We start from the raw sequence: 144,179 nt of genomic DNA on the forward strand, positions 1-144,179 counted from the left end.
CTCATCTCTGAAGGGACAAAAGATAAGTCTCCTTCTGTTGATCTCAACTCCTGAAACTTAGCTTTTTTAAAAAACGGTTACTTCACAACTCGACACACTCCACAAAGAAAAGATTAAAATAAAAATTGGTTATTTCTGTCAAATTAGAAAGATGATAATGGGGTTCTCCTAAGAATTCCTTGAAATATTTTTCAATGTCTATTTTGCTATGAGAAATAACAAAATGTAAACGATATGTATTTAATAACATTAAATCCGTACTAAAGAATGGCGGGAGAATACAGAAAAGTTTCAACACAAGGAAGCAAAATGAATTTCTTTATAAGTTAGGGGTGAGACTGAGGAAATTTCCTTCTCTCTTTCCTTCTACCTGTTCATTCTTCTATCCATCCAAGGATCTACCTGTGTCCTACCTGGTTGCAGAATGGCTTCCTGAAGCCTCAGGAGCCCATTCTTTCCTCGTGGCCTCTCACCTTCCCTAGCAAGAGTTAGGGAGTAAGGGAGCTTGTGCTGAGCGTCTAAAATACATACAATTATCACTGGTGTCTCCCTCATTCACCGAGTCATTCATTCCCTTGAACACAAATGGACGCTGCTTTGACTGCCCAGCAGACACTAAAGCAAGTATGTGCTGGGGATGCGAAGGGGTACGGCCCCGCTCAGCTGGTGAGATGTACAGTCGTCTCCACAGGCCTGCGATGACCCCACCTGCTGGCCTCCGTGCCCGTTGCCTTCCTCCATGCCTTGCCAAGGTGGTCAGTGTGAGCAACAGAATATAAGAGTGATGGTATGAGCCGGGCATGGTGGCGCATGCTTGTAATCCCTGTGCTTGGGAGGCTGAGACAGGAGGATCGTGCAGGTTCGAAGCCAGCCTCAGCTGGCTTAAGAGACCCTGTCTCCAAATAAAATATAAAATAGGTCTGGGAGTGTAGCCCAGTAGTAGAGGGCCCCTGGGTTCCATCCCCAGGACCACCAAAAAAAAAAAAAAAAAAAAAGATTGATGGTATGCTACTTTGCAGGCTAGGCTATAAAGACATTGTGGATCCCCCCCCTCCGCCCCCCCCGGCCCTTGGGCTTTACACTCTGGTTGAAGATGGCTGTCATGTATTCCTCCAAACAGGTCCATATTGAGACAGGATTTTTTTTTTTTTTTTTTTTTTTTTGGTACTGGGGGTAGAACCCAGAGGCTTTCTACCTCCAGGCTATACTCCAAGACCTATTTTATACTTTATTTGGAAACAGGGTCTCACTAAGTTGCCGAGAGCCTCACTAAGTAGCTGAGGCTGGCTTCGAACCTGTGTGATTCTCCTGTCTCAGCCTCCCAACCGCGGGAATTACAAGCATGCACCCCCCCCCCGCCCCCGGCAGTGTCCAGGGTCTTGATAAGTTGCCAAGGGCCTTGATAAATTGCAGAGGCTATCCTTGAACCTGTGGTTCTTCTGTCTCAGCCTCTGAAGCACTGGAATTGTAGATGTTTACCATTACGTTCAGCTGTATATTTTATTTCCTAGAAAATAAATTTGACTCTTTTTAAACCCACCTTGTCTTTTTAATATTTATATAAAGCTTAAACATTCTGAAAGGTACTGGATATTTATTGTTATGTTTGTTCATATAAATGTATAGAGTTAAGTGAAGCTAAATGGGTAAAAACACGAAGTGTATGAGGCCAATGATATCTGGACAGTGACCTCCTCTTGGTTAGAGGACGAGGCAGATTGGGGGCAGAGGCTTTAACAGTACTATTATATTTAAATTTTTATATAATATGTTGGGTATTTGCACTAATATAAATTTAAAGGTACCTTTAAACCGGACATGGTGGCACATGCTTGTAATCCCAGCATTCGAGAGGCTGAGCCTCAGCTACTTAGTGAGGCCCTTTGCAACTCAGTGAGACCTTGTTTCAAAATTAAGAACAAAAACTAGGGCTGGAGGTATAGCTCGGAGGTAGAATGCCCCTGGGTTCCATCCCCAGTACCACAAAAAAGGTACTTTTAAAGTGTAATCTTCTGTAGCTGGGCGTGGTGGGGCACGCTTGTAATCCCCGCCCTTGGGAGGCAGAGACAGGAGGATGGCGTAGGTTCGAAGCCAGCTGCGCTGACTTAAGAGACCCTGTTTCAAAATAAAAATATAAAAATAGGTCTGGGAGTGTAGCCCAGAGGTAGAAGGGCTTCCAGGAACCTCAGTACCACCAAAAAAAAGTGTAATCTTCTGTATACTTCTCTCAAACGTAGTATTTCTGCCCTTCATAATAGAGATGTGCATTGCTTCACAACTTTGACTCCCTCAGCTTCCTGACTTTGCGAGCTCATCTCACTTAGCAGATATTCTAGCTTCTTATATGGGGGCGAGGGGGTTGCTTTATGTTGCCTAGGCCAGCTTTGAACTCCTGGGCTCAAGCAATTCTCCTGCCTCAATCTTCCTACTGCAATAATATCTTATTTTTTTATTGTCACAAAGAAAAGTATGCTCTAAGATGTGCTTTCATATCCAATTATTTAACATTGCTCTTCTGTAAGATTTTTTTTTTTTGAACTAGGAATTGAACTTAGGAGGATTCTATCCCAGAGCTACACCCCTAGCTCTTTTTTTTTTTTTTTGGTGGTACTGGGGTTCCTGGAAACCCTTCTGCCACCGGGTTACACTCCCAGACCTATTTTTATAATTTTATTTGGAAACAGGGTCTCTTAAGCCAGCGCGGCTGGCTTTGAACCTGCGCCATCCTCCTGTCTCCGCCTCTCAAGCCTTGGATTACAAGCGTGCGCCACCATGCACGGCGACCCCTAGCTCTTTTATTTATTTATTTCCATTTTGAAACAGGACTTGCTAAGTTGTTGAGGGTCTTACTAAGTTGCTGAAGCTGGCCTCAAACCTACGATCCTCTTGTCTGAGCTTCCCAAATGCTGGGATTGCAGTGTGCAGTACTGTGCCAGGCAATCAGTGTACCTTTTACACATTTCTTTTAGAAGAGCTGCTGCCAAGACCAGTGTGAAGAAGCAGATCTGTGTGGTACCAGGGGTGGACCATGGTGGCCATAAAAATATACTGTTCTTCTGTCATAAATTTCACAGATATACACACTAGAATAAAATATGGGAGAATTAAAAACAAAGTAACTCAGTATAGGAGAGATCTAAGTATCATATATAACTACAAAGCCACCAAAGAAAAGACGGATGAATTATATAGATTGATTGATATATAAAAGATTCTGCACCAATAAAAGTTTTATGCAAAGTTAAATGCTAAAAGACAGACAATACTGAAATTCATATTACAAAGGTTTGAATTTTTAAAATATATAAAACACTCCTAAATCAATAGGGAATAATATCAGTATTGATAGTCACAAAAATCTGAATGATTTAAACAACAAAAGTTTATTTCGGCAGTGGTGTTTTGTGTCTTTGTATTCTTTGTGGGTCAGCTGGCCTTTTTTTGGTACTGGGGATTGAATGCAGAAGCATTCTACCTCCAAGCCTCACTTTCACCCCTGTTTTATTTTTATTTTGAAGCAGTGTCTCACTACGTTGCTGAGGGTGACCTGTGACCCTCCTGTTTCAACCTGTGGATTGCAGGCCTGTGCTGAGGTTCAGTCCCGCTCTTTCCCAGTGGCTTTCACTGCAGGCTTACGCTCTCCAGCCGCTCCCTCCTGACACGCTTTGGTAACTATGGCAGAGGGAGAGAGTCTGCAGGACCTCGTGCTGGCAATTATACCCAGGCCTGACCTGGAAGTGGTCCTCAGCCATCCTTCCACAGATCATTGGTCAGAAGCAGCCGCATGTCCCGCCTGAGCTGTGCTGCCTGTGGTCTGGAAGGCGAGGAGAGCCAGTGCTGTGAGCACGAGGTCTGTCACCTGTCAGTCCACATTCTCGGCCTCGTTGGCCTTCCCTATTGAAGGTCTAGTCAAAGAAAGGCGATGGCATATTTCATTACATTGCACATGCTGGTCATTAAAGAAGTAAAATATTCCTCTTTTTCCAAAATTAGTGGTGACATCTTTCCGATCAACAGAGTGAATTTGGGGATCCGTGAGGTAGATGAGCCCCTTCCCGTTCCCAGTTACCCAACCTAAAAGAGAAATGAATGCATCGGAGCATTAAATCCCCTATCAACGCCAGTCAATTATTTTAGGGAAACACACACGGACACACACACGCACGCACACACACCCCCCTAAAGAAATACTGTGAAATCTTGGTAATTTTGTGGTTTCTTTCTCTAAATTTCTGCTAAGGAATCTGGTCACATATCTCAGTGACTGGTTTAAGAAGAATTGGATATTGCATGATTCTATTTGTCAATTGTGATGTATGCGGATCACCAATAAAGAACCAGAGAGCAATAAAGTGCAGCTGGAATAATTATGCAAATCTCAATATTGACTATTTCTTTTATGATTTGGAAGCTTCTCTGGTGCCTGACTCATTAGGTCACATGTTCATCTGTTTAATTAACAGATACTCACTGATGCAGACACCATGTATATGCAGTGAGGACATAGGGCTAAACAAGCTAATAAAATATCTTGGTATTTATCAGGATAACATTCTTGAAAAGGAAACAGATCGATAAACTACATGCAAGTAAAATATCTACTACGACAGAGTAAGGAGCCCCGTGGAAAGAAAATAGGGAAGGTCTTGGGGTAGTCATGGAGTCATTACTAAAAACAATTACAATAAACCTGATTTTTCATTTATATGAAGTATAGAATATTGGTTAATAAGAATTCTGATGAACCAAATATCAGACAAACTAAAACAAAATTCAAATATTAATGTATATTTAAAAAGAAATGAGGTTTAAGTAAACACATCTTTCTGTTCCATTATGATCCCAATTGTGAAACTCAGTATTACACTTTTAATAAGAATGAAGGGCTGGAGAAAAGAAAAATAAAAAGATAAAAAATGAAAAAATGCAGTAATAAGAAATGTGCATCACACAAATCTACTTGAGTGAAGTAACAAAACAGCTGTTAGGGTTTGCTCTGGAATCAAGCCCAGCTGAACACAAGCCAGATCTTTTCACTGACTATATGACAACTTCAACACTTGTTAAAGGTCGGGAGGCTGAGACAGGAGGATCGCACAGGTTCGAAGCCAGCGTCAGCTACTTATTGAGGCTCTCAGCAGCTTAGTGAGACCCTGGTTCCAAATAAAATATAAAATAGGTCTGGGACTGTAGCCTGGAGGTAGAAAAGCCCCTGGGTTCCATCCCCAGTACCACACACACACACACGTACACACACACACACAAAAAAAAAAAAATCAGAGAAAAAAAGTTAGACATTGTTTTCAGGAATCATTTGTTACATATAGTAAAAAATCAATTCCAAATAATAGCCTATACACTGAGTAATCTATTAAGTAGATTAAAGTCAGTTTCAGTTTCAAAAACTTTATGTCGTATTCAAAATAGAAATTAATTTCTAGTTTCACATACCTTGTAAATCGACCACCACATCCTTATGATTAGAAAACTCATAAGAAAAATGGCCATAAGCCAAGCCATATTCCGTGGCTTTGTATTCTGTCTTAACCACTTTTGTGTTATTTGATAATTTTACAAATTCTCCCAGTATGTATGGTTCCACACTGATACATCCCTTTATTGTCTTGTCTTCTAAAATCTGAAAAATAGAAATGGAGACAGTACGGCAGCATGTTTAAGGCCATGGCCTATGGAGTTGGCTACATCTTGGTTTGGACTTTGCTACTCAACTTTCTAGACTTCAGATTTTTTACTTCTCCTTCTCCTTCTTCTTCTTCTTCTTCTTCTTCTTCTTCTTCTTCTTCTTCTTCTTCTTCTTCTTCTTCTTCTTCTTCTTCTTCTTTTTTTTTTTTTGTGCTACTGGCGATGGAACCCAGGGGCACTCTACCTTCTAGCTACACCCCAAGTCCTAATTTTAGTTTTTTTTTTTTTTTTTTTTTTTGCGGGTCTGGGGCTGGAACCCAGAGGCATTTGACCTCTGAGCTACAACCCCTGCCCAATTTTTTTATTCTTTATATTGAAACCGGGTCTCACTGAGTTGCAGAGGGCCTCACTCACTAAGTAGCTGAGGCTGTCTGCAAACCGCAACCCTCCAGTCTCAGCCTCCCGAACGCTGGGATTATAAGCGTGCCACTACGCCCGGCCCCCAGCAATCTTTTTGAAAAAAAAAAAAAAAAAAAAACTTGAGCCAAACTTGGTGGCACATGCCTGTAATCTCAGACTTGGGAGGCTGAGACAGGAGAATTGCAGGTTCCATGTGAGCCTCAGCAACTTAGTAAAGCCCTCAGTAACTTAGTGAAACCCTATTTCAAAGCAGAAAGTAAAATAGGGCTGGCTATGTAGCTCAGAGGTAGAATGGCCCTGGGGTCAATCTCCAGTACCACAAAGAGAGTGAGAGAAAGGGAGAGAGACTGAGCGAGAGATTAAATGTGACTTGGAAAATCCAAATAATGCATGGAGGGGCAGGATGTCATATTTCTTTCTTATATATCTGGCTAAGAAGATGAAGCTGATGAGGGGTCCTGCGACCTGAGTTTATTTATTGAATATCACCAGGTCAGGGGTGGAGATAGGTTGGTACATACATACAGCACTGGGGATTGAACCAGGGCTCATGCATGCTGGGCAAGTGGTCTACCGCCGAGTCCATCCCCTGTTCCTGACCATGGCCCCTCTGCAGGGTTTTGCTAAGTTGCCCAGGCTGGTCTCAAACGTATGATTCTCTTGCCTCAGCCTTCCAAGTAGCTGGGATTAGAGGTGTGTGCCACCGTGCCCAGCTAACCTACCATATATTTATAGAATAAGTCTCACCAGCAATGCTGTGGATGGGATGTAGAATATCTGTGTTGGGATCTTTTGCTCGTAGAGCCTCTTGTTGAATTCGGTCACATAGTGCTGGGCAGTCACCTGCCGCTCCACATCAGTGAAGTGCAGCCAGAGCGGCTTCTGCTCTTTGTATTCTTTCCCAACATATCTACAGGTGGAGAAAACAGAACATGAGCGTGACCTTCTCTGCCATAGAGTAAAAGACAGACGATTAAAAAGATATGCAAAAATGCTTGAAAGATAACAATTTTTCTGTCTAGTATGGTCAGTACTAATTGTCTTGATTTATTTTGATTCACATAATTTTGTTAAGAGACACCTGAACAACACTGGCTGACCCAAATAATACTGATTCTAAAGGGAAAGTGTTCATTTACATTTTTTTTTTTTTTGTGTGTGTGTGTGTGTGTGTGGGTCTGGGGATGGAACCCAGGGGCATTAGACCTCTGAGCTACACCCCCTGCCCTATTTTGTTGTCTTTATTTTGAAACAGGGTCTCACTAAGGTGCAGAGGGCCTCACTGAGTAGCTGAGGCTGTCTGTGAACCGCGATCCTCTGGTCTCAGCCTCCTGATGCTGGAATTACTAGTGTGCGCCACCATGCCTGGCTGCAAGTGTTCACTTAAAGTAGCAATTCTCCTGACCTCTTTGGTAACCCAAAAGGGTCAGCACAGTGTATGGAAAGCTCATGGACTCTGCAGCCACATCTCTCCCGACCTGCAGTGTGCCTTTATACATGTCAATTAATCAATACCAAGCCCTTCTTGCCTGAGCACTTCATCCCTATGAACACCTCTTTTCTTTTGTTTTCATGTACTATTGGGGATTGCACACAGGGGCATTCTACCTCTAAGCTACATCCTCAGCCCTATTTTATTTTATTTAATTAATTAATTAATTAATTTTTTTTGCGGGTCTGGAGATGGAACCCAGGGACATTTGACCTCTGAGCTACACCCCCTGCCTATCTTTTTATATTCTTTACTTTGAAACAGAGTCTCACCAAGTTGCAGAGGGCCTCACCAAGTAGCTGAGGCTGTCTGAGAACCATGATCCTCCGGTCTCAGCCTCCTGAATGCTGGTATTACAAGCGTGCGCCACCACGCCCGGCTTTTATTATTATTATTATTATTATTATTATTATTATTAATTATTATTTGCGGGTCTGGGGATGGAACCCAGGGGCATTCGACCTCTGAGCTATATATAAATATATATAAATATAGCCCCTGCCCTATTTTTTATTCTTTATTTTGAAACCGGGTCTCACTAAGTAGCTGAGGCTATCCAGGACCCGTGATCCTGTGGTCTCAGCCTCCCAGATGCTGGGATTACAAGCGTGCGCCACCACGCCCGGCTTTTATTATTATTATTATTATTATTATTATTATTATTAATTATTATTTGCGGGTCTGGGGATGGAACCCAGGGGCATTCGACCTCTGAGCTATATATAAATATATATAAATATAGCCCCTGCCCTATTTTTTATTCTTTATTTTGAAACCGGGTCTCACTAAGTAGCTGAGGCTATCCAGGACCCGTGATCCTGTGGTCTCAGCCTCCCAGATGCTGGGATTACAAGCGTGCGCCACCACGCCCGGCTTTTATTATTATTATTATTATTATTATTATTATTATTAATTATTATTTGCGGGTCTGGGGATGGAACCCAGGGGCATTCGACCTCTGAGCTATATATAAATATATATAAATATAGCCCCTGCCCTATTTTTTATTCTTTATTTTGAAACCGGGTCTCACTAAGTAGCTGAGGCTATCCAGGACCCGTGATCCTGTGGTCTCAGCCTCCCAGATGCTGGGATTACAAGCGTGCGCCACCACGCCCGGCTTTTATTATTATTATTATTATTATTATTATTATTATTATTATTTGCGGGTCTGGGGATGGAACCCAGGGGCATTCGACCTCTGAGCTATATATAAATATATATAAATATAGCCCCTGCCCTATTTTTTATTCTTTATTTTGAAACCGGGTCTCACTAAGTAGCTGAGGCTATCCAGGACCCGTGATCCTGTGGTCTCAGCCTCCCAGATGCTGGGATGACAAGCGCGCGCCACCACGCCCGGCTTTTATTTTGAAACAGGACTTTGCTAAATTGCTGAGAATCTCCTTAAGTTGCTGAAGCTGACCTCGAACCTGTGATCCTCTTGGCTCAGCTTCCCAAGTACTGGGATTACAGGTGTGCGCCACCACACCCAGTTTGTTTTTTATTAACGCCTTTATGTACACTACACTATGGTAGTCCTAATGCTTTAGAAAATGTGTGACGATGGGCATGGTGGCGCACGCTTGTAATCCCAGTACTTGGGAGGCTGAGACAGGAGGATCACAGTTCACAGCCAGCCTCAGCTACTTAGTGAGGCACTCTACAACTTAGAGACGCTGTTTCAAAATAAAGAATACAAAATAGGGCTGGGGCTATAGCTCAGAAGTAAAATGCCCCTGGGTTCAATCCCTAGTACCACACACACATAAAAAAGAACATGTGAGACATGATTTGTAAATGTCAAGGGCTTACGAGGTTGTTCAATGAGGAGCTACATACGAATATGTGTAATAAACCAGGCGTGGTGGCGCACGCTTGTAATCCCCGTGCTTGGGAGGCTGAGACAGGAGGATCGCACAGGTTCGAAGTCAGCCTCCGCTACTTAGTGAAGCTTTCAGCAACTTAGTGAGACCCTGTTTCCAAAAAAAATCTAAAATAGGGCTGGGAGTATAGCCCGGAGGTAGAAAGCCTCTGGGTTCCACCCCCAGTACCACCAAAAAAAAAAAAAAAATATGTGTAATAGTATAAATATAACGTGGTTAACCTGGACAGTCTTTATTGGGAGGTGGGAAGGGAAATGGAGGGAAGGACATGAAGCACAATCTAAATGTACACCATTTTCAATATGTTCCACTTATAAATAAAAAAATAAATTAATTTAAAAAATAAATGAAAAAAATGTCCAGGGCTTATGGTACAGTTAGAGGAGATACATGTCAATAAACCATTATGTAAGACAGCAACTACTATATTTTGCTGTAGCTTACACTTGCTATTAGCTGGTGTAATTTCACATGAGTCCAGAATGGCCTCCAAGAATAAAAGGGAATCGTCAGAGTCATAGACCTCATATTACTCTTTCCAGTAATTTCTGAATCCACTATGCAATGGAAACTACGGAGGCTACAGTTTGGGCCATTCAGACTTCAGAGAATCAGAAGAGAAACCTGACTGCAAAAAATCGGGCTGCAAAAGAGGAGCCTACATATGACCTCAGAAAATAGCCCACAGAGGAGTCGTCATAAAGCAACACTCCAGTACTTTCGGCAGTTCTGCTGTGGAAAGACTCCAAGACCTGCAGAGGGTCTGGGCCAACTCAGAGCTGGGTTTTCCTTGACTGAGGCCAGAGGCGTAACAAAAGGACAAACCCCGAGGGTGCTGGTAGAGAAGCTTTTCCCGAACATTCTGCCAGGGGATCTGCAGCCTAGGTCTAGGATCATCAATCTGGGAATAGAAAACAATGATTTCACTTTGTGCCATTTTGTCTGAGATTAATTTTCCTCGGTAAGAATTTGGTAGTGGTAAACACATTTTTCTTTTCATCTGGAAATGTCTTTGTTTTCCATGAAAGATAGTTACAAGTAGGTTATTTCCATTGTTACTGATTTCTATTGTTGTTGCTGAGGAATCAGCTGTATGTTTGATATTTCCTTGTATATAATATTTTTTCTTGCTGCTTTTAAGATTGCTTCTTTTTCTTTGGTATTCTTTTTTTTTTGTGGCATTGGGGTTCCTGGAAGCCCCTCTACTTCCAGGATACACTCCCAGACCTATTTCATATTTTTATTTGGAGACAGGGTCTCTTAAGCCAGAGAGGCTGGCTTTGATCCTCCTGTCTCTGCCTCCCAAGTGCGGGGATTACAAGCGTGCGCCACCACGCCTGGCTTCTTTGGTATTCTGAAGTTTGACTACTATATACTTAGAAGATTTCTAATTGCCCTCCTTTTGTGAGGATTGATTAAATTAGTGTATACCACTTCAAACAGGGCCTGGCACCTATTAAGTGCATTTATATGTTAGCTATTACTATAATAATCAACTTTTTAAAATGTATATTTTTTTACTGTTTAAAGAGCATCCAATTTATCTCTCCCTTTTTATTTCTTGCAATATTTATATCTGTATAAACAAATGACAGGATTAACTTTAAAATCTTTGGTTTATAGGTCTTTTAAAAGATACAAATGGCTGGACATGGTGTAACATGTCTGTAATCCCAGTACTTGAAAGGCAGAGACAGGAGGATTTCAGGTTCAAAACCAGCCTTAGCAACTTAGCCAGATTTTCAATAACTTAGTGATATCCAGTTTCAAAATAAAAAATAAAAGGGTTGGGTGGGAGGCAGTGAAGCTCAGTGCTGGAATGCCTCTGTGTTCAGTCCCTAGTATCCCAAAAATAAATTAAAAAATTAAATATATAAACGTTATAAAATTATACCTCAAACTTAATGAGGACATCAATAATTTTCCAGGCTAGGTTTTGTTTATAAAGTTTTCACTAAGAACTAAGGTCAAATAGAAAATTTTCTGGGCACTTTCCTCAGCAGAGTGATTTTTTTTTTTTAACTAGAGATTGAGCGCAGAGGAATTCTACCTTCGAGCTATAACCTCCATTCTTTTTATTTTTATTTTGAAACAAGGTCTAAGCTAGGCTTAGTGAGCTTAGTTGAGGCTAAGGCTGGCCTCAAACCTGCCATTCTCCTATTTCAGCCTCCCAAGCACTAGGATTGCAGGTATGCACCACCGTGCCAAGAAAACAGGGAGGGATTGTTTATTTATTATTTATTTATTTATTTATTTATTTATTTATTTTTGCAGGTCTGGGGGTGGAACCCAGGGGCATTCAACCTATGAGCTACACCCCTGCCCTATTTTTTATTCTTTATTTTGAAACCGGGTCTAACTGAGTTGCAGAGGGCCTCACTAAGTAGCTGAGGCTGTCTGTGAACCACAATCCTCCGGTCTCAGCCTCCCGAATGCTGGGATTACAAGCGTGCGCCACCACGCCCGGCTAGGGAGGGGATTTTAAAGATCCTTTGTGTGGAGGATGTGGTCATTCCCAGCCTCTGCTTCTCTTGGATGGCATCTGAACTCACTTCTTTGTGTGCAGCCTTTTGTCTCCAGCTGATCCCTTCAGTAACCACTGACGCCCCGACATGCCTCCTTCCTGGCCTTGGAGGATTTCCCTGCTTTATATGTAGGTTCATCCATCTTTTTAGAAGCGTGGCCTTCATCGCTTAGCACTTTGCCAGCATTTTTAGTAAGGCTCTTTGGCCAAACATATGGCCGGACACTTCATTTTCCTTATCTGTACAGTGGGGTTGAAAATGTTCTCCCGATGAACATGGAGCACCCAGCAAAACAGCTGATGCAGCACGGGTCTTCAGTATATGGCGACTGTCGTTAAACACACACATTTTGGACACCTCCCTCAGCCCTTTCAAAATCTCTCAAATGACACACAAGAGAGGGGAAGATGAGCTTAGATCACATCGAATCATCCCATGGGATGAATGATTCACACCCATGGATTTCAGCAGTACCTTCCCAGAGTTTCTTCCTGATGAAGATAATGAACCCAAAAAGCATTTCTTTGCCGGCCTTTCTTCTTCACATTTAGGTAGTCCCCCAAGTATACAGCGGTTTCCTGGGCTGTCCACAGTTCAGACTTTCTCGAATATTTTAACAAAAGAGCATCTGGAAAAAAAAAAAAGATGAAAGTGGATTTTATTTTGAAGAGGATGTTACGAATCACGAATGAAGTTGACATGATATGGGTCCTAAGGCAGCTTGTCGGAAAGCTTCCACTTTCTAAATAATTTTCAGGGGTACTGGAGGTTGAACCCAGAGGCATTCTACCTCTGAGCTATATCCTCAGCCCCATTTTATTTTTTTATTTGGAAACAGAGTCTTGCTGAATTGCCGAGGCTGTGCTTGAACCTGCGATCCTCTAGCCTTAGACACTGGGATTATAGGTGTGTGCCCCCAAGCCTGGTCCTTTTTTAATGCCCCCTCCCTGCTCAACACACACAATTTGGCCGCTTCTATGGCTGCTGTTAAAAAGTTAGTGAAGTACAATGCAAAGGTAACACGACATTCTGCTCTGAAGAGTGTGCAGGGATCCAGAATGCTGCCGTGAGTGGCAGCCGCTACCGTTGCCCAGGTGCCCTGGCTGATTTTTCCTGCATAGTTGCCCAGCAAACTATAAATAGACAAAACCATTACTGGAGTGGCATGTGGAGCTTTATGACTGGACCCTGGTCCTGTCAGTGCCGGGAATGAGCCTGACATTTAAAAAAAAATTTTTTTTTCCTTTTTTTTGTGGCACTGGGGAAGGGACCCAGGGGCCTTCTACCTCTGGGCTACACTTCAAGATCTATTTTTATATATATTTTATTTGGAAATGAGGTCTCACCAAGTTGCTGAGAGCCTCACTAAATTGCCGAGGCTGGCTTCGAAGCTGTGTGATCCTTCTGTCTCGGCCTCCAAGTACTGGGATTACAAGCGTGCGCCATTACGCCCGGCTGTATTTTGGCTTGGAAGGCACAGGTTTATTCTGGCTTAAATAAGTCACTTTTGTCTTGACCACTCACAAGCATGCTTTCTTCTGACCCAAATTGTGGGGATCCCCTGGTCTTACTGATGCTTAGACGCACACTTTGTCAGCAAGTCCCCAATAAATGACACTCAGTGCACTTCAGGGTCTGCCTGCCTCATACATTGGGATCAAGTTGTTCCCAAACACATAGCCATTGATTCATAAAATCTCTTGTTTGGGAATGCAAGGGATTAAGATGAGAGGAGAGTTTCCATAGGAAAGAGATAGAAAATGGGCTTTTCAACCAGCAAGACCCCAGAGATCATCTTGGGACAAGGGTCATGTGCTCGCAACTTCTACCACCTGAGAATCTCAGATCATAGAGCAGACTCTCTTTGGCAGATCACATAGATGATAAACTAAATAATTTTATAGGCTCCTAGGAACTCCAGAGACCCCAAATTACATATAAAGTATGCCGTGATTTTTCTTAATTGTTTTAAATTAGAAAAGTCCAGGAGGTGTTTGAGAAAATGTAGTTTCTGTAAAAAGATGCAAACTCAACTAAAAAAGAGAAATCAGATGGCTGGTAAAAAGTAAATAGATAGATGCTGAGCAGATGATCTGATATCTAGAGCTGTTTGAAAACCTGAACATTAGCTATGCCTGAGTCCTCTGGGATGCCTGTCTCCCTTTCTGCCTCATGTGTTTTTATAGCAGACCTCCTTATGGGAGGCATCCTAAACAAATCTATTCTTTGCAACCATTAAGGTCCATCACACAAATAATGTAATCCTAGTACTTGGGAGGCTGAGACAGGAGGATTGCAGTTTTAAGGCTAGTCTCACCAACTTAGCGAGATCCTCCTGTTTTAAATAATAAAGCAGGGCTGGGACCACAGGTCAGAGGTAGAATGCCCCTGGGTTCAATCTCCAGTACCAGGGGGGGGGGGGGAAAGGTCCATCATAGAAGGCCATTCACATTCATGTTTCTCTGTGAAGTCACAAAGCAAGCACATCTTTCATGAGCTTTAAGTGGTCTACACGTAAGCTGTTTCCCTAGCTGTGCCGCGGATGGGAGAGGCTGTACTTGCCGTATGCTCGCTGGAGCTGACTGGGCTTAAAAACGCCCGTGTGCTCCAGCCTGCGCAGCAGCCAGTCATGCTTCACCCCTGCCAAGAGTTTTTCAAAGTCATCAGACCGCAGGGTGCGAGCCTCGAGGACCTCCGGGCTCATCTTTCCTGGCGGTGAAGCAGAAGCACTCCTGCGGGAATTCAGAAAGGACCAGGATCGTTTGTCCTCAGAAGAACCGCTGGAGAATGCAGGTGACTCCGGCCACCGCGCGGGGGCCGGGGGCGCGGGCGCGCTGGAGCTCTGGGCGCAGCCTGCCGGGTTTCCAGGTGCATCTCCCTCCTCTGTGGTGATGCAGTCCTCACCGAGGACAGGGAAGGGCATGCTGCTGCTTATGGAGGAGCTGAGGCTGCCCGCCCCGAGACCAGGCGGCGGCCTCGGTGCGCGTGGTCTGGAGCCAGGTCTGCTTGTGGAGTAGACATCTGTGCTCCCCAGCGGCTGGCCCTCCTCATCCACCGTAGGGGCATCAGGGTCGACGCCCTGCTCTTCCACTGAGCCACTGGTTCTTCCTGAGCTGGGAGTTTGAACAGGCCAATGAGGAGTGAAGGAGCCACGTGCCATCCGGGAACTCTTGCCACGAGAACAGCCCGCGACTAGCCGAGGGTCTAAGAGCGCATGTTCTGTGCTTTCTGCGGTCTCTGCCTCTGGGTCCACCCACAAGGGGCTAGCTTTAAAATCAGGGCCCGTGCATCTGTTGTTGAGTTTCCTTCCAGACTCTTCCCCATGCCTGTCACTGACATCACAGTTGGTTTCTGGAAAATCATCAATTATTTCAAAGCCTTCTTCTTGGACTGAAGGATACGTGCACATGTCTTCGAACCTACCAGATTCCGGAGACCAAGAAGCAGAGCAACATGAGGTTCTGGAGTGAGCAGAAGCTTTTCTAGGTCCTGCATTGCTAAATTCCCGGATACCTTCTGGAACTCCTCCCAACAGCCCAGCACCAGAGGCTGGGCAAGTGCTGGTTGTGTTATGAGGAAGGAAGGCTGTCAAGGATGTGTGTGTGTGTAGTTGACTCTGAGAAGACACTAAATCGTCTTCTTTGGATGCTTGGAGAGAGAAACCATGGAGTTTTGAAGACAAGGAGGGCATAGCTCCAGCAACCCTGCTGTTCTCCAGCTCCTTGGTGGAGGCAGTAGAACACGGGGTGTCCGTGAGAGGTTCTTCTTTGCTAGGTTTTTTCCTGGCCGGTCTCTCATCGATGGGGTAAACCACTTTCTCCCAGCTTGTAGAAGAACTGAGCCCTGATACCTTGCTCCAAGTACTGGAGCCCCTGCGGCCACTCTGAGACGGGTCCCAACCAGTCCAGCCGCTGCCGTGGTCATGCAGCTCAGTCTTGGTGGCGACATCTTGATCCAGGGAGACTCGGAATGCACCAGAATGGGTCCAGTTTCCCCCTTCTGCCCTTCTGAGTTTTCCCTGACCGTTCTCAGCCACGTGGGAGGAAGATACGCCTTTTAGAGAACATGGTTTGTCTTGAGAAGTGCTCGCAGCATCCATGGTTTTTGTTTCTGTTTCTAGGGCAGTGATACAGACTCCCCCTCTTGTGCCTTTCTGATTCTTTTTGTTTCCACAAGTGCTTTCGAAAACCTCGCACACTGAAGTATGATGCTGTGAATAGGATTCAAGGAGATTTTGGAAGTCTACCTGCCCATGCAAGAGGGGTTTGTCCAATCCCCACTCGAAATTCTCTGGGACATAAGATCTGTCATCTGAATTTGAGAAGCTTTGAACCTGTAAATGATTCTTCACCCGGGTGATAAGAGACATGATTTCCCGAGACTGATACTCTCTGACCTGGTTGCTGGCGGAGGCACTGAGAGCGTACAGTTTCTCCATGGCCTCGCTGCAGAGCTGGCGGGCCGCGCCGCCCTCGGCGGTGTCCCCGTGGAGCCTGCGGTGCACCGTCGTGAGACCGAAAGCGGCTTTGATGAAGCTGTGAAGTTCCTGTTTCCCACTGACGGGCTTATTGTCTTTCTTGGTGAGGAGGCCAATCTCGAAGGCTTCTTTGGCTTCACACAGATACAGATTTTTCATTCCAGAAGGACAGTCGTTAGAACCACAGTATGACAACAGGCATGTGCCACGGATATTCTGAAGAAAATACCAAACGCAAGATCAGATATTGAATTAGAGACTGGGAGAGAAGGAGGATAAACTTGCCATTCCGCAAGGGTAACCATTTGAAATACTCTAAGGAAATAAACACATGACAGTGAGCTTCCAAGGCCAATGCACAGACACCGAGGTAAGGACCCGAGGTCTTTTTGGAGAACCAGAAGAAAAAGACTGAAAAGAAAAAAAAAAAGGACTGTGATCTAAGAAGTTAGCTGGTATGAAGGGGTAAGAGATTAGCTGTAACTACCATCCTACTGTAGCCTTGAGATCTTTTAATTGAAGATGGTAGATTTGTGGCCATTGCTATTGTTAGTTTTAGCAGTCTATACATGAGATGCAGATGCAATGAATTTTTCTATCCAGTGAGGTTGCTGTAACACACTATTTATTTATTTATTTATTTATTTATTTATTTATTTATTTAGCGGGTCTGGGATGGAACCCAGAGGCATTCGACCTCCGAGCAACACCCCCTGCCCAATTTTTTATTCTTTATTTTGAAACAGGGTCTCACTGAGTTGCGAAGGGCCTCACTAAGTAGCTGAGGCTGTCTGTGAACCATGATCCTCCAGTCTCAGCCTCCCAAATGCTGGGATTACAAGCGTGTGCCACCATGCCCGGCTGACACACCATTAATTTAATAGTAGCCAAAGCAATAGGGTAGTGGTTTTCAAATCCACCTGGGTATCACGGTCACCTGTGCGACAGTCACCCCTTGGCATCTACATGAGACTGGTTTCAGGACTTCACACAGATACCGAAATCTGTGCACGCTCAAGACCCTTTATTTAAAATGGCATAGTATTAGCCGTGCGTGGTGGCGCACGCTTGTAATCTCCATGCTTGGGAGGCGGAGACAGGAGGATTGCACAGGTTCGAAGCCAGCTGCACTGGCTTAAGAGACCGTTTCCAAAAATAAATAAATAAATAAATAAATAAATAAATAAATAACAAATAAATAAATGGCATAGTATTTACATATAACTATGGAATCTTCTATATACTTTTTTTTTTTTTTTTTTTTTTGGTGGTACTGGGGATGGAACCCAGAGGCCTTCTACCTCTGGACTACACTCCCAGACCCATTTTATATTTTATTTGGAAATAGGGTCTCACTAAGTTGCTGAAAGCCTCACTAAGTAGCTGAGGCTGGCTTCGAACCTGCGCGATCCTCCTGTCTCAGCCTCCCAAGCGCGGGGATTACAAGCGTGCGCCACCACGCCCGGCTTCCATATACTTTAAATCATCTCTAGATCACTTATAATGCCTAATGCAATATAATTAATTTAAGTAGTTGTTACACTTCATTGTTTAGAAACTATGAGAAGACAGTCTGTGCTGGCTATGATCCTGTGATCCTCCTGTCTTAGCTTTCAAAAGTACTGGGATTACAGGTATGTGCCACCATGCCGGGCTCAGATGCAACTTTTCCCCCCTAAATATTTGTGATTCAAAGTTTGTTGAATATGCAGATGAATTATATATGCATACAGAAGGCTGAGTGTATTTCAGAGTGAAAGATTTCTTAGTACCAATCCTAGCGATTTGCATTTAATAGGCTTAGAGCCTAGGTGTGTGTGTGTGTGTGTGTGTGTGTGTGTGTGTGTGTGTGTGTATGGAACCCAGGGGCATTTGACCTCCAAGTTACACCCCCTGCCCTATTTTTTATTCTTTATTTTGAAACCGGGTCTCGCTGAGTTGCAGAGGGCCTCACTAAGTAGCTGAGGCTGTCCGTGAACCGCGATCCTCTGGTCTCAGCCTCCCAAATGCTGGGATTACAAGCGTGCGCCACCACGCCTGGCTGGTATATGTGTTTTGAAAGGGCTCCTTGAGCAAGCCTGATGCGTAGCCAGGTGTGGGATCCAGTGTTAGAACAGGCAGTATTTCAAGGCGTTATGCCTTGGGTACCCACGTGGGAGTCTTATCTCAATGGCCAGCGGTGGCATGTTGCCTACAATAAGGTTGACCCTCTTCCTGCTGGCTCCAGGGAAGCACCTGAGGGAAGAAACAGAAGGAGCCGCCCTCACGTTACCATGGCTGTGAGCACGAACAGGGGGGTGTAGGCACTGAAGGCAGCTGCCAGCTTGCAGGCTTCTGCGGCTGAGAGCAAATGATGGTCAAACTCCTTGAGCAAGCCCTGCAGGAACACATGAGACAACTCAATATGGTTACTTAATCATTTGGGATATTACTAGAATTGTGAGTGTTTCCCCTTAGCAACAAATTTGCTATGAAATTCTTCTGTTTTTCTTTCAAGATTTTGAGAGAGCCCTTGCTGTTCATCACAAACCTTTCAGAGCAGTGTCAAGAAAAAAAAAAGTGTGTCTAAAGACCCCAGGGCTTTGATAATAGCATCGCACACCCTCCATCCTTAACCCACACCCCAGAGATTGTGTGGCATGTGAAAAACTGTGTAATGCCTGCCAGTGCAAAGTCAAGAGGTTGACCTTTGGAAAATGGTGGCACTTCTTTGCTTGCCATTTTGCACATTTTGCATCCAGATTATTTGACGACTTCTGCATTGTTCTTGGCAAAGAGCCCTTTACGATTCCATGGCAATGATTCATTCTAAAAATGTGTACTGAGTACTCCTCAGGCCAGGCAGTGTTGGACAGATGCTCAAGGAGGCAGTGAACCTCGCAGGCAGTGAACCTGTGATGAGTCTACTCACAGGTGTGTTGGGGAGGGATTGGCCAACACACGAAACAAATCAAACACACAGCACATGAGAGGATGATAAGTGTTCTGAAGAAAAACTAAGTGGAGAAGGTTTAGGAAGGTCCAGAGTGGGAAGGAAGTGTGCAATTTTAAAGAGCCATCAGAGACAATTTCATTAAAGATGATGTATAACTCCTTTTCTCTTCTGGTCTGATGGAAGAAGCAACATCTTACTAAGTTTTGTATTACTAGCGAAAAACTGCATGTATTTTTTTTGTTACATTAATGAGTGTTAAATATGGTTGCTGTTGTCATTTTGGTTGTTTATTAGAAATGGTACTATAGGTGGTAAAAATCTATATCAATAATATTAGTAGGACTCTAATGAGTTAAATATGGTTGCTGTTGTCATTTTGGTTGTTTATTAGAAATGGCAATATAGGTGGTAAAAATCTATATCAATAATATTAGTAGGACTCTCAATTTTAGTTCTGTCTAGAGAGAGGTTCAATGTCAGCGCCATTCTCCAGGAAAGCAGAGACCTGGGGTCTCTCCCGCTGTGTCCCGTCTTCTCTCCTAGTGGTGTGTAAGCTGTTGAGGGCACCTCGCTCTTTGGGCCTCAGTCTATTTTTCTCTAAAATAGGAATGCTACATTCTTTTCTACCTACCTCCACAGGTTTATGCGTGTATACAGAGTTTCTGAGCTGTAACATGACATGTAATATTAGTAATCATTGTTATTAAGATAAGAGCCTGGAACAACGACCAATAGTCTGATTTGAACAGATAGTGATGGGTTCTTAAATTATTAACCCTTGATCTTTAAAGTGATTAGAAACTGAACTGTGTGATCATTTGAAAGGAAATGAGTGGGGATCAAAATCACTTTGATGATTTTCATTCATTCGTCCACCAGAACTTTTTGGGTCCTTTCTGCAAGTCTCACTCTGTGCAGGCGGTTAGATAATAAAGCTACTGAAGACAACACGGTCCCCAGGACTGCTCCCTACCAGCAGGGGAGATCAAGCTCCCTGATCCCCAGTCTCCTGAGGAAAAGGTTGACAAAGCAACACCAAGAATAACGTTGACAGTGCCGACATGGTGCAGTCAGACTGTGTTTTTGGCAAATGATAATTACCAAGTTAATCTGTGGATTATTCTTAAACTTTTCATAATCTTTTTTGCTCATGGAAACAAAGATGTCTGCCAATATGCCAAGTGATGTGGAAATGCCCTATAAGGAAAACACAAACAAATCAGACAGGAAATTCAGGGTTGATAATTCCTCTCATCTCATGGCCTAAAGCAATGATAATCTCTCCAAGTAAACGATTTGCCTATTATTTTAATAATAGGAAACATTATTGTTATACTCCTGGAAACACTTTTCTTTTTTTTGTTGTTTTTGTCGTACTGGGAGTGGAACCCAGGGGCTTTCCTACCTCCAGGCTCTACTCTCAGACCTATTTTATACTTTATTTGGAAACAGGGTCTCACTAAGTTGCTGAGAGCCTCACTAAGTAGCTGAGGCTGGCTTTGAATCTGTGTGATCCTCCTGTCTCAGCCTCCCAAGCACGGGCATTACAAGCGTGCGTCACCACGCCTGGCCTGGAAGCATTTTTGAACTGGATATCATTGGGCTTAAGTGATCATCATATCTTGAAGCACATGGACTGATTGTAAACACAGCTATTTCTTAGTGGGTTTTCACTGGGTTATCAGTAATAACTTGTCTGAACTGGTGGCCTGAACAACTGGCCCAAAAAAGAGATCTCACATCACTTTCTTTCTGTGTCATAGAGGATGACAGGCAGCAATGCTGGTGATCCAGCTCTGGGGAACAGAATGACTAACTTGAGGCTTCAGATAATGAGAATATTTCCACAAAGCTACAGAAAATGAAATGTCAAGTAGAAGAGCAAAGTATGCTTCTCAACATTTCGAAGATGCTACATATACAATGAGGAGGTCTTCGCTCACTTGACTCAGGGAAAACAATTCTCTATATAAGCAACTTGACCATTTGAATCTGGTAAAGCTAAATGCATAATAAAACAGACAGCTGAATGGGCCAGGATGAATAGACAGTTACGAATGATTATAGAGCCTCCATGTGAGCAAAGATGGAGCGAGATGCAGAAGGAAGTTTACCTACTAAAGTTTCTTGGTCCTGGGCTCATGTATAGTAAATAAAAGTAGCACGGAAGAAATTGGAAATGGTAAACTGAATTGTGCCAAAAGGAAATAATTATCTAAGGACAAATATGGGAAAGGAGAAAAAGAAGCACTGGAAAACCACCTTTTTATCTGGCCGAGGCAGTGTCAAATACCCTACGATTGAGGCCCATATCAACGCTGCTGCTTCATACCACATGCCTGAAAAAGAAAAGGAAAGAAAAGGGAGGGCGGGGGAGACGCTGCAGTGTCTGTGCTCTTGTGTTAGAAAATACTTAGGCAAGCTGATACACAACATTCATTGGATTCTACTGAGAAAACTCAGGACTGGATTAGGTTGATAAAGCAATTTGGTTTTCCAGTTGTTTTACTGCATACAGATAATTTTTTATTTCACTGGGAAATAGAGTTATTATATATATTTTGAATACAATATGTTAATATATTATGTGTAGTTTTTTTCATTACTTACAAGAATATTAATTACAATCTTCTGTTAAAGTTTTTCAAACACTTTTTTATTTTGTGGGTCTGGGGCTGGAACCCAGGGGCATTTGACCTCCAAGCTACACCCCCTGCCCTATTTTTTATTCTTTACTTTGAAACCGGGTCTCACTGAGTTGCAAAGGGCCTCACTAAGTAGCTGAGGCTGTCTGCGAACCGCGATCCTCCGGTCTCAGCCTCCCAAATGCTGGGATTACAAGTGTGTGCCACCATGCCCGGGTCTTTCAAACATTTTAGTTTGTCATTTAGAGTATAATTAGGGTCTGTCATTTGCTTTAAAAATTCATGAATACCTTAGAGACAAGTAAGGTGGTGCTATAGGGGGTTTAGGACAAGGTGTCGCTACAGCAAAGCCTTGCTGAACTCACCTAGAGGCTAGGAGTACTACCGAGAGCCTGAAGATTAGCAGGCACAATATACTCTGTAAATTTCTCTAATAAAACTCAGTAGAAAAAGTATTGTGTTTTATAGGCATTCATAACACTTCCAGAATGTTGTTGTTGCTGTTTGTTTGTTTTCTTAGACAGAGTCTTGCTATGTTACCCAGGTTGTTCTTCAATTTGGGTTCAAGTGATCTTCCTGCCTCAGCCATCCAAGTGGCTGGGTGTGCTACCCAGCACTGTAGGCGTGTGCTACCCAGGTCAGCTCCTAGGATCTTGAATGCCATTCTGTTTTCAATGAGGAAAGTAAGGGAAGTGGAGGAATCAGTGATTTTATCCAGAGGGTATAAGAAAACTCCATGGTACACAGTACAATCTTCTAGCCAGACTTTGTAAATTAGCCTTGGGAGGAGAGGCTGTTGAGGTCAGTACCTAGCTTTTGCAGAATTTGCCCTCTGATCTGTATACACACGGACTGCACCAGGACCCGGTCACTTTCACTCTGGTATAGCCAGGTACCTAAAATGAAAGAAGGAAAGAAGTTGCCTGGAATTATGATGGAAATGGCCTGGTCATATAAAACTTTTAATAGAGGCCTTCATAAATGTGTGTGGTACAAATTTGAGAAAAAAGTCCAGATTGCAAGGCCCTGCAAGAACTGGCTCTGCCAGCTCCAAAGTACTGCCTAGCCACCCCCACCCCCGATTAATTTACTCACTATATGACCCCACAGACTTACAGCTGCCTCACAGAGGGCACTGTCAACCCCAGCTACCCCAAATTGGATACTGAAACTGATGACTCCACACAACAACCAAGAGGGTATGAGAAGACTTATTAGCCATATAATGAGATTTTCTAGGGAGAGCAGGGACAGATGACACAAGCTGGTCCACTTAACATGCGCAGAGGAAGTGACAAGTGGCCTTGGATTGTGATCGTGATGTGGGGACAAGGTAAGGTCCCTGAATAGTTGGTCTAGAATTTGTGGTAGAGGGTTTTTAAAAGATTTTAATCATTTTTTCACTGTGGAGCAAAAGGGGAAGGAGATGAATGGAGTCTGAAAGTTGTCAGTGATCAAAAAGAGCCAGGCTCAGCTGGGCATGGTGGCACACACCTGTAATCCCACTGCGTGGGAGGCTCAAGCTGGAGGATTGCAGGTTTGAGGCCAGCCACAGAAACTTAGCTGAGACCCTGTTACAAAATGAAAAATGAACTAAAGGGCTGGGGGCATAGCTTGGAGGTTGAATCTTTAGTAACAAAACAAAACAGAACAACAAAAAAATAAAAATTAAAAGAAAGAACTCTGAGTATAGCTCAGAGGTAAAAATTCCCCTGGGTTCGATCCCCGGTACCACCCCCCAAAAGTCAGACACTGTATCACATTCCTTTATTATTCTCTGTGGCTCTGAGTTCTATACTCTTTCTAGCAGTTATTTCCAGAGTGTGTGTGTGTGTGTGTGTGTGTGTGTGTGTGTGTGTGTGTGTGTGTTAGAAGATAGTAAGTATGCATATTGTACCCTAGTGATGCTGGCCATAAATAGGAGGTATGGTTGATATTACATTCCAAGCTATCTCCCTCCTGAAATGCCTGTTAATTTCAAGGAGCATGATACCCTATGTCTAAGCACATTGAACTAACTCAAAAGCTCATTGGAAACAGTGCTCAGCCTTTTGGAAAACTTGTTAAGTGCCCAGGAATTCCAACAAGATTTCTGAAGGCTTAAATGATTTGTTACACAACTCTTAGGACTTTCTTCCTTTCTTACATGATTGAATATTGAAAAGAACTTCATTTTAAGATAGCTTTTAATTAAAATTCTTATATAGCAAGACAAAATTGGTTTTCCATAGCATTTAAATACATAAAGCCAAAAGCAGGCTCTTCTGAACTTAGAGACTTTTAGTCCCAGTCACAATCCTTTGAAAGCTGCTTCTAAGCTCTTCTGAGGCCCATAAAGCTCCCTGTCTTAAGAGTACTGCCCACTAGATAACATACGCTGTAATGGAGGGAAGTACCTGTTTTGTTTTGAAATTAGAGAACACAGAGACCAAAGTTACTTCATTCATCAGTTCAGAGTCAGTCCCAGGCAGTTCTGAGGACATCGAATAAACAGTGAGTGCTAAGTCACTGTTACAGTTTAAGTGCAGAATGTCTTCCAGAGTGCATGTATTAGGAGCATGGTTCCCAATGGAGGAAGGTTCAGGGGTGGGCACAGTTGGAAGAGGTGGATGTCTGGGGGAAATGGCCTTAGAAAGTATATATACCTCTGGCATTTCTCTCTCTCTCTCTCTCTCTCTCTCTCTCTCTCTCTCTCTCTCTCTCTCTCTCTTCTCTCTTCTCTTCTCTCTCTTCTCTCTCCTTTCTTTCCTCTTCTCTCTCTCCTCTCTCCTCTCTCTCTCTCCCTCTCTCTCCTTCCAGTCACCATGATGTAAGAACAGCCTCTCACCACCATGCCTTGCTGTTGCTGTTTCTGCCTTGGAGCCAGCCAACTATGGACTGACCCTTTGAAACTGTGAGTCCACGTAAACTTTTCCTCCTCTATGTTGTTCTTGTTAGGTATTTTGGTCACAGCCCTGAGAAAATCTGGCTAAAGCAGCCACTAAATTGTTATTAAAGTAGAACTCTGGTAGGGTCTGGGCTAAGAGTCATCATGGAAATGTGCATTTACCTGTTGTCCCGTTGTTGCTTATCAGACTGCTCAGGATATACTCTGCTTTTAAAAGTTTCCCTGCGAAGAAACCAGATGCCACACAATTAGTTTTGAACATGTACTTTAGATACTACAAATAGATTATACTCTAAGATGGATGCCCTGGGAGAGGGACCACAACCCTTACGGGAAATGCTATTTTTTTGAAAAATTAAAACAATAGCTATGTCATCTATAAAACTGAAAAGGAAAGATGAAAATTTCAGAAGTTGGTAAGGTGGGAAGTTATGGAGCATCCAAAATGACAATTAGACTCATATAAATGTATGATTATATATCTGTGTGTTTAATTCATAATTCATTTTTATAGGGGAGAGTTTATTCGGTAGAGCCAAATCTTTGCATTTCTTCTGTGTGGAAAGTGTATCTCAGGTGGAACAGAGTTGCCCAGGAAGAGACTACTTATAGAATTATTATGAAGGGATTTGGGGGCAGAGTGGGGAGGTTTGGGGATTTTAGTTATTTTGGTTGCTGCCACGTAGGAGGGGCTGTGTGTATGGACAGATAGTTTCCATAGGTAGAAAACGCAATCATTTTTCCTTTTAAACATCCTTTCTTCCAGATGCCTCTAAGCCCTACATGGCCCAGCTCTGTGGGTTCCTTGACCTCATCTCTACTATCTTCTCACTCCCTCTTCTCAGTGGCACTGTCCTTGGAAATTTACGGACTCATTTTCACATCGAGTTAGTTTGGCTTGAATGCCATTACCCAAATATCTCTAAGGATTTCCCTTCTGCAGGTCTTTCCTCAAATGTCACTGTCTCCTGAGGCTTTGTCTCACCAAAGCGTTTCAAATTGCACACGTAGACACACATCCTGGCCATGGCAGGGTGCGTTTCCAAAGTAGCTCACAATGGCATCTTCCCCCGTAAGCTCCTTGCAACGTGACCTCGCCATTCCTCCACTAAGAAGTGGAGCTGAGCGTTTGATTCCCGTCTTTGAATAGGAGCATGGCCTGACACGCTTTCCCCAGTGCTAGGTGCTAGGTGGAAGAAGTGACACCGTGTACCTTGTCTAGCCTGGCACTACCTGGTTCATCTTCTGAGGTATAATTTCCTCCTGAGGAAAATATACGTGTGTGTGTGTGTGTGTGTGTGTGTGTGTGTGTGTGTGTATGAATGAGCGCAAGAAGGAAATGTCTCTGACTGTAATGAACACTTCAAGTTATTGTCTGAAAATGTCTAATTTGTTCTTATTTTTCTCTGATCCTTTTTTTTTTTTGGCCTTCAGTTTTGGTAGGTATAAAACTTTAGGTTGAAAGCTATTTTCTCTCTCTCTCATTTTTTTTTGGTACTGACGATCAATGTACCATTCTACCTCCAAGCTACACACCCAGCCCATTTTATTTATTTTGAAACAAGGTCTTACTAAATTGCCTGGCATTGAATCTTCTGAGTACTGAGATTATAGGTATGTACCACCACATTTGGCTAAAATCTATTTTCTCTTAATTTTATGTAGATTATAATGCTTTCTGAGCTGTTACTACTGATAAAATGCTTATCAGTCTAAATGAACTTTCTATATTAATACTCTGCCTTTCCTCTGTCTTCTTTTTTTTTCTTTATTTCTTTCTTTTTTTTTTGTGATACTGGGGATGGAACCCTTCTACCTCTGGGCTACACTCCCAGACTTATTTTATATTTTATTTGGAAACAGGGTCCCTTAAGCCAGTGAGGCTGACTTCAAACCTGCATGATCCTCCTGTCTCCGCCTTCCAAGCGTGGGGATTACAAGCATGCGCCACCACGCCTGGCTAAGGTTTTCTTTTTATTTTCTAGAGTTTTACCACGCTCTTGATGTGAATTTGAAAATTTTTTTCTTTTTGGCTTAAGGTTAGATATATGTCTTCAAAGTAAAGACTTATATTCCCCAATTCTGAATTTAATCAGTCATTCTGGAAGCCTTGTTAAGCTTATGCAGTTTCTTTCATTCTCTCTGTGCTTTTGAACTTCTCTTTCACGTGCTCATCTTCTTAACTCTCTGTGTTTCATTCTCAGTATTTCCTTTAAACACAATTTCCAATGGCATATTTCTCTCTCCTGCTCTTAAACCTGCTGCAGGAATACTTTTGAGGTAAGTCAGTTAAGCGGTTGGAAGACTTGAGAATCAGTCACTTGTGCCAGACGGGCCAGCGAGACGCTTGAGCCGGCCTCTTGCTACTCCAGTGAGTCCACAGAAGAGCAGCATCCCTGTCATCTCCGAGCTGGTGCGCAGTGCTGACTGTCAGGCCCTCGCCGGCCTAAGAGTGAGAACCCGCATTTCAATCAGCTCTCGAGGGAGGTCTGGCAAGCTCTGCTCTGCAACATTGCCAGCTACACCTTTATGTCACTGCCCTGAGAGAAGACTAGATAAAAACTTGAGAATTTGTATTTAGAAATTTTATGATCACTCCTCAAAATAATTTTATAGTGGTTGAAGTTGCTAATACATACACGTTGGGCTTGCCTTCCCCCACCCCCTGCAGTCCTGGGGACTGAACCCTGGGTCACTCTAACACTGAGCTATATCCTCAGCCTTTTTTATTTTTTATCTTGAAACAGGGTTTCACTAAGTTTTCCAGGCTGTCCTTAAATTTACAATCCTCCTGCCTCCGCCTCCAGTCTCTGGATTACAGGTATGAGCCACTGTACCAAGCTACATATTTTTGTATCTTTATTTTATTTACTTGCTTATTATTTTATTTATTGCATTCACCCAATGAAGCTTTTCTTTTTTACTGTGGAAGGCCCTTCTCAGCACTCAAAATGCTGAAAGTTTATCCTACCCAGTGAAAGAACTGCTCTCCAGCCATAGTTTTGTGGTTAAAATCTTGTATCCTATACCTATGGGAAAAAAAAGAACCTGTATGCTATGTCCATTGTGTGGGCAATCTTCCATCAATTGCTACAACTTTCTGACAACCATATTGATCTATAATGTTGATTGCTATATTTTTAATTTCTGTAGTTTTATTTCAAATGAATAAATCTATTTTCTTTCCCCGTAGTGTTCTGTGTGTGTGTGTTTTTTTTTATATATTTTGTCCTGGAGATTGAACCCAGGGGCGTTCTACCTGAGCTACTCCCCCAGATATTTTTTAGATTTTATTTTGAAACAGGATCTCACTAAGTTGCTGAGGGCCTTGCTAAATTGCTGAGGCTGGTTTTGAACCTGCCTCACCTCCTGTGATCCTCCTGTCTCAGCCTTCCAAAGACAGGGATTATAGCCAGGCACCACAGCATCTGGCTCTAGTCTTTTAAATATATTATTTGTTAGAGCCATGTGAGTTTGTCAGGTTGTTCTGTTTGTGTGGTTGTTTGTTTGTTTGTTTGTTTGTTTGTTTTGGAGCTCTGCTGTCCCTCTTGTTGTATAAGATGCTGCTTTCTTGTTTTCCTTTGTTGCTTATAAATTTTAATATAAGGTCATCTTCAGCCAACAATATTTTCTTGTGGGATTCCCAAGCCTTGGAGCAAAGATGAGTGGTTTCATACCTGATTTTCTTCTGGGCTCCAGACATTTCAGTCAGGAACTTTCTTCTTAGTCACTTGGTAGGGGATTTCCTGCCTCATGCTTCAGGTACGTTCAGACTGCACGCTGACATTTGGCGTAAACTTGGCATATTTGTTTGTTTGTTTGTTTGTTTATTTTCTGTTCAGTCTCCTTTCTTGGTTTGTGCAATAGTATAAGAATTGCAGCTTTATGCAACTGTTTCACTCCTCTTTTGGGCCCAAAGCCCTGGCGCCTCTTGTCTGCGCAGGGATTAAAATGAAATCTCTTCCCGCAGTCCTGTCTCCTAGTGCAAAAGCTGCGACTGTAAGCATATCAAGCAACAATCTACTGCTCTGACTTTGAACAGCTATGTTTCAGGCACTTTAAAATGAGCTCCAGTTTTCGTGTTTGTAGAAGAGAAGACTCCACAGGCGCTCGGTCCTCTGGGTTGATGACATCGGAGGCCTGAGCCTTGCCCTTCGCTGCCGTCTGAAAGGCTTGCCTTGAATTTCAGGCAAGAGTGAGCTAGACAGGCCCAGGGAATCTCCTCTTGACTTGCCTCTGACTTCCCACTGTGTTGTTATCTTGACCTTCTGACTGAGTTTTGGGTGAATATCAGAAAAGGCTGGATCAAAGAGGGTCATAGTAAGACCCTTCTTCTACCTTTAATTGCTCTTCTTACCTCTTATGACGCAATATAATCAATCAATCCCTCTACTTCTACACCACGGGGTTCCCAAAGGCTGGGATTGAGCACCCCCTCTTTTTCACTATACTGTCCCTCTACACTCCCGAACCCCATCCACAGCCCTGGCCTATCCCAGCCCTCTCGCTCTCTTCTGTTTCCTTTCCCCAACCCCTATGTGTCTCTCCCTTAGACATCCAGCAGAGGTGGAGGCTCCAGGGATGTTTTGGGCAGAAGTCTACATATAGAAGATTTAACTTGGAGGATGTGTCTGTCTTCTTGCAGCACAGTTAGTATTGTCTTTGAAGAAAAGACAACTCTAAATTGGAGAATAAGATCCAGGCCCTTTATCCTAGGTACAAAATGATGTCCGCAGAGGAGCACACTGTTCAAGACAACGTCAAGGTTGATTCGTCATCAGGAGACCACTCTGCCACGTTGGTTAGAGACAGAAGTACCAAAACTAACAGAACAAAACAAACGAACAAAAACACTCCCTAAGTAAAAAGCAGAGTGTAAAAAAAGCAGAGGTATCGGCCGATCTGTTTGCTGCTTGATCTTGACTTCTGAGCCACACCACCGCAGGATAGGTGACATCACTGTTTCTAGTTCTTTTTTTTTTTTTTTTGGTAGTACTGGGGTCCCTGGAAACCCTTCTACCTCTGGGCTACACTCCCAGGCACCACATTTTTATATTTTTATTTGGAAACGGTCTCTGAAGCCAGAGAGGCTGGCTTCGCCTCCCACGCTCGGGGATTACAAGCGTGCGCCACCATGCCCGGCTCCTGCTTCTAGTTCTTGATGGGAACCATCCTTAGCACCCTGCGGGCACAGGCCAGCAGCCCTCATCCTTGTCCCCCCCCAGAATGCTCTGCCCTGTCCTCTGATATCACCACCAGCACACCAGTTCTTAGGGTTCCTTCCTGCTTCACGTTACAAATGCTATCAGGGACACTAGGAAAAAGACATTTTTCCTAAGTTTGACAGCTTACCGCAGTAACTCTAGAAACGTCAGTAATAGATGTGGGCACAATGAAGGCAGGTGCAAAGACTTGGGCTTCTGAGCAGGTAGCCACCGTTCTCCCTGTCCCTTTGTCCTCCGCCCCTCCGCATTCGCCATTGTCCCAGTTACTGTGGTCAGTACAGTTCCCATTCAGAGGAACTGAAGTAAAGAGATTGTAACCTCATACAGCCCAGAGTTATTAATATCATGGCAGTGGCAGAGCGGCCAACACGGAAGCCAGTCCTGCTTCTGGGCGAGGCAGCCTGCACGCTTTCCATGCTTCAGCTTTTCACGCCGGAAAGAATAGCAGGCTCCATGTTTCGAAACCCAATGGTTATCAGTCATTTAAGAACTTCAAGAGTAATGTGGAATGGGTCTTCGCAGTGAGGGAGCAGCCCCCCCCCCCACTCCACTTCTTAAGTTGGACTGTCAGCCTCACTTTTCATTTCATTCAAAGTGACGGGGGGAAGAAAGATACTTTGAGACCTAATCAGGTACTGTACCGGTGTTCTGAGCATAAAAACCCCTCCGGTTGCCCAGAGGGTCTGTCAGCCCCATTGTGGCGTAGTCAAGTGGCCTTACATAAAGGAGACAGCAGCGCTAAGAGAAAATAGTCGAATTCTAATCTGCTCTTTAAAGGCTCTTGGTCTGAAGTATAGCAATTCAGATACCCCTGTTTGAAAGCAGCGGGACGGATTTGTTAGAAGACAAAAGCTCCAATTAGTATTTTCCACACCCTTTCACAATTTCCCTGCTGCCTTTGGCTCTGAAACCCTTTATGCGGGGCCTTTGTGCTCGGGCGGCGGCTCGCGGCCGGCCAGGGTCGGCCAGGGGCAGCTACCTGCGTTCATGGAGACTCGGGCCTGGCGGACCACGACCTGCGGCGCGATGGGCGTCGCGGGCCGCAGCCGGTGCAGTCCCCGGGCCACCTGCAGCAGCTCGCCCGACGCGTCCAGCCCGTACAGCAGCCTGTCCACCACGAAGACGATGGCTGCGGCCGCCGCGCAGTCCCGGGCCCCGATGCAGGCTCGCAGCGTGGCCTGGGGACAGAGAAGAGACTGAGGGACACGGGAAACAGCCACAGAGCACAGGCTCAGCGCCGAGCTTGGGCCCCGAGGTGTTTCATTAAAACAATAACCGCCAAACCTACAGCCAGCAGAGGCATCCTTTACACAGCCACAGGAAGAAAAGGAATAAGGCAAACCAAGTCAGCGGAGGGACAATAGTAACAGTTCCTTCAGTCTGTGTCCGTTGTATAGTCACAGTCACGAGTGATAATGCGGATTTCCTGTTCAAGTTCCAAATGCAGAAGTATCTAGGGCAAGGATTAAAAGTGCCCCCACACCCCCACTCCTCAGCCTTTCTTCCCACCCTCCCCCAGTCCTGTTCGCTCCCCCTGATAATGGTTTAGGAGAGATTCCTCCAGAACGTCGTCCCCTTTGAAGTAGACCTACACATTAATTGATTCCTTGTCTTGCCTGGCTTTCTCCCTCGCTCTTCTCTCTCCCCCATAAATGAGATCACACTAGACATATTGTTCTGCCGCTCTCTTCTCTCAAGCCATCGCCACATCTGGGAGGACTTTCCACATCAGCTCTCAACACCCTGCTTCATTCAGTGCATACATGTTAATTAAGAAGAAGTAGAGAATTGGGGGTAATGTTCTTAATTTACGTTATCATGTTGAGTCAATAAGTAAGACAGAAAAAAGAAGAAAACAGGCATGAATGAATGAGAAGTACAAACAAATGAGGCAAACTTCTGTAGAAAACACCCTCCGTCGGGGTGTTATACTCAGAACCTTTGGTTTAGCATAAATGCGTTTATCATCCGGTACTATTTTCCTCCTATGTCAAACTAAATCATGTGAAAATTTTTTTCTTTTCTTTTCAATTTAGTTTTTGTGATACTGGGGATTGAACCCAGGGGCATTCTACCTCTGAGCTACACCCTATTTTTTTATTGTTTTATTTTTGAAACAGGCCCTGACTAAGTCACGGAGGCCGGCCATAAACCTGTGATCCTCCTGTCTTAGCCTCCCGAGTACTGGGGTTACAAGTGTGCGCCACCATGCCTGACTCAAGGGGAGTATTTTCTAGACATGTTTATTCACAGAGCACTGTATTTTTCTACTGTGGTGTCACTACATGAGCACAGCTTTCCTTGCTGTAATGCTGCCACTAGGCAAATCAGGGCGCCACAGTGTTAAGTGCTTTCTGCTCATTATTTTATCCAATTCTCACAGCAAAACGGAGACAGGCTCTATTATTAATCCCACATACAGAAGGGAGACCTGAGACCCAGAGGCTAAGTAACACGTCCAAGGCCACTGACCCAGGACAAGGCTCTGGGGTGTGAGCCCGGAAGGGCCAGGGCTGGATTCCTCCGTAGCCAAAGGCCCGGATCAGTTTTCTGATGCTCATGTGTGTAGTGAACACTGTAAACGCACTCTGTGTTGTAGTTGCTGGTCTAAACATGGTCTAATTGAACAGACTGAAAATCTTATATGCAAACTCTTAAGAACCAGAGATCTCTGAAATAAAAGTTTTATCAAGCTGTTCCAGATGCCATCCAGGAAAAGGACCTGATCCTGGAATAAGTTTCTGCCACTTTCTGTAGCAAAGCTAGGCAGCAGCTGGAAAGTGTTTGCTGGACTATGTTTTGATATAAATAATTGAGGAAGGAAGGCACAACCCTTTTACATTTGCCTACACTGGCTATAGATAAGAGGGACAGGGAAAGGTAAGTGTGGAAAGCTTTGGGATAGAAGGCAGTCCACAGAAGTCATAGCTGCCCAGCATGGTGGCTCACATCTGTAATCCCAGTACTTGGAGGCTGATACAGGAGATTACAGGTTTGAGGCCAACCTCAGCAATTTAGTGAGACTCTGTTTAAAAAAATAAATAAAATAAAACAGGGCTGGGGGTTTAGCACAGAGGTAGAGTGATCGTGGGTTCAATTCCTAGTACAACACAAATTTAAAAAATACATAATTGTTGCTTCTAGGTTGGTTGGGGTTATAAGTAAAACTTGGTGGCACCTAGAGGGTGGTGAAGGGAGTTAAGGTTTTACCATGCATTCAGGAATACAAAATGGCCTTTTGTTGTTTGTGCCTGTAGTGTGTTGACTGCCACCATCTCTCTTTCTACCCATCCTCCAGCTCTTTTAGTGAAAGGACATCTTATTTTTCTCATATCAAAAGTAAGGGAAGCCGGGTATGGTGGCGCATGCTTGTAATCCCAGCATTTGGGAGGCCGAGACAGGAGGATCGTGGTTTATGGACAGCCTCCGCTACTTAGTGAGGCCCTTTGCAACTCAGTGAGACCCTGTTTCAAAATAAAGAATAAAAAATAGGGCTGGAGGTGTAGCTCGGAGGTAGAATGCCCCTGGGTACCATCCCAGTACCGCCAAAAAAAAAGTAAGGGATGTGCTTCCTTACTGGGAGAGTTGTCACAGCTTTTCAAAATATATTGGGGGCCGGGCGTGGTGGCACACGCTTGTAATCCCCGCGCTTGGGAGGCAGAGACAGGAGGATCGCGCTGGTTCGGAGCCAGCCTCACTGGCTTAGGAGACCCTGTTTCCAAATAAAAAATATAAAATAGGTCTGGGAGTGTAGCCCGGCGGTAGAAGGGCTTCCAGGAACCCCAGTACCACCAAAAAAAAAAAAAAAAAAAAAAAATATATATATATATATACATATATACATACATATATACATACATATATATACACATACATATATACATACATATATATATACACATACATATATACATACATATATATATATGTATATATGGAACAGTTCATTCAGAGTTTGATTTAACACTTGCTATAACTATAGTTTATTGTTGAATGTCCCCCAAAGGCATATGTATTAAAGGCTTAGTCCTCAGAGCAATGCTAGTGAGGGCAGGGCACACTTCAGGAGGTGGGCCTGCGGAGGTCCTCAGGCCCTTGGGGCTGGCCTCGAAGGGCCCTGTGGAGCAGCCTCTTCTCCTTTTGTTCCCTCCCTCTCACTGCCATCCAGCAGGGCCACCAGTGGCAGAGCCATGGGACCATCAGATCTTGGGCTGGAACCTCCAAAACTGAGCCAAAAGAAGTGTTTTCTCTTTAAAAGCCAATTATCTTAGGTATTTTGTTATAGAGTGGGAAATCTGGCTAAAACAGCTTTCATATCCCTAAGTAAAATTGGCTGAAACATTTACATCTGGCCCATTCTAGGATTCTTTCTGTGGTGTTTATTCACATGATTTGATTTCTGCTCTATAATTTTCTTTTGCTTATTTATACATAACATTTATATTTATGGGTGTTTGCCTGACAAAACAGAACAGTAGCTCTTTTCAGAGTGATGATTTCTTAACCTGTTAAGAATTTTAAGCCATCAATATATTTAAATTATAGAAAATGATAATTAAATTTTAAATAAGATAATAATTTTTTAAATTAAGAGATTTAAGTGTAGAAAATGATATCTTTCGGTCTGTCTTGTCATAAGCCAGTTATTATTCTTATTGTTGGGGGATTGCCTTTCTCTCCTCCTGACACCCTTTCCCATTTACAGGGTCTTGAGTACTTTAGCGCCTTTGGCCTCTCTCGGTTCCCGCACACGTCTACTATCGGGGTGATAGAGCAACCCATGTGATTGGTGAATTTGAGAAGAAAGCACTGGGCATGCGTGGCTTCACGCCTCTACTTTTTCTCTTGGGAACACACCATGTAAAGGAAATGAGGGTTCTTTTCTGTACTTCTGTATCATAAATCTATCTACTAAGCTACCTTGTGAGGGGTGTTCTGCTTGGCCCAGTAATTATTCTCACCAAATATTGAAGTTGGCGTGCTTCCAAGGTGGGTTAGAAGATCTGTGTTCTAATATAAGCTCTATCATACAACTTTTAGTCAGGGCTAAAGATAATATTTAATCTCTTGTATGCCTACCCTTTTATTTCTTAGTCTTCTCAGAATACAAAAAAGGAAAAGAAATACTTTTTATTGGATCCTTCCAAAGACCCTGGCATTAATCATTGTCTCTCTAAGGTGTAACCCCCAGCCCAATTTTTATATTCTTTATTTTGAAACAAAGTCTCACTGAGTTGCAAAGGGCCTCACTAAATAGCTGAGGCTGTCCCCAAATCGGGATCCTACTGTCTGAGCCTCCCAAATGCTGGGGTTACAAGCGTGCGCCATACCCAGCTAACCACAGCCCATCTTTGAAGCAGCTTTGTATGTATGTGTTTTTGATACTGGGGATTGAACCCAGGACCATTCTGCCTCTGAGCTATACTTCTAGCCCTTTTTATTTTTCGTTTTGGAGCAGGGTTTCACTAAGTTGCTGCGGCTGGCTTGGAACCTTCGATTGTCTTGTCTCAGCCTCCTGAGTCGTGCCATCAAGCCCAGCTGCCACATATTTTCCTACTTAGCCTTGACACCACCCCATCACCAGACCAAAGCACCTAAGAGTAGCCACCTGATACCTGGCTCCATGACTCTGTGGTCCAGCCTGAGCAAATGGACCTATCAGTTTGAACTAAGACATATAGAAAGAGTTTCCTCGATACTGAAGGATAGAAAGTCATAGAAAGTGGAGGTATGGAAGCCACACTTAAGGGCGCTGTGAAAGTAGATCAAGAAGGAGGGCCCTATCCAGTGCTATTCGTCCTGAGGGCTCTTGGAGTTAAGTGTCTCCTATTTTGTCCCATGCTTATCCTCATGATAATGTACCTCCTTTCATGAATTTACTCAACCAGCCTTCTGTTCCTTCTAACCAGAACAGGCCTAACTAAAATTGAAATGCTCGCTGGGTATGGTGGTGCACGGCTGTAAGCCCTGTACTTGGGAGACTGAAGTAGGAGGATTGCAGGTTGGAGGGGAGCCTCGGCAAATAGTGAGATGCTCATCAACCTAACGAGACTCTGATTCAAAGTAAAAATAAAATAGGGCTGGGGGTGTAGATTGGGGATAGAATGTCCCTGGATTCAATCCCCAGTAACACACAGAAGAAAGAAAGGAAGAAAGAAAGAAAGAAAGAAAGAGAGAGAAAGAAAAAGAAAAGAGAGAGAAGCAAAACATTTATCAGTGGAAATAATGTTTTTGTTATGGATCTAAAAATAAGAGAAAGGAAAGGAACCTTCCTAGGAGGTGGTCTTAATTTCAGTGCTTTGGAAGACTCTCTAGCAAAGGCTGGTGTCAGAAGAGCAAATGACGATGTGGGAGGAGCTGGGGCTTCCTCCAGCTGGACGCTCCTCCTAGTGAGCTTCCAGGGAGCTTCGTGCGCCAGTGGGCCCTCTGTGAGGTGGTCTCTTTGAACTGAGAGTTGGAAATTCACGGGGACAGGTCAAAGTGGAGTTCACGGAGCTGGGAACCGTAAGGATAGGGCTATACAAAGCCAGAAGTGTTGCCGGGCGTGGTGGCGCACGCTTGTAATCCCCGCGCTTGGGAGGCGGAGACAGGAGGAAGGCTCTGCAGAGGCCCCTGGGATCGTTAGCAGAACACTGATGAGTTCCTGCTGGAGAGAAATTATCCAAAGCTGGGCAAAGAACCACCCAAAAGGAACAGAAAAAATAGCTGCGTCTCACCAGTCACAGAACAGAAGAGAAGCTCACCTCTCAGAGGCGGTAGGTTGGAGCATTTCAAAAGGCCTTGCTTAGAAATGAGGCAAAGTTTAGAAACAAGTTTTCTAAAGGGTCAGCCTAGCTGGATATGGTGGCACACACCTGAATCCCAGCACTTGGGAGGCTGAGAATGGAGGATCACAGGCTCAAGGCCAATCTCAGCTAAGCTTGCTAGGCCCTCAGCAATTTAGTGAGACTATTTCAAAATAAAAAATAAAAAGGGCTATGGATGTGGCTCAGCCTGTAGGTTTAATCCTCTGGACAAAAACAATAAATAAATAAATAAATAAATAAATAAATAACTCCTAACTTGACTTGAGTCCCAGAATGCAGCTCAGAAATATCCTTAGGCACAAAAACCATCTACCATCCAGAAGATGAAATTCACACTGTCTGGCTTGGAGTCAAAAGTTACCAGTAACAAAATTAAGAAGCCCATATTGTACAAACAAGTAAAGCTATGGAAAATGATCCCCAAATGGCAGTCCTTATAATTTTATTTTCCATGTTTTAGAAAAAGTAGAGATTAGGTATATGAAGCATAGACATGGAGGATACACAACGTGAACTAAGTCAAAAGCTCCAGAGAAACAAACAGAAGGTCTAAAGCCAGGGGTGATGGCGCATGCCTGTAATCCCAGTCCTTGGGAGGCTGAAACAGGAGGATCACGGATTCAAGACCAGCCTCAGCAACTTGGTGAGACCCTGTTTCAAAGTAAAAAATAAAAAGTGCTGGAAGTTTAGCATGGAGGTAGAATGGCCCTGGGTTCACTCCCTAGTATCTTCCCCCAAAAAAATCTGAGATGAAATTATAAGCATCTGCATTTGGTTCCCAGCTGTACTTTCTACTTGCCCTACCAACTTACTCAACCTCTCTAGTCACGACAACCTCATTCGTGAAGAATGGGTGATAGTTATTTGCAGTGCTGTTTCAAGAGTAGAGGAAATTTGGAAATTCCAGTGCTCATCACAGAGCTTAGTAGGTTGTAGGTCCTTAATAAATGACATGGAACACTAGGAGAAAAAAAAATAGAAAAAAACTTAGCCACTCATTCCTAGTTTCTGACAAAATATCCCCAGGCAAAGACAGGCTTCCCCCAAATAAGCTTTTTTTAAAAAATTTAATTTAATTTTTAATTCACTTTTTATTTTTATGTGGAACATGTTACAAATGGCATACGTGCAGACTGTGCCTGGTGCCCTCTCCCCACCCCGCGCTGTCCCTCCCCCTTACAACGAGTGTCCAGGTTGACCATGCTACATTCATACTTTTACACATATTCGGATGTAGCTCCTCCATTAAACAACCTCAGCCTTCTTCCTCTCCTATTCTTCCATCCTAGCTTTGCTGAGGTCTCCCCTCCGTTATCTGGAGTCCCTCTGGTATTCCCAATAGTCCCTGGTTTGGGTATATTAGAGAGAACGTTGACAGTAAGGCAAAACAGACATAATGGGGCATGCATCTTACATCTAAGGCTTATATCAGAAAATGGTGAGACCCCCCTACTTTCTTTTAATATCTTTCTTCTCTCTACTAACTCTGAGGATTGATTTCCCTGGAAACTGAGCAAGAAAAAGGGAAAAGGAGCAGGACTCACGGCCCTCGTCAGCACACACGTGTGCGCTGCTTTTGGCTGTCGCCACCCGACTCTCTCCTAGCACCTGTAATGAAGGCTGCGGACAGCCATTCTGCATCCACACGGACGCGCCAGATATCTGAGCGCAGAACACTGCCTAATCTATTTCCCCCCTTCTCTTCTTAATAGATTGGAGCGCAGAAGCCTGAGAGAGGGTGACCCGTGAGACAAAAGGGCCTTTGAGTCCCCTGGAAGAGTAGACTTGGAGGATGGAAGGAATCCAAGTGGCTCTATTATTTCCACTTGCACTAATTAGACATTTTTCTGTCAGCTATTGAGCACTGCTGAGAGGCCAAACTCACTGAATTCATTTCTAAAGTGTTTACAGAAGTTTGCATCTGTTTGTGTCTCTTCAGGAGGAAAATAAGCACTTCAATAGCATTGTGGAAAATCTAAACGAAGCATCCTATGCTGGAGGACCTGGCATCCCTGCAGCTGCATAATTTAACTCCGCTCAGGGCCCAAACCTCTCGCATCTCCCTCCAAAACCCAAAATGCAAAATGCAGAGAAGTCAACTCAGGAGACTCTTTTCTCTTTTCCTTTGCTCTCCCTCTTTTGAAACGGCCGCATGCTGGGCGCTGCATGCAGATTTAGGTGAGCATCATTCCGGCGGCCCCTCTCTTGCATTTCTACCAGCGCCCAGAGAAATTAATACCCACTTTCATTTGCTGCCAAGTGAAGGGATAGTAAATTCCTTAGCAGCAAAGCAGAATACATCACCATTCTGGGAATCCCCCCGAAATGTAGGCCGGGGGAGCACTCTGACATCAGAAGGGGGAAATGAAAGAGGCTGGAGTGTGTGGTAGGGAAGGGGCGCTATAGAGAGTCTCCTCCACTGTGAAATGTGCCTGGGTTATGCACAATTAGATTAACATGAAAGAGAGCCCCTCGCCCTCCCCCACTCCCAAAAAAGAAAGAAAAAGAAAACAACACAAAAACCTTAACCCACTGACGAAGGGACAGTGCCTTTGAAATGTATATTGGTCTACACAGAATTTGATTCAGGGTTCTTTTTGTTTGGGTTTTTAGGCCCATGACTGACCTGCCATCTCAGAGGACTCAAAATTGTCGTTGTGTCATAGTAATGGAATTTTCATGTTGGGATACACACAATATATCTCCAGATTAAAAATAAACAAGAATCTTCTTCCTTTCTCTTTACTCAGAGGATGGCTTAAGAGAAAGATTGTTCCCAAAGCCACCAAATGATTTTTCTTGGTGAGTGACTGTGTTTAAATAAAACTATTTGGATATGGGTAAGAGAATGTGCTGGATTTCTAAAGAGATGGGCTCACAGATGCACACATAAACACACGTGCAGCTCTCTCTCTCTCTCTCTCTCACACACACACACACACACACACACACACACACACACGTCCCACAGTTGTGTTTTCTCACAGTAGGAACTATGAGACTGTAATTGTGTTTAAGGCTCAAAGGGAGCCTTAAACTTCATGGCTACGAAGCGGAGTCAAGTGCTAAAGGAACAAACTTCACAATGAGGCTTGATACACATATAATTGAAAAAATTCTAAAGAGCCCTTTCTGAGGCTTTCGTTGAACAGAGCAGGGGACAGTATACTGCTTTCCTGTTCCTTGCATTAGCACGAGCCCTGCCTGGTGCCGAGCACCAAGTTTGGGTCCCAGCTATGGGTTCAAAGCCACGATGTGTTCACAGCCATGACAATGGCAGCTGTTCTCAGGGGGCCCGGGAGGGGCTCAGAACCAAGGCCATCTGGCTCAGAGACACAGGAGCCTGTGAAGGGAAATGTTTGCTGTGTTGCAAACTGGAAGATCGGAAAAAAGAAGGGAAACTCTGTGTGTGTGTGTGTGTGTGTGTGTGTGTGTGTGTGTGTGTGTGTTTCCCCAGGTGAAGAATTAGCAAAATAAATAGAGGAAAAATGATGGTGTAGTTACCAATCAACAGTAAGAACAGAGCAGAACCCATCCGATCAGACCACTCAGGGCCAAAGGAAGACCAAGCGAGACGCACACCATGTTCATTCTCTGCTAAATGTGAGAAGGAGAAGAAAAGAAGAAGCCTGAGGCCCATCGACATTCTGTTGGCTAGTTCTTCTTGTTTTGCTGGTGGAAAATGAAGATTCAGCACATTTGGAAAACAGTTGTGAGCTTTGTTTTTATTTTGGTATCTAAAGATAACCTTGTGGGCCATTTCTTGCTATTTCTTCCCTCCCTCCCTCCCTCGCTCACATATACCCTGATGGAGGGTATAGAGTACGGTATCAAAACAGATACTCAGAACCAGGTAGGCTTCTGGGACCCTTCCGGCCCCTGGGAGCCATAAATCCATTTTCCTTGCCTTTTTCCGGACCCCAGGTGCTATGGCCGTCTTGATTCCACTCATGATTCTCGGTGATTTCAACAATCACGTCGATGATCAACTAACACACGGTCTCTCTCACCCAAGGCCTCTCCACCTTCAGTGACCTTGCTCCACACCTGCTGTGGTTGGAATGTCTCCCACCAAACCTCATGTTGAAATTTAGTTTCACTGTCAGCTATTAGGAAGGTAGAAACTTAATTCGACTATATTTGGGGGTGTGAACTTTGGAGGCAGTTAAGGTTAAAGGAGGTGGTAATGGTGGACATTATCACAGTGGGATAGTGGACTTGTAATGAGAGGATGAAAGATCTGCTCTGGACATTCTGTTTTGTCACGTGACACCCTGAGCTGACTAAGGACTCCGAAGAGTCCCCACCAGCAGGAAGGCTCTCACCAGCAGGGCGTGGTGGCACATGCCCATAATCCCAGTTCTTTGGGAGACTGAGACAGGAGGGCCATAGATTTGAGGCCAGCCTCAGCAATGTAGCAAGACCTTCAGCAACTTAGTGAGATTCTGTTTCAAAAAATAAAGAATAAAAAAGGAGAAAAGAGAGACAGAAAGGAAGAGAAAAAGAAAGGGCTGGGGTATAGTTTGGAGGTAGAATGTCCCTGGTTCAATCCCTGGCACTCCCTATCCCCCCAAAAAAGGCTCTCACCAGATGTGGCTTCCTGATCTTGCATCTGCAGAACCATGTGAGCACAGTAACCTGGTCTTTGGCATTCAGTTATAGCAATAGGAAATGAACAGACATCACCCAAGCTCAGTCACTCACTCCTAGGATTGGTCACAGCTTAGAACTGGTCATGTTGATAGCATCTCAGAATCTCGATTCAAGTATTTGATTCTCCGATATTTATCTTCTGTCTTTCAAGCTCCCTTTCTCTATAGACCCTCTCCAACAATTCTGTAACCGTTTGAGAACACCCACACATCTGCTGACCCTACTGCCTTCTGTATTCCCTCCATCCTCCCAAGTTCCCACCTGCCTCTTTAAATTTCATGGTTCAAACTGGGTGCGATGGCGCATGCTTGTAATCCCAGTGCTTGGGAGGCTGAGACAGGAGGATCTCAGGTTTAAAGCTAGCCTCAGCTACCTACTGAGGCCCTCTCCAATTAGTGAGTCCCTGTTTCAAAATAAAGAACTAAAAAAATATAGGGCTGGAGGTGTAGCTCAGAGGTAGAATGTTGGTGGGCTCAATCTCCAGTACTGAAAAACAAAAATTCCATTGTGCATCAGTGTAACGACTCTGTGTTACTGTTACTGTGTGTGTGTGTGTGTGTGTGTGTGTGTGTGTGTTATTTGGGATTAAGACAAGGGAATTTATCTCCTAAGGTGCACCCCCAGCCCAATTTTATTTTTTATTTTGAAGCAAGTTCTCATTAAGTTGCCAAGGCTACCCTTATACCTGCAATCCTCCTGCCTCAGCCTCCCAAGTACTGGGATTACAGGGATGCCACTGTGCCCAGCATCTATTCTTATCATTTCTTACTGTTCTTCAACCTCCAGCTAAACAAACATGTGTCTTTGAACTTTTGTACTTGCTGTCTCTCCACTGGCTATCAGCATGGACCCTCCATTGAGATCTAGGCTCCAACCACCCTTTCAAAACAGCCTTCAGGAACCATTCCTCCAAAATAACACCTACGATCACTCACTAACCTACGACTTTGCCCTTTTTGGTCTTCAGAGCCCCTACTGCTCTCCAATATTTAATTATATTTGATTATATATTAATTATGTATAACTAACATTATATGATATATTAAAATAAGTTTTATAATATATTTTATTATATATTATTTTATATTTTATTATTTTATAATCTGTAAAATAAATATACATAGCTCATTCATTTCCTGTCATTCTATAGAAACTTTTTCATTTACATTGACTATCAATAATCAAGGCATTTTGTCATGTTCACTGCTATATCGTCAGTGCCTTGAAGACAAGGTAGTAAGGTTGTGAAAATTAGATTAGACCATGGCTCTACTAGTTCTTTTGTTCGTTTATTTGTTTTTACATATGTATGTGTAGCTGTTCCAATGATATTTCAGTCATTAGGCCCCAATTTCTTTGTTATATGAGGCATAAGTTAAAATATTGATAGATCAAAACTGTCCCTCCACCCAGAGTAAAACATCAATTAATTAAAGAAAATCAAAGAAGACAATAAAGAATTGGTAGCATGCATTAAAAATATAGACTTTTTGATTGGGTAGAAAATCCCTAAATACTTCTTAGTTACATTAATTTCATGATTATATGAACTGTAAGAGACATTTTAGAGAAGCCTGAGAGTTTAGGGTTCTTATTTCTTCTTCTCAAACTATGAGAATACCTGTAAATCTATAAAAATTATATTTTAGAGGGCCTCTCCACTGGAATGGCTATAAAATTAAAAGCAAAAGCAAAGGTTCATATTAATTAATGTAATACTTTGCTGAGGGTAGAATCAATTCATTTGGAGTCAGGAGCTGTAATCTCAAACATGAGAGGAGCCATAGTGGCAATATATGCTACTAAAGGGGAAACTTTGCACCTGAAGGTTTATCAGGTAGCTGGTGATGCTTGTCTTAACCATTTAGTGAGAATTAAGTTATTCATCCAACAAAATACTGTTTAGTCATATCCTGGATGCATCCAAAGACAGAGCTGGTGCTATTTATTTATTTATTTATTTATTTTTGTATTGGGGATTTAACCCATTCTACCTTCCAGCTCCACTCCCAATCATTATTTTATTTTATTTTTTATTTTTGAAACATGGTCTCAGTAAGTATCTAATGCTGACCTCAAACCTGCAATCCTCTTGTTCCAACTTCCAAAGTACTGGGATTATAGGTGTGTGCCACAATGCTTTGCCTAACTTTTAGAAGATGAAAATTCCTGCTTAAATGGATTGGGTAGTGTTTAGCAAATACAAATTAGACTAAAATCAGAGTTGGAAATAAAAATTTAATATTGGGACTTCAAGTTTCACATTCTAACCTGCATCAACCTATTGTCTCTAAAACCAAAACGATAGCTGCACAGAGGAAAAGTTTTCTAATGAAGATATTGTGTTCTTTTCCCATTGTCAAACACATGGTGTCCTGGGAAGATGCCCTCCTCTCGAAGAGTACAAAGTCCAAGCAAAAGGCAAAAACCCTTCTCACTCAATGTGGACTCAGAAGGCCTTTGTAACCAAGGTTGGGATGATGGTCTTTTGGTTTCTTGGGAACTAAGTCCACCCTATATGACTAGAATTCCTCATAACCAGTGGGTTTCATCAGGGTCAGAGTAAAGGAATCTCAGCCTGTGATCCACAGACACTCCAGGAAATTGTTAGAGCCCTGGACTTCCAGAATCTGAAGAGTCTTCTGTCTCTGTAGCATCGTCACCACAGAGCACGTGGCCAGTCTGACGATCAGAATCTTGTCCTCTGGGGTTCTTCCACAGATGCGTTAGTGATGGGCTCTTTGTCCTTGTTTTGTTTAATAGTGGTGGTAGTGGGGAAGGAACTCAAAAGTTCAAATTGTCAGATGCACAAACATACTATTTGGAATACTCAGTTTGCATTCTTTGAGAGGTTGTATGTATATCTGCCAATCAATAATTTGAGACTACATCAGTCAATTGTTAATGTCCTGATAGCAACATTCTGTTAGAAGCTTAATTTCTCTATCTTATCATTTGTCTGTCTTACTCAAGACAATAACAATCCTATCTGGCCATATGCTATATCATTTTTTTTTGTACTGGGGATAGATCCTGGGGGCATTCTGCTTCTAAACTATACCCCCAACACTTTTTTAAATTTTATATTTTGAAACATGATCTTGATAAGTTGCTAAGGCTGGGCTCGAACCTGTGATCCTCCTGTCTCAGCCTCTCGAGTACTGGGATTATAGGCCTGGGCACTGTGCCCACCCATACAGCATTGTACCTGGAACTTCTTACCATTTTCACAGTAAGACATACTTAAAGAAATACATAAAATTGACTTATCACTTTAGAATCTTATAATCCAGTCGGGTGTGGTGGCGTACGCTTGTAATCCCAGCGCTTGGGAGGCTGAGACAGGAGGATCGCACAGGTTGGAAGCCAGCCTCAGCTACTTAGTGAGGCTCTCAGCAACTTAGTGAGACCCTGTTTCCAAATAAAATATAAAATAGATCTGGGAGTATAGCCCAGAGGTAGAAAGCCTCTGGGTTCCACCCCTAGTACCACACACACACAAAAAAGAATCTTATAATCCAAGAGTCACATTCACATAAGCAGAGCAGAAATAAACATTTAAACAATGGCCCTGCTCTAATAAAACCCCAAATTAAGAATCATCCTAGACTGTTGAACTAGGAAGTGTCAACTTAAAGAATGATTATTTATGTCACAAATTAGCCATCATTTGATAGAAAGACTAAATATAAAATTCATAAATAAAAGAGTTCAATGCCACAGTTACAACATTTTTGATGCTTAAGTGCCTGTTAAAAGTTTTGATGATCTAGTAAATTGTTTTAGAACCCCATTTTAGCTTGTGTACCATTTAGTAAACAAAATCACACTTTTCCTAATGTCGCTTTAAATTTCAAAATAAATATATTAAACAAAAAAGAAAGAAAGAAAATGACAGTACTAAAGCCAGGCATGGTGGCACATACTTATAATCCCAGTACTTAGGAGGCTGAAACAGGAGGACCCTGTTGGAGGACAGGTTAGAGGACAGCCTCAGCAAGTAGTGATACCCTGTTTCAAAATAAAAATAAATAGGGCTGGGGATGTAGCTCAAAGGTAGAATGCATTAAAAAAAAAAACCCACAGTACTAATTCCAAGAAATCTATGAATTTGTCGGGCTTAAAAATTTTTGATTTTAGGTATCCATCAACAGATGAATAGAAGAACTTGGAGAACATTATGTTAAGTGAGATTAGCAGTCACAGAGAGTGAAGGGTCATATGTTTTTTCTAATATGTGCAAGCTAGGGGGTGATGAGGATACCAGAGGGACTCCAGATAATGAAGGAGAAACCTCGGTGGAGCCAGGGAGGTGGCCTAAGGGAAGGGGAGGGGGAGAGTGAGGGTCATTAATGGAAATGCTACCCCTGACTATGTGTATAGATGTGAATAGACCAATGTCAGTCTCAGCACTTTGTACTGGGAAGTGGGGAGATGGGGAGGGGGACCAAGTGCTGTGTGCACGCATGTCACTGTCCCCATGATTTACATTATGACCATGATGTGAGACTACAGTGCACCAATATAAAAACATTAAAAAAAAAAAGTTTGGTCTCCGCTTGTTTCTGGAGGCAGGCAGGTGATGGCAGTGGGGGGGGGGGGGGGCGGCGGCTCCGTTGCACCTCATCCTGTGGCTCCGGAGTCTCCCTCAAGCTCTTGGAGCCAGCCACCTCACCTGCGAAATGGGCAGAATCCATCCCCCCGTGCAGACCGACATCAAGCTCCCCTGCTGTGATTAACAGTGAACGGCACTACTATGAAACATCATAATGCACCAATAAAAATACCCATGAGCAGCCGGGCGTGGTGGCGCACGCTTGTAATCCCCGCGCTTGGGACGCAGAGACAAGAGGATCCGCGCAGGTTCGAAGCCAGCCGCGCAGACTGGCTTAGGAGACCCTGTTTCCAAATAAAAATGTAAAAATGTAAAAATAGGTCTGGGAGTGTAGCCTGGAGGTGGAAGGGCTTCCAGGAACCCCAGTACCACACACACACACACACACACACACACACACACACACACAAATACACATGAACATGTTGTAAAGAAGGTATCAAATCAAGTCATATGAAATTGTCAGCATTTAATGCTTGTTGACATACAAAGGTAACGTTTTCATAGGGCTGGCTAAAAACCACAATCCTACTGTCTCAGCCTCCTGAATGCTGGGATGACAAGCGTGTAACTTCCATGCCCAGCTTGATTCAGTCCAATACACACAAGTGTCAGAACCCGATAGTGATATGCACTCCTATGATTTATATTGTACTTGGGAGGCTGAGACAGGAGGACTGCAAGTTCAAGGCCAGCGTCAGCAACTTAGCGAGACTCTGTTTCAAAGTAAAAAGTAAGAAGGGCTGGGTTCCATTCCTAATACCACCTCCCCTAACGAAATGACAAGAAAAAACCCTCCAAACAACAAAACCCAGCGCCGGGTTCAGGGAGATGATGTAATTGCTTAAGCTCCTTACTTAGTCAGCACGTACACTCTGGGGGAGCCTTACTTGTACTTGCTGACAAGAGAGAGTGAACACAGCCTCCGGTGACTCCTGAAGGCCATCGATTTCTTGCCTGTCCCACACTTCTGTGTCCGGCTCCTGCCCGTCGCTCTACCCACTGGCTTAGCGAGTCAACTCTAGGACTTGGCTCCGACTTCAAGTCTCATTATGGGGAGATATGAAATTTGAGCCCTAGGTTAGCCCTCATCAAAGGGATAGCTCGCGTGCCTGGTCCTGTGGCAACCAGAGCTTCTGTGATAGAATTTAAAGAACAAACTACCGTCTTAATTGATCTTCCATTGAAACTTGAAAGTACAGTATTAAAAGGACAGTTTTTGGCAGAGTTATAGAGAAGTTAAAATCTTTGGCGATTTTAATCATATTCTGTCTTAAGGTCTGAAAATACATGGGTCTCAGGTCTAATATCCCTCCAAGCCTTCATTCTCTTGGCACCCATTTTTCCCTTATTAAATGAAATTTATTTTGGAAATATCTGAACCTTTTATCTGACATCTGGTCTCTTTTCAAAACAAGAACTAAAACATTTAATAGAAGAAATGCAAGTTTTTAATGCTGATGATTAGAAGTTATAAAACTTTGCTGGGTATGGTAGCACATGCATAAAATCCCATTACTTGGGAAGCTAAGGTCCTCAGCAATTTAGCAGGTCTTTGTTCCAAAAGAAAAAATTAAAAAATTACAGAATTTATATTCCAATGAATTCTGTTCTGAATATAGAGTCAAATTACATTAACAGAGGCAGAAGGGTGGCTTAGGAGCAGCAGAGAGAAAAATGAAACAAAGGAAGCCGGGCGTGGTGGCGCACGCTTGTAATCCCAGCATTCGGGAGGCTGAGACTGGAGGATCGTGGTTCGCAGACAGCCTCAGTTACTTAGTGAGGCCCTCTGCAACTCAGTGAGACCCAGTTTCAAAATAAAGAATAAAAAAATAGGGCAGAGGGTGTAGCTCAGAGGTAGAATGCCCCTGGGTTCCATCTCCAGACCCACAAAAAAAAAAAAAAAAAAAAAAAAAGAAAGAAAGAAAGGAAAGCCTGCCTCAGTCCTACAATAGCCTTAGGGAGAAACTTGCTTAATCGTGGAGTTGTCTAGATTCAGGGAGGAAATGTCAAGTAAGTGAGATTAGTCAGTCACAAAATATAAGAAATCAGATGCTCTCCCTAATATGTGAAAGCTAGGGAGAAATGGGTCATAGGAAGAACTCTAGACAAAGAAGGAGATACTATAGATGAGCAAATAAGGCGGCCTAACTGAGGGGATGGGAACGGTAAGAGGGCAATGCTCTAATGCACATGATGTACTTTAACATACATATCAAAGTCAATCACCAAGCCAAACATGAGAGGGGGGGGGGAGTGGGAGGAATGGAGCTGGAATTGGGAAAGGGCTGGTTGGGTGATGTGTGCATGTATGTCTCCACCATCTTGTACCCCATTAAGATGTACGACTGAGCCGGGCGTGGTGGCTCACGCTTGTAATCCCAGCATTCAGGAGGCTGAGACCAGAGGATCGCGGTTCATGGACAGCCTCAGCTATTCAGTGAGGACCTCCGCAACTTAGTGAGAACCTGTTTCAAAAATAAATAATAATAAATAGGGCAGGGGGTGTGGCTTGGAGGTAGAATGCCCCTGGGTTCCATCCCCAGACTCGCACACACACACAAAAATGTATGACTACCATGCATCAATAAAAAATTTTTTAAAAAAGATTAAAAAAATAGAGCTGACTGGGCATGACATGCTTGTAATTCCAGTGCTTGGGAGGCTGAGACAGGAGGATCGCACAGGTTCAAAGCCAGACTTAGCTACTTAGTGAGGCTCTCAGCAACTTAGTGAGACCCTGTTTCCAAATAAAGTATAAAATAGATCTGGGAGTGTAACCCCAAGATAGAAAATCCCCTGTGTTCCACCCCCAGTACCACAAAAGAAAAAAAAATAGAGCTGTGGGTGTATCTTGAAAGTAGAATGTCCCTGGGTTCAATCCCCACTACTGCAAAAAAAAAAAAAAAAAAAAAAATTAAGCATATGTTGTTTGTGTTTTAAACACAAAGATAAAAGTTTAGTGATGATAAATTTAGTTATTTTTATCTAATTTTTCTTATGATATGCTAGTTAAAAAGGCAAAGCAATAACTTCTGTTTTCAAGAAAACATACATGTATATACGTATACGTGTGATGTGTATGTGTGAAAAATTTATCAAATAATAATTTTGTTTTATACTAATTTTTTTGTAAAAAAAAAAAAGAAACCTAAGTATAATGGTTCTACCATTTCCACCAACTGGCCTCCCAATGAGCTAATCCACTCCTCCCTCTCTGGGTTTCAGTTTTTCCATCTCCCGACGATGGGTTTGGAATAGAGGATCTCTAAATTCCGCTCCACCTTTCATGTTCTGTCATTTGATAGAGAAATGTGCATCAAATAGCAATCGTGTGTTTATTCTACACATGTGTATGTGTGCATACATACATACTAGGATGATTTCTGAAGAGGTGACAGGAGAATAACGATACTTAGAGGGCAGCAGGCAACCAAGTGGGAAGAGGAACAAGAACATGGCATTTAAAATCCTTAGTTTCTTTGGTGAAAAGATTCATGGCCTGAGTCAATGAATGACTCCCACTTTTCCATTGTTAAGAAAATTCACACTGCAGTATTTTTACTCACTCTTAGAGAAGGGGTGAGAAGTTTAATGTTTTCAAATATTTGACCCTGTCTATGTTTAGGAACAATTGCTTAGCAGATATTCTCCTTCCTTTCTGTTTCTTCCCTTCCTTTCTTTGTTATAGTGCTAAGAAATGTTTATTGTGATGAATCAAAGAAGTACAAGTAACTATTAATCTCATCATCTTACTGGAATGTTCACTTAAATCTATTTAGATTTTCTTATTCAGGATTACTATGAGGTGCTTTTGTAAATTTTACATAGTTTTTTCATTTGTTTTAAAAAAGTAGCTCATTTCCCCCACTCCCTGAATTTATGTAAGAAAAATGGTTGCATTGTGGTGGAAGCTGGCATGCCGGGATGCTCATGGGCACTGTCTGCCAACTGATTTCTGGGTCTTCTGGGCACCTGGCAGGACTGTAGTTCTCTGCGCTCAAGTGCCTTCTCCTGACTAAAGGTCACGTCCGTATGGAAGCATTTTCAGACCCAGTGTGCAAGTCTCCCTTTCTGCTTTCTCTCTTCGATGGCAAACAGTAATGTTCTAGATGGTAAGTACCCTATCAGTCTGGGTCCCAGAGGGAGAGCATCGCCACTGACCTCAGAAGGACAAGTGGTAAGAAAAAGCAATAAACTTTCATTGCTAAGTCCCTACGCTTTTGGAGTTCTTACTTTTTTTTTTTTTGCATTATAACCTTAGTACTCTTCCTGATATGGGGACAGTGAGCAGGAGGGAGTGGAGTTGGATATAATATCTAAGAAAGAGATGATGTGGGATGAACCAGTGGCATTCCTGTGTGCATTCGAACCAAAGAAAGGAAAATATATTTGAGAGACGGCTAAGGGGAAAGTTGTAGGCCTTGTAACCAATGAGATACGAGGTGCCTGGAGAAGATGGAATCGAAGATGATTTTGAGGTCCCGATTTGGGTAGTTATCCATAATACTCAGTAAGACTGTGATGATTCAAAATTTTATTGATTTAGTGACAAAAATTGGGGACAAATGTCCATAGATCACACTGGTCACACAGTTTAGGTACAAACCCAAGTCTGCTCCATGGGTCTTGCTGTTTCTGGGCTCCAGGTGGTGGGAGTAGCCCTATTTTGTTCATTAAGTGGTAGACAACTTTCAGTTGCTGATCTACACAATGGCTTATGAATCTTCTGCTAGAACGAGGATGTCACAGCAATAACATTTCATTGTCTGAGACAGGTCACATGGCTAACCCTGGTACCACCAAAAGAAAGTATAGCCCTCCAGAGGAAGGCCTGCAAGTTGCCTGGCAACAGTGACTAAGAGCAGTGATACAACCTACCCCATCTCTTTATTAGTTGGCACATTCTTTGAGCTTTTTTGGCAACATCTTCTACACATGCTTCTTCTCTTCACTTCTCTGAATCCTTTTACATTGACCCTTGCATGATTTTTTTTAATTCTTGTTTTTTAATTTTAATTTTATAAATATAAAAAATTTTAAGTTTTTATTTATTTCATTTTACTGGGGTCTGAACTTACAACATTCTACCTTCAAGTTACACCCCATCCTTATTTATTTATCTATCTATTTACCTATTACATTGAAACAGCATCTTGCTAAGTTGCATAGAATCTCACTAAGTAGTTGTGGCTGGCCTTGAACCTATGATCCTGTCTCAGCCTCTCAAGTATTGGGATTAGTTTTGAACCATTGCACCCAGATGATATTTTTGTTAGCAGTTCAGTGTACCACCCAAAATGGAATCTCCCCACTCCATTAATAATATGCACACTCAAAATTATCTTTTTCTGTTGTTATTTCTTTTTTGGGGGGCAGAACTGGGGATTGAACCCAGAGGCATTCTATCTCCAAGCCACACCTCCATTTATATATAAAAATTTTATATTATATATAATATATATAATTTTTATATTATATATAAAATATATAATTATATAATATAAAAATATATTGTTATATAATATATAAAACATATTATTTTATATTATATTATATATACAATATATATTTATATATATAAAATATTATATATAATATTTTTACAATATTGGAGATGGAACCTAGAGGCATTCTACCTCCAACCTATATCCTAGCCCTATTTTTTATTCTTTATTTTGAAACAAGGTCTCACTGAGTTGCAAAGGTCCTCACTAAGTAGCTGAGGCTGTCTGCGAACTGTGAACCTCCTGTCTCAGCCTCCCAAATGCTGGGATTACAAGCCTGGGCCACCACGCCTGACTCTTTTAAAGGTGTATTTTTTTTTATTGTTGTTGTTTTTCTGTTTTGTTTTGTTTTGTTTTTTGGAATCAGGGATTGAACCCAGGGTGCCACACCTGAAAAGCAGGCGCTTTGCCACTGAGCTACATCCTGGCCTCCCTATTTTTTATTCTTTATTTTGAAACAGAGTCTCACTAAGTTGAGGAGGGCCTCACTAAGTAGCTGATGCTGGCCTTGAACCTGTGATCCTCCTGTCTCAGCCTCCCAAGTACTGGGATTACAAGCATGGGACCATTCTCGGCTTGTTATTTAATTTCTTTATCAGAAAGTATTTAAGGCATTTACTCAAATGCCTTTCATTTTGAGAGATATTGGCCATTAACTCCATGACTGCTGCCCAGACAATTGTCAGTGTGGGCCACACCCAGATGACCTCATTTCTATGCCACTCCACATTCATCTCAAACACCACGTTTCCCCAGTAACACATGTATGCTTTGACTATTTTGTTCAGTAGTGTTTATTGAGCTCAGCGTGGTAGCACACAACTGCGATTGCAGTATGTGGGAGGATGAGACAGGAAGATCACAGCTTCCAAGCTAGCCTCAGCAATGTAGTGAGAACCTGCTTCAAAATAAAAAATAGAAGCCGGGCATGGTGGTGCACACTTGTAATCCCAGCATTCGAGAGGCTGAAACTGGAGGATCATGGCTTGAGGACAGCCTCAGCTATTTAGTGAGGCCCTCTGTAACTTAATGAGACTTAGTGAGACCCTGTTTCAAAAAATAGGGCAGGGGCTGTAGATTGAAGGTAGAATGCTCCTAGGTTTCATCCCCAGACCCACAAAATAAATAAATAAATTAAATAAAAATAAAAAATAGAAAGAGCTGGATGTGTAGTCTGAAGGTAGATTGCTCCGGGGTTCAATTCCCAGTACCAGAAAAAAAAAAAAAAAAAAAAAAGAGTTGTAAAAGTTGGGAGAACATTTACTGAATATCTTTTACATATTAGGTGGTCAATAAATGGAAGGGAAGACTTCACTGAGCAGGCTTCTGATGAAGGCTGCCCTCCCTCTTCATTCCCATGGAATCCCTTCCAGGACATGTTCGGCATCTCCTGTTTCTTTTGCATCTGTCAGTGCTCTACATCCAGGCTCTGGCACATGCTGACCATCCTTGCAGGTTTTTCCGAATGGATGAGTGAGTATGCAGTTACATTCACTTTGTTTTTTGTATGCTGATGACAAAAAATTCTCAGCTATTAAAGCCCCAAATCACATAGTTGAAAATGAAAACTGCCCTTTAAGCGGTACCTGCTACTGCTTTTGAATTCTCTACTACTAAGATGAAAACGAACACGAGCAGTGCATTAGTATTAAGAACATCTTTAAGAGTTTATTTACAGGGGTTTCATTGTTCCCACTGATAGTGTTCCACTCACCACCTAGGCCTCACACCATGACCTGTCTTTTTTCTTTCTCTCTTTCTTTCTTTCTTTTTTTTTTTTTTTTCGGGTCTGGGGATGGAACCCAGGAGCATTCAACCACTGAGCTATACCTCCTGCCCAATTTTTTATTCTTTGTTTTGAAACCGGGTCTCACTGAGTCGCAGAGGGCCTCCCTAAGTAGCTGAGGCTGTCCGCGAACCGGGATCCTCCGGTCTCAGCCTCCCCAATGCTGGGATTACAAGCGTGCGCCACCACGCCTGGCGACCTGTCTTTTTTCAATGTGCATCTCATGTTTAATAAGTTCATATTTTGATCTCTCTCTCTCTCTCTCTCTCTCTCTCTCTCTCTCTCCTTCCCTCCCTCCCTCTCTCCATCTATCTCTCCCTCTTTCCCTCTCTCCTTCTCTGGTGGTACTGGAAATTGAACCCCACGGAGTTCTACTTCTGAGTTAACTCCCAGCCCTTTTAAATTATTTAAGTTTTTAGTACTAAGGATTGAACCCAGGAGCATTTTACACCTGAGCTATACCCACAACCCTTTTTATTTTGAAACAAGATCTTACTAAATTGCTGAGGCTGGCCTCCAATCTGCAACCCTCCTCTCTCAGCTTCCTAAATACTGGGATTACAGGTGTGTGCCATGGTGCTCGCCTCAGCCTTTTCTTTCGCTGAAAACCTTCCTCTGTCCTCACAGCTCTAAATTTACTGCAATAGACATTTTGAAAACATTTTACTGCAACCTTGCAATGACCAGCACTTATTTATACTGAGTTATGTTTTAATTGCTGCCCCTTTAATATCGTAAGTAGTTGAAAAATAAAATATCAAGCCGGGCGTGGTGGCACACACTTGTAATCCCAGCATTTGGGAGGCTGAGACAGGAGAATTGCAGTTCACAGCCAGCCTCAGCTACTTAGTGAGGCCCTCTGCAACTCAGTGAGACCTTGTTTCAAAATAAAGAATAAAAAATAAAGCTGGGAGTGTCACTCAGAGGTAGAATTCCCCTGGGTTACATCCCCAGTACTGCAAAAATAAATAAATAAATAAATAAATAAATAAATAAATAAATAAATATCAAGATTTCCTGAAGGTATACCTTAGAAAAATATTTTGAATGCTAAGCCTATTAAACTTTATTCACTCACAAAATTTCCCCCCTCCCAAGATATTTTAAAAAATAATTAAACATTTAATTCCAGGATGTCTCCCTCCAAATCACTCATAGGTAGCACAGATCTTTGCAAAGCTTTTTGTGACATACAGACTGTCAGTTTACCCATTTTCAAGAGTAGAAAAGGGAATGGAAAAAATATCATTTTGAGCTTACTTCATCTGAGACCGGGCCTGTGTCAAATCATAAAGATTACCCTGTACCTCCTGGAGGAAATGCCACAGTTAACCCAGGGCTGCCTCCGTGCAGGTTTCGCCCCCCAAGAAACAGACCAGGCAGGAAGTGAACAGTCCCCCACCAAGCCTGTGCAAGTAATTAACCTATCTTTACTTTTCTTTTTTCTAGTAAATTCTTTGTTTTTAGTACTTTTTGTGCTTTTATTGGTGCATTATAGTCTCACATCATAATATCAATCATGTTGGCAGTGACATACGTGCACACGCTCTTGGTGCCCCCTCCCCGTTTCCCTCTCTCCCAATGCCAGGCACCCAGGCTGACACTGGTATATCCACATGTATACACATAGTCTATGGTAGTATTTCCATGAATGAACCTCAGTCTTCCTCCACCCCTACCCTTATATCTACTCCCAGGATCCACTGAGGTTTCCCCTCATCATCTAGAGTCCCTCTCGTATCCCAATTATTCCCTATCCTGCACATATTAGAGAAAACATAAGACCCTCACTCTCTGTAATTGGATAATCTCCTGGTCCTTCCAATTCCTTACAAATGATGTAATTTTGTTCTTCTTTATTGCTGAGTAGAATTGCATTGTATTTTCCATTCATCTATTATTTTAGTACTTTTTTGGGGGGGTCTGGGGATGGAACCCAGGGGCATTCGACCTCCGAGCTACACCCCCTGCCCTATTTTTTTATTCTTTATTTTGAAACCGGGTCTCACTGAGTCGCAGAGGGCCTCACTAAGTAGCTGAGGCTGTCCGCGAACCGCGATCCTCCGGTCTCAGCTTCCCGAATGCTGGGATTACAAGCATGCGCCACCACGCCGGCTTTATTTTAGTACTTTTATTGGTACATTATAATTATACATCAAAGACAGATTCAAAATGATACATTCAGCTATGCACACGGCACTTGGTGTGTTCCCCCGTATCTCATCTTGTCCCCCACTCTGCACACGTTGGTGAGATTAGTAGCAATACCTTCAAATATAGACAGAGCATTACTTGAACTGTCCTCTTCCTTTAGCCTCCTTTTTTGCCTCCTACCTTTCTCCCCCCACCCACTGTTGTACTGGTCTCTCTTCATTTAACTGAAGTTCCTTTTGTTTCTTGTTTTCGCTGTAGCTTCCACATATGAGAAAAAACTTACAACTCTTGACGTTCTGTGACTGCTTTATATCACTCAGCACACTGTTCTCTAGTTCCATCCATTTTCCTGCAAATAACATAATTTTGTTTTTTTTTTTTTACAGCTAAGTAAAATTCCGTCATATGTATGTACCACATTTTCCTTGCCCATTCATCTGTTGACAGACATCTAGGTTCGTTCCATAATTTGGCTGTTGTAAATTATATTATTGTAAACATGGATATACATGTAACACCAGAGTACTCTAATTCTTTTGGAAAGATATTGAGGAGTGTTAAAGTTGAGTCATAAGATGGCTGCATTCCTAGTGAGAAACTGCCATACTGACCTCCATAGGGATTGTCCTAATTTACAATTTCACCAACAGTGTACAAGAGTTCCTATTCCCCCATATCCTTGTTAACATTTATTACTGTTTGTATTCTTGAGGATTGCCATTCCAACTGGAGTTAGATGGAATCTCAGTGTAGTTTTGATTTGCATTTCTCTGGTTACTAATGATGTAATATTTTTCATGTATCTATTAACCGTGTGTGTGTGTGTGTGTGTGTGTGTGTGTGTGTGTGTGTTACTGGGGACTGAACCCAGAGGCATTCTACCTTTGAGGTACACTCCCAGCTCTTTTCTTAACTTTTGTTTTGAAACAGGGCGTCGGTAGGTTCCCCAGGGCCTGCCCAAGCTGGGGAGGCTGGCCTGCTATCTTTCTGTCTTAGCCGTCCAAGTACCAGGATTACAGGCTTTTCCCACCATGCCTGGCTTGTATTTCTTCTTTTGAGAAGTGTCTATTCAGTTCAGTCGCCCATTTAAAAATTTTTTGTCTTCAGTATTTTTTGTTGTTGTTGTTCTTTATATATTCTAGATACTAGTCCTCTATCAGAGGAGTTGCTGGCAAAGATTTTTTCCTGTTCTTAGGCTCTCTCTTCAGACTCTTGATTGTTTCCTTCTCTGCTGAGCAGAGAATTTAAAAACCAGGGTCTATCAAACAATTCTGCTCCCAACTGTTATCGACACACAAATACAGCCATGCTTTTTTTCCTTTTAAAAATCTTTATATTCTGAATTACTTCATATTGTGTAGAAATTTTTCTCTTAGAAGAAGGAAAGTTACTGAAAAGAATCCCCAAAGGTGACATATTCACGTGGAGACGGGAGTCTCATTGCCTGGAACCTGGAAGCCAGGGGCTTTACTGCTGGGCCTGCTGCTGCCGCCTGGAGCCGAGCAACACAGAAGCCGACGCCAAATGCCTTCAGTGCTTTTTGAAAAATCCATCAAAGGTTTTGCTGAATGATATTTATAAGGGCCTTACTGTTCTCTTTGAACAACTGCAATGCCCTTCTCCAGCACTTGAAAAAAGTTGCCCATGCTTTTCATCTCTCCCTCTCAGAGTGTAAACATTGTTTTGAGAGAAAAGAGCTGAAGGAGTGCTCACTTTCCCTTGAAATTTTATTTTTAAATAAGAGAGGGAGAAAATCCTTTTTCTGACCAATACTAATAATACAGGTCAAAGTGTCAGGCGATATACAATTAAATGGAAAACAAAAACGTTCCCCCTCTTTTTCCCACAGTACAATGACACTGGAATATAAATTACCGATGAAGATGAAATAATACTTCAAAGCCCAGAGGGCAGGGCCGTGCAGTGTTTACAAAGTCTTTCCATGGCACGATGAGACGTTAGGGATGATGGTAACCCACGGGCTGGAGGGTGTTGCTGAATAGACCGAAACTAGCATGAGGCAGGATTTTAGGTCCCTATAGCCTGTGACCCTGTGATATGCTTTGTTTTACAAGGGCAGCTGCAGTTATCAACAGATGTTTCAGCAATAAATAATTGGTATCATCTCGGAAAAGACCCATCTACCTGGGGAGAGAGCATAATACCCCAAACACTGCTGGCTATTACAGCCACATTAATCTCCCATCTCGCCAGGTTTCTCGGGGAGTCTGCTGCAGGTGTTCTTTCTGGAAGAGCGTGGACAGACTCTCTCAAGTCAGCAAGCTTTGTGTGGTGTGTAAAGGAGGTTAGCCCCTGCCATAAATTTCTGTCTGTGGCCACACACCAAAGGAAAAAAGATCGCAGAGTGGGGGGAGAGGAGGAGCGCAGAGGGAGGGCATGGGGGAAGGAAGACGAAGAGAAAGCAAAACACAAAACACACAAGAGTTTTCTTGGCTAAGTTTAGTCTGAAAGAGTAACATTATAAATGACCCTTAATTTCACTAACTCAAGAACTGTAGAAAAGAATGATGTTTTACCTTTTTTCTTAAGCATTGTATGTTTAACTTTGATCTGTGATTTGTGGAATCAGCTGAAAGACATGGTGTTTATGCTGTGAGCATAACTCTAATTTTAAAAACAGAGAGAAATACACCAACTACTGGGTGCATGCACCTTTTGTAGCACTTTGAATTTCACTGTGAGTTATGTACGTGGCACCAATATAAGTATAAAAAGTGGAGGGGGCTTTTTATGAGAAATATTTGTTTCAAAGGTTAAAAAAGGTCATGGAATTTTACAAATCATCAGTTATTAAAACAGGATCATCTAGTTTCACTCAGTAAAGTCTCGTATTGGAACTGACAGCACACTGGGACAAGAACAAACCATGGAATTTATTTGAGCTACTTTGAACAAGCTAAGGTATTAAAGGCAGCAAGAATTTGGGAGAGCCTGGCTCACAGGGTGCTATAGTTCTCTGTATTTACAAACCAAGTGGTTTAGCAATTGTGCACTTGGGGGTCAGGCACAATGGAAAAGGGCCCTAAAAGTCTTAGGAGGTGTGGTTGCTTAATTTATAGCTTGCTGGGTAAGCTAAAGAAAATGATGCACAGAGTTCAAAAAGCTCCCAGATTAAATACCTCAGGGACTAGAGGAGGCCTAATGGATTGATGCGTAAGCTGCCACCGACTGACCTCGTGACACAGACTCCTTGAGTCCATAGTTGTGAAATCCGTGCCATACATAGAGACATAGTGAAGGAAGGATGAACACACTTTGTTTTTTTCAGTACTGGGGATGGAACCCAGGGGCATTCTACCTCCAAGCTACACCCCCAGCCCTACTTTTAAAATTCCTTCTTTTGAAACAGGGTCTCACTGAATTGCAGAGGGCCTCACTAAGTAGCGGAGGCTGTCTGTGAACCCGATCCTCCAGTCTCAGCCTCCGGAATGCTGGGCTTACAAGCACGCGCCACCATGCCTGGCCTAATGGGTGCACTCTTAAAGCAACCTAGGAACAAGGTACAGCTTCTCTCCGACTCATGTAGACCCTCAAATGCAGAAAGACTTAAAAACATCAGCTTTGGTCTTTCAACTGATGTGACTGCCAGCTCTGCATGCAGGCAGGGGATCTGGTGCCCATGCATAGCAGAGGCCTCTGAGCAAGGAAGCAACAGTGGGCCGAACAGCTGCCATCTAAGCAACAGGTTCCAGAACCGATGGAGATTTCTTTCCTGGTTGTTCTCAGCCTTCCCTCTGGACTTCCCTTTTCTCCTTATCTTGTCCTGTGGGGCTCACACCTCCATTTACTGGCTCTCAAGCTTTTCCCTGCATCAGAAGCAGCTGTGGGCTCGTCTAATGCTGAGTGCTGGATCCCTAAGCCCTAGGATTCTGGACTCAGTAAGGGTTTTTGATTAGGGACCGAGACTTGGAATTTTCAAGTTTCCATGTGATGCTAGTGCTGTTGCTGAAAGGCCTCCCTTCTAAAAACCACTGCTAGCCGGGCGTGGTGGCGCACGCTTGCAATCCCAGCATTTGGGAGGCTGAGACCAGAGGATTGTGGTTCACGAACAGCCTCAGGTACTTAGTGAGATCCTCCGCAACTTAGACCCTGTTTCAAAATAAAGAATAAAAAACAGGGCAGGGGGTGTAGTTTGGAGGTCAAATGCCTCTGGGTTCCTTCTCCAGACCAGCAATAAATAAATAAATACCACTGCTTCAGAGATGTACTATGCAGGAGAACAGTAGCCCTCGCCACATGCAGCTATATATAGAGAAATTAATAGAAAAATTGATAAAACTAAAAATGTATTTATTCTTCAGTCACCCTCTCCACCACATTTCAACACTTACTGCAGGGGATGTACACAGAAAGTGTCCCACACTGCAGAGTTCTCATGGATAGTGGCCTTGGACTGAACATGTCATGAAACTTCTACAGCGCCTAGGCTGATCACCTGGGGGCTGATGGAGAACTGGAGCCAGAACGAGGAGGCTGAAAGCCGCAGCTCTATCATTTACTCCGTGGATCTGCTGGGCAGATTTATCTTTCTGCATTTCAATTTCCTCATATATAAAATGCCCATGATAATGAGAATATTACCATGGGGATATTTTGATAGCTACATGAAATGATGCACGTGTCAGCGCTTTGTGAACTTAATAGTGGCATACAAACCATAGTTCTCACTTGATTCTACTTCTCTACTCATCCTATTTATTTATTTGTTTATTTATTTATTTTTGGCAGTACTGGGGATTGAACCCAGGGGCATTCTACCTCTGAGCTACATCCCCAGCCGTATTTTTTAATCCTTTTTATTTTGAAACAGTGTCTCACTAAGTTGCAGAGGGCCTCACTAACTTGCTGAGGCTGGCCGCGAACCGTGATCCTCCTGTCTCAGCCACTCAAGTACTGGGATTACAAACGTGCGACATCATTCTCAGTTTATCCTAACATTTATTTAAGACCTCTGGCTCATCATGGCATTTTCCCCAAGAATTCACTTTACCTATTTTTTTACTTTCTTTTTAAAAAATTCTTACCATCTTTTACTTTGTAAGTCTGCTTAATCTGTCTTGTTTGTTTTTTGGGGGAGAGACAGATGAGAGAGGTGGAGGTCTTCCTGTTTCTACCAAGTCTTTAAAGATCTGCCCTATGTTCATAGACACGGAATCTTTCCTAGCTTTTTGCTTCAACAGGCAAAGACAGTATTTATGCATTTAGTTTAGGATGACCCCCAAGACACAATCCCATGTAAACTAATGGGGTAAACATTTTAGGGTGCTGCCGTTGACCTAATGCTTGATCTCTAGGCTTCCTTGACAGCCATCCGATAGAATGTGGGTCTAAAGCAATGCTACTCAAAAAGAAAGTCGTACTGCTTGTAACATCCCCAGAACCGAAGCCCCAATTCTGAGCCGGGTTCCTATCCTGTTCCCAAGGCTCTCTCCTGTCTGGGGTGGAGGAATTGATTCAGTTAGCTTCTAATAAATGAGTTTAGGAATAAGCCTGTCAATGACTTTGACTTGATACTTCCTGAAGCGCTAAGGAAGGGTGAGGAGCTAAGGAAACAAAGAAGCCTCAGGCAGGGCCGGGGAGGAGGGGGGCACAAATACACATTCACGTGGGCTTGGCTTTTCAGTTCATAGTTGCAGAGTCAAAATGTGATGGAGGTAAAAAGAATAGCTAATATAATATTAATAAGTGGAATTAATATTAGATTTATCCTCCTCTCTTGGATTTTACTGTAACTGACTGAAGTCAATTGTAAGCTGGGTGTGGTGGTGCACACTTGTAATCCCAGTACTTGGGAGGCTGAGACAGGAGAATCAAGGTTCTCAGATAGCTTCAGTTACTTAGGGAGGCCCTCTGCAGTTTAGTGAGACCTTGTTTCAAAATAAAGAATTAAAAAATAGGTCTTGGGTGTAGCTCGAAGGTAAAATGCCCGTGGGTTCCATCCCCAGTATCACACACACACACACAAAAAAAAAAAAAAAAGAAAGAAAGAAAGAAAGAAAAGAAAAAGAAAGAGAAAAGAAAAGAACAAAAGAAGTCAATTGCATTATTTAATACTAAGGGAATGATAGTCACCAATGGAGACATAAAGAAATAATCATATTACATCAACAAAATGGCAATACCACACAGTGGCTTCGAAACCAAAATGATAATGAAATGTGAAACAAAAGTTCAGTTGGCTTAGGACACATACTGCTGAGAAAGTGAAGCCAATAATTCCACCTAAGTTGTGTGTGAATCCTGTTGCTGTAGAGAATGTGAGTCATCATCGGCAGATACGCCATCAAAGCTAGTGAGTACTGTTTCCAAATATTCTGAGGCTTGAAGAAGTGTAAAATACAGTCCTAACAGGATTTTACTTAGGAAGACTTGAATTATATATATCTGCGTATTTTTTTGAAGAAGATACTCAAGATTGAACCCAGGGGCATTCTACCTCCTAGCTACATCCTCAGACCTATTCTATTTTTTTTATTTTGAAACAGGGCCTCACTAAGTTGTTGAGGGTCTTGTTAAGTTGCTGAGGCTGGCCTTGAGCCTAAGATCCTCCTATCTCAGCCTCCAAGTACTAGGATTACAGAATGTGCCAGTAAGTCCAGCTCAATTATATGGTTTTGATTATCCTCTATGAATCTTCATTAAACTTCAATGTTTAAATATTCTATTTATTTAATTATGATTAATTAAGAGTGCTTAAATTACATGGGTTTGATTAGCATCTATAGCTAGTCTTAGCTATAGCATCTTAGCAAGTCACATTGATGAGGCAGTGGTAAATCTATTTTTTTAGACTTATCCAGCTTTTATAAAGTAGCATTTGAAAATAAAAAAGTTTTGAGCCACAGGGGACTGGAAACTCCTTTGGAACTGTCTACCCCCAGTCCATGCCTTGGGAATAATCCCAGTACTTGGGAGGGTTAGATAGGAGAATCGAAGGTTTGGGTCAATCTCAGCAATTCAGTGAGACCCTGTTTCAAAATAAAAAATAGAAAGAGGGCTGGAGGTATATCTTGGAGACAAAATCCTCATGGTTCAACACTCAATTCCAATAAGAAAATAAAATTGGGCTGGAAGCATAGCTCAGAAGTAGAATTCCCCTGGGTTCAAACCTCAGTACTACCACCACCAAACAAAAAATTTTTAAAAACTACCTCGACCCACACCAATGATATACAAATATTTCAGGGCTCATGTTAGAGCCCCTACCACTCTTCATTCTTACTAGGTTTGGCTTTCCAACTCAAGATCTTAGCGGCAAGAAATGCTTTTCAAACAGCCATCCCCCCCTCCCTCTAGTCATCTGGCAGAGGTGAACATAAGGAGGGGGCTGCCCCAGCTTCAAAGAAATGAAATCTTAGACCACTAGAGACTCAGCGCCTCACTTGGGATGGCAGAGGGATGGGTGGTGTGGCTCTTACCAGTAACTGCTGCAAGCTGGCGCCGATCACATCCTGCAGGTTTGTTTTGTCCTCTGGGCTCGTGACTCGTTTGTACTGCCACTTTTCAGGCACGAAGGGCCACTTCATTTCCTCTGCCTCCTGGATCAGGGTCCTTAACTCGCTAGGGAGTGCCGCTGAAAAGGTCAAAGTTCAGGTAAGAAAATTGCAGTTGAAGAAAGGGCTGTTGTGCCAGCCGTGTTATGATGGAGCAGCTCGGTAGCGAGAAGCCTCCCCCTCCCCGCCCCTGTGGCTAGCCTGAGTTGTTGGTTCGACTCTGAGAATAATAGGAAGGAGCGATCTGTCAGGGGTGGCCCTGGTCTACTTTGCCCTACAGGTAAATTGGGGTAGTCAGGCATTAAGAAAAGTTTTTAGCAGGAAGGAAAGCACTTCGGTAACTATCTCTGCATGAAGAATCAGAGAAAGGAATGAAGGAAATATTATTTTCCCTGTAAAATGAGAAAGGAACTGGAATGGAATGGCGTTTGGGCTTTGTGGCGGCTGGGTAACGCAGAGGCAATTTGTTCAGCCTCTTTCTGCTTCTCTAAGACCTCCCCCCATCCTGTCCTTTCACTCCGGACTGCAACTGAGCAGAGGCAATATGAAGGAAAAAAAAAAAAAACGTGAATGAGGTTTGAAATGATCCCAGCGAATTGTGCAGTGGCCCTGTTTCAAATGAGTAATTATGTTCAGTCTCTCAGTGGGCACCAAACTACTTCTCCTGGTTCTCAGTCTCCTAACCAAACTTCAGAAACCCATAATGCTCTGGAACTAGTATTTCTTTTCTTTTTCTTTTTCTTTGGCACTCAGTGTGGACTTGAATTGACTAAGGCTATTTATCGTCCTATTTATTATTCTCCTCAATGAGATTACTCAGGAGTTTTGCTGCAAAAATGTTAATGTTTTACCTACTGCACCCATATTCTGCTTATAAGGAATATAATATATGATACATATTCCAGGAGACCCTCCTAGCACTGGGAAGACTGAATTGTGAAGTGCATGTGGCCCTCGAGGGTTCTGAATAAGGGATGTGGAGCTGTGTACATTATTGCCAGCTACATATCTCGTGTTACCTGTCTTGCAGGCATCTTGCACTGACCATATTCTCAAATGAATTCATCTGTTATTTTAAAAATTCATTCCCAGCCGGGCGTGGTGGCACACGCTTGTAATCCCAGCATTCCCAGCATTCGGGAGGCTGAGACTGGAGGATCGCGGTTCGTGGACAGCCTCAGCTACTTAGTGAGGACCTTCGCAACTCAGTGAGACCGATTTAAAAATAAAGAATAAAAAAATAGCGCAGGGGGTGTTGCTTGGAGGTCGAATGCCCCTGGGTTCCAGACCTGCAAAAAATAATTAATTCCCCATATTCTCTACTTTGATGAACAGGACCATCACTCACTGCACACCCAAATCTGACACCCAGAGGTCAGTCTGGATACTCTTTTCTCTTTCCCTAAATCTAATTGGTTATGAGATCCTATGGTTCCTAAAACCCATTTCCATCTCTTTAAATATTTTTTTTTGCCTGAATTACTGCTTCTAATCTTACTACATCCTACTCCAACTTCTTTATCATTGATACATTTTTTCCTCTAAAAATAGAATGGACTGGGACATTGCCTTGCATAAAATAATTCTCCTCCTCCTCCTCCTCCTCCTCCTCCTCCTCCTCCTCCTCCTCCTCCTCCTCCCCCTTCTTCTCCTTCTCCTCTTTCTCCTCCTTCTTCTCCTTCTCCTTCTCCTTCTTCTTCTGTCCTAGAGATTGAACCCAGGGACATTCTACATTCCCATTCATTACATGATGAACAACAGCACCAAAAGACAGAAGCATGCCTTTTATATGGAAATCTTTCTGAGCTACACCTCCATCCCTATTTTATTTTGAAACAGGTCTCAAAATAAAGTTGCTGAGGTTTGCCTCAAACTTGTGATCCTCCTGCCTCAGCCTCTGAAGTACTGTGCCACTATGTTTAGCTTAGAGCAAATTTCCTTTAAAGGACTTTCTAAATAGTCACATGTAGGATGCCTGTGCAGTCCTGTTTGCTGTGTGGTCTGAGGGTACTTGTCAAAGGTGCTCTTTTTCTCTCCAAAGGGCCCCAGTTTGACTGGTTACTTACTTGGACACTCTCTGTGAGTTAAGATGAGTAATCACATGTTAGCAGAAGTGTGATTTCTGTGCTCATAGAATTTTATCATACTTAGAACTGAACAGTTTAAGCTTTTCAAGTTTCTTCATAATGGAGAAATCTTATTCATTATGACTCATTTTTCTCTCCTCCTCACTACGGTTTTCCTAAAGGTCATGCTAAGCCACAGTCTATGCCTGGAAATAAATGGTGCCTCTAAGATACACTCCCAGGGCATCTTTCCTTTCTATGAGCTCTACCGGTCTGGTCAGGGTCTGGCCTCTAAAATATGGTTGAGCAACAATGAGATTACATCTAACTCTAGTTTAGTTGTAAAAAATACAAACAATAATAAACTCTGGCAAGGATGTGGGGAAACAGAAACCCTTATACCCTCTTGGTGGGATTGCTCAACCACTGAGGTCAGTATGGAGATTCTTCAGAAGACCAGGAGGAAAACCACCATATGACACCGCTGTACCACTCACGAGCGTTTTTTCAAAGAATTAAAGTCAGAATGCTGTAGTGATACATGTATATCCTTGTCTATGGCAGCACACTTCACAGTAGCCACATTACGGAACCAACAGATGAATGTGGTATATACACACATGGAGTTTTACTCGGCCATAAGGAACAAAATTATGTCATTTGTTTGAAAAGGGATGAAACTCAAGAACATTATGCTAAGTGAGATCAGCCAGTCTCAGAAAGTCAAGGGTCAGATGTGGAAGCTGGAGAGAAATAGGGGAAAAGGCTTTAGTTACACGAGGAGAGAGGAGTAGAATAGTGGAAGGGGGCTGGGGGAGGGAGAAAGGAGGGAGACAAAAGGAGCTCGAGGAAGAAACAGATCAAATAGCATTAAGCTCATATATGAGGGTATCACTGCCGACCTCACCAACGTGTGTGGGGGAGGGGAGAACGCGGCAGGACCCAGGGGAACAGGCCTTGTATGTGGCGTGCATGTGTGCATATATAAATGTATTTGAATCTCACCGTGTTGTACAATTGAATGCACCAATAAAATTACAAAAATAAGATAAATACGTTTTTAAAATATATCTCTGGACTTCAGATCTCCTCCATCTCTGGAGAAGTTTCAAGGGGTAGTCACCCATGCTGACCAGGGCAATTTCTGAAGGAGAAGGATGGAGTTGACAGGAGAGAAAAGAATAAAAACCAGTGTTTGTGTTCCGGAGTCCCCCAGCTTGCCCTGCCGCCATAAGTGACCCTGTACTAATGCCTTTCTCTCGGAGCACTGGCGCTGAGGACCCGCCCGCCGGAGCGCCCCGCAGCCACCTGCCGAGGGAGGCGCTCCGCTCGTCCAATCAGCGGCGCGGGCGGCGGGGATGCGGGGAGGCGCGGGCCGGGCTCTGGGGAGCAGAATGCTCCGGCTCTTCGCTCCTCGGTTGGTTTCTTGGGCGGGCGCGGCCCCAGACCCAGCAGCAGTCGCCCTTGTCTCTGTGATCACTCACTTCTCCAAGCTGCTTACCTGCAGGGCCGTGTCTAATTTAGTGATTTTACAGCATGATTTGCCTTATCTGGAACTAAACTGATTATTTCTCCTATTCTGAGACAGTGGGGAAGAAAAAGAAGAAAATGCTCCTCCATCGGGGTCTCAGAGCTTTACTAAGGAGGACACAAAGCTTAAAGGAATTTGGGCTGAGGAGACAAAGCGCACAACGTAAAAAGATGACAAGAGAAAACCTGGTAGAGACACTCCAACCCGACACGCGGCCCCTGGGGAGTTAAGCCCAGCAACAGAGGCTGCTCAGTAGGTGCCGTCGCCATCCCTGGAGAGGGGCCGCCATCCACCCCGTCACTCAGGCTGACCAGCACAGGCGACCAGCAGCAAAGACACACACTGGTATATCTGGCTAGTCCAGAAAGGGGCTACATAAGCTGAGGTTGTGAATTGACTGCGTGTATGGGACTTCTACTTTGAAAGGAGGACAAACTACAGCTTCCAAATAGTTGACACTTCCACCTAAAAGTGCCCCTGTAAAGACGTGTGTGCCTACGCACATGAATGTGGAAAAAGGTCTCTTGGAACGTTTTCCCATTCGTTACACGATGAACAACAGCACCCAAAGAGGGAAGCACGCCTCTTATTTGGAAATCTTTCTGTATGAAGTAACAAAACAATGAAATACAAAGGAAAATACCAAAGGCTCAGAAAAAGGGACATCACTTATAGAAGGAAATTCATTTGAAAGGTATATCTAAATAAAAAGAATTGCCCCTCCAAAACTGAATAGATAGGATTGTTTTAGCTTGGCCTTAAGAGTGAAACTTCCTGGACAGTGACTCATCTCCAACTATGAAGAGCACGAAGTATGAAATGAGCCCAGAGCTGTACTTCAGTGCTGATCACGGTGCAATCTGTATTTGTTGAGTCGACTGGATTTATTCTAAGAACAGCATGAAGAATGTACTGGTGATCAAGAGAAGCGAGTCTGGTCGGGCAAGATGACACATTTATGGAAACTGTAGAAGTCTATGGAAACTGATGGGGCACAAAATCCTCGCCTGAAAAAAAGTTCGTACCACCATTCAGAAGTGGCTTCAATTTTTTAATAATTGAAATTTACGTGTGCCAGCCAACTTGGACCTTTTGTTCTTGCTGAACTAAACTGTTTCTTGTAGCCTCATGTCTACTGAAGCCTAAAATTAGAACTGACAGCAATTCACTGCAACAAAGTGGGCTTCCCCCCGCCTGTCTGCCTGCAGCCTACGTCCCATCCGTGCCCTAGAAAGCCACTCATCTCTTGGTGGTCATCTGCCAAGAGAAGAAAAATAGGGCAGAGATGAGAACGTGCCATGCAGGCAGGGGAGAGGGGCGAACCTCCCACCAGAACCTCACCTCTGCACCGCTGGGCCTCCCTCTTGTCCTCCTCTGACACATCTGGCGCCTCCAACAGGAGCCGGTCCAGCGCTTCCTTGCACTCTTGCAGAAGTGCAGCTATAGCTGTTTGATTATTCATGATGATTACCCGCCCTGGACGATGAATCAAGAGTCCCTGGGTCTATGGTGATCAATTACCTAGAAGAAGACATCGATTCTCAATAAAGGAGCCCCTTGAAGCCCGAGGTACCTGGTGAACAAAAGAGGGAGAAAGATGATTAACTGAAGCATCATCAATTATCTCGAAGACTCAAGCAGGGAAGGATAATAGGGCAAACACATGAAAATACATGACAGCCCGAGGACATCATCAGGAGCGTGTGTGAAATGACTGTGGGCTCTGGTCAGCTGGGCGGCACCTCGAAGGATGGAGTACAGAAGGGAGAGGGTCCCAGTGTGGGCTCGGCTGCCCTCCACGATGTTGGCAGAACGGCACGGGGCCAAATGAAATGAATGTACCCTGTGATTTATGCATCTTGTGCACACTTTACATCAGAGCCTCTGGATCCCAGTGGCACCCTCTTGGCTTTTCTAGAAGGCTACAGGCAGCACCTGGCTAACAGTTCCAACATTCACACACAAGCACGTGGTCATAAAAATATGACCCTCATAAACCACTGCTCATTCCTCTTGTATGCCATTTTTCATGGTACTTAGCGTGACATAATTTGGACCAAGGTAGGCAATGACAGATGCCAAATTCAAAGCTCATCACTGACAGGCATATGGCCAAAGAAAAACAGAAATGATGTCCCAGAAAACCCAGTTTCCTAGATCTATCATGTGGATGTATCTACTGATGTTGCCACTTAACATGTAAAAAGTTAAGAGATTTCTCATGTAAATATGAGTGTGATAGAATAAGATATTGTAGTCAAAGTAACTTCAGGAACAAAATAATTTACTGACAGTTTGAAAATGTCTGGAAAATAATAGGAAAAGTTACTAACAAATCTTATTTTCTGTCTTTTCTCATAGTACCTCAGAGTCAGACATAATGGCAAACATCTATAGTCCGAGTACATAGGAGGCTGAGATAGGAGGATCACAAGTTCCAGGCCAGCCTCAGCATTTTAACAACACTCAATTTCAAATTTATAAAATAGGGCATGGCAGGGCATATAGCTCAGAGGTAGAATGCTGTGGGTTTGATTGTACCAAAAAAAGAAAAAAGAAAAAAAAAAGAAAGAAAAAAATTATTATTTCCCCGTTTTGCCCAAATAGTACAGCTTTTGTCTGATTTAGACACTTGTATGGGGTGAGGAAAATTGTATTACCAGAGGAAGAGAATGTGAAAAGGAAGACAGAAACAGATACATGGATGTCTCTAGTCCCTTTAAGTTTATCTATACAATGAAGTAATCATTCCAAGTATTCAAGCAGTGAATATATAAACAACTCAAAATATTAACACCAAAAAACAAATAACCCAATTTTTAAAATGGAATATTGAACTGAATAAACATGTCTTAAAAGAAATACAAATGGCTAACAAATATATAAAAAAAAGTTCAACATCATTATCAGTCAGAGAAATGCAAATCAAAACCACTCTGAGTTTCCATCTAAATCCAATTAGAATGGCAATCATCAAAAATACGAATAATTAGAAATACTGTTGCTTATGTGGGGGAAATGAGAACTCCTATACACTGAGGTGTCTAAGTTGTGTATGGACTGTAAATTGGTATAACCCCTGTGGAGATCGGAATAGAGGTTCCTCAGAACCTAGGAATAGGAGCATCCTATGACCCAGCCATATCACTCCTCAGTATCTTACTAAAGGAACTGAAGTCAGAATACTACAGTGATACATGCATAGCCGTGATTATAACAGCGCAATTCACAATAGCCAAATTGTGGAATCAACCTATGTCTCTGATAACAGATGAATGGATCAATAAAATGTCTATACACACAATGGAATTTTCCTCTAAAGAAGAATAAAATTGTGCCATTTTCAGGAAAATGGGTGGGGTTTATATGGAGGAAGAACACCAAAGGTTGTGTGCCTGTATGTGAATCTCAGTATGATATATAATTAATTACATTGTACCAATAAAAATAAAAATAGGTTCTCCTACCCACTGGCCTTTGTTGTAAAACATGCATAGATACTTTACACAGCTAGGACTGCCAGAGGAAAGCTTTAGAATAACAGACTTATTTCATTAAAAATTATTACGTACCTATTGATGAACACAAGCCACATTCTTGAATATATGTTTACCTAAGAGCATTCATGCAAGTGAGATAGTGAGGAACTAGTTATCGGAAACAATTTAGCCTAAGTATACATTTAATGTCTCTTCTGCTTAGGGTGTTTCAGAAAGCATTCCTGCACAATATAGTTGTTGGACTACTTAGTTTCCAGTGACCGTTTCACTTGGGCGTCTAAGTTACCACCCGTTCTGTGGCACAAGCTGGCCACTAGCCTGCCTAGTTCTGAGAGGACCCAAGTGGTAAGGGCTGGCCAGAATTTTATCCTTATACTGCCATTGCAAGGACAACAGAGGTGCGTGCCTGTCCCTTCTGAGCACTGCAGCAATGGAGGGGGAACTCGTGGTCTAGAGTGGGCAAGAGGCCAGGTAGTGATAATATCCCACTTTCACTACTTCTTGAAAGAGTCTCGAGATTCTGGCTAAATGGGAGAAATGCATCTGGGGGTTGTGAAAGCTAAAATCAAACTTCGTTTGGTGTGAGCTGTGGGGTGTTTGTGGGGGGGGGGTGCTTGTTTATCTTCAAGTCCCAGATCAAAGCGAGAAGAGGCCTCTCCTGAGATCCTTTCTCGGATGTCATAGAGACCAAAAGGTATAATAGGGAAATATGACAAGCTGTTATTCACTAAGAAATAATGCTGCATTGTACTCTTATTTTAAGAGCATATCATCTACTTGTCTAAGAGCAGATAGTAATGTTTCATTGGCGCTTTATCATCCCATAGGGTAGAAAGCACCATGTGGCGCCTGTAAAGGGAGAGAGCAGAAAGGCGGTCTCTAGAGGCTGAGGGGTCAGGGGCAGGCACACGTTGGCCACAGGACTCACATTTTAATTAGATAGATGGGAGGAATAAGTTTAAGGGATCTATATTGTACACCCTAATGACTATAGTTAATGACAATATATTGTATAATGGAAAATTAGCAAGAGAGTAGATTTGAGCTGGGTACAGTGACAAATGCCTGTAATTCTGGTACTTGGGAGACTGAGACAGGAGGACTGCACAATTGAGGCCAGCCAGAATGAACAAGACTCTGTTTCAAAATAAAAAATATAAAGGGCTGGGGGTGTAACTTGAGATAGAATGTTCCTGGGTTCAATCTCCAGTACACACACATACACACACACACACACACACACACACACACACACACACACACACGGGTGTAGTGATGAGAAGATGGCGGCGCACTTGCACTTGGTGCTCGGCGGGCATCTGCTGACTCACCCACCGACTGCTTCCATCAGTACCAAGAGTCCATTTTGAGATGCATTTTTCTCATTTCAGTATTTCCCATGGGTGTGGTTGGGGCAATTGTTAAGATGCCTCTAGTTATTAAATTACATACTCAGCCGCGGTCTAGGTGAATCAATCTACTTATTGCTGAAGAACTTCTGATATTCATCGAAAATCCCTGGCTCTTTCCAAGGGTTTTATTTTTCTTTAGAAATAAAGATCTCCATGCTGGGGATCAAACTCAGGGCCTTGTACATGCCGAGCAGGTGCTCTACCACTGAGCTATGTCCTCAGCCCTTCCTGGATCTTTTGAGAATTCTTAAGTGTAATATATTCGTGCACCTTTCTCTTTGTGCTTTAGAAATACTGGCTTGGATTTTAGAAAGTTGATTATTAAGTAAATATATCCCTTTGCTTCTGTTTCCTTACTTAAAACTCCCACTCTAATGCACAGGATCATAAATCTCTTCCTTTTGTCTCTGTGAAGGAGAGATGAGATTGTGGTGCCACAGGGCAAACAACAGGACTTGACCTAACTGTTTGAATAAAGCGAGGGCGGGTCAGGGAGGCTTCCCTGAGGATCTGATGCCTGAGTTAAGCTCTGAAAGAGGACGGGGCTTAATGAAGTTAAAAAGGTGGGGGATGGCCCCTAGGTAGAAGGAAACAGGGAGCAGCGGAGGACACGCTGGCTGAGCTAGAGATGAAAGGGAAAAGTCAACAGGAGGCGAGGCTGGAGAGGTAAGCAGAGGCCACGCAGGGCTATGCACACCAGGTAAAGGATTTTGTCCTGACGCTGAGAGTGATAGGAAGCTACTGACAATGGTAAGACCATGAGCAGATTTGCATTTGGAAAGAACACTCCATTTTGGCTGTGGTGTACCCTGGGGATGTGGGGAGTAGAAGGAGGTAACTGCGGGTAGATCAGTCAGGCTCTTATTGCAGCAGTCCAAGTGAGGGCTGTGAGGACTCTTGGACCACAGTGACAGCATTAAAAGTGCAGCAAAGCCAGGCGTGGTGGCGCACGCTTGCAATCCCAGCATTCTGGAGGCTGAGATCGGAGGATCGCGGTTCGCGGACAGCCTCAGCTACTTAGGCCCTCCACAACTTAGTGGCACCCAGTTTAAAAATAAAGAATAAAAAATAGGGCAAGGGGCATAGCTCGGAGGTCTAATGCCCCTAGGTTCCATCCCTAGACCTCCCCCCCCAACCCAATGCAGCAAACTGGACAGAGCTTGAGCTGTTCGGGAGCAAAGGTGGTGTTGGTGTTGGGTGTTTGCACAAGGTATTAAGAATGGGATCAGAGGTTCACAGCCAGTCTCAGCAACTTAAAGAGACTCTGTTTCAAAATAAAAAATAAAACAGGGCTGGGGTGTAGCTCACAGGTAGAATATAAGAAGCAGCAGCAACAACAACAAAGAATGAGTCCTGGTTTTCTGCCTCATCAAAGCTCAAAACCAAATGGGCAATGTTACCATAGTTTGAGATGGAGAAAATGGAAGCGATCATCTAGCAAAAGACAGAGATGTGCCCAGCACAGTGGCACGCTCCTGTAATCCCACTGCTTGGGACACTGAGACAGGAGGATTGCAGTTTCAAAGCCAGCCTCAGCAAGCTCAGAAACTTAGCGAGATCCTATTTTAAAGTAAAAAAAAAAAAAAAAAGGGCTGGAGGTGTTGCTTGGAGGTAGAACTCCCCTGAGTTTAATCTCCAGTATTAAAAAAAAGACAGAAATACATATTTTATTTTGTTTTCTAGCTATAAAGATAGTAAGAAATGTAAATTTTACTATCCATAGTAAGCAATGATATTTTAATCAAGAATACATTTCTAAAAAAGAAAGAAGCGATTCCCAAGATATTAATGTTTAGTACTTTTGATTTCCTAAAATGTACTGAAGGTATTCTTTACACTTTGCAGGAGTTACAGCATTTTCCCTCTTCCCTGTAGAATTCAGGGAAGACAATAGGAAGAAACTAGTGTAACATGAGAAACACTTGGAATCCAGCCATCTGTCCCGACTTGTGAGGGTCATTGTTAGGCACCACAGGCCGGAGCCCAGGAAATGTTCCTCCAGGCCACAGTCCTGCTGGAATTCTGGTGAACTTCATTTATAAAAGAATCATTTTTAATTTCAACATACAATAATGTTTGCTCCCTGATCTGTGGCATTTTGCAAGCTGTTCTTTGCTTCTAAAATTAATTGATAGGAGTTTTCCATTTTTTGGTAACCTCTGGATTAATTTTTTCTACTTTAACTTGCCCTGTGCTTTTTATTTATTTATTTTTATTTTTGGTGGTACTGGGGTTCCTGGAAGCCCTTCTACCTCCGGGCTACCCTCCCAGACCTATTTTATATTTTTGAAACAGGGTCTCTTATGCCAGCGGGGCTGGCTTCGAACCTGCGCCATCCTCCTGTCTCCGCCTCCCAAGCGCAGGGATTACAAGCGTGTGCCACCACGCCCGGCTTGCCCTGTGCTTTAAAAAAAAAAAATTACATAGGCAGGTACAGGAAATCAACCAGACACGTGATGCCAGGAGTCACATTAGGTGCCCCACAGGTTGGAATCCTGCCTCTAAGGCCCACGCCGGGCCTGACCAAGCTGTCACGCACCCCAGTTCCATGGTGGATTTTGACATACGTATTCTCCAGTTCCCCTGGCCACCTAGAATTTAGTTGGCTGAGCTGTGGGATAGCTGACAAATGAGTCATCATTCAAAAGAAGCAAGTCAGTAGATTATTCAAAGCCCCATTCCTTTTGGTTCCTATTTCTATTCCTTTTCTATTTTTCTATTTTTCTATTTTTCTATCTTTCTATTTCTATTCATGTTTGAGTCTTTTTCACTGGAAAACTAATACATCCATTGGGGGCAGGTGGACCAGGGAAATAGTTCTTCAAAGATATGCTCTCCTACTGACTGCCACCTCTATGATAACCCACCAGCCAGTTGGTCAGAACCCCCAAGCTAGAAGATGTGGGGAAGTATAAAAAGAATAAGAAACAACCTATGCAGCCAAAGAATTTATAGTGTAGTTTGGGGGGTATGCCAGTTTTCTGTGGCTATACAAAAATACCTAGAATAATTAACTTATAAAGAGAAAAAGGATATTTTTGGCTCAAGACTTGGAGATTCCAGTTTATGATCAATTGGCCCCATTGCTCTGAGATTGGCCAGGCAGCACAGGGCAGAAGAGCCTGCAGGGCAGAGCTGCTCCCACACTGTGGGGAGCAGGGGGACTGAGCAGGAGCCCGGCCCACAGCCCCAGTGAGGGCACACTGCAGGTAGCTCAAAACCCCTGGACCCTGCCTCGAAAGGTTTCACTGCCTCCCAACAGTGACACCCGGGGACCAAGCCTTTCACAGGTGGCCTTTAGGGGACACCCGAGATCTAAACAAGAACAGACAAGACACAAAACTTAAAAAAATAACGGTACAAGGCATATACATGTGATTGGATTACAGAAGCTAATTTATTTATTTATTTATTTATTTATTTATTGGTAGTACTGGAGTTGGAACCCAGGGGCATTCTACCTCTGAGCTATGCCCCAGACCTATCTTTTATTCTTTACTTTGAAACAGAGTCTCACTGAGTTGCAAAGGGCCTCACTAAGTAGCTGAGGCTGTCCATGAACCCGAATCCTCCTGTCTCAGTCTCCCAAGTACTTAGATTACAAGCGAGCTCCACCATCCCTGGCTCAGAAGCTCATTAAAATAATCTGAATCAGATATGGCGACCCACACCTGTAGTACTTGGGAAGCTGAGACAGGAGGATTGCAGGTTTGAGGACAGCCTCAGCAAGTAGTGAGACACATCAACATACTAAGACTGTTTCAAAATAAAAATAGAAAATAGGGCTTGGGGTGTAGCTTGGAGTAGAATGTCCCTGGGTTCAATCCCCAGTACCACAAAATATAAATAAATAAATGATCTGTGTTGGAATTCAAATGATAGTTTACTAGATTTATAAGCAAGCACACAGCCTGCTTAATTTGTTGTACATGAATAATTTTTCTAAAACTTTTCCATCTACATGCAAAATCATTTATTAAATTGTTTCTATGATGCCAGGCGTGGTGGTGCAGGCTTGTAATCCGAGTATTCGGGAGGCTGAGACGGAGGACCGCGGTTCGAGAACAGCCTCAGCTACTTAGAGAGACCCTTTGGAACTCAGTGAGACCTGATTTCAAAATAAAGAATAAAAAGTAGGGCTGGGGGTGTAGCTCAGAGGTAGAATATCCCTGGTTCCATCCTCAGTACTGCAAAAAAAGTTTTTTTGTTGTTTCTATGAGAAAATGTATCCTAGCCTCCAATGTACAACAAGAATAGGCTTTCTTATATGGGACATCAGCAATGAAAATCTAGTTCTTTCTACCTTTCCATGCTCCCCCATCACCACGAACACAACTTGCATCATCTTACCTCTTGCACTGATTGGTGGTAAAAGTGAGGGAATCCTTAGAAAAAGAAATCTGATTGGGCAGTAAGTGTGCAAGTGTGGGGATCAGATGTTTGAGTTACAGCTCTTTGCTATATTTAACTAACAATAGGGAGAAGGGGAAATAGTAGAGGGGAAAAGAGGAGGAAGAGATGGAAGAAGAAACCTTTTAAGTTACCAAAGACCCAAAGAGTAAACTTCTATGTCCAGAGGGATGGAAGGCTATCGGATCATTGCTCACACCGAAAACAACTAAGAAATGCCAAAAAAAAAATTTTAAAAAGCTCAAAATTGTAGGCCACTACAAGAAGACAAGAAAGAAAGGACTACTCAAAAAACAAAAAACAAATGAAAGCTCCAATTTAAAAGTTTACCTGCTATACAGAAGGTGGCTTTGGCCTGTTGGGTATTTGTCAAATTTCAACTTAAACTTTGGCTTTTGCGACCTTGGAGTCACACCAAGGGCTTATCCAAGGCAGGAAGTCAGAGGAGGCTGGAAAGTTGTCAGTGCGACGATGACAGAAAAATGCTAGCCCTCTCTCCTCACCTCTCAGGAGGACTGCCGTGGCAAAGCAGGCTGCCTCCAAAAGGGAAACCACATCTTTTTCCCTTGAGAATTTGAAGCCACAACGTCCATAAAAACTCTTTTTTTTTTTTTTCAGTACTGGGGATGAAACCCAGGGGTATCCTACCTCCAAGCTATACCGCCAGCCCAATTTTTTATTCTTTATTTTGAAACAGGGTCTCACTAAGTTGCAGAAGGCCTCACTAAGTTGCTGAGGCTGTCCCCAAACTGGGATCCTCCTGTCTCAGCCTCTCAAATGCTGGGATTACAAGCGTGCGCCACCATGCACAGCTTCATAAAAACTCTTGATGACAATTTAAAATAAATTATTTAAATGTGATCCTAGAAGCCATGCATAGTGGTGCAAGTTTGTATTATCAGTAAGTGGGAGACTGAGAAAGGAGGATCACGGGTTCAAGACCAGCCTCAGCAATTTAAGGGGACCCTCAGCGATTTAGTGAGATCCTGTTTCAAAATAAAAAGTAAAAAGGGCTGGGAGTGTAGCTCAGAGGTAGGATATCCCTGGGTTCAACTGCCAGTACTGAATGGATGAATGAAAAATTAAAATGACCCCAGGCTTGTACTATAGTGTTTCTCAGGCTCTTGGTAGCATTAAATATAATCCTCTCCAAAGGGATCTGACTTCAATCCCAGCTTCAAAGAATTCCTATAAAACACCAAGAATTATGAGCTTTTGGTCTTCAGACCTCACAAAACACACATGTTAAAAAGAAATGACGAGGGACTTCCGGGAAGATGGCAACAGAGAAAAGCGGCGTTTACGAGTCCTGCTAACAATCGATCTCTATTACCACAAAATCAGCGCCTTTCATAGCCAGAAAACACCATCAGCAGAGAAATAAAAACTGTAAATACAAGGGACAGAGAAAGAGAGGGCTGGAAGAACAACGAGACACCAGAAAGAAACCAGCCTGCAGTGCCGCGGCCGGAGCTGTGGCATGGAGCCGCGGTGGTGCCATCTTCCCTCACAGCACCAGGCTCCAGAGAGGAGGGGGACTCAGAACAGAGCTCAAAACCAAAGAGACGATATGCCGGCCTCATGGCTGAGGACTCAGCAGCAGTGGGAAATTGGGAAAGTGGGAAATTAATCCCACTTTCTCACTCTGTACAAAAGTCAACTCATGATGGATCAAAGACTTGGAAATCAAACCAGAGGCCTTGAAGCTCCTTGAAGAGGGCATAGGTCCAACACTGCAGCACATAGGCACAGATAAACACTTTTTCAACAAGACCCCAAAGGCACACAGATTAAAAGGTGAATCAATACGTGGGATTGCATGAAACTGAAGAGCTTCTATTCAGCAAAGGAAACTGTCAAGAACCTCAATCGAGAGCCAACAGAATGGGAGAAGATTTTTGCCACCTACACCTCCGATAGAGGACTAATATCTAGAATATACAGAGAACTCAAGAAACTCAACACTAAGAAAACAAAGCATCCAATAACAAAATGGGCAAACGAACTAAATAGACACTTCACAAAAGAAGAAATTCAAATGGCCAATAAATGCATGAAAAAATGCTCAACATCACTGGCAATCAGAGAGATGCAAATCAAAACTACTCTGAGATTTCACCTAACTCCAACTAGAATGGCAATCATTCAAAACACAAACAACAACAGATGCTGGTGAGGATGTGGAGAAGTGGGAATGCTAAGACATTGTTAGTGGGATTGCAAATTAGTGCAACCACTTTGGAAAACAGTATGGAGAATCCTCAGAAGAATGGAAAGAAATCTACCATTTGATCCAGCAATACCACTTCTGGGTATCTACCTAAAAGATAGGAAGCCAAACTACCAAACTAATGCATGTGTATCTATGTTCTTAGCTGCACAATTCACCATAGCCAAACTATGGAACCAGCCAAGATGTCCATCAACAGATGAATGGATTACAAAACTGTGGGATATGTACACAATGGGATTTTACTCAGCCATTAAAAAACTCAATTACATCATTTTCAGGGAAATGGACGGAACTGGAGGACATTATGCTAAGTGAGATTAGTCAGTCACAAAAAATAAGAAATCAGATGCTTTCCCTAATATGTGAGAGTTAGGGAGAAATGGGTCATAGGAGGAACTCTAGATGAAAAAGGAAATCCTATAGAGGAGCAAACAAGACAACCTAAAGGAGGAGAAAGGAGGGGGGAAGAAGAAAATCTCTAAAACAAACAATGTACTTAAATATATCGAAGTCAACCACTAAGCCAAGCAAGGGAAGGAGGGACGGGGAGGTAATGGGGTGGGAATTGGGTAGGGGTTAAATCAGTGATGTGTACATGTATGTACACACAAGTTTTTTAAACCCCGATATGATGTATGAATATAATACACCAATAAAAAATTTAAAAAATAAATAAAATGGAAAATGATCTCAAAAAAAAAAGAAAGAAATGATGAGCTGAGCATAATGGTGCACACCTACAATCTGAGTACTTGGGAGGCTGAGACAGGAAGATTGCAGATTTGAAGCCAGCCTCAGCAACTTGATGAGGCCCTCAGCGACCTAGTGAGACCCTGTTTCAAAAGGAAAAAAAATTTTTTTAAAGGACTGGGGTTGTAGCTCAGAGGCAGAACACTCCGGGGTTCAATCCCCAGTAACAACACACACACACACACACACACACAAAAAAAAAAAAAAAAAAGAAAAGAAAAGAAAAGAAAAGAAAGATAAAAAGAAATGATGAATGAGAGCAGAAACAACCCAGTAAATCAGACCCCACAATGACGTAGGATTATAGAATTAGCAGATCTAGACTACAAAACATACTGTTTAATATGTTTAAAAACCAAGCAAATATGTTGAAAATCGGAGTAAAGGATCAATGGAGTATAAAAAAAGGTACAGCAGGCTGAATTAGAATCAGAATTTCTAGAAATAAAAAAGTATAATAATTAAATTTTAAAATTCAATCAATGGATAGACTTGAGCAAATATTAGCTCTAGCTTAAGAAAGACTTTTTGTACTAGATATCATATCATCATGATATCATCATATCAACCAAAATACAACAAAATGAAGGCATCAGAAATACACAAAGAAGATTAAAAATAAGAAATGATCATTAGGAAAGATCTGACATATTTATTCATGTCTTAGCGTGGAAGAAGATGGAGAGACAGAGGAAATGTTTGGAGAAATAATGACAGAGACCTCTGACAGAGCTTTCACAGCAGAAAAAAGACACAGTCACATAACCCATGACCCCACATGGCAATACATAAATAAAAATTCATGCCTAGAAATACCATGGATAAACTAAGGAACACCAAAGACAGGAAGAAGATTGTGAAAGCAGAAGGAAGATTACGTTTAAAGAAATGGAATGGATTTGTAGCTGATTGCCTAAAAGAAGCAATGTATTTTATGCTTAAAAGTTAAGGAGATTTTTAGTGTTTTAACTACAAAAAAAGAGCTTACTTTAGCCATACTAAAATGTATACATATTTAAAAATAAGTAAGAGGTAGGCATGGTGGTGTAGGCCTGTAATCCCAGTTCCTGGGAGACTGAGACAGGAGGATCTCAAATTTGAAGTCAGCCTCAGAAACTTAGACCCTTAGCAACTTAGCAAGGCCCTGTTTAAAAATAAAAAAAGGGTAGGAGTTTATTATCAGAGGGAGAGTGTCTCTGGGGTCAACCCCCAGTAACACACACACACACACACACACACACACACACACACACACACACAGTTATAAAGGGAAAAACCAGAAAATACTAATATAAGCACAAACAGCATATAAATCATGAGGGAAATGATTGAAATTAAAATGCTCTAAGATCTTTAAATTATACAGGTAAAGCTATTAATTTACACTGTGACAAAATTTCTAAGATAATCTTTTACAAATTGAGGTAAGCTAATAATTGGGAAGATGAGACAAGAAGATTGCAGGTACGAGGACAGTGAACATAACTTAGCAAGGTCGTCCTGGTTCAAATTAAAAAATAAAAAGGGCTGGCAGTGTAGCTCAGAGATAGAACACTCCTGGTTTCAATCCACAGAAACAAACAAATAAATCAAATAAAAATAAAAATTGAGATAAAACATAATTCTGAAACTAATAGAAGAAAAAACTAAAAGAAACAAAAAATTCTGAAAGAAAGCAATATAAAAAGGAAAATAAACATGGAAGAGTTAGAATATGAAGGGCAAAATAAGATAGTGGAAATAACTTTAAACATATCAGTATTTCCAATTAAAGCAAATGAACTGAATGCTACAGAAAAAGATAGACTGCACTGAACAGCTGAACAGATCTTGATGAAGCATAAGAATACAGAAAGGATAGAGATCAGGAAAGATACATTAAACATAACAAAAGAAAGTTAATGCAGCTTTATTAATATTAGACCTAAAAAGGCTTTATAGTAAAAGTTTACTAGAGATAAGAAGGTCACTTAATGATGACACACGGTTCAGCCTGTCAGGAGGGCACAGAGTTTCTATCCTAGTACGCGTCTATCTAGTAGTGGAACTTCAATGTATAGGAAGCAAAAATTAAAAAGCCATGCTGGGTGTATAGCTCAGAGGTGTGGTGCTCACATGGAGCCGACAAAGCCCGGACATTGGTTCCTAGTACTGAGAAAAACAAAGCAAATCAAAACCAGGCCTGGTGGGCTGCAGCGGGGGCTCTAGTTACTTGGAGACTGAAGTGGGAGGACGGGTTGAGTCAGCCCGGGCAACATGGCGAGACCCCATGCCCAAATAACAACCTATGAAGAAAAGATGCAATATGTGATCAGAGATGGGAATATGACACAGCTCTCTCAGAAACTCATATATGAAGGAGATTAAAAAATTCAGCAATGGAGACTCCGATGGCGACCGAGAAAAGCGGGGCTTAAGAGCCCCGCTAACAACAAATCTCCATTACCACAAAATCAGCGCCTTTCATAGCCAGAAAACACCATCACCAGTGAAACAAAAAATCACCAGGATCCAGAGAGAAAGCGGACTGAGAACAGAGCCACAGAGGAGATAACCGGCCTCGCGCCCGAGGACGCGGCAGAGGCGGCAGCAGCGCCATACTGCCGGCGGCAGCGGCGAATTCACCAGACGGCCACAGCAAGCCGAGGTGAGCCACTGCGGAACAGCTAGGCGAGATTTCTCCGTGCAGAGAGCATCTACAGCTCCCAGTGGCCGAGCTCAGCACACGCTGCAGGGATTCAGAGTAGAAATCAAAATCAAGAAGAAAAACGCCAGCCCCACAGCCGAGGGCGTAGCAGTGGCGCCATATTGCTACCGGCGGCAGCAGCAGCGAATTCAGCGAGGCCAGTAGAGCTACATCTGCGTACTCAAGAACAGTGAGTCAAATTGCGGGCCACAGAGGAGAAATCCCTGGGACTTGACCCAGTGGGGGAGGGGCTGTGGCAGAGATATCACACCATAGGAGAACGTGCAACCTGGCACCCCCCACAGTCTAAAGCAGCCTCTATCGACTCTCTGGGTCGGGTCGGAGACTCTGTGATAAAACCCAGTAAAAGAGTAGTGGGGTCTGAGATACTACTGACTCAAGATCCAGAGCACCTTAAAGGAAGTCATAGTGACTCAAGGGAAGAACCCAGAGAAGGCACAAACTTCCGAAATCATGGGAAAGAGGAATAATACTGGAGCAATTAATGCCCACAACCCCACAATATCAGAACCCGATAAAACAGAAAATCAGAGATTTCTAGAAGATCAAATCAGGAAAATAACTGTAGAAATAATAGAGGTGCTTCGAAAAGAACTCAGAGAGAGCCAAAAAGAGATAAAGGATGCAATTAATGAAGTAAAGGCCTCAATTCAAAGCACAAACAACCGATTAGAACACATGGAGAGCAGAATCTCGCTCTTAGAAGATGAGCAATCCAAAAATGAACTCATAGTTTCTAATCTAGAAAAAAATATCCGACAACAGGAATCTGATATTGAAGAAATATGGGCCCATTTTAAGAGAGCTAACCTAAGAATTATTGGAATAGAGGAGGGAAAAGAAAGTGAAACCAAAGGGATCAACAATCTCTTCAAGGAAGTAATAGCAGAAAATTTTCCAAACATAGAGCAAGAGGTTGATACAAAGGTCCAGGAAACTTATAGAACTCCCTTTAGACAGGATCAGAGAAGAGGATCCCCACGCCACATAATTGTCAAAATGACCAATGTGGAAGCCAAGCAGAGAATCTTAAAGGCAACAAAAGCAAAGGGCCAAGTGACATTCAGAGGCAAACCAATTAGAATCACTCCAGACTTCCCAAACCAAGTTATGAGAGCCAGAAGGGCTTGGAGTAACATATTCCCAATTCTGAAAGAAAACAACTTCCAGCCAAAAATTTCCTACCCAGCAAAACTTTCTATCAAATTAGATGGAGAAATAAGAAGCTTCCATGACAAACAGAAACTGAAGGAATTTATGTCTTCAAAACCAGCACTAGAGAAAATACTCAAAGAGATTAGCTACAAAGAAGAAATAGGTAACACACTCCAGAACTAGAGAAACAAGATTTTCCATCCAACAGACAACTAAGATTGGTTATCTGTGGAGATTCATTATTTATGTTAGTCTTTTACCTATCTCTAAAGGGTATTGTTTGCCTTTATTGTTGTTAATTTTTAGGATTTCTAGTTGGAATATTAATATGCCTTCAGATATAGCATTTGGAAATATTTTATCCCATTCTATTAGTAACTGTTAACTCTGTTTACATTGTCTTTGGATATACAATTTTTTTTTTTTTTAGGGAGTTTGTATACTCCTCTGTTGCCTGTGCCATTGAAATCATAACCAAGAAATCACTGCCAATTTCAATGTTGTGAGGTTTTATGACCCAGATTTTCTCCTAAAAGTTTATAGTCTTAAGATTTATACTTAGGTCTATTATCTATTTTGAGTTAATATTTGTATATGGGATTAGGTAAGGGTCCAATTTTATTCTTTTCCATGTAATTATTATTTTTTAACAATATTTAGTTAAAAGATTTTTATTTCCACCACCAAATGTTCGTGGAAACCTTGTCAAAAATAACTTGATAATATAGGGAAGAATTTAGCTCTAGGATTTTATTTAACTCCAATGGTTTATATATCTGCCTTTAGAATAGTACTACACTGTTTCAATTATTGTAGCTTTATATGGTTTGAAATCAGAAAATATATATCTTCTAGCTTGGTTCTTTTTCAAGATCGTTTTGGGTACCTAGAGTCCATATTCCATATTAGGATAGAGTTTTTTTCTGAAAAATAAATATATAAATATATGATAGTTTCACCTAAAAAAAAATAGAAAAATATCCTCTGGTAAGAAAGAAAGTAAAAAGAAATATTGAAATGTTATCTTTAAGTCATCAAAAGCTTGGTATCAGACAAATGAAACTGTTATGTGAGATTATCATTTTTAATTTTAGATAAATTGCCATAATACTAGATGTCAACTACTAAGCCAAGCATGGGAGGGAGGGATAGGGAGAGAATGGGGTGGGGATTGGGTGGGGGCTGACTGGGAAAAGTGTGCATGTATGTCTACAAAAGTATGTATCCTACTATGATGTATGAATACAGTGCACCAATAAAAAAAAATTAAAAAAAAAAGAATATAAAAAAAAAAATTCAGCAATGATATAACTGATTTAACCAAGGTAAGCCACAAACTTGATCTAATAGATATTTATAATATAACATCCCAAGAGCTGAATAATATACATTATTTCCAAGTGTATCTGAAACATTTACAGGAGTTTAACACCTCCTGTTCCATAAGGCAAATCTCAACAAATGTCAAAGGGTTAGTATACAGATGGCCATGTATGACTAAAATGCAATTAAATTGATAATAAAGAGTGACTAGAAAAAAACCTCCATATATGTGGAAATTTAGAATATACTTCTAAATAATTCATGGGTCAAAGGAGTGATCATTATAGAAATTAGAAAATATTACATCAATTTATATCTTTAATGTTTTATAGTTTTGTTGTAGAGGTCTTTTACATCTTGGGTTAGGTTTATTCCTAGGTATTTTATTGGTTTTGAGGTTATAGTGAATGGAATTGTTTTCTTTGTTTCTTTCATTGTGGATTCATTGTTGGCATAAAGAAAAGCCACTGATTTTTTAGGTTGATTTTGTATCCTGCGACTTTGCTGAATTTGTCTACCACTCCTGGGTATTTTTCCAAAGGGGTTGAATTCAGAGAACTACAACAACATATGCATACCTATGTTCATAGCAGCACAATTCGTAATAGCCAAAATATGGAACCAACCTAGATCTCCATCAACAGATGAGTGGATTGCAAAACTCTGGGAAATACACACAATGAAATTCTATTCAGCCATAAAGAAGAACAAAATCATATCATTTGCAAGAAGATGGAAAGTCCTGGAGAGCATTATGTTAAGTGAGATCAGCCAAGCACAGGAGAAGGTACATATGTTTCCTCTAATATGCCCAAACTAGGAAACACAGAGGATACCAGTGGTACTCCAGATAATGGAGGGGAAATACCAGCAAAGCTTGAATGGAAAGATAGGGGAGGAGGAAGGCTGATCTTGATTAATGAGGGTCTACATCTGAATATGTGTAAAATTATGAATATGGCATGGTTACCCTGGACAATCACTGGTGAGAGGGCACCAAGTATAGTTTAAATGTATACTATTTATGTTCAATAAAAATAAAAAAAGAAAATATTACATCAGAATGATAAAGACTAGCTAGCAACATGTATAGATATTCAGTTAAAGTGGAAGGTAGGAGTTTATAGTATAAATACTTGGAAGATAAATTAATGGGAAACTTAGTTAAGCACACATAACAAAGATAAAAATGAATAGAAGAAAATAAATTAGAAGAAAAGAAAGAACAGAAATTAATAAAATAAAAACCATTTATTAAGCAGATGAACAATAAAATATTGACTTAGATTTTTTCTGAAAATAAATAAATAAATGTATAAAAATTAAAAAAATATTGATTCTTGAAAAAGCAATGAAGTTTGCCAAACTTGATCTAGAGAAAGAGAAAAAATAAGATGTATGAATAAAAGTTTGGGGCAAGAACATTATGGATGAAGATTTTTTTTTAAACAATTAAGATATTGAAAACATTAGATACCAATAAATTTGAAAGCTTCTATAAAATGAGATAATTGGCTAGTTTTTAAAACTCAGAGCCCGGCGTGGTGGCACACGCCTGTAATCCTAATACTTGGGAGGCTGAGACAGGAGAATCACAGGCTTAAGAATGGCCTCAGCAATTTAGTGAGAACTTGTTTCCAAATAAAAAATAAAAAATAGGGCTGAGGTATGTATAGCCCATAGGTAGAAGGCCCTGGACTTCACCCCCAATATCACCAAAAAAAAAAAAAAACCCCACAAATCAAAACAAAACAAAAAAAACACCGCCACCAACAAAACTCAGTATTGGTTAAAGACTCAAATGTAAAAGATATGATTGCTATCTTCAGTTAGGGAAGAATTTTTTTTTTTTTTTTTGGTGACACTGGGGGTAAAATTCAGAGGCTTTCTACCTCTGGGCTATACCCCAGACCTATTTTTATACTTTATTTGGAAACAGGGTCTCACTAAGTTGCTGAGAGCCTCACTAAGTAGCTGAGGCTGGCTTCGAACCTGTGCGATCCTCCTGTCTCAGCCTCCCAAGCGCGGGGATTACAAGCGTGCGCCATCATGGCTGGCAGGGAAGAATTTTTTAAGCAATAGCAAAAAGGGAAAATCATAAAGGGGAAAATTGCTATATTTTGTTAATTAAAAATATAAACTTCTGATGTGAAATGACCGCATAATGAAGTTGAAAAGACAAATCACAAACTAGAAAAAACCGTTTTTAACTTTGGTAACTGAGAAAAATTTATATCCATAATATAAAGAATTTCTGTAAATCAATGAGAAAAGGACCAACCACATAGTAGGAAAAGAATGTGCAAAAGACTTTGACAGACACTTGAGAACACAGGAAACATGAATGGCTAAGAAACACAGGAAAGTGTCCGACTTAATTGTACTCAGGAGATACACGTTCCTTCCACAGTGAACAACTATTCACATCTTCTTGACTGGAAAAATTTTAACTGAATAATGATAGTTGTCAGGAACAGTGTTGGTAACTCCCATCCATTACTGTTGAAAATCTACAGTTTGACGTTATCCAGTGCAATCAAAGACGTACACTATGACCCGGGGTCCACTCTTAAGTAGAGACTCCAGTTTGGCCTCTATATAAGACTGTTCATATTGATACAGTTTGTCATTGAAATCAAGCAAAAGGAAAAAAAAAAACATATGTCTATCAGTAGCAGAGTAGATTAGAAAATTCATGCACTGAAATAGATATAAAAAAGAATTAGTTACATAGAGCAAAATGGGTGAATCTTAGAGATATAAAAAGCAGCCACTAGCTGGGCGTGGTGGTGCAGGCTTGTAATCCATGCGCTTGGGAGGCGGAGACAGGAGGATCGCGCAGGTTCGAAGCCAGCCTTACTGGCTTAGGAGATCCTGTTTCCAAATAAAAAAATATAAAATAGGTCTGGGAGTGTAGCCCGGAGATAGAAGGGCTTCCAGGAACCCCAGTACTGCCAAAATAAATAAATAAATAAATAAAATAAAAAATAAAAAGCAAGCCACTGAGGAATACATATGTGCAGTTTACAAACTGATAGCCAAACCACATATTGTCACAAGGTACAGATGTACATGTTGATGTTACAAAGAAAAGTAAGGGAATCACTGTACACAGACAGAGAATTACCACATTGTGTCCCATACATTTGCACAATTAAAATAACTCAAAAATTTAAAGAAAGAAAATTAAAGAAATAATAAACCAGAAATCAGGAATTATGGCATTATGATTTCCTGGTATCTATTGACAATTAATTTTAAGATAAAAGGCATAAAATAGGAACTCAAGCCTAGGGGTATCAGGTAGATAATAAATATCCATTATGGCCCTTAGGGTTGTGACTAGTAAGTAGCTCCACAGAGAGATGGGAAGAGATGCCGCTCTTCAGAGCAGGAAGGGAATTCTTGAGTGATCCCAGGAAGTTCAAGAGTGAATGGGATTTGGGATAGATGGAGGGAGAAGTGAGGAACAACTTTTAATCAAGAATAACATGAACAGAAACTCTGAGGAAAAGGTTCTTATCTCGCACTGAGGACTTACAAGTCAGCATAGGTTATTGAAATCGTTGATGAGATGGCAGTTTGGACCATTAATTTAACAGACTCTAGGTTACCAATAAATTTAATTCATTCTTTTCATTCATTTACATAAAATGAAGAAGTATATTTTGATTCAGCTAGGTGTTAGGATGTACCCTTGCAATCCTGGTATGTGGGAGGCTGAGAGAGAAAGATTGCCGGTTCCAGGCCAGCTTCAGCAACTTAGTGACATCCTCAGCAACATAGCAAGACCTTGTTTCAAAATAAAAAGGAGGGGGCGATGGGGGTGTTGCTCAGAGGTAGAAAGCCCCTGCGTTGGGTCCCCAACACCAAAAAAGAAAACTAAGAAATATGTTTTGATTTTCAAAAGCACAATGGAGTTTAGAAAATCCTAAAATCAAAAATAAAGTTATTTTCTATGCCCCCTTTATATCAAGGTATCCAGCCTGAGGATCCCACCTTAATAAAATGAGAAATTGGATGCCCAAGCTGTTCCTCCTCCCCCATCTTCTCTCCTGCCCTACCCTCCTCAGCTCCCTGTAGCAAAATGTATTTACCAAACTTGACTGTGCCAGAAAAAGGAATAGAAGTGTTCCGGGTCATGAATGGGTTACCTGCTGGCCTCAGGAAGAAAGGAGGAAAGAAAAGGCCAGGGTTACGGGCCCTGCTGCTTCGCTCTGGCTACAGTTACCCACTCCATCACCGCGCTGACATCTAAGGAGCGATCAGCCTGGGCCCTGCAGTGAGGAGCATGGCCGCTCAGGTCAAGGTGAGCCAAGCCTGCCATCTGGCTCTGGTTCCAGGCTCCTGCACTGATGCCTCCAGGAACATTTTCTTGGCATTGCATCCCCAAATGAAAAAGGAAAAAAGAAAAAGAAAAGCACTCACTCCATGGGCCCCCAACTCCAGAGCTGCTGGGACGCCAAGGAGGTGTTCAGAGCAGGAAGGAAGAGTGTGCCAATCCTGAAGGGCCTTAAGCTTGATGTGTACTGTCTGGGAGAGAGATATTGTCCACCTAAACTCTGTGTAAAGAATCTGAAGGCCGGGCACAGTGGTGCACACCTGTAATCTTAGTGCTTGGGAGACTGAGACAAAAGAATCACAGGTTTGAGGCCAGCAGTGTGCAGTAACCTAGCAAGACTCTGTTTCAATGTAGCAAATAAAAAGGGCTGGGGATGTAGCTCAGAGGTAGGACCCCTGGGTTCAATTCCCTGTGCCACAGGAGGAAAGGAGAAGGAGGAGGAGGAGGAGGAGGAGGAGGAGGAGGAGGAGGAGGAGGAGGAGGAGGAGGAGGAGAATTTGATAGGCTGGGGCTGGGTCTCAGTGGTAGATCACTTGCTCCATATGTGTGAGACCGTGGGTTTATCCCCAGCACTGAGGAAAAGAGAAACTGAGCCATAGAGGTTAAGAGGCCAGAGGAGGTTGAGACTTCCCAAAGCAAGCACGTAGAGAACAGCAGGACAAAAGTTCAGGGTCCTGACTCATCCTCAGAAATGCATGGCCACTTTGATCTACATTAGACAGTACTGGAGCTCTGGAGAAAGCCCAGCAAGAAGAATTTTGTTGGAAGAGAAATTTTGTTCAGTAGAAGAAATGGCTAGTGTTGAGCAGCCTGTGCATCATTACGTGAGACCATGCAAATGCTGTTTATACAGTCACCGTGGTAACACTGCCACAGGCCTCCAGAGGTGCACAGGACAGCCCCCGGTGCTGGGCCATGTCATGGCAATGGCAGGACACATGCTCTGGATCTGTGAAGCACCACACGCTTTGGGGGAGGCCAGCGAATGTGAGAATTAAAGTTAATTCTGCAACAAGGTATTTCCAAATCTGTAATTACAATTCCCACAGTCAGGATTGTTAATTTATCTTGCATAGAACCTTGTAGATTTTGAAGTTAGAGACAGCCCATAAAAGAACAATCTCTAGAGAAAAGAGATAAGGGAAGTTCTGAAAGTAGAGCAGCAGAAAATCGAAGACGTAGAAATGTAAAAATGTAGTTTACCTGTTTTAGTCATCAGACGGCAGCTGCGCCAAGCAGGTGCGCTGTGCAGCCAGGGGTCTCAGCTGTGAATCCCAGCTCTGCACTTTGTTGGGCGAACAGCTTTTGGCAAATCATATCTCAGTCTCATCTGCAAAGAGGGGGAAGGATAGGACCAATCTCAGAGTACTATAAGGACCAACTGAATTGATACATGGGAAACACACAACAAATCACCTAGCATGTAATAAGAGCATCAGAAGCATGTTATCACAATCAGTAACATTTTCAAAAAATACAATTTTATTTTATATTTATTTATTTATTTATTTATTTATTACTTTTTTTTGGCGGTACTGGGATGGAACCCAGGGGCATTTGACCTCCGAGCTACACCCCCTGCCCTATTTTTTATCCTTTATTTTAAAACCGGGTCTCACTGAGTTGCAGAGGGTCTCACTAAGTAGCTGAGGCTGTCCGCGAACCGTGATCCTCCAGGTCTCAGTCTCCCTAATGCTGGGATTACAAGCGTGCACCACCACGCCCGGCTTACAATTTTATTTTTAAAGAGTTGCCCAATTTCAAGCTGGGCGTGGTGGCACACACTTGTAATCTCAGTGCTTGGGAGGCTGAGACAGGAGGATCGCACAGGTGTGAAGCCAGCCTCAGCTACTTAGTGAGGTTCTCAGCAACTTAGTGAGACCCTGTTTACAAACAGAGTACAAAATGGGTCTGAGGTGTAGCCCGGAGAGAGAAAGCCCCTGGGTTCCACCATAATTGGATTTGGTTTCTTTCTTTCTTTTTTTTTTTTTTTTTTTTTTGCGGGTCTGGAGATGGAAACCAGGGGCATTTGACCTCCGAGCTACAGCCCCTGCCCTAATTTTTATTATTTATTTTTTGAAACCGGGTCTCACTGAGTTGCAGAGGGCCTCACTAAGTAGCTGAGGCTGTCCGCGAACCGCGATCCTCCGGGTCTCAGCCTCCCGAATGCTGGGATTACAAGCGTGCACCACCACGCCCAGCTGGTTTCTTTACCATACATGTATATATGTATATACATGTGTGTGGGGCTACTGGGGACTGAACCTAAGCGTGTTCTACCTGTGAACTACATCCCCAGTCCTTTTATTTTGGTAACAGAGTCTTGCTAGGTTACTATAGTGGTCTCAAACCTGCAATCCTCCTTTCTCAGCCTCTTTAGTATTGGGATTAGAGGTGTGAGCCACCATGCCTGGCACCATTCATGTTTTTGAGAAAAAAAAAGGCTATGCGAAATCTGCAGGTTCTTGATTTTTGTTTCTGATTTAAAGCCATATAATAATAAAGCTATCCTCTATATAATTCTTCAGATGCACATTCAATTAATAAATAGAAATCTCATTAGAGAGTTGAACGATTTCAACTAGTTAGACATTTTCAGGGAGAAAGATGTGAGTTTTATTGGCTTAAAAAGAAAAAAAAAAAAGCCGGCCGTGGTGGCGCACGCTTGTAATCCCTGCGCTTGGGAGGCAGAGACAGGAGGATTGCGCAGATTCGAAGCCAGCCATGCTGGCTTAAGAGACTCTGTTTCCAAATAAAAAAAGTATAAAATAGGTCTGGGAGTGTATCCCGGGGGTAGAAGTGTTTCCAGCAATCCCAGTACCACCAAAAAAAAAAAAAAAAAAAAAAAAAAAAAAAAAAAAAGAAGAAGGAAAAAAAAAAAGCTCTGAACCCCACCGGCTGCTCATCCCAGGCCCACAGTGGCCTCCTTGTGTAAGGCGTCAAATAGCGCAGCTGAAGTGGCTTCTAGATAAGAGGGGTATCTAGTGGATTATGGACCAGACAGAAGAAACTCCTCTCTTCAACAAAGAGAGCTCTGCATTTATTTATACTTGAAATGTCCAAGGCGCCCCGGCGTGGGCCTCTGGACTGGGGGTGCAGACCACACTCCCGTGTGGACATAAAATCCACCCTGTGGCCGTGTCACCCCACCGCGCGTGCCTGCCACCCACAAACGCTGCATCTTGGCAGGGAGCCTCCTACTGGCTTGGGAACAAATAAAAACTTGTGTGTCCATAGTAGCAGACTCCGAGGTGGGGAATGCCTTGCATCCCCACACTCCTGTGCACACTGAGGGAGAAGGATGTTCCCCGCGGGCTCACACCCACCCACCCAACTGCTTCCACTTAGCCACAGCCAGCAGCAAAGGACTCCGCAGGGGCAGGGACTTACAGCGGTAATGACTCCTGAGTGATATTGAGGAGCAGAGACTTTAAAAAGCAAAAGATGGCATCGGCCTTATTATTAAGCAGCTCGTGGTAAACACAAAGGTAGAGTGCTTAACATCACTCCTCTTGGGAGCCAAAGATCTGATTAGAAAAGCGGCCCCACTCTGCCCTCGCCATCACCTGCAGCCTGGGCCCGCGGCCTAGCAGTCTGGTTGGAACATGAGTGGTTTTAGAAGGGCAGATTCTATACTGTCCATAAAAGTTCTGTTCCCGAGTAGAATGCTGCTCAGCCGCAGAGCAAATGTGCTCAGATGCCAGTCACCCGACTCGGGGTACTTGGTTGTTTCTGAGCCACTCCACTTACTTTCTTTGGTAGCTTCTCAAGCGGAAGAACTCTCATTTTCTCCTTTCTCTAATAAGGAGGATGGAGAGCTGAGACTTGCTGTTAATTCTATTCTTCACTTTTGGCTAATGAAGGAATATTTGCCAGGATCACGCTCACAGTGATACAGAAAATTTTTAAAAATGAGTTAAGTCAGAAGCAACACATTAGCTTTTACACAATCAGTTACTGGCAAACATAATTGTTCCCTACTCTTTGATTAATGCTTGAATTTAATACCTAGCTTAAAAGTTTAAAATGTAAAAATAAGATGTACAGTACTGGCAAATTCCTTGATGGTTAGTCAGCACTTATTAAGCACCCCACATACTGTACTTTTGAAGGTTACCAGAGAATCAGAATAAACATTTCCAACATTCAAAGACAATCCCATTGGATATAATTAAACTTGGGGAAAATTCTAAAGTAACAGTCTGGGGATGAATTTACTTAAATGTAGACAAGTTGAGAAATACATTCTTCCTACTGTTATACTGCTTCAAAGAAAAGGAAATAGACAAGTAGAACTTGATGAAGAAGGTAGAAGACTTAGATGTGTTATCTTACTGTTAAAAGATTACAGTGAACAAGCCGGGTACAGTGACTAGCGTACACCTGTGTTCTTAGTTCTTGGGAGGCAAAGACAGGAGGATCACAGGTTAGAGACAAACATGTACTAACTTTGTGAGACCCTGTTTCAAAATAAATAAGTAAGTAAGTAAATAAATAAATGGCTGGGGCTGGGGTGTAGTTCTGGGTTCAATCCTCTCTCTCTCTCTCTCTCTCTCTCTCTCTCTCTCTCTCTCTCACACACACACACACACACACACACACACACACATACACACACACCAAGGAAGAGAGCAAGGAATATGTTCCCCATTTGAAGATATAAGAAGCATCTGCTCAATGATTTGTCCAAGTTCAAACAGTAACTCACTAGAATTATATAACTCACTAGAAATATGTCACTCATTAGAATTAAGTTAGACACAAGCTTTTAGATACAATCCACTGTGGTTTGACATGAGACCATCCTGAGTCCTGGTTTTTGTGGGGAAGAAACCAATAATCACCCTGAAAAGGGGAAAGTATTATCTTATTAGATGATTGATTCTATGACAGAAGTGTTTACTCCAGTCTGTTTAAAGAAATGACTCTTAGGCTTTATTCTCAATTTTAAAGCATAGGAATAACAGCTGCTGCATTTTCCTGGGTAGAAGCACCCCAACTCAAGCTGTAACAGAACTGCAGAAGGACCACTGGAGGGGGGCAGTGACTGAGAGGGTCTAAGTGGTGACTGCATCTCTAGATCAATCCTGGCGGGTGGCAAATGGACCTCCTCCTGGGAGGCCTCAGTATAGTCATCTGAGAAGTGGGGTCGCTATTTATGAGCACTGTGGGGCTTCCCCATTGTGATAAGTATAACTGTAAGTGATACATTCTTTACATGAGCAGGAAGCTTAGCCAATAAGCATGGAATTGTTCCTTCCCATGCTGGGTATGTGTGTAGCCCTCTCCTATTTATTTACATTGCTTCACAATGTAAATAAATGAAATGTTTTTGATTTCATTGCTTTGCTCTGAAATCATAATGGGAAGATGGTGTACTCTTATAAAAAAGCATTTCCCGTACCAAAACCTGCAGTTTTGCTGCCATCAGCCCTTTATGAGGGCTTCCACATAAAATTTCATTTGAAGCCAAGTCGAAAAATACTTATCCAAATAAAGCAATGAGGATGAGCAAGGAGGATATTAATTATGTGATTTTTTACTTTTCAGTAAGATGATAAATTTTCATTCTAGAAGATACTACCATATATCATAAAATATGCCACTACAAAAATCCACTTAGAAAGTCCATCACTAAAGAGTCTTTGTGAAACTGGTATGTCATGGAAACAAAAGAACTAATTTGTAACATGAGAATCATATACTTTTTTTTTTTATAAAAAAAGCCCCTATTTTCTGAGTGATGATATTAAATCATAATAACTGATATGAAAGAATTAGTGTTCATTTTAATAGTGGGGCAATAGTATTGTGGCTCTGTTTAAAATGGGTTCATATCTTTTAGGATTATCCTCTGAAGTATTTACATATGAAATTATGTGAGGTGTGAGATTTGCTTTATAACACTTTGGAACACAGAGGTGGGGAGAAAGTGAGGTTAAAAATTAGACAAGCTTGGCCACAAATCATTAAATGTCGAGGCTAACTAAAAGGATGGGAGGAATTCTTACACTGCCTCTACTTTTGTACATATAATAATAAAAATGATTTAAAAGTTTCCTAAAACTGCAAATGAAATGGAATGGTCTTGAAGACCTCTGCCAAGTAGCGAGATATCATTCTTAAATAATTTGAAGTCTGCCTTGTCCTGGGTTTCCTTTTTTTTTTTTTTGGAAGCCCTTCTACCTCCGGGCTACACTCCCAGACCTATTTTTACATTTTTATTTGGAAACAGGGTCTCCTAAGCCAGCGCGCGCGGCTGGCTTCGAACCTGCGTGATCCTCCTGTCTCTGCCTCCCAAGCGCGGGGATTACAAGCGTGCGCCACCACGCCCGGCATCCTGGGTTTCCATAGCCAACAAAATCATGCTTTAGCTCCCTGATGAGACTCGCACTCTGCTAAGCACAGCTACTGCTCCGTCCAGTTCTGTAATTAAGCCCAGGCTGCGTATATTTAAAGTGTCCACTTGTAAGTTACTAACAATGCTCTATGTTTTAATCAGGGCTCCATTCTGTATACCCCACCATATGATATTTTCAGGCTTCTCTGCTGCATCATCTTGCTAGTATGCACTTAGAAATCACAATTGCATTTTAACATTAACTTAAGCAAAATACAAACAAAAAGTTAAATGTGGTGCCCAAAGAATCATAAGGCATACGTTGAAGCCATTATCATGGGTAAACGAGCACTGTCTCCCAAAGCCCCACGGAGCACCTGCCCCTGTTAACTCCATCCTGGGAATCAGCGTCTGCCACTGGGGACAAGCCCAGCAGCTGGGTCTGCTTCTGCCCAATCCACACTTCTTTCTCCTTTCTACAGAACTGAAAAGTTAAATAACCAAACAAAAATTCCGAACTGTGGGAAGGAGAATCTTTATCTCTTTTTAAAAATATTTTTAAATATAAAAAGGTAGCCTGGTGGTTGGAACGCTTAGAGTTTTGGAGGCTACTTGATTCTTTTCACTCCAGTTTTCTGTCACTGGTTCCCACTCACCGAAAGGCAGGGGGAGAGGGGTGATGGCGCTGACCATGTGCTCTCTCTCTTTTAGGAGCGCCTCCGATGCCGTACCTTACGGTGTAGGCTTTACCCCCACTTTAGAGATGGGAAAGTTGAGGGTCATGGAGGTTAAGTAACTTGTCCAAGGTCACATACTTTAAAAAAAAGGGTGAACTCAGAGTCTCACAAAGATTGACCTCATGGGTGTTTTCAAAACCATTTGCCTTCCGGCCTATTGGCAAAGTCCTGAAAACTTCAAAATGGGTCAACACATAGAGCGGATCGAGGGAAGCCCCTTTAAAAACTCTAGACTTCCAATAAAATAATTCTATACATGCACTCCTTCGCTTCACTGCTAAGTCAATTTGTACCTAGCCTGGTCGGAATAAAGTTAATCAAATTCCAAAATTTCCTCTCTTCAGGAAAGAGACAGCTGAGAAGTCAGAAGGCTGATTCAGCCAGTCAGTCCTTCTCTTTTCACGTTGAAAGATAATTGCTTTCAACTGAATTCTCCCCAGACTTCAACTAGCAGTAACTTCAGCGATGTCACACTCCGGCTTCCCCAGTGCGGGCGGAGGGCTCTCTCCTGACAGATAACTAAAGACATGCCAGGCCGCTCACTAGGACTTCCCTCTTTCTCTTTTACTTCTTATAAAAGAAGAAACTTTAGTTTAAAGATTAGATTTTTTTTTTTTCTAAAGCTGGGTATACCAACTGGCATGGGCTGTATTAAAATCAGGAGAAAGCTCAATCGAAAGCGTCTCTCGAAGGCAGGCTTTCTTGTTAATATGCGCCGACATGAAAGGCTTTCTTTTCATCCTATACAACTACAGTGTGTGTAAATTGCAGGGGGCTCATTGGCATAAATCTCGGCTGCGACCTCTGAGGTAAACTGGATTTACATTACTTTCTGACAAGAATTAAATGAAGGCCTTGTGGATATATGAACAGGCTTCTGGGCTGCAACAGATGGACATGAATGCGTTCCCTAGGAAAACTATCGGTGACATCTGTGTCCTCCAAATTCTGGTGGTCTCAGCCAATTAATGGGGGCTGGGGAGGGGGTAGGAGGCCACAGCACAGCCCCCAGCCAAAACCCAGGCAGAAGTGTTTGTGTTTGGAGATGGGATCAGGCTGGCCCGCGGCCGCGAGGTTAGCACTTTAATGGGGAATGTGGCTTACAAGCTATTTGTATACCACAGTGAGGATAATATGATTTTTCTCATTTGACCGGAGGAGATGGCCCTCTCCCGCAGCTGATATCATATTTCAGTGCGATCTCTTTGAGACCAGTGTTTATTTTTGTCTCCTCCCAGGCAAGCTGATGGTGTTGCAGTCTGCCAGTTTCTGTGGGGCATTCACGTGGCACAAAGCAGGTGAATTCTAAGATGAAACAGATCTTTTCCCTCAGTTTTCCTCTAAACTGACTTCTTTCCTCCTTCCAAGTGGTGCTTACTGATTTCACAAGGAAATCAAAACTCAGGATTTCTTGGTTAAAACAGATACACGAGAAATTACATCAGAACCAGACACCGTGGTACGTGCCTGTAATCCCAGCATTTGGGAGGCTGATAGACAGGAGGATCGCAGGTTTGAGGCCAGCCTTGGCAACTAAGCAAAACTCTCAGCAACTTAATGAGATCCTGTTTCCAAATAAAAAAAAATAGAAAGTAAAATAGGGCTAGGTAGAATACCCCTGGGTTCAATCCCTAGTATTACACACACACACACACACACACACACACACACACACACACACACACACACGAAAACAGACATCACATCAGAAATCTGTAATGGAGAGATTGATGAAGAATTCCTCTCTTTAATGAACAGATTGATGAAGAATTCCTTGAAAAGACACAGCCCTGTGGCTGGTGAACCCTGCCTCCTTCTGCACTTACCAGGTTTCACCACGTCAATCTCTTGTGACTAACATAGACAAACCAAGGCAGAGGATTAAGTTCCTCTTTCCTACCCACCTGCTTTTCTATCCTCTCTTGGCCCCTTTGCCTGGGCCACGTAGGGTAAGGGACCAGGACTGGGGAGCTGAGCAATCAATGGAGGCCTACTTAGATATTCCAGGTCCTGCGTTTTTTAAGGCTGAGCATTAACGGGACCTTTGTTCCAAAGGACCCAAGTCTGACTTCTGTCTCTGCCACTAATGAATCCAAGATGACGGGCAAGTTATTTCAGTTCTTTGTACCTTATTTTCCCCATCTGGGGAAACTGAGACATCTGGAAAACTGAGCTAACAATTGTAATTCTCAGTAAGTACAAATTGAACTAATACGGAAAATGCTTCAGGCATTGCTATGAGTTTTATCTTTTTCCTGATTTTATGATGAGGAGCGTTGAAATTCCTCGGATAGAGTTGGGAAGCTCTAAACTAATTGTTTAAAATGAAAGGCATTGTGTGATACTATACCAGTGTATGGAAAGTCATAAAACTAATTTGTTTCCAAATGAAACAATAGTTATTGCTTTTCAGAGGCTAAGGTCATGCTTTTAAAACTATGTATTTCAGCAGGTGGCGCACGCTTGTAATCCCAGCGCTTGGGAGGCTGACACAGAAGGATCGCACAGGTTCGAAGCCAGCCTCAGCAACTTAGTGAGACTCTGTTTCCAAATAAAGTATAAAATAGGTCTTATAGCCTGGAGGCAGAAAAGCCCCTGGGTTCCACCCCCAGAACCACAAAAAATGTAAATAAATAAATAAATAAATAAATAATAAAACTATGTATTTCTGCTGGGCATGGTGGTGCACACCTGTAATCTCAGCACTTGGGAGATTGAAACAGGAATATCACAGATTTAAGCAACTTAACAAGACCCTCAGCAACTTATCAAGACCCGGTTTTCAAAAAATAAAAAATAAAAATAAAAGGGCTTGGATGTAGCTCAGCAGAATACCCCTGGGTTTAATCCCTAGTACCACACACACACATATTTATATATTTCTGAACTAGGAATGTAACTCAGTGGTAGAGAACTTGCCTACTATGTGTAAAGCCCTGGGTTCGATCCCCCGTATTGCAAAACAAGAACAAAAACCTTCCTTTAATGCATAAAATTTTGAAATTATGATTTGCTAAAAGGTACTAAGTATCAGAGCTATATGGATATTTCTAAATTGTGAAATAGATTGTCAAAAGGGAAGTAAAAGAATGCATTCCGAATAAAAAAGTGAAAGTAAGTTATTTTGAACTTCCTTCCCTTATTGTATGAAACTGGGGATCAAGCCCAGGGCATTCTACCTTGGAGCTATGCTCCCAGTCCCTTTTATTTTAATTTTTTATTTTGAAACAAGGTCTTGCTAAGTTATCATGCCTTGGCCTTGAACTTGAAATGCTCCTGTCTCAACCTTCAAAATATTGAGATTGCAGGTGTGTGCCACCACACCCAGAGAAGTCCGTCCTTCCTTCCTTCCTTCCTTCCTTCCTTCCTTCCTTCCTTCCTTCCTTCCTGAGGATTGATTCCAAGGAAGCTTTAACACTGTGATATACCTCCAGTCCTTTTTATTTATTAAGTTCTATTTATTTATTTATTCATTTATTTGTGGGTCTGAGGATGGAACCCAGGGGCATTTGACCTCTGAGCTACACCCCCTGCCATATTTTTTATTCTTTATTTGGAAACAGGGTCTCACTAAGTTGCAGAGGGCCTCACTAAGTAGTATCTGAGGCTGGCCTGGAACTGCAATCCTCTGGGATTATAAGTATGTGCCACCATACCCGGCTTATTTATTTTATTTTTTGGAAAAAGCTCTCCCAGAGTTGCTGAGGCTGGCCTCGGATTTGTGACCCTCCTTGTGATCTCAATATCTCCCAGGCATATGCCATCATGCCTGGTCCCAGCCTCCTTTTCTTAATTTCAGGAGTGGAAATGGATTGCTTGTTTGGTCTTCAGTCATCATATTATTAGACAGTGGTTGGCTGTGATAGTTTGAATGTAAACTACCTCGGTGTCCAAGGTGCTCTTTGGAACACAGTAATCATACCACCATTGTCCAGAAAGCCAACAAAAGGAAGGCAAGGGCCCTCCCTAACCAGGACAGCCGCAGTCCGGCTGTGGCTGTGCGTCTGCCAGGTTTTCCAAGTCAGTTTTCACATACAAATTTTTATCCTCTTCCTTCCGGCTCTGTGTGATCGTTTAGTGATCTCACTGTAAGAACGTCAGCAAGCTGAGCCTCAGCACTGGGTGCTTCTAGAGGAGGCCCAGGTACCGGCCAACAGAGGAGCCACTCACTGTCCCGGCGCATCCCCAGTGCTGACCGGAGGGACCCATCCAGGCAGTGGCGAGGATGGAAATGACAAGTGGGCCCTGTGAAGTTGTATCCTAATTGAGCTGCAATACCAAATACGATTTTGCCTCGTTCTGCTGGTACTGATATCATGATGTTGAGCAATAAAGAGCAGAGGGACCTCTGTGGCATGGGCTTTAGAAGAGAATGAGCCCTGAACAAAAGCACCTGTTGTTCGTTCTTGTAATGACCTTCGAAGCGACCAGTTGGCTCCGTGTCCCCTGCCCTCCTTAGGCTGTCCCCACACTGCCATCCCACACATCATTACTGGACGTGAAAGGAGAATAATTGAGGAGAAGATCAATAAATTTAAAAGCTCTTTAAGGAAAGACATAATGAATTTGGTACAGCACATATTTTTAGATCAAAGATACCTTTGAAGTGACAACACACTAATCCATAAACTACCCGGGCACTTCCTTTCTCTCCCCAACCGCTTGTTGTCAAATAAAATGGAAGTTAAGGAAATTATCTTTATCTGAAAATAGCCAAAAGAAGCCATCACCTACTGACAGCCTTGTCACAAGTGACAATCGGGGAAATTGTCAGCTAGGCCAGGCCTAACAAGCCGAGGAGCGGGCTTGCTGTTTACATTCTGGCCAGCAGCTCCCCTACACAATCGCCGCTTGCTGTGTGAAACGGCCCAGGCTTTGTCAGGGCTGATGGCCTGCAAAGAGCACTGTTCATGAATATGTATCACCATCACTCCGTGTCTACAGAGGCGAACCCTTCAAAACCCAGGGAGAAAACACACACACACGCACACACACAACTGGCCCACAGAAAGCAAGACACCCTGTGCCATTCGGGTGAGCGGCGAAATGCTAGTAACTAATGAGAGCTCACGCGTCGGAACCAGAGCCAGAGGCACGGGGAGGCGTGCGCTCGCTGGGGTCTTTATTCCCCTCGATTGAGAGGAAATCTTTAGGGGGCTCTCAGTCTTTGAGAAGCACATGTGTGATCCGGGTTCAGAGACACTACACAGGGCCTCATGGGTTGCAAATCACACACCTCGTCGTGAGTCTGCCTTTCCAAAGCCAAGCGCCTCCCGAGATGCTCGTGGTAGAGTCAACCAAGCCCATGTGCAGTTTTAAGAAACTGATCAAACCTCACAGGGGCTCCTTGCGAAGGAGTAAAAGTGCTAGCCTGAACATTCTAAAGACAATATGGTGTTTCCTCTACTCTGGATGGACACTGTGCAGGCAAAAGGCCACGTCACGGTTGAGGACTCTCAAGGTGAGGTGGGAAAGAAGCCCATTCTGCAACCTCTTGTCATCCTAATAATAGTGTTCCTTTAAAAAATTCACATTATGATATATCATTTGCTACAAAGACGAATTATTTCGCATCCACACTGGGCAAAGATCTAGCAAGATATCTTGGAAGGAAGGAATTTCGGCTTTTCTGCTGATTATATTTGATTGAGTTTATACATATAACTTCATTTTTAATAGAAGCAGATAAGAAAAAAAGAAAAGTAAGGTTGTTTCTTTTTTCCTTGTTCTTCTGATATGATAAAGTTTGGTTTCCCACTGTGCAAGAGACAAAGCTGAGTTTTGAGGGGCTTCCATATTACGCAATGTTTGCCATAGACATTAACATCTCATTAGCATATTCAGCTCTACACGAAATCCAGCGCTGAAAGCTCCCAGTGCGCTGAGCTAATCCTCTTTAAAGAGCTACAGGCTATATTACATGTGGCCACAGCAGCAGCCTGGCCGGCCCTGGCCAGCACTTTGAAGGCGATGAACAGAGTTCTCTTGTGCCACTGTCTGGGCCGGGCCTCACAAACCACTGCGTCCAGGGCTCTGAAATCCTTCTGTTGCATCGAGGAGAATTACCAAGGGGCTGGAATCCACGCTAGCGCGCTGAAGGCCATGCTGCTCTCCAAGGGGAGATATTATGCCGATTTCACTTTTTCCTAAGTGCCTATCCACAGTCTTTTCAACTAAGATTAAAATGAACTAGATCCAAGAATCTGGTCCTTTGGTTAGGCTGAAGTGCTAATCACATCTACTGCCTAGGAAAACTGGTCCCGGTCATAGGGGAGCGAGACTCAGAGACTGGGCTTTCCCGTTGTTCCTTCTTCTTCTTCTTCTTTTTTTTTTTTTTAACAGGAAAGCATCAAACATTTAGATTCATTTAGATGTCAGGGAGCTCACTTTCCCACAGAGACAAGCCAGCTCATGACAGCCGTCTTGGCAGCAAATAAATGGGGCAGGGATCTAATTTTCAACAGAGCAAACTCAAAATTGTACAGAATTGTAGTAGATTTATGTAATCTTCTTTAGTTAAAGACAAAGGGAGGTAAATGAAGTCCATTATTCTACTAATGACACTTCCTTAATAATAATTAGAATGTTTTTAAATAAAATACTATATTATAAATAAGGCTGATTTTGCTTTTTTCTGTTTTATGGTAACTAATTTATAAATAATTGATTTATAAATTATTTATTCATAATTTTGAATATAATTATTGCATAAATATTCATTGAAGGTGTCTATTATATTGTTTATGTTATTTTATTTAAAACCCTGTATAGGCCGGGCATGGTGGCGCTCACCTGTAATCCCCGCGCTTGGGAGGCAGAGACAGGAGGATCGCGCAGGTTCGAAGCCAGCCTTGCTGGTTTAAGAGGCCCTGTTTCCAAATAAAAATATAAAAAATAGGTCTGGGAGTGTAGCCTGGAGGTAGAAGGGTTCCATCCCCAGTACCACCAAAAAACAAAAAAACAAAAAAACAAAAACAAAACCTGTATAGTATATTCTCCCATAATTTCAAAGCAAGAAACCCTTTGATTTCATGCCAAAGGGACAGATTTAATTTACGCAATTAAGAACACCTAGAGGCGGGTGTGGTGGCGCAGGCCTGTAATCCCAGCATTTGGGAGGCTGAGACCGGAGGATCACGGTTCAAGGACAGCCTCAGCTACTTAGTGAGGCCCTCTGCAACTCAGTGAGACCGGGGTTCAAAATAAAGAATAAAAAATAGGGCGAGGGATGTGGCTCAGAGGTAGAATGCCCCTGGGTTCCATCCTCGGACACACACACACACACACACACACACACACACACACACAAAGAACATCTAAACATCATCATATTGCCCCTTGCGTCTTGACTCCCAGGAAACTCAGAGTCTGATTTTGTGCTCAGTTCCAAGGGTGTCCCTCATTTAGATACTCTTGTACAAACCATGTAACCCCAGACCTTTCATTACTTGATCCACACTCTTTCCCCTGGATTTAGTAGTTGTAAATACATCTGTGACTCTCATGTGGGCAATTTCAAATATTTTTGAAGGCACACGCAGCTTAAAGTAGAGTTCATGATAGTGTTCTTTATTTAGTTTGGTCATTTTCTTCACAACTCTACACCAGGGAGGGCTTGTTGGGAGTTAAGAGTTGCCTGCTCCGGGGTGGGCACTTCTCACCTGTCCTGTGGTGACTGTGGTGACCGGTTATAACTGTATTGTTGCTCCTCTGGGCCGCTTGGGCATGTTCAGAAAGAAAACAGAAACTTTGCTATAAATTTTCATACTCTGCCCCCTTGAATGTTGGCAGTATATAAATTCAGGCTGAAGTCTCATTTATAATGAAGTCTGTCTGTCTTCAGACTCAACTCCCTTCAAAGGAAAGCCTGCTCGGAGAGACTTCACTGCAGCAAACAACTCTCCCGCAGCCTGCCTCTCTGCGCCCAGGCTGCCTCTCTGCGCCCAGGCTGCCTTCACGGTTATTAATGTATCTCTTCTGCCCTGGCTCATCTTCTCCCTGATAATCTGTTCACTACCCATACCTCCCTCCCATACTTCTAATTTAAGACAAGGTAGAAAAAGGAGGAAAGAATTTGGCCTATTTACAGTAATTTAAGATATTTTACTCAAAAATAGTCTTCTACTGTGCATTGTGGTGCAGGCCCGGAATCCCAGCACTTGGGAGACTGAGACAGGTCAGAATAAGAAACTTAGCAAGGTTCTCAGCAACCTAGTGAGACCCTGTTTCAAAACAAACAAACAAAAAAAAGCGCGGGAGTGTGGCTTGGAGAAAGAACATCCCTGGATTCAATCCATTGTAGTGGGTGTGCACACACACACAGAATAGTAAATAAATAAAAAACGAGTTGTCTTCAAAGGCCAGTAAAGTAGTTGATTAAAAAAACGAAAGAAAGAAAGGACTTTTTTCAAAATGGGAAAAGTGGTATACAAACCATCCTGGCTAATGTGTAGAAGTGTATAGAGAAATGTGAAAATACAATTTAAATATGTGAAAACTTCTGTGAGTATATGTTTTCTAGTTCAATTTTGATAAACTATCAAACTGATTGAAATGAAACCCAAAATCTAACTAAGACTAAGTGGAAAAATTTTTCTTTTATTTCCAGGAGATGTTGCCTGGTTCCAATGCTGTCATAGTTTATTTCTGCCAAATCTTTTAGAAATAGGTAATTTCCAGGGCATTTGTATTATTACAGAGAATTGAAAAGTATGAAAGAGTTTGTGGTTCATTTTATATAACTAACAATATTATTACTCATTTTTAACCTGACCTGATAGTTAAAAAATAACTAGAAAGCTGTCATTGCCCACCCATGTCTCCAAAGTATAAACTGCCAACTATAAATTTAATTTCAAAAATGAATTTGGAATGTTTAAGAGGAAAGATCGCATTACTGAGGTGAAGAATCACGAGTCAATTCAGGCGTGGTGGCACACGATTGTAATCCCAGTACTTGGGAGGCTGAGACAGGAGGATCGCACAGGTTCGAAGCCAGCCTCAGCTACTTAGTGAGGCTCTCAGCAACTTAGTGAAACACTGTTTCCAAATAAAATATAAAATAGGTCTGGGACAGTAGCCTGGAGGTAGAAAGCCCCTCCTGGGTTTCATCACCAGTATCACCATAAAAAAAAAAGGAAAAAAAAAAAAAAGAATCACCAGCCAGTAATATTCCTGGATTTAAAGCTTTAATATTTTAAAGATGCCATTCTCTTCAATACACCTTGGTGAGTTTCTTGAAAATCATAGATATCTTTGATAAACTTAAAATACCAAGCTGGCATGGTGATGCACGCTTGTAATCCCAGCATTTGGGAGGCTGAGACCTGGAGGATCGCGGTTCACGGACAGCCTCAGCTACTTAGTGAGGCCCTCTGCAACTCAGTGACACCTTGCTTCAAAATAAAGAATAAAAAATTGGGCAGGAGGTGTAGCTCGGAGGTCAAATGCCTCTGGGTTCCATCCCCAAATCCGCAAAATAAAATAAAATAAAATACCATATAATAAATTTAGAGCTACTGAACACTCAGTAACCAGTTTTCCAGGAGGAAAAAAAAAAAAACAAAAAAAAAAAACCCTGGTTTGTAGTGCTTGCCAGTTTCTCTGGTGTAAATATTCTGTGCCGTAGCTAATTCCAAGTTGTCAATGTGAGCTCAGAGAAACAGATGGGGAGAGATGTGCACTGACCCACGGTGCTGTCCTATGTCCACTGGAGAGATGCAGTGGTTATTTAATTTCAAGTTTACATATTTAATTTTTTTAGGTACTGGGGATGGAAGCCAGGAGCATTCTGCCTCTTAGCTACACCCCCAGCCCTGCTTTCTATTCTTTATTTTGAAACAGGGCCTCACTGAGTTGCAAAGGGCCTCCCTAAGCAGTTGAGGCTGGCTGCAAACCCCCATCCTCCTGTCCCAGCCTCCCAAATGCTGGGATTACAAGCGTGCGCCACCACGCCTGGCTCTTCATATTTAATTTTTAATGATGGTTGTATTTAACAAATTCCTGAAAAATTAGTAATTGGCTTTCTTGATTGAGTACAAGAAAAATTTAGCATATTACCAAGAAGAACAATGAAAAGTTTCTAATAGAAAAAGTAAATAGAGATTTTTAAAAATTTATACATTGCAGGGAGTGCATTTTTGGTTCATCTCAAGTTTTATAAATTATTTAACTAAAATTTAACTTATCCAAATCGTTTCTTAACTGTCTTCATTTCATGATCAATAAATCTGGCATAGCCAAGCATGGTGGCCTAGTACATGGGAGGCTAAGACAGGAGGATCACAGATTAATCCCAGGCCAGCCCTAGCAACTCAGCGAGGCCGTCGGCAACTTTGTGAGACTCTGTTTCGCGTGCACTGAAGCCTGCTCTGCCCTGAGGAGGATCGGCTGGACATCTGCAGTGTGAATGGGCCTCACAAAGCTCCGAAGCTCCGTCTGTGGCAGATGGGCTGGGAACACTATTTCTTTTTGGGTTGTGACATGCAGCTAAAGCAGTGTTTGGCTGGAAGTCAGTTCTGTATCCTTATAGGAGTGTTGATTGCACAGGTTTCTATATGCTTTCAAATCACAAAGACCAAACAAAACATCAGTGTTACAGTCTGTTAAACTTAAAAATAAAGCCATTAAGTGTTGCTTACCACCAACTCTGCCCTCCCAAAAGAAGGAAGAAAGGAAAAGAAAGAAGAAAAAAAGAAAGAAAAAGAGAAAAAAAAGAGCTTCAGTGCTTTACCTCGTGTAGCTATGAGACTAAGGTGTCTAAATATCAGGAGGAAATTCTGGCCAAACTACTCAGAGGGGAGGGCACTTACATATGGACTAATTTTTTCTGATCTATATTAGCAGAAACCAGCCGCTTGCAATCCCAGCATTTGGGAGGTGGAGACCGGAGGGTTGTGGTTCGAGGCCCTTCACAACTCAGTGAGACCCTATAAAAAGACTAAAAATAGGGATAGGGGTGTAACTTGGAGGTAAAATGCCTCTGGGTTCCATCCCTAGTATTACATACACAAATATATATATATATATATTTGCAGAAACCAGTTGAAATATGTGTAAATGAACTTAAAAGTGCTAGACTAAGGAGAAGGAAAGGAACGTTGCTCCTTTATGCTCAAACTTGCTAATACTAGTTTGTTTACAAGACACCCTGGGTCCCTTGTGCTAGCTCTAGGATGTGGGATGGGTTATGAGAGTCTGTTCAGTTGGGAGGCTGATGTCTGGGTTCTCTAGTGGCCTACACATAAATGAAGTCAAGATGCTAGAAATTTAGTCTAATGTAGAAGAAAAAATACACTTGGAGCTAGACATGGTACATAGGCCTCTAATCCCAGTACTTGGGAGGCTGAGACAGGAGAATCTCTGGTTCCAGGCTAAGCCTTAACAGCTTAGCAAGACCCTCAGAAATTTATTGAGACCTTATTTCAAAATAAAAAGAGCTGGATTGTGTTTCTTGGATGTAGAATGTCTCTGGGTTTACATTCCCCCTCCAAATTCAGAGATGGGCTCTGGGAATGGATTTTCAAGGTTATCTGCTTACTCACTCCTTTTTTACCCCTCCTAATTATATTCTAGGGATACTTCCGAGATCAGTGCATTGAAAAATACATTAGTGAGAAGACTCCACCATTACCATAAAATAAGGTAGCAGCTTCCCTTTTTAATGTGGCGATGAAAGTGAAAGGTGCTACCGTTGAAGTGTGCTCCATGATACAAAAGAGGCAGAAGCCATGAGGTCGACTGCGGCAAAACAGGTGTGGCTACTCAGAGGCAGAGCATGATCAGTCATCTCCATGGTTTGATCATCTCCCAGGAGTCTCTAGCTTCAGCTTAAACGTATGGGCAGTTGCCAGGCGTGGTGGCGCACGCTTGTAATCCTCGCGCTTGGGAGGCGGAGACAGGAGGATCGCGCAGGTTCGAAGCCAGCCGTGCTGGTGTAAGAGACCCTGTTTCAAAAATATAAAAATAGGTCTGGGAGTGTAGTCCAGAGGTAGAAGGGCTTCCAGGAACCCCAGTACCACACACACACACACACAAAAAAAAAAAAAAAAACCACACACCAAAAAAACCCCACATATGGGCAGTCTGCTAAGGTCGGATTGACTTATTGTGGCAAATAGAAGTGTAACTTGGGTGAACACAGTGAAGATTCAGTCTCTTGTTTATTTCCTAAAAACAGGTGGTTCAGAGACCCAGAGCTCAGAGAAAGGGAGGCTGGGCACCCTGCACAAGGTCTGAAAATGCACCTCAAGGCACCCCTATAGCCTTCTCCAGAGTCATTTGTAGTATATGCAAAGTGGAGAAAATAGAATACCCAGATCTATGAATAATTACATTGCACCAATAAAAACATGAAAACACCTAGATTGATTAGAGAGCGTCTCAGTGGATTCTGAGCAGTGGTTTCCTCTAGTGCACACAGGACCACTTCAATACGGCAATCAGAATAAAGACCTAGGGAGTTGGTTGGCAAATGGAATTTGAGTCCCAGTCCATCTCAAAGTGGTCATTCCTGGCCCAAACATTCATCCTGTGCTTCTCCAAGTTCTTGTAGGTAGAATTAGAGAAGACCTGCTCAGCAACCGGCAGATTCCTCCACTAGTTCCCTGACAGTTTCATGTCATAACTTAGTATTCAAGCACTGCGTCATTTCACCATTTCATTGGACATTAGCCTCAGCCATGTCATTGATGACAATAAGTCACTTGATCTGTAGCAGAAGTAAATAGATAAAGTGCCTTGGTGAGACACATGTGGCCGAGGATAAAAGAAGGCTCGTGTACATGCAGAGATCTATTAATTCACCAGTGTTTATGGAAGCCTGGCGATTTGGGGCATATGGTGCTGTTCCTTCAAAGTGGAAGACAATTTTCTGTACCTTGTATCCAGTTCCAGGAAGAAAGGGGCACAAATATTTGGTGAGCTTTTAGCCGACAATAAAGGTGAAGTAATATTACATGAATGTTGTTCCTTCTTACATACCGAATAAGCCATGAGGCTTTAATATTTAAGAAAGGCCTGAAACAAACATCTTCCAGCCAGGTCAGATTAGAGAATAAGCTACTCTAGCCACTTAGACCTTGTGACCAAGGAAATATAATGTGTTAACAGTGTTTGTGGTAGACTGGGATATTATATATTAAGCCAATGGAATTCCCAAATAAGAGAATCATAGTACAACTCCTAGAACTGAGAAAAAATCTTTGCCAACTACCTTTCTTGAGAAACATGTTGTGGTGCTTGCTACTGGATTCTGGTAGACTGGACTGAATATCTGGTCATGGGAAATTAATCTATCATGCACAGTAACTGAGCTGCCACTCCAAATGAGATGATATTTGATTGGCCTTTTTTAAAATTTAGATGTGCACAGCCATTTCCCTCATCCACTTGCAGTGGCATCTAAAAGATGAGACCTAAACAAGCTCTAAAGGCAGATGATATCTTCATAAGAAAGTGGCTTAAATTATGCTACCCAATCTTGCTGCAATGCACCTCTCTCTCTCGATCCACATATACAGTCTTATGGAGGTCTCTCTCTATGGCCTGGGAAGAAGAGATTCAATACTGGTTTACTAATGGTTTTGCATAAAAGCTTTCATAGCGGAGTGATACAGCGCTGGAGCTCTCCTTACTGTCGATCATGAAGGACAAGTGGAAGATGCTTTCTTCGCAAGGAGAATTTGAGCCGTTCATCTAACTGTATATTTTGTCTACAAGGAAAGACACTCACAGTACTGGCTCATATATAAAATCTAAAGGTTTGGTGAGATGGTGGGAATAAGACTGAAAGATTGGTGCAAGGAGAGTTAGGGTAGAGGTCCATGTATGGACTCTCAGAACAGGTCCACGGTGTGATGGTACTTGCAGCCCATGTAAGTGTTAACCAAAGGTTCCCCCTGCAGAGGCCATCTTCACTAATCAGGTGGGCAAGTACACGGCACTGAAATGTCAGTTTTCCTCTTTCCTCAGTCTCACTAGGATTTCTCATTGGGTTCAAGGACCAAGGACCATGCTGACAAAGATGGAGCTCACACATGAACCTACTTACCAACGCAGATGTGGCCACCACCACTGCTTCATATTTTAGAGGCCAGCAGCACAAATCCATGCTGAGCCGTGCACATAACTCTGAGCCTGGGGGATGGGCAGCAGGGCCAGCATCTGGTTGACCCATTATATTGAATCTTTTTCATCAGGGTTTGGTAGCAATTTTTCTCCCTAGAATGGAATTTGTTCTGGATATAGATCTGACTTCCCTGCTACTTTTTTTTTTTTTGTCAGCAATACCTTTTGTGAACTTACTGAGAGTTTAATTCATTTTCAGTAATCATATGGCATTGCTTCTGGCCATGGATGCTACAGGCCATTTCCCCAGGGTTCATCAGTCTCACTATGGCCCGGGCGCAGCTGGCTTGACCGAGGAGTGCAATAGCCTACTGAAGGCTCAGTTTTGAAGCCAGCTGCAGGACATTTTATGAGGCCAGCGTACTGTTCATAGAAAATGGAGTATTCACTGAGTCAATAATCCATAAAGGGCATTGTTTCACCAAAGGACAGATCACAGGGGCCCGGCAATCAAGGGGAAGAAGCTGGTGTGGAACCTCTCACTTTATACTCCTACTTTTATTGAGAGTACTAGATTTAATAGATTATAAATGCAGCCTCATAATCAACCGCAGGAACAGAACTGTTGTCCTGGTTGTGATTTCTTGCGTGTGTACTAGCATCTGCTCACTCGCGTACATTAGCTCATTTCTTTTCCCCTCTCCTGGACACCTAGTGTTTTATATGGTCTAGTCAGTGGTGATTACCTTTAGAGTTTAGTTCATAAGTAACATATAAATAACTGTTTCAAAACTAGTATCAGATATCCTTTTTTTTTTCTTAGTTAAGTGTCCCTGCAGTAAATTCTGTCTAGAACTGAGTTCTGAGACTAAGTCTGCACTTATGGGTGGACTTAAGTGCTTCCCTCCTTAGGCCAATGAGGATTGTACATTTTAGCATGCTTCTCTTCCAACTTGGTTGTCAGGGAGCTCAGTGCTTCCTGTAAATCCTGTTGTGTTGATTCATTAACCTCAAGTTTAGGACATTGCCTTTTTCGCAATCTTTTTTTTTTTTTTTTCGGTACTGAGAATGGAACCCTAACACATTCTACCTCCAACACCCCCAGCCCTAATTTTTATTCTTTATTTTGAAACAGGGTCTCACTAAGTTGCAGAGTACCTCACTAAGTAGCTGAGGCCGTCTGTAAACTGAGATTCTCCTGTCTCAGCCTCCCAAATGCTGGGATTACAAGCATGTGCCACCATGCCCAGCTTCTTCTCAATCATTTATAATCATCCTAACTTTTCCGATATTAGCTTATGTACAATTGGGGGATACTGAGGATTGAACTGGCCATTCTACCTTGGAGCTACCCCCTCAACCTTTTTTTTTTTTTTTTTCCAGTACTGGAGATGGACCCCAGGGGCATTCTCCCTCTGAATTACACCTCCAGTTCTATTTTTCAGACTATTTTTTTTTCAGTACTGGGGATGGACCCAGGGGCATTCCACCTTTGAACTATATCCCCAGCCCTATTTTTTATTCTTTATTTTGAAACAGGGTCCTCACTAAGTAGTAGTCGAGGCGGGCTGTGAACCAGGATCCTCCCGAATGCTGGGATTATAAGCGTGCACCACCACCTGGGCTCCCAAAACTTTTTATTTTGAAAGAAGATCTCACTATATTGCTAAGGGTCTTGCTAAATTGCCAAGGCTGGTCTCAAACCTTCAATCCTCCTGTCTCAGCCTTCCAAGTCCTGGGATTATAGGTGTGCACCACTGTGCCTGAAAGGTTTATGTACATTTTAATACTGCATGCCACTTCAATATTTTTTATCAGTATTTAGGTAAATGCATAAGCATATAAATAAACCCGGCTTATAGTGAGGCTGTCCATGCCTTCCCTGAGCAGCTGTTACACAAGGGCCTGTCTATTCAACCAGGATCTGCTGGGAGCTGACCTTGAGCAGACACCACAGCTCTTATCCCATCACCGCTACGTCCTCATGTCCTAGACCATCACCATCACCTCCTGTCAGATGGCCCACTGTCCACTCCATGGGCAACACCTGGATTGTCTTTCAGAGTCTAATTCCCTTTGCTCCCCACTCTCATCCTCGAATCCAATCTCTGATAGCATCTTACTGTTCTCAAATTTTCTGATAACTTCCATATTTACCATTCCTTAGATTAACTGTGGAAAGCTTTGGAAACCATCTGAAACCCCAAGCTTCCAGATCTAGAGAGCTAAGGACTTGCTTGTTTTGAAATGAAGACGTGAGATGGGCGGGCCTGGGCGAGGGCGATGCTGTAGGGTGTTCACTGGAAATACTAAACGCACCAACCTCCTCAGTGCGATTGGCGAGAACAAGTGAACTAGGGTGGACACAGTCTACACATCTTCTCTTTTTCTATTCATTAGGAATAATACTATGTAATATAACTGGTTGGCTTGTAGTTCTCTTTTCTTTTCATATACTGGTCTGTCCACCTTTCCTTCTTGTTCTTCCTAAGCATGCACATTTAGTTTTTCATTTATTCAGTGTTTTTAATGCACGACTATCTGCAGAAATTGTGCTAAGGATAAGCAGATGAATGAGGCACGGTTTCTGGATTCCAGAAGCACACATTTGTGAGGAGTCCAACGTGTGGGTAACAATCACAGCCTTGTGATAAATGACAGGGCAGAGGCTGCTTGGGAGCCCAGCGAAGTCCCTTCACCTGACCCACACGCCGAGAGGCTCTTTGGGGACAGTGACCCTGCTTTATAACGCAGCAAAAGGTCATCAATCTATCATGCTGTGCGAGTTGCTGGGCTCTTTCACAGCTGAAAGAACCGACAAAACCTTTCAGGCCTCTGTATGAGCAGATACGGATTTGGGAAGTCACACTAATTTCCCCATGACTGCATATACACATAGTGTGACCTGGAATGTAACACTGGTACTCTAGAGTGGAATTTTAAGGGAATAAAACCCCCATATTTCTCAAGTAGAACACATAGATTATACAAAAGTACTAATAAGCTCTCTAGGGAGCTGAGTGCCCAACATGGCGCTCTAGAAATCTCTGTCAGCCAGCGAAACAATGTCAGCAAAGGACGGTAATGGATCCCAACTGTCTGGCTTGGGGAGTATGAAGAACAAATATTACAGTAAGTAACAGCCGGGCGTGGTGGAACACACTTGTAATCCCCACGCTTGGAAGGCTGAGACAGGAGGATTGCACAGGTTCGAAGCCAGCCTCAGCTACTTAGTGAGGCTCTCAGCAACTTAGTGAGACCGTGTTTCCAAATAAAATATAAATTGGTCTGGGAGTATAGCCCGGAGGTAGAAAGCCTCTGGATTCCACCCCCAGTACCACACACACACACACACACACACACTACAGTCACAGTGAGGAAGGAAAGAAGAAAAGTTGGTTCTGATTATCTAGATAAAAAGGTTGTGGAGACATTGGGTATGTAGATTGGGAGCAAATAATTAAGTGGTGTTGCACTTGCATTTTTTTTTTTTTTTTTTTGGTGGTACTGGGGTTCCTGGAAACCCTTCTACCTCCAGGCTATACTCCCAGACCTAATATATATATATATATATATATATATATATATATATATATATATATATATATATATATATATATGTTTTGGAAACAGGGTCTCCTAAGCCAGCAAGGCTGGCTTCGAACCTGCGTGATTCTCCTGTCTCCGCCTCCCAAGCGCGGGGATTACAAGTGTGCGCCACCACGCCCGGCAGCACATGCATATTTTGAGAGGGCAACATTTCTGTGCCTTTCAAGAGACTTCCGGGAAGGCTGTTTATGCCCACGCTTGACGCTTTTTTCTCTTGCATCAGTGACTAGCAGGAGTTGTGCACACCGGCAAAAGCTTTCTACCGGAAGCTAATGCAATCTGCCTACTCCGTAACGGTGTGCATGGCTGAGACAGACTCCCATCGACAGACAGACGATGTCCTGTCACAGAAGGAACCCACGTGTCCCCAGAGGGTCCTTTGGGCTTGGTGTCTTGAACAGGTGTCTTTATTTAGGTGTCAGTTTGCTCTTCCTTCCTTTGTAAAGTGCTTTTATCGGTACACGGTAGCTCTCCATCACAGTGGAGTTCAAAGTGACCCCAAATGCATGCGGCAGCGCTTGGTGTGTTTCCTTCCCGTGCCCTCGCTCCCCGTCCCGCTCCTGTCCATGGCAGTGAGACCTTCACATATGGACACAGCGGGACTTCTCCATCCAGCCTTCTCCCCCTCCCCATCCCTTTCCTCTCTGCTTATTTATTTATTTATTTATTTATTTATTTTTTTGCGGGTCTGGGGATGGAACCCAGGGGTATTTGACCTCCGAGCTACACCCCCTGCCCTACTTTTTATTCTTTATTTTGAAGCAAGTTCTCACTGAGTTGCAGAGGGCCTCACTAAGTAGCTGAGGCTGTCCGCAAACCGCGATCCTCCAGGTCTCAGCCTCCCGAATGCTGGGATTACAAGCGTGCGCCACCACGCCCGGCTCTTCTCTGCTCGTTTAGAGGAAGCCTCTGCCTCCCCCTTTCCCTCTGACTTCCACGTGTGAGCGAACGTGTGGCCCTGGCTTCCTGGGACTGGTGGGTCTCAGCATACTGTTCTCTAGTTCTGTCTGTTTTTCTGCAAATGACATCATATTGTTCTTTACGGCTGTAAAATAAGAAATGAAAAGGAAGATATCACCACTGACAACATGGAGGTCCAGAGGACCATCAGGAACCATTTGGAAGACTTTTATCAGTTTTTACTCAGTCCTTTCTCTGAAGAAGCAAACCCACCATTTTCTTCTCTGGGTAGTCATTGCTTAGGATTCTCCCTATCCAAGTCTGCCATCTACAGGTCACATGGTTTACAAATTGGGTTTTTTTTTTTTGGTGGATGTGTGTGTGTGTGTGTGTGTGTGTGTGTGTGTGTGTGTGTGTTACTGGGGGTGGGACCCCGGGGCTTTTCTACCTCTGGGCTATACTCCCAGACCTATTTTATATTTTACTTGGAAACAGGGTCTCACTAAGTGGCTGAGAGCCTCACTAAGTAGCTGAGGCTGGCTTTGAACCTGTGCGATCCTCCTGTCTCAGCCTCCCAAGTGCGGGCATTACAAGCGTGCACCACCCCGTCCGGCATTACAAATTGTTTTTAAGGGCCTCAAATAATTGAAAGAATTTATGCATGTCTCCTACTCAGAGAATTTATGGTGCCAAGTACAGGTTGATGCCACAATCAGGGCTGTTTACTGCACAAATAGTGTCTTGTTTGTTTGGCGTTTTCTGGGCCTTTCCATGTCTTTCCCACTTATGGAGTTATGTTAAAAGCAGCAGTAAGTCAGTGTGGTGGCACACACCGGTGACCCTGGTATTTGGGAGACTGAGAAGTAGCACCGGGTAAGGTGTTGCTCATTCAAGTGTCCTTCCTCTAAGCTGGCCTTGGGAAGGCTGGGAAGGACGGTGGGGAGAGAAGGGGGACTATGGATCTTTTTTGGTGGTACTGGGGTTCCTGGAAGCCCTCCTTCCTCTGGGCTACACTCCCAGACCTATTTTATATTTTTGAAACAGGGTTTCTTACGCCAGCACGGCTGGCTTCGAACCTGCGCGATCCTCCTGTCTCCGCCTCCCAAGCGCGGGGATTACAAGCGTGCGCCACCACGCCCGGCAAAGGGACTATGGATCTTAAAGACAAGGCCTTGGTCAGGCAAGATGGTGCATGCCTGTAATCCCAGTATTTGAGCTGAGTCAGGGGGATTGAGGATTCACGGCCAGCCTCAGCTACTTGGTGAGGCCCTCCACAACTTTGGGAGACCCTGTTTCAAAAATAAAAAATAAAATAGAGCTGAGGGTGTAGTTCAGAGGTAGAGTGCCCCTGGATTCAGTCCCCAGTACTGCACACACACACACACACACACACACACACACATACACACACAGGCATACAGACAGACAAAACGTTTTTTGGGGTGCCTGGAAAACTCACAGTTTCTTAAAAGCTCAAATTATCTAAGGTCACCTGAAGCCCTGGAGGCATCAGTCACCTCCAACTGGGGGAGCAGTAGATGGAGAACTGGAGCACTGGGCAGCGGCTCCTAAGGCTGAAGGCGTCCAGGGAAGGAGGGCTGGGAGGAGAAAGGTTGAGACACGCAGTGAACAAAATTCATGTAGCTGTACTAAGTTCCTCCTCCTCCTCCTCCTCCTCCTCCTCTTCCTCCTCCTCTTCCTCCTCCTCTTCCTTCTCTCTCTCCTTCTTCTTGTAGTAGTGGGGGTGGAACCCAGGGCTTTTCTACCTCCATGCTGTACTCCCAGACCTATTTTATATGCTACTTGGGAACAGGGTCTCACTAAGTTGCTGAGAGCCTCACTAAGTAACTGAGGCTGGCTTCAAAACTGTGTGATCCTCCTATCTCAGCCTCCCAAGCGCTGGGATTATAAGCATGAGCCACCAAACCCGGTGATTCATCCTCCCTCCCTCCCTTCCTTCCTTCCTTCCTTCCTTCCTCCCTCCCTCCCTCCCTTCCTTCCTTCCTTCCTTTCTTCCTTCCTTTTTTCCCTTCTTTCTTCTTTCCCTCCTCCTCCTCCTCCTTTTTTTTTTATAGCACTGGAATGGAACCAAGCTACACCCCTAGCCCTTTAAATTTTGAAACAGGGTCTTACTAAAAGGTTGACGTTGGCCTTGAACCTGAGATCCTCCTGTCGCACACTCCCAAATACCGGTATTACAGGTGTGCAACACCAAATCCAGGTCTCAAGATTTTTTTTAACTGTGTGTGTGTGTGTGTATGTGTGTGTGTTTACATCAAATCCAAGGCCTACAGTATCCAGTTGCATACTGGGTAAGTGCTCTACTATTGAGTTACATTCCCAGCCCTTAGCCCAAGTTTTAAATTCACCAGAGCAAATGTGGTCAGGGAAGGAGGGCTTATAATGGTCAATAAATGCAATCTCCTCTCACAAGTCTGAATGTCTGGCTTGGCTGCTGTAAAAAGTATTTCAAGTATCTCACGTCTAGTGCCCTGACAAGATGGGTTTGGGTTACTTTCTTTCATTCAAGAGGATCTTGAGAGGATTTGATATTTAACTAAAAATTTCTGAGAAAGAGTTTAATTCTAGCCACAATTTATTAGTGTGATTTAATTTGGTTTGTAGTTCAATTTACACACACACAGAGTAAGGATTGAATCCAGGTTCTACCTCTAAGCTACACTTCCAGGCCTTTTTATTTTGAAACAGGGTCTCATTAAATTACTGAGACTGGCCTTGAATATGCAATCCTCCTGTTTCAGCCTCCCAAGTACTGGGATTATAGGCGTGTACCACTGTGCCTGGTTCAATTTACTATTTTTGAGAAGACAAAAACCATGACTGGTAAAAGTCCTGAATTGTCTGGTGTCTAAAGTTTATAAGAGCTCGTGTGATTTGATACGGGGCAAAAAGCTGTGTACAGAGAGAACTGTAGTTAAGCCAGGCATGGTGGCGCATGCTTGTAATCCCAGCGCTTGGGAGGCTGAGACAGGAGGATCTCGCAGGTTCAAAGCCAGCCTCAGCTACTTAGTGAGGCTCTCAGCAACTTAGTGAGACCCTGTTTCCAAATAAAATATAAAATAGGACTGGGAGTGTATCCCGGAGGTAGAAAGCCCCTGGGTTCCACCCCCAGTACCACGAAAAAGAAAGAAAGAAAGAAAGAAAGAAAGAAAGAAAGAAAGAAAGAAAGAAAGAAAGAAAGAAACTGTAGTTACTGCAGCACTGACTCAATGAAATGCAGGCGCCACTTTTGGCTAACTGGACGGATCAGTGATTATTCTGCACAGTGGGTCCCTAGACGACCTTTCCATGAACTAAGGTACAATATTTGTTATAAAGTCAGGTAGTCAGTCTACAATGTCTTAGTTCTTATTACTTTTTTTTTTTTTTTTGGTGGTACTGGGGATGGAACCCTTCTACCTCCAGGCTACACTCCCAGACCTATTTTATATTTTATTTGGAAACAGGGTCTCTTAAGTCAGAGAGGCTGGCTTTGAACCCGTGTGATCCTCCTGTCTCCGCCTCCCAAGCGCGGGGATTACAAGCGTGCGCCACCACGCCCGGTTTATTACCCTTTTGATTTCCCCTCCTAGTCAGTCTGAAGTCTGGAACCGTCTTTTAAGGTCCCACTTTTAAGGGAGTCACTCTATTTGCTGGGGTTTTTTTTTTTTGGGGGGGGGGAAGAGGTTTCAGTGGTTCCTCTTCTTTTAGTTAATTAACTAGTTAATCAATTCAACGACTGGTTTATGGAGATGCTCTGCTATGCCAGGAAGCCCCAGTCCTTATATTCACTAATGTTTTTGGTTTAGAAATCCACACGGGTCCGTCTCACAGGTTCCTCTCGTGACCTCAGAACGTTTCCTAGGGTTACATTTGCACATTTCACGATCAGAGGCTGTCTCCCTCTGGAACAAATAGCAAGCTTTCTATATAAGCGGTGGAGTCCCAAAGCTAACTGTTTCTTCCTGCAACACAAGCCCACCCCTGCATGCTCAGCATGCGCTGGACCGCTCCCTACCACTGCGCAGGAACAGGGGGACTGAGGGGCCACAGGCACCCTGCCTCTCTACTGTGCTGTGAGGAGGAAAGTCCTTTGTCTCTGACCCCTGAGGCCCAAGTCTTCTGCCAGCCCCTGTGAAACAGTAGTAGGCTAGCTTCTTAGCTTGTTAAAAGTGTCAAATCAAATCCTATACCCTGACAAACTTATTCTAAATTTCCAAAAATTTCATTGCCCCTAAATAAGCACCATACAGAATAAGATGTTTGCAAATTCCTTAAATATCCATCTTAACTGAAACAGGACAAAGACAAAAATGTTAACTTTATTCACATGTTTTTTTTTAAAGCTAGAAGATATATATATTCTGATTTCAAACCATATAAAGCTACAATAATTGAAACAGTGCAGTACTATTCTAAAGGCAGATATATAAACCATTGGAGTTAAATAAAAGCCTAGAGCTAAATTCTTCCCTATATTCTCAAGTTATTTTTGACAAGGTTTCCACGAACATTTGGTGGTGGAAATAATAATCTTTTAACTAAATATTGTTGAAAAATAATACTTACATGGAAAAGAATAAAATTGGACCCTTACCTAATCCCATGTACAAATATTAACTCAAAATAGGTAAAAGACCTAAATATAAATCTTAAGACTATAAACTTTTAGGAGAAAATCTGGGTCATAAAACCTCACAACATTGAAATTGGCAGTGATTTCTTGGATATGATTTCAATGGCACAGGCAACAGAAGAGTATACAAACTCCCTGAAAAATAAAAAAAAATTGTATATCCAAAGACAATGTAAACAGAGTTAAAAGTTACTAATAGAATGGGATAAAATATTTCCAAATGCTATATCTGAAGGTATATTAATATTCCAACTAGAAATCCTAAAAATTAACAACAATAAAGGCAAACAATACAATTTAGAGATAGGTAAAAGACTAACATAAATAATGAGTCTCCACAGATAACCAATCTTAGTTGTCTGTTGGATGGAAAATCTTGTTTCTCTGGTTCTGGTGTGTGTTACCTATTTCTTCTTTGTAGTTAATCTCTTTGAGTATTTTCTCTAGTGCTGGTTTTAAAGACATAAATTCCTTCAGTTTCTGTTTGTCATGGAAGCTTCTTATTTCTCCATCTAATTTGATAGAAAGTTTTGCTGGGTAGGAAATTTTTGGCTGGAAGTTGTTTTCTTTCAAAATTGGGAATATGTTACTCCAAGCCCTTCTGGCTCTCATGACTTGGTTTGGGAAGTCTGGAGTGATTCTAATTGGTTTGCCTCTGAATGTCACTTGGCCCTTTGTTTTTGTTGCCTTTAAGATTCTCTGCTTGGCTTCCACATTGGTCATTTTGACAATTGTGTGGCGTGGAGATCCTCTTCTCCGATCCTGTCTAAAGGGAGTTCTATAAGTTTCCTGGACCTGTGTATCAACCTCTTGCTCTATGTTTGGAAAATTTTCTGCTATTACTTCCTTGAAGAGATTGTTGATCCCTTTGGTTTCACCTTCTTTTCCCTCCTCTATTCCAATTATTCTTAGGTTAGCTCTCTTAAAATGGGCCCATATTTCTTCAATATCAGATTCCTGCTGTCGGATATTTTTTTCTAGATTAGAAACTATGCGTTCATTTTTGGATTGCTCATCTTCTAAGAGTGAGATTCTGTTCTCCATGTGGTCTAATCGGTTGTTTGTGCTTTGAATTGAGGCCTTTACTTCATTAATTGCATCCTTTATCTCTTTTTGGCTCTCTCTGAGTTCTTTTCAAAGCACCTCTATTATTTCTACAGTTATTTTCCTGATTTGATCTTCTAGAAATCTCTGATTTTCTGTTTTATCGGGTTCTGATGTTGTGGGGTTGAGGGCATTCGTTGCTCCAGTATTATTCCTCTTTCCCATGATTTCGGCAGTTTGTGCCTTCTCTGGGTTCTTCCCTTGGGTCACTATGACTTCACTTAAGGTGTTCTGGATCTCGAGTCAGTAGTATCTCAGACCCCACTACTCCTTTACTGGGTTGTATCACAGAGTCTCAGACCCAGAGAGTCGATAGAGGCTGCTTTAGACTGTGGGGGGTGCCAGGTTGCACGTTCTCCTATGGTGTGATATCTCTGCCACCGCCACTCCCCCACTGGGTCAAGTCCCAGGGAATACAGTACTGGGATTTCTCCTCTGTGGCCCGCAATTTGACTCACTGTTCTTGAGTACGCAGATGTAGCTGTACTGGCCTCGCTGAATTCGCTGCTGCTGCCGCCGGTGGCAATATGGCGCTGCTGCTATGCCCTCGGCCGTGAGGCTGGCATATTTCTTCTTGGTTTTGAGTTCCACTCTGAATCCCTGCAGCGTGTGCTGAGCTCAGCCACTGGGAGCTTTAGATGCTCCCTGCGCCCTGAAATCCCGCCTGGCTGTTCCGGTGAACTCGCCGCTGCCGCCGGCAATATGGCGCTGCTGCCGCGTCCTCGGGCGTGAGGCCGGTGTATCTCCTCTGTGGCTCTGAGCTCTGTTCTCAGTCCGCTTTCTCTCTGGAGCCTGGTGATTTTTTTGTTTCTCTGGTGATGGTGTTTTCTGGCTATGAAAGGCGCTGATTTTGTGAAAATGGAGATTGGTTGTTAGCGGGGCTCTTAAGCCCCGCTTTTCTCGGTCGCCATCTTCCCGGAAGTCTTCACATGTTTGTTTTTTTACTTTCTACAGTATCTCAAATTTGTAGACTACTTATTATAAATTCCATGCTCTTTGAAAATATGAATTTTTAAAATTTGAGGGGTGTGAAATTTTTCCTTTCCTTTTCTTTTCTTCCTTCCTTTCTTTTTTCTCTTTTCCTTTTTATGGTACAAGGGATTAAATTCAGGGGCATTCTACCTATGAAGGATTCCCCTAGCCCTGTTTTATTTTTTATTTTGAAACAGTCTTGCTAAGTTGTGAAGGGCCTCATTAAGTTGTTGAGGCTGGCCTCAAACCCCCAAATCCTCCTGTCTCAGCCTCCCAAGTACTGGGATTACAAGCATGCAGTATTATGCCCAGTTCCAGTTTTTTTTTTTTTTTAAATAATACAAATAGGGCAAAAATTCTTGAGTAGTGGCCATGGGCTGTAAGGGCCATGGTAATGAATAAGACACCATCCCAAAACTTTTAGGGCTCATGTTTAACAGACACAGATGTGTATCTCAAATATAAAAGACTGAAGCTGGGTGTGGTGGTACATACCTGTAATCTCAACATCTGGGAGGTTGAGAAAGGAGGATCTCAATACCACAATCTCCAGTACCACAAAAGACAAAAACCAATAAGCAACTTAAACTTAAGCAATAAGGAGTCTAGACCTGGGAAATAGTGAGGTCAGGTGTGAGCTTCCATACTGGACAACACTGGGATCCGGCATGGTGGATTGCCAGTGAAGGCCAGTGGACACGAGGAGGCAGGGAATGGCTGGGTGGGTGGAGAGGAGCCAGGTGAGGCGGTTCTGAGCTGTGACTGTGGCTGGTGATGAGGGGTGTAGTTTAATCCTGTTCAGGTGGCCAGGGAGGCATGTGGCATTTGCATCTCTTGAGGTTGGTGATGTGTTTTATTGCTGGGCAGCAGTTACTCACTCTTAATGATTTCTTCAGGAGTCTGTAAGTTTTACCTTATCTATCTTATATATTGTTAGAAGGAATAAAACCTTAAGATTAATAAATTAATTAAACTTTTAAAAACATTTCTTTTTTCTCTTTTTTAATTAATTTTTGCAGTGCTGGGGATTGAACCCAGGGCCTTGCACATAGTAGGCATGCATTCCACCTTTGAGTTATGTCCTCAACCAGAATTTAAGTTTATCTCTAGTCCTATTTTTAATTTCACTTAATTTGCAATTTAGGGGTTGAGCCAAATTCACTGATTTGAAGACCTTTGGTAGACTGGTTTTTTTTTTTTCTCTTGTAACTAATACATGAATCATGTTTTTTAAAAATATATGTGTCCTCCACTACAAAATGAGCTGTAAGATGGAAGGAGATTATCTGTCTTATTCCTTTTTTTATGTTTCTTTTGGTAGTAGGGATTGAAGCCACAGGGATTCTCCCTATGATCTATACCCTATCCTTAAAATACCTACAGTTAATTTTTAAATTTTCTATTTTGAAACAGGGTCTTGCTAAGTTGATCAGGCCGGCTTCAAACTTGGAATCGTCCTGTCTCAGCCTCCCAAGCACTGGAATTACAGGTATGAGCCACTGTCCTGGCTTGTTTTATTCCTTTCTACCACCTTAGTATCTGGGATAATTCCTAGCATGTATTAGAGCTCAAAAATATTTACTATTGTTAAATGTTTACATAAGCAGATGTGGGACGAACCTGGGAAACAACTCTTTGATGCTTAAGTCTTTGCATTACGTATTGTTGATAAACGAAATATTTCCTTTGATTTCAGGGACCTCTATAATGTTCAAAAAAGATAAGCTGCCCTTTACTGTCTCTGTAAACCATTACATTTTCTGCCTACATTCTTGACATGATAAAATCAACATGTTTAATTTTAATGCATCTTCTAATCTTTTCAAACAAACAAAATTTCCAGAATATCTCTTCCTGTCAAATTTCTACAAAGATGTTACTCTATTATGAGGACATCATCCTGTCCTCTAAAAATTCTGTAATGATGTGTATGTCATAATTTCTAATTCCTCAAATAAATCACTCGCAGATGCTAATTTGAATGTCAGCACCAACAACATGCGTCCTTTGCGTCACCCTTGGGTTTTCAGAGCCAGGGGACGAGTTCTTCCCGGCCTCGCTGCTGCCCTCTTCTGGTAGCACATTTCAACTCTGATACAAGCAGCAGGGTTTGGGATAAGAAGAGTGTCTTCCCTTACTAATGAAAGCAATGGGACACTGCAGAATGAAAAAGGTCTATATTGACAAAACTTAGTAATGACCTGGGAGGGTGGATATTTTTAAACATTAGAATAGCAAGACATATTATTCACCTGACCAATAATATTTTTCGAATTTAATTTCAGTAGAAATACAGTAATCTTTTAAAATTTAATCTCAGAAAAAATATCTTAATCCACTGTCTTGAAAATTACATTTCAAGGAAGCAATGCTAAAAGCTGTAGTTGTGCTTTCTCTGAGAAAGAGCTTGCTGACAAAACTGATGGTGCACGTAGCGTTGTTGAATGTGTCCTGTATGTGCGGGGAGGGAGAAAGGAATCCACTAAACCATTAAGAGTATTTTAAGCCAGGTGTTGTGGGGCATGCTTGTAATCCCAGTGTTTGGGAGGCTGAGACAGAAAAATTGCAGGTTCAAGACCAGCTTCAGCCATTTACTGAAACTCTGTTTCAAATTAAAAAATAAAATAGGTCTGGGGATGTAGCTCAGAGGTAAAATGCCCCTAGGTTTAATCTTCAGTACCCAAAAGAAAAAACAAAAAGGGTAGGAGTGTAGCTGAGAGGTAATGTACTCAGAGGTACCGAATTCAACCCCCAGTATTGCAAATAAATAAATAAATAAATAAAATAAATAAATAAATAAAATTTTAGAATGGCTACATATTTTGTGGAGCTACTAATAAACTAATCTAAAGTCCACAGATAACAAAACTAATCCACTGTCTACTGATTTATCAAAATATCTTTTGATAAATCAAAAGAGCCATATATATCTACACATCTACATACATATATATATATATAATATATACACTAAAGATCGAATACAGGGATATTCTAACCTCTGAGCTATACTCCCAGCCCCTTTTTATTTTTATTCTCTTTTCTTACAGGTAAAGATGTTATTTAATTTATATGTAGGTTCCCAGGGCTTCAAAGACTATAGATTCAGTAAATATTTATTGTGTAAATAAATAAATTCCATAGTTGCAGTTAGTCTAAAGCAATGTAAGTGTGAGCCGGGTGTGGTGGCGCACGCTTGTAATCCCAGCATTTGGGAGGCTGAGACAGGAGGATTGCGCAGGTTCGAAGCCAGCTGAAATACTTGCTTTTAATGGTATAAATATATGATAATGCTAAATAAGAAAAAGCAGAATATAAAATTATTCTTACAGTATCGTTTTGGTTTGAGTTAGGAAAATACTATATGAGTTCACATACATGAGGTAGTCACATTCATAGGCAGAGAAAGTAGGCTGGTGATTGCCTGGGGACGGGGGAGAGGGAGATGGGAAATTACTGCTTAATGGGTACAGAGCTTCAATTTTGTAAGATGTAAAGGATTCTGTGTACAAATGGCAGTGATACTAGCACAGCAATGCAAACCTTCTTAATGCCAGCAAACTGTACGTTGAAGAATGTTTAAGATGATGTGTTTTATGTAATTTGTATATTACTACAGTTTTAAAAATCACTCAATCATTCAATCAGAAAAAATACAAAAAAATGTTAACAGTGCTTGCTTGTTAAGTAGTATTTATTTATTTATTTATTTTTATTTTTGGTGGTACTGGGAGTGGAACCCAGAGGCTTTCTATCTCTGGGCTACACTCCCAGACCTATTTTTTTATACTTTATTTGGAAACAGGGTCTCACTAATTTGCTGAGAGCCTCACTAGTAGCTGAGGCTGGCTTCGAACCTGTGCGATCCTCCTGTCTCAGCCTCCCGAGCGCGGGGATTACAAGCGTGCGCCACCACACCTGGCAAGTGGTATTTTTAAAAAAGCTTAATTCAAAAGTTTTATATAAAAATTTACCAAAATGTATGCCCATTATTCAATCCACTCATGAGTTAGAAAAACATCCTAGTGAGAAAAAAGACAAACGCGAAGGACTTTGTTATAACAAGAAAAAACGTAGAACGAGGAATCATCGCTATTTTATTTTTCTCGTTATTTCATAAGCATTGCTTCATACTAGTTTTTGTTTGTTTGTTTGTTTGTTTGTGTGTATTACTGAGGATTGAGCCCAGGGGCACTCTACCTCTGAGCCATACATTCAGCTCTATTTTATTTTGTTATTTTTTTAGTAGTTACAAAGTTTATTAATAAGAATCAAGCAGTGGTTAGGGGTCTAACCAATTCACATTTATAGTTTTTTTTTTTTTGTGTGTGTGTGTGTGTGTGTGGTATTGGGGTGGAACCCAGGGGCCTTCTACCTCCAGGCTATACTCCCAGACCAATTTTATACTTTATTGGAAACAGGGTCTCACTAAGTTGCTGAGAGCCTCACTCAGAAGCTGAGGCTGGCTTCGAACCTGTACGATCCTCCTGTCTCAGCCTCTCAAGCACGGGGATTACAAGCGAGCGCCACCACGCCCGGCTACATGTATAGTTTTGAAGTGTACAGATGGTAATTATTACATAAAGGTGACAAATACCAGTTAGATTCCTATAACAGTGTTCAGGATCTACATAAACTTGATTCTGGACATAGTTCAATACACAAGGCTATGGAAATGACATTGCAACCCTCAATAATTAAGCCAAAGAAGTAATTTTACAAAGCACTTTTAGTAAAAATAAATTCTAACTTTAAAGAGACTAAAGCTACATAAAACTCAAAGCAATATATTTTTCTACCTTAGATCAAAATAATTGTTTTCCTCTCTAAACATAATTTTTAACATTGAGGTGAATATGAATTCATGTGATATACTTTGTTAAACTTTTCCAAAAAAAAAATTTAAGCCTTACTTTAGAAATAAATTCTTGTGTTACACATATATATTTACACATTTTTCTTCAGAGATTAATGATAGGCCGGGCATTGTGGTGGCACGCTGGTAATCCCAGCATTTGGGAGGCTGAGACAGGAGGATTGCGGTTTGCGGACAGCCTCAGCTACTTAGTGAGGCCCTCTGCAACTCAGTGAGACCCTGTTTCAAAATAAAGAATAAAAAATGGGGCTGGGGGTGTAGCTTGGAGGAAGAATGCCCCTGGGTTCCATCCCCAGCATCACACACACAAAAAAAGATTAATGATAAATTTATGAGGTTAATAGACCTGTAACAGGACCATGATACTGATGAGGTAGAATAGAAGAAATAAGATTTTAGGTAGAAAAGGAGATGAATTGGGAAGAAAGGAAGAAAATAGTTTTAAAATCTGGAAAGGTCACAATCTCTAACTCCTATAGGGCACAATGGCCCCTTTTCCCCACCTGAGATTCCTGTGATGCCTAGTAAACAGAGGGCAGGAGGAGGATGAAGGTAGGACACCATCCACTCATCACCCCTTGTTGCCAGGGGAACTTGAAGACTCAGAGGAAGTCCAGACTCCAAGCCCACGCTGTTGATGGGATTGTAAATTAATATAACCACTATGGAGATCAGTATGGAGTGTCCTTAAAAGAAATGGAACCACCATATGACCCAGCTATACCACTCCTCCCGTCAACAGATGAACGGATAAAGACAGTGTGATACACACACACACACACACACACACACACACACACACACACACACACGGAGTTTTCCTCTGCCACAAAAAGAACAAAATCATGTAATTTACAGGAAAATGGATGGAAATAGAGAATATTATGCTGCATGAGATCAAACAGTCACAGAAAGTCAAGGGTGTTGCAGGGGATAGGTTGGGGGGGAAAGGTGCGTGGTGTGTGTGTGGAAAAGTAACCCCACCACCACCACCCAGACAGACAGACAAACAGAAAAACCGTGGATTCTTGTCCTAAGCTAAGAATAAGTATTCATTGCTTGGACAGCTGCTGAAGATTTAAAGAAGTTTATTAAAAAGATAGAAATATAGAGATAGTTACAGCCCTGTGCCGGAGCGGGGCACAGGGGGGCAATTCGAACGAAAATGCCAAAGAACTCCAGTTTACTGAGTTTTTATCCTGTCTAAGTCCAGCAGGTCCCTCTGATTTTTGGAGATCATGTTACCCCTTATCTCCAACCCCGGCTCTGCTTCTGTTATCTCTCCAGCCGAATTTATGGCCTAAAGGGGGAGACATCTCTGTCTCCAAACACAGGCCCAGATTTATGGCATGAGAGGGAGGCATCTCTGTCTCCAGACACAGGCTTTTACCTTTCGTGTTCTCCCCCAAAATGTGTTAAATTGTTCTTAGGAATGCAAGGACATGTTAGCTAACCCTGGCTTTCTTAGTAAAGAAGACATATTTCAAGATTGGACATCTTTCCCAGTATTGACACATTAATACATTTTAAACCCTCTTCCCAATACCAGTACAAAGGGTCTTATGTTTTCTCTCAATATGTGGAAGTCAGAAACAAAAGGGACTTCAGAGGTCAGTAGAATAGTGGAAGGGGATGGTGGAGGGAGGTACAGAGGGGAAAAGGATTGAGGAGGGTCATAGCTCAGAGAATGTTATGTGCATATAGGAAGGTATCACTACCGATCTCACAGGAATGGGGAAGGAGGGTGGGTGGGAGGCGGAGGGAAACACTCCAAGTGCTGTGTGTATTTGTACCACTTTGGGCCTCACTATGATGCACTATTGTAAGTATAAAAGTATAAAAACTCCTTAGACTTTTTTTTTTTTTTTGTGGTACTGGGGTTCCTGGAAGCCCTTCTACCTCCGGGCTACACTCCCAGACCTATTTTATATTTTTTTTATTTGGAAACAGGGTCTCTTAAGCCAACGAGGCTGGCTCCAAACCAGCGCCATCCTCCTGTCTCCGCCTCGCAAGCGGGATTACAAGCGTGCGCCACCATGCCCCGCGTCCTTAGACTTTTAAAGCAGTTCAACTACACAGGAGAGAAACCATCAGTAGTAGTCACATCTGGTCATTCTGTCATGCAGAAATAGACTTTGCTAAAAAAACTTTGTCTTTTTTCCCCCATCAATCTTGTTTCTTGATGTTCTGAAACTTTCACTTACTGACTTAAATAACATTTGTTGATTACTCCTGGGGTCTGCAGATGATGGAATCCCTGGATTATTTAAACAAAAAATTATTTATGCTACACATGTTTACTTTATCACAAGTTAAAATGGTCATAGGTTATTTTCACGGCAGTTTACATTACAAGCACTTCGCAGCCTAACAAGGGGAAGCTCCCCCTCCAGCCTCTGTGCAAACAGCCTCCTGCTCTTTATGCCACCAGGGAGCCCGGGCTCATGTCCTTGTTTAACCACACAGCTCCTCCCATAGCATCAGATTATCATCCCTGCCCCTCACTGTTACTGTGCCAACCCCCAGGTTATTTTACCTCCGGAATCACCGTTATGTGCACCAAAGAACCCATAGTCTTGGTGATTCCAATAATCACAGAGCACCTGGGACTTCTCGATTCCTTGAAATCCTTTCTTCCAAAGAAGCTGTTGTGCTTCAGCTAAACCTAACCTCTCAGTCCCACGGTCAACCCCGAACTGTGTTACTACCGAGTGCAGCTACTCTGTGGGTTTTCAAAATCACACGTCCTGGTCTCTGTCCACTACCATTGATCTTGTCTTTTTTTAGTATCCAAAATCCAATAATCTTACAATCCCGACACCTCTAACTCACTGATCCCTGTCCATGGGCCCTCCCTCCTCTGGACCTTTATCCTCAGTTTATCTCCATGGTCAGTCATGATAGTCTTATTTTGAAATAGGATCTCACTCAGTTGCTGAGGCTGGCCTTGAATCTGCATCCTCCTATCTCAGCCTCCCAAATACTGGAGTTACAGGCGTGTGCCACTACGCCCAGCTCATTCTTTTTAAAATTTGCTTCAGACATACACAACGGACTTTTACCCAGCCACAAAGGAGAACAAAATTATGACATTTACAGGGAAATGCCACACACACAAAAAAGAAATCAGATGCTTTCCCTAATAGGCAAAAACTAGGGAGAATTGGGTAATAGGAGGAACTCTAGTTGAAGTAGGGGCCCTATAGAGGAGCAATTAAGGTGACCTATCTGAGGGGACAGGAGGGGGGAAGATGGAAGATGTGTGTAAGCACATGACGTACTTAAACAAATATATCAAAGTCAATCACTAAACCAAGCATGGGAAAGAGGGAAGGGGCGAGAATGGGATGGGAATTAGATAAAGGCTAATTGGGTGATGTGTGCATGTATATCTCCACAAGTTTTTTTTATTCCATTAAGATGTTTGACTACAATGCACCAATAAAGATATATTAAAAATTTTTTAAATCAAACATTTTTTTTTTTGCTTCAGACTTTTGCTCCTGATACTCCATTGAGATTGTCCTCACCAAAGTCACTGATGGACTCCACACCACTGACCCTGGCAGCCAGTGCTCACCCTGGGAAAGAGCCCCTCCCTCCTGTGCTGCACCCCAGGACACCACACTCTCAAGCTGTCCTCCATACCACTGGTCATTCCTCTGAGCCTCGTCGGCTGCTTCCTCTTCCGGACGCCTTTTAAGCATACTCTGGTAGGGATGTAAAGACCGCGTCTCAAGCCCCCTTCCCTTCTCCATCTGCACTCACTCCTGGCTGATGTCATCCAGTTCTTGGTTTTAAATACCAGGTACTCTCTGACCATCACCAATTCCTGTCTGCAGCCCAAACCTCCCTCTGGCACTTCAGAAGAACATTTTAAACTATACCTTGACGTCTGCTTCGCCCGGAAGCACCACATTCTCAACACATCTTTGCTGAACTACTGATGAGCCTTGGCTGATGAGCCCACTTTGACAGCCCGGTGCAGTGCACGCCGAGCCTGGGGTGAGTAGATCATAACCTGAAGGGATGCCGCTGTGGGGAGGACGCAGCCTGGGGACCCTTGTTAGCTCAGCTTTCGCTTCGTGTGGGTGCAATTGCTGTCTACCTTCCTGCTTCCTCTGTCACCCAAGACTGGGGGAAGAGCTCTGTTGAGACATCATGAACTTCCGCAGTCGGCCTGTTGCATATTAGCTAATGCCTTTTTTTTTTTCTTTTACTATAACTTCATTTAAAATTTTCCCCCCATCGAACAAGAGATTGAGACTGGAGGTAGGGGAGTCTACCTGTGAGCTACATCTCCAGCTCTATTTTACTTTTTATAAGTTTTTTTTGTGTGTGTGTGTGTGTGGTACTGGGGGTAGAACTCAGAGGCTTTCTGCCTTTGGGCTATACTCCCAGGCCTAGTTTATACTTCATTTGGAAACAGGGTCTCACTAAGTTGCCGAGAGCCTCACTAAGTAGCTGAGGCTGGCTTCGAACCTGTGTGATCCTCCTGTCTCAGCCTCCCAAGCATGGGGATTACAAGTATGTGCCACCACGCCCAGCCTTTTTTTTTTTTTTTTTTAAACAGTCCTCTTTTCTTACACTGTGGTTACTAACTTGCAAGACATTGGTGTTACCAGCTGACTGAAAGCTCCCAGGTCTCTGAGAAGGACAAGACTAAGAAGTATTTAAATCATAAAAATCAGCAGGACTCTGACTGGCAGGGAGTTTGGGCTCAGAGGGCTTGTTACGTCATCTGCAATTCATGGAAGTACTTCACTCATATCTCAGAATAGATGCTACTTGTCACAGTTTCTTATTGCTCAGTAGTTTTTTGGGGGACATGATTCAGGGAAGACTTTTCCTGAGGAGTGATGCAGTTATTTTGAAAAATGATGGCTTGAGTACCCAAACTTCAACTAGAGGTTATGTTATGGTGAGGCTGTGACCAATTAGAAGGAAGCATAATAATGTTGTAAAAGTTTTAGAGAAATCAAAGACAGTGATGAAGAGACAGGCCTTTGTTGGCAGATTTGCAGATTTTTTGCTGCTCTGGCACTGTTGGAGACTGTGCCACAGTATGAAAGGTGCTGGGCTGAGATTCTAAGCAGCGCTTCCTGGCACTCTCTGATGTAGAGACAAAATTGAACGCCACTGCAGCATGTGCATGTATAAATTAACACAGCCAGGCGTGGGAGTCCACGAGGACTCGGATCTGGCTAGGATGTTATTAGACACGTCAAGTAAAGTTTCCATTCCTTCTCCCTCCTTCTTTCTTGTTTTCAAACTAAAAGGATTAAGTAGACCACAATAAAAACTGCACAGTAAAAGATACGGAATCAATCAACACAAGTAAAATCAACTACAGGATCAGTACCCCATATTCAAAATCCAAAATGCTTCAAAATTGGAAACTTTTTGAGTGCCAGGATGATGCCACAAGTGGGAAATTCCGTACCTGAATGCATGTGATGAGTCGCATTCAAAATGCAGGTGCACTGGAAATATTGTGGAAAGTCACCTTCAGGCAACCTGTATAAGGGGCATATAAAACAAAAATGAATTTTGTGTTTAGACTTGGACCTCTTCCCCAAGGAATCTCATTCTGTATATTTCCAAATCCCAAACCCTCTGGTCCCCAGCATTAAAGACAAGGCCCCTCAGTCCATGGTGGCAAGTGTTCACTGGGCTTTTCCTTCCATGTCTCATTATGGCTGCACCTGTGTTCATAGTGCAGGACCCAGATTCTTCCTCTTACACATAGTTACGTAGCTGTATGCCAGAGGGAAAGATGTATCTTCCACAATCAAAATGGTTTATTTCTATATAGAAACAGTGTTAGCCGGGCATGGTGGCACATGCCTGCAATTCCAGTACTTGGGAGGCTTGAGATAGTAGGGTCAAAGGTTCGAGAACAGCCTCAAGTAATTTAGCAAGCCTCAGCAACTTAGTGAGATTCTGTTTCAGAATAAAAAATAAAAAGGAGCCGGGCATGGTGGCGCACGCTTGTAATCCCAGCATTTGGGAGGCTGAGACTGGAGGATCATGGTTTGCCGATAGCTTTAGCTACTTAGTGAAGCCCTCTGCAACTTAGTGAGACCCTGTTTCAAAATAAAGAATACTAAATAGGGCAGGCGGTGTAGCTTGGAGGTCAAAGGCCCCTGGTTTCCATCCCCAGACCACTAAATAAATAAATAAATAAATAAATAAATAATAGAAAAGTCCAGAGGTGTAGCTCAGAAGTAAATGTTCCTGAACTGAATCTCCAGTATCAAAACAATAAATAAATAAAATTAAAATATAGTTTTATTTAGTGTATACTATTAGTTTTATCAAAAAAGTAATGAGTTATTAAATAATAATGTAAGACACTAACATAAGACTATCATATAAGAAATAGAGAAAGGAAGAAAAACAATCTACCACTCTAAGAAGCACTCAGAATATTTGTGAATTTATATCTATCCCATTTTATGAATGTATTTAAGTTTTTCAGGTGTAATAGTTAATCTATTTTTCACTTACCATATCCTTCGCCAGTCTTTAATTCCAGTGTGTTTTATGAGTATACTAAAATTCGCTTAACCTTTCCCCTTTGTTAGAATGCTTGACTTCTTGGTTATTATAAATACCTTTGTGATGAACACCTATGTGGTTTTTTTCCTACTGGGAATTATTTCCTCCTTAGGATGGATTCCCAGAAATGGAATTACCAAATATGACCACTTTATTATTATTATTTTTTTATGGTACTAGGGGTGGAACCCAGGGGCTTTTCTACCTCCAGGCTATACTCCCAGATCTATTTTATACTTTATTTGGAAACAGGGTCTAAGTTGCTGAGAGCCTCACTCCTTAGCTGAGGCTGGCTTCAAACCTGTGCAATCCTCCTGTCTCAGCCTCCCAAGCGCAGGGATTACAAGTGTGCGCTACCACGCCCGGCACCAAATATGACCACTTCAAAGAAGACAATTGGCACAAGTCGTACTATACTAATGGTGCTTGACCTAGATGATGTCCCCAATACAGAGATATTCGTGTGTCTTAATGATGCCAACTTTTAGTCATTCTGGGATAATTCACACTTTCTATGATTATATTTCAAAATACATTGGCCATTGTGTGCATAACTTCAATTTTATAAAAAATTGTAAGGAAATGTGGAACATTACAGAGCTGATTCAAGTTTGATGAAGCATTTCTTTATCCAATAAATATTTTCTTCCTCTAGCCAGGTGTAGTGTCACATGTCTGTAATGCCAGTTCTTGGAGGCTGAGACAGGAGGATCACAGGTTGAGCCTATCCTCAGTAACTTGAGACTCTGTTTTAAATTAAAAAAAAAAAAAAAAAGGCTGGGGGAAGATGTATCTTGGAGGTAGAATGCCCCTGGATTCAATCCCCAGTACCAATAAACAAACAAACAAACAAACAAACAATTTTCTAATCTATATATACGAAATTCAACACATGGTTTTATCATTAGAGCTCTGTAACCCAGGACAGATAGTCCATAAACACGCCCCTAACTTAAAAAACATCCACTTTCCAAACGTCTGAGAGCAGCGTATCTGAAACTTTAGCCCTTAAGAGGCCACCTTCACAGTGTGCTGCATCTGCACACGACCTGTAGTATTAGTGATGTGTTTCTTAAAATGAATAGTAAACTGCTTCAAATTCCTTTTATTTAGCATCTTCCTAAGCAATAATAACCATAAAAATCAAAGGTTTATGAGGTAATTAATTATAATTTTCATTCATATTAAACTAAGCATATTATTCAAAAATTTAAAGGTAAACATGTCCCCTAAGGTGAGCAGTATGTGTATCATACTTTAGGAATATTGTATTAATATCTATTTGCTATTAAAGTATAATCATAGCTGGGTATAGTGGTGCATGCCTATTATCCTTGTATAGGAGAGGCTGAGACAGGAGGATGACTGCAGCCTCAAAGCTGGGCTCAGCAGTGTATCAAAGCCCTCTGCAACCTAGTGAGAACCTGTTTCATAACAAAAAGTAAAAAGAGCTGGGTGTGTAGCTCAGAGAGAGCCCCTGGGCTTAGTCCTCGGTACCACCATAAATAAAGTGCAATCATATTTTTGTGTTTTTCAGACAGAAGAATGATAACATCAGATAATATTCTTACTTTTAAATGTGTCTGTTCCACAGAAGCCTAAGAACAAAGCAAATCACAACATCCTGCAAGAATAGCTGAGCCTGCTGAGATGGAGAAACCGACTCCCCGCAGAGAGGCCCCCCGCTGTGAAGACAGACACCCCTGAGTGTGCCTGTGAGAGCCACTCAACCTAGACGCACTTGAAATTTCAAGGAAAAAAACCCATTTACAACAAACAGTTTATGGCCCAAAGTTATTCTCCAAAATAGATTAAGGATTAGCAAGCAGCAGATGTGTGTGTTCAGGAGCAAAGGATCAAGAAATTAAAAAAATATATTTATTTATTTACAAATTTTTGGTACTAGGAATTAAATCCAGAGTTTTCTACCACCAAGCTACACCCCAGCTCTTTTTTTTTTTTTTTTTGGTGGTACTGGGGTTCCTGGAAGCCCTTCTACCTCTGGGCTACACTCCCAGACCTATTTTCACATTTTTATTTGGAAACAGGGTCTCTTAAGCCAGCAAGGCTGGCTCAGAACCAGCGCGGTCCTCCTGTCTCTACCTCCCAAGTGCGGGGATTACAAGCGTGCACCACCACGCTCGGCCACCCCAGCTCTTTTTAAAATTATTATTTTGAAATAGCTTCTAGGGGGTCTAAGTTGTCGATGGTCTCTCTAAGTTGCTGAGGCTGGCATTGAACCTATGATCCTCCTGCCCCAGCCTCCCAAGTACTGGGATTACAGGCATGCTCTATTGCACTTAGCTTATTTTTATAGTAATTTTAAGTATTTAATTTTCTCCAGGCTAGGGGTTGAGGGGGTTGGGAAAGACGCAGGAGGAAGAAAGACAATTGTTTTGTTGAGCAGACATCAAGACTTGCCTAGGTGTTTGTTGGGGTCTGGAGAGTCTCCCAGGTTATAAAAGAACTGACATCTACCCCTATGGAAAACCGTACACACCTTAGAGACATAATGTGCTGGCGCACCGCCTGGATTTGGAGGTGTGGTGACAGTGCTCCGGGATCTGTGGTGTAGCTGCAGTGCTCTATAGTCCAGTCATACTTGAGGAATGGAGGAGGAGAGCAGATGGTGCTAAAGCTCGTGTGTAGACTTGCCCAGCAACAGCAAATGCATGTAAGGAGTTTAAAGTGTTCTTTGGTGCTCTGCCTCTGAACTGCACCCGCAGTCCTATTTAATTTTTTATTTTGAAGCAGAATCTAAGTTGCTGAGTGCTGACCTTGAACCTGTGGTTCTCCTGTCTCAGTCTCCCATGTACTGAGATTACAGGTGTGAGCCACTGCATCTGGCAGAAATTTAAAGTATTTTAAAAAATTTTAATATGCTTTAATTGGTGCTACATAGTCTCGCATCATGATGTAAATCATGCGGACAGTGATATACATGCACACAGCACTTGGCATTGAAGTACTTTTTAATGATGAGGTTATCAGCCAACAAAAAGTGGATAGCCAGGCGTGGTGGCGCACGCTTGTAATCCCAGCATTTGGGAGGCTGAGACAGGAGGATCCCGGTTCATGGACAGCCTCAGCTACTTAGTGAGGCCCTCAGAAACTTCGTGAGACTGTTTTTTTTGTGTGTGTTTTTTGGGGGGGGAGTTTTCTTGGTGGTACTGGGGATGGAACCCAGAGGTTTTCTACCTTCAGGCTATACTTCCAGACCTATTTTATATTTTATTTGGAAACAGGGTCTCACTAAGTTGCTGAGAGCCTCACTAAGTAGCTGAGGCTGGCTTCAAACCCGTGTGGTCCTCCTGTCTCAGCCTCCCAAGTGCGTCGACTACAAGTGTGCACCACCACGCCTGGCTGAGACCCTGTTTCCAAATAAAAATACAAAATAGGGCAGGAGTGTAGCTCAGAGGTCAAATGTTCCTGAGTTCCATCCCCAGACCCCCCCCACACAAAAATAGTGGATATTGTTTCTTATAGAAGTATTAGAGATACTAAGTTTTAAAAAAGGAAGCAAGAAGGAAGAAAAGGAAAGAGAGAGAGAGAGAGAGAGAGAGAGAGAGAGAGAGAGAGAGAGAGAGAGAGAGAGAGAGGAGGGAACGGAGCAGGAAGGTAAGTAGAAGTGAATATTACAGAGGTGTTGTCATGCTGTGGTAAAAGTTCTGTCTTTTCTGGTTCTGTTTGTGTCTTGACCTACCTACAAATCTAAATCAATTTTAAATTAAATTTAGTTTTAATTTATTTCATTTTTGGTCATGTTGGCAATTGAACCCAGGTGTGTTCTACCTCTGAGCTATACCCCCAGCCCTATTTTATATTTTATTTGGAAACAGGGTCTCACTAAGTTCCTGAGGGTGGCCGAGAACTTGCAATCCTCCTGTCTCAGACTCTCAAGTACTTTTGTGACTTTCTGGAGTAAGTTAGGGCCCTGATTTCAAATGCTAAAATTACCTAATGAAAGGAATCTTCTAAATTTCTTAATGAAAGGAATCTTCTAACGAGACAGAAGAAGAAATTTAATTTTCACTTTCTCTGCACAAGGCCTGCTGCACCCAGAATCCCGTGGGCTCTTTCCTTGCGACATTCTTGTGTTCTGTCTGCTTCCTAGCAAAGTTACTGATGCCGCTATAAGAGTGGTGGCTCCTAGGATCTTTCTTATATACTCTGGGCAAAAGGTTCAAGGTTGGTTTTTCCTATAAGCAATCTCAAGAATCCTTTAAACCTGCAATCCAACATTTTGATTCACTGAGAAATCAGGTCAGATGTTCATTAGCAGGTCTAACAAGCTCTGTGAGGTAAGGACCTTGCTATTAAAACCTTATTTTTTTTTTAAAAAAAAACTTCATTTTCTCCTCTTCATGACAACTGACTTTTGTTACTGCAGCTGGCCCTTCCCACTCCTCCCTCCCACCCCACCTTTTCTGAGGAATTTCTAGAAATGCAAACCATCTTAGAGCTCCAAAGAGGTGAACAGAAGATTTAAACAGAGACAACATGTATAGAGTCATCATAATCCAGGATTTGAGGAAATACTTCTACATACACGGCACCATCCTTTGTAATCACACACTATTTTTTTTTTCATTTGTAGGTCAATACTCACTTTTATGTCGAAGAAGAGACCAGCAAATCTGACTCTGAAAATAGTTGATTCCAGCACAATTTCTCTGACATACACTGTTTCTCGTAAACAGCCTTGGTTTCAGGAAGTAGGAATCCGAAGGAAAAACTGTCACTGTTTTGGAATGGGTTGCGCAAGTCCTCTCGGGTTTGTGCAGTCTGCACCCTAGACACACCCCTTTCGAATGGCCCTGGCGCCAGGCCTGCTGGGAGGTGGATTGCTACTGGAGAGTTCCTTCTCTTCATGAAAGGGCAAGAAAGCTCCTTATTTCGACTGCATCAGAATGGAGGGTCACTTGAAAGCCAAGAAAAGAGAATGCCAGAAAAAAAAATTATGAGCACAACATTGTTCTGTTTGATTATCAAAAGAGAAACTGTCACGAAGGCTCCATTTCTGTGCTGTTTCAGGATTACAGCGAAAAAGTGATCTTGCTGTCACAGAAAGATGAGTTATCAAGTATTTGCTTTAAAAAATGAAGTTACAAGTTTTCTTTTTCTTTAAAAGTTTTTATTTGTGAATTGTAATTGTACACGATAGATTCATAGTGATACATTCATTATGCATATGACATAACTCAATAGCTCTACTCTCTCTTTTTATTTTGTTTTATTTTGAAACAGGGTCTTGTTAAGTTGCCGAAGTTCTCCCTAAGTTGCTGAAGCTGGCCTGGAAGCTGTATGTAATCCTTGTGAAACGGGGGTTTCTTCTGAGCCCCCAAGCTGAAACAGGGGGTTTCCTGAGAAGAAACCCGGAGTTTCATCAAAGATGAAATGGAGTTTCTTGAGAAGAAACTCGGCGTTTCCTTACCGGGTTCTTGTCTACGGTGAGCGAAGAATGACACCCGCAGACTGCAGGAAGGGGAGTAAATGGTTTATTGGAAGCAGCAGGAAGTAAGGAAAGATGGCTGAACACCTCAAAGGGGCGGTCGGAACTCTGGGGTCCAGCAGCTGCCTTCAGGCCAATAGTTGAGAGTAGCCCAAGCCGAATTGCCTTCAGTTGCAAGCTGCTTTCTTCCAGAGTCCACGCGATATGCCAAAAAGGAATAGGGAAAGTGGCAGAACACCTCTCAGACTGTCAGGTCTCTGGTGTCCAGTAGCTGCCTTTAGGTCACTACCCGAGTGTCGCCTGAGCCAAATGCCGTCAATTGCAAACTACTTTCTCCCAGGGTCCACGTGATCTGCCAGAAAAGAGGTGCAGGTCACCCCTAGGGGCCCTGGTCAGCCTTGATGTCCTGCAGAGGCCCTCAGGTCACTACCCGAGAGCAGCCCGAGACACGTGCCCTCAATTGCACTCTGCCTTCTCTCAAGGCTAACACAACCTGCGAGAGAGAGAAAAGCTCCCCAAGGGGAGGGGGGTCCCCGAGAGGGAAAAAAAGCCCATTTGGTGGCCGGCTAGGGCCTTTGCCAGATGTCTGCGTGTCCTCTTTTGGGTTATGGTGAGTTTGGGATCCCGGGAATTCTGGGAAGCAGCTCTCAGAATTTGCATAGGGTATTTGCAAGTTCTTTGAAGAGTATACTTTCAGGAGTGCCAGACTTGCTCTAGTGGTGGCTCCTGGGGTTGTTGATTAGTAAACAGCCGGCTTTGTGAAGCTTTGGTCCTTCTTATCTCTGAACCTTGGCCCCTCGCCCCTCAGGAAATTAAGTTTTTCTCTACTGAGGCTTTTTCCCTATCTGCATATTTCCTTTCTATCTCCTCATTTGGTCACACCTTGCCCCTCTTTGAAGTCAGAATTTTTCTGATAGAAAGTGATAAAATTTGATAGTGAGGCGTGTCTAAGCACACGGGGTGTGTGTGCGCATGTGCCTGTGCAAACACTGTGGATAGAAGCCAGGCATTGAACATGCAAGGCAAGCTTTACCACGGAGCTACATCCCAGTGTGCGAGGACTGTCTAATTGAGTTGTATTGAGCTACTGTCTAATTGAGTTAATATGTCCATCCATCAGCAGAATAAAATAAATCTGCAGCTCCATGTTTTGTTTTTTTTTTTTTTTCCGGAAAAAAAGAAAAAGAAAAAAGAAAAGTTCCTGGGAAGAAATGTTTATCAAACACATTTTGCAAAGTTTTTGAAGGCAACAATATTACAATTTTCTCAATATTTTCTTTTTCGTTTTTGTGGTAATGGAGGTTGAACCCAGAGCATTCAACCTCCAAGCTACACTCCTAGTTCTATTTTTGTATTTCTTATTTGTAAACAGGGTCTCACTAAGTTGCTGAGGCTGGCTTTGAACCTGCGATCCTCCTGTATCAGCCTCCTAAGTACTGGGATTACAAGTGAGCGCCACCATGCCCGGCATAATTTTCTCAATATTTTCTGAGCTTGCTAGGTTGTAGTTGACTTTAGAGTAAATAGTAATAGGTTTCATTAGTAGTGTTTGATGTTTTGATAAACCCAGAGCTGAAGGAGTGAGTGACCCTAATAAATCTTTTGGCAAGTTGGATAGTTTCCAACTTTCCCTCTCAACAAAACAGAAGGGAAGAATCAAGTAGTCAGAAGCTAGATCACTTAAAACGTTTTTTATGATAGATCAGTACATAATTCTTAATATATGACCTTTGTTTTAGATTAAGAAGTTCTTAACTAAATGGCATGACTAAAACAAAACTCTTCCTGTTTTATTTATGTAAACAGTTTCTCCCCTCTTCTATATACACACTTCTGTGGAATTTCTGTGGAATGCTGTTTTATTCTATCTTTAAGTAACAATCACCCCTGAGCTAATTTTTTTTTTTTTTTTTTTTTTTTTTTGGTGGTACTGGGGTTCCTGGAAGCCCTTCTACCTCCAGGCTACACTCCCAGACCTATTTTTACATTTTTATTTGGAAACAGGGTCTCCTAAGCCAGTGCACGCGGCTGGCTTCGAACCCGCGCGATCCTCCTGTCTCTGCCTCCCAAGCGCGGGGATTACAAGCATGCGCCACCACGCCCGGCCTGAGCTAATTTTTTGACCCCCATAAATATCATTGATAAATGGATTTTAAATATACTTTTACTCTGTTGAATATTGGTCAAAATATATAATTTTATTTTTGTATTTTAATCAGTTATAAACTAATAATATTTGTCACATAAAAGTCAATCTCTTAAGTTTAATATTTAGTGTCTGGTCAAAGGGAATAAAAATAATTTGTCTCTCAGCTACACTCCTAGACTTATTTTATTTTTTATTCTGAAGCAGAGTCTCACTAAGTTGTGGAAGGCCTCACTAAATTACTAAGGCTAGGCATGAACCTGTGATCCTCCTGTCTCAGCCTCCCAAGTACGAGAGTTCCAGGCATATGCCATCCACGACACATGCCTGTAATCCCACCACGTGGACGGCTGAGACAGGAGGATCGCAGATTTTAGGCCAGCCTCAGTAACTTAGTGAGACCCTGCTTCAAAATAAGAAAATAAAAACAAAAATGAAGGTTTGGAGGCATATCTCCGAGGTAGAAACCCCCTGGGTTCAATTCCTATTACTTACAAGAAAAATGAAAAGGAAAAAAAAAAGAACAGTAGGGAGTCTCAAGTCACTAGAAGATACACTTTTCATTGGGTACATCTAAAAACGTGTATATGAGGTTGTTTATTAAACAACACACATAGCTCTTTGGTAACTATTAAAAGTTATGATTCAAAAGACGAGTATCAACTTATATGTAAAGAAGTTCTTGTTTTTGTAGACTTCTGTTGGGAGGGTAGATGAGTAAAAATGTTAGAAAGTAGTGTTTGGGGAGAAGGACTGAACATCGCAGGAGCTAAGAGAAGACACTTGTAAAGGAGGAGCGGGCGCCGGGAGAAGAGGAGCGGCCTGAGCGTCATTATCTTCCATAAAGTTCAGACAGCAGCCAAGGCCCAGAATCCCTAGAATCACAGAAACAAAAAGATATGATATCTCATTTATAATAACAATACTGCATTTCAGAAATTATTAAAAAATAATAGCTTCTCTAGGTGGAAATTTAATACACAAGTGGCACTCATTGGAAATGCTTCACATGTATACGTACAAAGGAACTATACTGTGGTACACTTAGAATTTGTTGCAAAATCATATTAATTTTAAATTTCTAGGTTCATAATCTTTTTTTTTTTTTTTTGCGGATCTGGGGATGGAACCCAGGGACATTTGACTTCCGAGCTACACCCCCTGCCCTATTTTTTATTCTTTATTTTGAAACCAGGTCTCACTGAGTTGCCGAGGGCCTCACTAATTAGCTGAGGCTGTCCGTGAACCGCGATCCTCCCGTCTCAGCCTCCCGAATGCTGGGATTACAAGCGTGCACCACCACGCCCGGCGAGGTTCATAATCTTGACTATAAATGCTGCAACAAGCTGATATCATTTGAAGACTCTTTTGTGCCCAGTGCTGCATGGGTGCCATGGATTCAGACTGAGCACATAATCAATACCCTTACGGCAATCACGGTGATAGATGAGTCGGTAGAATCCTGACTAGAAGTTGGCTTGGAAAATGGGCAGCCGCTCTGTGTTCCAGTCTTAAGGCTGTGGACGTGAAGACACTGGGGAATCACAAGAAATTTAAAAGCATATAGTAATCAAATCATACAAGTCTTTTAAAAAGAACACTTGAGCCGGGCGTGGTGGCGCACGCTTGTAATCCCAGCATTCGGGAGGCTAAGACCGGACAATCACGGTTCGCGGACAGCCTCAGCTACTTAGTGAGGCCCTCTGCAACTCAGTAAGACCCGGTTTCAAAATAAAGAATAAAATAAGGGTTACGGGTATGGCTTGAAGGTAGAATGCCCCTGGGCTCTATCTCCCCAGTACCGCAAAAAAGAAAAAAAGAAGAAGAAGAAAAAAAAAAAGAATACTTGCTGTGATAGGAAGGTTGGATGTTATGAAGCAAGGTTTATCCTAGGCAGGCAGGTAGATTTGAAAGCAAGCGAAGACTCAGGAAAATGAGTTACAGGACTACCTCCGTATTCTAAACAGAAGGGGTAACTGGGCTGAACTAATGACAAAAGCAGAACAAATAAAAGGCCAGGGAAATATTTAGGGGATAGATTCACAGCCTGGGTGAGACATAAAAATATGGGTCAACGACTTATAGGCAGGTGAAACTGTAACTAGTAAGAGATTAGCAAGAGAGAATGGACAGGATCCACTGGGACCCTCGTAATAGACCGGGGCCTTCCCACAAAATTAGCTCTGAAAGGCGTTGAGAAAAATGTTGGCAACATTAGGATTTATGTAGAAAAAGAGAGGTCCTAACCCGGGCGTGGTGGCACACGGTTGGAATCCCAGCATTCGGGAGGCTGAGACCGGAGGATCGCAGTTCACCGGCAGCCTCAGCTACTTACTGAGGCCCTCTGTAACTTAGTGAGACTTTCAAAATAAAGAATAGGCGGGCGTGGTGGCGCACGCTTGTAATCCCCGCGCTTGGGAGGCAGAGACAGGATGGCGCAGGTTCGAAGCCAGCCGCGTGCGCTGGCTTAAGAGACCCTGTTTCCAAATAAAAATATAAAAATAGGTCTGGGAGTGTAGCCCGGAGGTAGAAGGGTTTCCAGGAACCCCAGTACCACCACCAAAAACAAACAACAACAACAACAACAACAACAACAACAAACAGGGCAGGGGTTGTAGCTCGGAGGTTGAATGCCTCTGGGTTTCATTCCTAGACCCACAAAACAAGAAAAAAGAAAAAGAGGGGTCCTTGAAGGAGCTGAGGAAAGGATGCCAGAGTGGCAGGTGGAAAACCAAAATTATGCTCTCCCCTACCGGCGGCAGCAGCAAAAATTGCAGAACCTCTCCTTCAAATATGTAACTTCAAGAAGGCCACAGTAGAGCTAAGCAGGGAATTCGAGCATGCCGCCAGCACACAGAGCCCGCCCTGCCTGAGCTCCAGGCGGGGCCTGGGGAGCAGAAGTGTCACCACGCTGATGGCTGCAGAGGCAGACGTCGGATGTGGATGGATTGTCCACTGGCCCCTCAGGAGGGCCAGGGTGGCTTTAACAACAGCAGATCAATAAAGGGTGGAGAAAGCAAATGATGGAATATTTTTTAACATCTTAGGGAGACAGACTAATAAAGTGGGAAGAGAATGTTAATATCTAAGGCTAGGTTAACTGAGATATTCAGGGGCACATACTTTGGGAGGGGATTAGACTTTTTATGAGGATCCCGCAGTGTTGGAGCAAGATGACCTCCAGATCTCCTTACTCAGTTGATAACAGTGAAATACGTCATACATCTGAAGCCATAAATAGCAAGGAATCGTGACATCTCTGTGGGAGTGATGTCCAGAATGCTCTACTGGAACTTTCTTCTCAGCACTGGGTACTGAGTTGATAGCACTATGGTAGTAAACACAGAGAGAGGCGCAGAGATGGACGGATGGCGAAATTAACTCAGGCCAGGCAGTGGTCTGAGCCAACATTTTCCATTTTATTTTAGGAGACAATGAAATTATTGTTATAAACAATGGACATCTTATGAATCTGTTAGTAGTACAAAATGTTATTACTTATTACTAATTTTTGGAGGGGAACTAAGGGTTAAACTCAGGAGTCTTCTACCTCCAAGTTAGACCCCCGGCCCTTTTTATTTTTTATTTTGAGCTGAGTATCTTGCTAAATTCCTGAGGCTGGTCTCAAACATATGGTCCTCCTGTCTCAGTCTCCCAAGCACCTTGATTACAGGCCTGTGTCACTGTGCCTATCTAAATTATTAGGAAGCTATTGATTCAAAGATTTAAAACTTAAGGGAACCCTGGGTTCAAGTCCCAGTACCGCAAAAATAAATAAATAAATAAATAAATAAATAAATATTAGTAATTTGGATGAATATGTATGTATTCTCTACATTCCTAAATCTCTGTGCCTCTACTGATTGGAAAAAAAAAAAAAAGCCAGGCATGGTGGCGCACACTTGAAATCCCAGCACGTGGGAGGCTGAAGCAGGAGGATCTCTGGTTTGCCGGCAGCCTCAGCTATTTAGTGAGGCCCTCTGCAACTTAGTGAGACCCTGTTTCAAACCTAAAATAGATTTAAAAATAGGGCTGGAGTTGTAGCTAGGAGGTAGAATGCCCCTGGGTTCAATTCCTAGAAACACACACACACACGCGTACACACACACACACACACACACACACACACACACACACACACACATCACTTAGCTCCAGGAAGAGAAGAGAAAAAGAAGTC

General features: G+C 42.5%; 1 protein-coding gene across 1 annotated transcript; it reads right to left on the reverse strand.

Moving 5' to 3' along the window:
* Positions 1–3,862: 3,862 nt before the first annotated feature.
* ALPK1 (alpha kinase 1) lies at positions 3,863–68,229 on the reverse strand (the record flags this gene model as incomplete). Its single annotated transcript, XM_080697169.1, has 13 exons — positions 3,863–4,074; positions 5,452–5,638; positions 6,811–6,973; positions 12,441–12,594; positions 14,529–16,659; positions 18,716–18,820; positions 20,480–20,575; positions 21,641–21,717; positions 22,833–22,919; positions 25,073–25,132; positions 31,115–31,313; positions 63,096–63,250; positions 68,109–68,229. The coding sequence occupies 13 exons, from the start codon at positions 68,227–68,229 to the stop codon at positions 3,863–3,865; spliced, it is 3,747 nt and encodes a 1,248-aa protein (XP_080553295.1).
* Between the last annotated feature and the right edge of the window lie 75,950 nt (positions 68,230–144,179).

This window comes from Muscardinus avellanarius (assembly GCF_963383645.1).
Source record: "Muscardinus avellanarius genome assembly, chromosome: 6".
NCBI lineage: Eukaryota > Metazoa > Chordata > Mammalia > Rodentia > Gliridae > Muscardinus > Muscardinus avellanarius.